Genomic DNA, 108,035 nt, shown 5'->3' on the forward strand with positions numbered 1-108,035 from the left:
ACCGTGCCGCAAAAAGACGTTGAGGGGACGACTTAGAAGGACGGACGGGAAGTCGACCGTGATGAGGAGGAGTTCGGAATCTTGGCTCGTGAGCCGTTTGGACCGGGTCCGTTTTCAGAAAACCTTTACCGAGCCTGCCGAAGAGCGTTTGAGCCCACGTTTTCCCCGCTCCTGGCGGAAGATGCCGTCATCCGACGCTTTCTGGACGTAGGGACCCGGATAGGAGCCCTAAGTTTTCCAGAGAGGGAGGCGTCTCCTAGGGGGAGTCCTGAGTGTGTGCGCTCTTTTTTTTTTTTTTTGAAAACAATTTTATTAGGTTTTTTAACAAACAAACAAAACAGACAAAACATAAAAGCGTCGACTCTCTTCCGTACTTATATACAAACGGTGTGCCGGTTGGTTCGTCGGTTTTGTGCGTTCGTTTCGTAGTCTCGATTACGGTTATGTTACATAATAACTCTTATGATCGATCCAAACATATATATTCTCATATCGTTATTAAAAAAAAACATTTGACCGTACTTTTATTCATTCGTACTTTATGAGATAACTATAATTTAGGTAATTTATTCTGTAACAAATCATATAATCGTACCGATTCTATCCTAAAAAAACACTTTATAGATGTGATGTCAAATAGCAAAAGAAAAAACAAAGGTATTCCTTATTATCTAACATTCTAAATAGTCTATTGTTGTATTTCATCGTCCGACCACGGATAGAAAAGGTCCCAAATTTTATAAAATGGTTTATCTTCTTGCTCTCTGATTTCAAATGTCGATCTGCTCGTCTCGGCACGTTTTCTTCGTAATTTCTTCCTGCGAAGGAATTTTCTCATTTTTCCAATTTTTAGCAAATACGATCCTAGCCGCAGTTAATACGTTTCCAATCGGATATTTCAAGTCTTTACTGAATGCATCTGGTACGATTCCCAATAAAAAGAACTCCGGTTTCAAATCTGTGTTTCTTTGTCGTTTTTTCCAACCACGTGCGGATTTTAGTCCAGTATTTTCTAGCGTCCTCGCAAGTCCTCCACATGTGGTAGTATGAGCCGGGTATCTGATGACATTTCCAGCATTTTTCGGATTTATTCTTGAACGTTCTTGCTATCCTTGTCGGGGGAAAGTGCCACCTGTAAAACATCTTATACGGGTTTTCTTTATAAGCTGTGGACATTGTCATTTTATAATTTTGCGACCGTGGTTTCTGACGTTTCTCTAAATCGATCCCGTATCCAAAATTCCTCCCCCAAGCGATCGTAGTTTCTTTATCTTGTTCTTCCTCTAGCTTAATTCCCAATAAATAACCGTATAGTTTTTTAATCGCCTTTTCATCGGTACCTGTCGAGATCTTATCTAAATCGGTCTGTTTATCGTAAAATCCCTTTTTTGGAATCTTCATCGTACCTTGAGTGTATTTGCGCGTATGAAAACCGATTCATCTTTATACCTTGTTCCTCTAGATTTTGTATCGATTTAAGTTCAACCTTTTCATCTAATAATTCCACGTATCTAACTGTTTGTTCCTTTTTATAAATTATAGGATAAGAAAAAGCTTCTATCGTCGATAACCAAACTGGAATTTTCAGATAACGTTTTTTTATTTTCTCCCAGTTTAACCTCAAAGACTCCCGTGTATGATGTCTTCAAAAGTAACCCTGTGTTTTGGTTCCCTTATACCATAAAAAAGCGTGCCACCCAACAGCAAATCGTGACCTTCTAGCGTCGACAATCTAGTCTTTCTTAATGTTATCCATTCCTTAGCCCACGTCAAATTTGCAACTTGGTAGTACAGCTCCCGATTAGGCGGGCCGAAACCTCCTGTAGTTCTAGCATCCTGCAAAAGCTTTAGCTTTATCCTCGCTTTCTTACCTTGCCGTATATACTTCGACGCAATTTTATTTAAGTCCTCGAAATAGTCTTTTCCGAGCCTAATCGGTATTGTTTGAAACAGAAATAAGACTCTCGGTAAAATATTCATCTTGATTGTTGAGATCCTCCCTATGAATGACAGTTGTAAATTTTCCCATTTCTTCAAATCTAAGGCTATCTGTTGTTTAAATTTAGTAGAATTACTCTCTTTTAATGTACTACATCTTGTTGTCAAATATATCCCCAGATACTTGACCTTGTTCGTGACTTGAATTTTCAGTAGGTCTGCCGGTTCTTCTCTTTGTCTTAGTAACGTATTTTTTGTCAAAACCTTTGTTTTATCTTTATTTATTTTCAGACCGGCCGCGCCGTATGCCTCTATCTTTTCCGATACCTTTGGAGCTGTTTCTAAAGGGTCTTCCAAAATAAAGGCTAAGTCGTCCGCGAAGGCTTGCGATTTAAATTCTTCCTTTTTCATTTTCGTTCCTTTTATTCTTTTGTCTTCTCTAATATTTCTACGCGACGCTTCCAGAGTCAATACGAATAGCGAAGGAGAAAGGGGACGTCCTTGTCTTGTGCCTTTTCTTATGTAAATAGAATCGGTAAATTCTCCCTCAATCGTTACCTTTGCTGTTTGCTCGTGGTAAATAGCTTCTATTGCTTGGATAAATCTTCTAGTTCCGATCTGTTCCGATAAGAGTAACGTAAATCTCCGGTTCACGTTGTCAAATGCCTTTTGGGTGTCTAAGAATATCAAAGCCGTTTGTTTTTCAGGATGCGCCTCGTAATATTCCAAAGGGTCCGGAATTACTCTTGTATTGTCTCTAATTTGTCTCTTTGGCAGAAATCCATTTTGACCTGGGTAAATAAAATTATTCGTTATTCCTGAGTGTGTGCACTCTGATGGGGCTGGTGGAGGGGGGAAGAGGGGTTTGGGGGAGCCCCACCCTAGAATCTCCCAGAGTCGGTCTGTGAGGTTAGAAGGTTGCGGCTGTGCCTTGCGAGACCCTGTCCCTTGGGGTAATCCGCTCCGGAATTGGACTCCTCTGGATTTCACCGTGTCGCCTTTGGGCCTGACTCTCAATTTTCTGTCCTGCAGGCTGATGAACGCAACGAATAAAGTAAAATAAATCGAGGCGCTAAATAAATTTATTTTAACGATGTGCGTAAATCTTCCCGTGTTGGACCGCCGGCGTATTTACAATATAGGAAAATTTTCCAACGTCTTTTGGGGGTCACGGACCTGCGGCAGGGAAACAAGCGCCTACCCTTCCCTTGAGAAGGCCTGATACCTGCCTTCGCTCGCCTCAGCTCACGCCCCAAAATCTGGGTTAATCAAATGGATGACCTCTGTTTGCCCAACAGGCTGTGCCCAGGCACGAAACTGTTCGAGGGAGGGCCGGATCCGCCCAGGTGGGCTGAGGTGATCTTTAATCTAGAGATCCACCAGGCAGATGAACTCTTCGTTGGGAAAATGCATTTGCTCCGAGTGCTCTCTTAACAAAACTCTGCTGGCCTTCGCCCTGCTTTCTTTTGTGCTCCGAGATCAAACTTGTCTGTTATTCCGGTTGCCTTTTGACTCCCTGATCCATTCCGATCCCCTATGAGGAGCAGGGCATCTCTCCCTCCCCTCCCGTTCGCTCTTCAGCCTTGGGGTTTGGGGCACGGACTTGCATTACCGTGACGTTGAATGGTTTGCCCTGGATTCGAACTGAGACCATCCGATCTTGTTATCGGCACGCACGGACGCTTTCCTTTCCTGCCAGCTACGATGCGCCTTTTACAACCTGCCTGAGGGATGAATGCGTAATCCGAGCTGATGCAAAAGAAAGCAGTAAAACTGCAACAGGCTCCATCGGCTGCCTTGCAGAGGATTTCACAATCCGTCGGTTGAGAGAGGCGGGAGGCGGGCGGGCAGAAATAACAATAAAAAAGGGGCCGAATACACCATCCCTTTGATTCCCAAAGGGCGCTCGGTGATCATTCCAGGTTTTTGCCAGAATGGACGCTTCTACCTCACGAGGTCAGCGAGATCAGGATGCAGGAAACGGGAGTTTCCGGAAGGGTCCTTGGCGGTCCTGGGACACGGGTACGGGATCTTGAAAGACAGCCGAAGATCCCCTCTAGGACAACTGACACCATCAAGGCAGGGTGGGTTGCGTTTTCTTCTGACTTTTCCTCTTCCTCGGGAGACCTTCTGTGAAACTGTTTAGTGGACCGAACCCCGCCTCCACCCCACCCCTTTCTCAGCCTCAAGGCCAGTGCCACAGGGCACTAGCTACACCCAATTGCAAAACTGATCACGCCTCGGACAATAAGGATGGGATTAACAGTATGAAACCATGTCATCTGGATTGCTCACCCTGGACTTTTGACATCCAGCCTGAAGATCCCCATGGCTGCCGTGTGCACGCCTATGAAGGTCTATCTCCCCACAGCCCCTCCTGCGGCACATCTCCCCCGCGGGGGGGGGGGGACTCGCATCTGGCCCGGCCCGCCTCCCATGCGTTACCCAGAAAGCCCTTTTACCTAGGAGGAAAGGAGTCCTAGGTAGGCAGAGCAGCCGACATGCTCAACAGATTACGCTCCCTGGCAAAATTAGGTCAGCCCGTTCTGAAGGAGGCTTAGATATTTCATTACCGAGATTAAGAATGTGATTGCGTGGAGAAGACAATAGGGCAGGATATGAATCCTGCAGGCTTCGGCTCGGCACCTGATCTTTCGGGCAGGAATAAACAACGAGGAAGACTGTGCCTACGCTGAACTGGGGAAACGTAGCAGGGCGGTGAATACGAGTTCACGCTGCTCAGTTCGGCTCAAACCGTGAAGAGGCATGCGGTAGTCCTCAACTTACAACCGTCGATCGAACGTTGATTCGACTCTTGCTTATGACCATCACGCTTCCCTCACAAATACAAGATCGCCAGCTGGCAGGGAATCCTGCGAGTAATGATCCCACGGCGGTGGAACGTGGCAACAGATATAAATGCCAGCCTGCCATCCGGTGCCCGGATTAGAGCACCTGGCCGGGGGCTGCTGGGATAGCTAGAATCTCAGCAATCGGTTCGTAAGTACCACCTGCTCGGCACCGTCATCACCTCAAAGGGCTACTGAACGGGTATGGTTAACTGAGCACGGCCTGTACGGTTTTTGGGGAGACGGTGGGTGTTATTCACGTAGATGTCCTTAAACCCCACGGTAGACCGCAACCTTCGAAGATTGAAACTATCGTTCGGCAAAGCCCAGAAGCACAAGGAGGAAATATTTTGAGTGTCGGCCTTTCCTCCCTGGAGGCAACTGTCAAGTTGCGTTTCACCCTCTTGGCCCCCACCGGCCGTGTAGTCCAGACTGGCGGCACGTGAGTTTCACCTTTTCTTCCCAAGACGGAAGGGCTTCCGTTTGACTTGGATCGAGACACGGAAAAGACTGTCCGGATGTGGCTGAAGAGACAAAGTATTGAGGACTTCCGTGATCTGGCTGGCACGCGGGATGGTGCTGAGAAAGAGAACGAAGGACGGGGAAGAAAATGGCTCATTTCCTCTTACCTTCATTTAAGATCTCTTAGATTAAAGCGACGGAGGCGGAGGCGTTACTTTTCCCTCAGCCCCCTCTCTCCCCTCCCCTCCTGGTGTTCATTCCCTTGAAGGTCTGTGTGCTGGGACGGGGCTCCTCCGTCCCTACGAACTGCCTGGGAAAATCTATCCCGAAAGGCAGGCAGCCAATGGCCCCGGCGATCCCCTACAGGAGGCCCCTCTGATGGATAGAGGAAGTATTGCAAGCTGCCGGAGGAAGCCGGGATTCTGCAGAATGGACCGCTAAGAAGCCTGAGGCGGGCACGGGAGCTGCCTGCTGGTTCGGGTGGCCTGCTTGTTGTGGCTCTGGGAGAGAAGAGGCTCGGCAGAGTCTAAGAGGCTCGGTTCTGCAGTGCAGGAGATCCTTGAAATCCTCCCCCGTCGCGGACCAACCTGGTGAGGGAAGGATGCACCTGTTCCACGGGACGTGGTACCTCCCCGTGGGGGGAAGTTTAGCTCCCCAGTCGGTGGCCACCCACTGCCTCCTTCCTGGTGGCCATCTTCCCAGGTGCCAACTGCCTTTCCTAATCGGATGGCCTGTCAAAGAGTGGACTCAGTGCTGCCTCCCATCGCACCTTCCTCTCTGCTTTGTTCTTACTGCAGGTGAAGCACATGATGGGCGGGGAGAAGAGGAGATCAGCCTGCCCTTATCAAACCTGGACCATCTATTTTTTCTGGGGATCAGCCGCTGGCCTCTCCACAGCTTCCACGGGCAGCTTGGCAGAGGAGGAGGAGAACCTGCCCCAGGTGAGGCGCGATGATATACCACGGGAAGCGCCTGGCCTGCCTTCTTGTTGCCGGCGCCATGTACCCGGCCGCCTTCCTGCTCTCGGCCCTTATCCAGTACCAAGGAACCGTGTTTCCTCCTGGGATCGATCAACCCCTGAAGGCCCGCATCTGCCAGACGACGTTCATCACGGGGTTAATTTTGGTAAGGTTTCTTTCGCTTTTCTTGGACCGGGACGGGAAAATTGTCTTGATTTATCCTTTTCTAAAAAGATTAGAATTGGCCTGAATTCATGAGCGCTCCCCCGCAATGGAACAGAAAGTTTCTTGAAGCTGTCTGTCCAGATTTGGAGGCCCGAAGAAGGAGCGCTTCCCTCGGTAAAAGGCGGCATTCCCGCACCTGAACTCCTCCGCCTGGTCGAGAGGTCGGGTCCCATCGCTCCTAGTTGACTCCCGTCAATAGGATAGGGCGCGTCTGGCTTATGGAGGTACTCCTCTTTGCAAAGTTTAATGCCCTGCTACGTCTTCTCTGCCAGAGCTGCGACCTACTGCAGCTTAAATTGCTGTAATTTGGGCACTTCGTGTATGTGTTGAAGGGAGAGCAACGGAACGCATCACAACCCTGAAATGCAGACTCTGCCTCGCATCCGCGTACAAAAGGAACTGAGCCTGGGTGGTCGCACGACGATGCCCGTTCTTTCATTCTGAAGGACTCTCTGTCTGCTGCGGGTACCGTGCGGGTATAGGGATTCCAACTCTCTGACGCCAAAGATTAAGGTGATCTCCCAAAATTAAATTCTCCTCGTCTGTGCTTTGGCCAACAGGGAATTGTTTTAGAGGAGCTGGGTTTGTGCACCTTCCCCAATTTCTTACGGCTTTGGACTAACGGAATACCTCCACGTAGGGATCTGTCCCTCGTCATTCGGAATGAGAAATTTGATGGGGTGCCGGTGAGGATCTACTCATCCAGAACGGTGCCAGCTATGAAAAGAAAAGCTGTGCTTTACTTCCATGGAGGAGCAGGCATTTTTGGAAGCATCGGTAAGGCCACGGGGACTATTCCGAGCCAAGCTCGGACAGCTAAACCGAGAAGGTTAGGCGATCTCAGGGCAGTAATAGCTGGAAGCCTAAAAACATCCCACGTAATTGCAAAACCCTTTCAAGGCGGTTGGGTACCAAAACACCCCACGGCGATGTTTGTGAAGTCACTTGGCATCCAATGTTTCTCCCTCCCTCTCGCCCTCTTTCTCTCTCTCTGACACACACGCATAAATGAACACAACTATCCACGCTAAACCGAGAGCTCTCTAGTGATCCTACTTCCCTAAGTGCAACGCGAAGGCTATCGATGATGCTTTGGCCGTCCACCCAGCCCTTCCTGTCGCATTCATCTCTCTTCCTTTGCCCTGTGTAGCCCTGGAGGCTTCCGCCAGCGTAGGAGAAACCAAGGGAGCCTTCTCTAGGCAAAGGGTCAACGAACCGCCTTAAACGAACAGATGAAAAGAGCAAACTCATCCAAAAATGGGATCCCCTGTTTGCTGAGCATATCTGAGCTGTTCTGAGGATGAAAGCCGAGAGGCCCGACTATATGAAAACCTCAGTTTGCTTGGCTCTCCGCTCTCCTTCGCCCCAATGCACCTGGGGGGATCCCCCCATAGCTGATCTCTGAGAAAGTATCCCAAAAGCAGGAGAGCTGAGCAATGACCGTGGCCACCCTGGGGCTGACCGCTTCCCTTCGGCAACCCTCCCTCGGAGGCTTCAGGCAGGGAAAGAAGGGGGTTTGCGGGAGGGAGTTTTCATCCAGCGCAACTCTCCGCTTCTTTTTTTAGATGCCTACGAAAGAATCCTGCGCCACATGGCCAAAGAGGGGGATGCGACGGTGGTGGCGGTTGGGTGAGTGTCGCCACCTCTTCACCTCTCTAATCTACAGCACTTGGGGGGGGGGAGGGGCGGGGGGGGGGAAGAAGAGGTCTAATATTATGGTCCGGGCTGACAGCCTTGCGTAGGAAGGCAAAGGAAAGACAATGGACCACCTGACTATCCGCAACACACAGCACCGGGTCACGGCTTACGGGACCAACCTTTCCCCAGCTGGAAAGGACCCTTAGTCCAGCTGCTTCCCGAGGTCTCGGGGGAGTGTTTCGTGGAAAGTGGGTGGGGAGAGTTCGGGAACAGCCAGGAAGTGGCTGCTTGGGGGAGAAGAGGGGGACTTCCCAAGTGTGGAATGGAGGAACTCAAACTGAAACACCCCCACCCCCACCCCAGATCTTGTTTGGTATAAGTTTGGGTGGAGAAAAACTCTAGCGGGCTTTCGGGACTCTGACCGCTCTACCTCCCGGCCCAGCTGGGTCTGCCTCTTGATCTGGCCTTCCCGAGAGGGCTTACAGATACTAACCTGGATAACTCTGCCCGTAAGGCTAGATTTAACACGCTCTTAAACCCACTCTGCTCCAGCTTGAAACAGAAGCCGCTGAGCCAGCCAGAAACGATTTCGGCTTCGGCGATGTCACCTCTTGTGGTGAGATTTCAATTCGGCAGCTGGAGTGGTGAGGGGTTGGGCAGAGAGAAGATTGCGCTGTGGTTGATTGGCTGGAGAAAGCCGGCTCCTTCCTGAGGCGATCTGTGCTGGGATTGGTTGCTGTGGACGTAGCGGGGGTGTTTCCTTTCCCCCCGCCTTTTCCTTCTGTGTGCTTGTGATTCCCCTCGTGGTGCTCCTGTTGGCCTCGCTACCTTGCTTTCTTTAAATTTAGATGTAAAATATTCATGGATATAAAACTAGAAGTTTGTGTAGGCAACTCTGACTTCATTTGGATACCAGCTGTGTGATTCTCAGACGTCTTGTTTACTACATCCTTGGAACAATTCTGTTGGATTTCACTCAGGATTATTTCACGTAGTCCTTATGATGTTTACTGATTAACTTTCATATTTGAACTTGGACAGTTTTTAGATTCCGCTGCTTAAAAACAAGAGTTGGTACTTGAAGAATTGCTTTTATAAAAACTCATAGGGTTGCAAAAGTGTTGTTCTGTGTTACGTATTTTAAAAACAGTTACAAAAACAGTTACATTCACCAATGCGCCAAGAATCCATAATAAGTCATTTTCTGATCCTTTTAGATACGGACTTGGGCCAGAGAATCCTTATCCAAACCAGTATATTGAATGTCTGAAGGCTGCTGTCTACCTCATGAAACATGGAGAAGATTATGGCGTAGACAGTTCTCGTATTATCATTTCCGGAGACAGCTGTGGGGCTAATTTTGCCACACGCATTTGCCAGTTACTGGTGGACCGCAGAGACCTTCCCAAGGTCCATGCTCAAGCACTGATCTATCCTGGACTGCAGGCCTTGAACTTGTCTTTGCCATCCTATCAGCAGAACTGCAGAAGTCCCTTCTTGTGGAGTAAACTGGTCACCTACTTTTGCTGCCGCTACCTTAACAAGTCGACTTCCTTTGCAAATGATCTTCTGAAGGGCAGCCATGTCCCCAAGGCTAGTCGAGTGAAGTACCGGAAGTGGGTGAATGCCGACAGCATCCCTGAACGGTTCAAAGTCAGGGGTTACACAGAACAAGACCACTCTTTGTCTAATTTTAACCCTCAGCTACATGAAGAAATGAAAGAGTTGCTCTCGGAAAACATTTCCCCTTTGCTAGCCGAAGATGCGGTCGTCTGCAAACTCCCTCAGACCTTCCTTTTGACTTGCGAGTATGATGTCCTTCGAGACGACGGGCTGCTGTACATGAAGCGGCTGATGGACAATGGTGTGCCGGTAACCTGGAGCCATGTTGAGAACGGCATGCATGCAATCATGGTCTTTTTTGGCTATGGCATCCTGTCCTTTCCTTCAGCAGAAAGGATTGTCCATGATGTTACCGATTTTATCAGACGTTTGTGAGGCCAAAATGAAACCGAGAGAGGGACATCGCTTTTTCATCTTATTCCTAAAACACAGAGAATTTGGTGGCTGAGACTTGTGCTCCCCTTAGGAAAAACTGCTTAAGTGGTGGTCAACCAACCCTGGACCGGCGGGGGTCCTCCCCACCAGAAGGCAGCTCTTAAGATCCAAGGGACTCTCCGGCTCAGAAGAGCTCTTGAAGAAGATGGCCCTACAGCCGCTTCTCAAGACAGATAGCCTCAAGAGTGACAGAAGTTGTGCCGATGATCCCCACCGCCCTGAAGTGTGTGTGCGTGTGTGTGTGTGTGTGTGCGTGTGTGCGTGTGTATGCCAGCCAAGGAGGGCCACAGATGGACTGAGCCTGGAAAAGGAGGACCTTCACACCTGGGCCGCTCTAACAAAAGCAGTACAGGAAGACCCACTACTCCCAGGGGCAATTTCAGAATGAGAACCGAAGAAAGTCCTCTTGGTGTGTGTGTGTGTATATCTGAATTCATCCCTTTCAGTGGCACCCCAATGTCCGATCCCCCGACAGCAAAACCCCATCAATTCACCCAGAAAATTTCCATCCTCAAGAGGCCGGGGGTGGGTGGATGTGCGGGAAGCTCCCCTCTAAAGAGACCCGCAGGGCGAATCTGCCTCTCGCTTCCGGTCTCCCCCCACCCTATGTTGTGTCTAGGGGTCCTGAGCAAGGGAACCCCGCTGGCTGACTGAGGCAGGGCTCCGGGAGGCCACATTGTGCAACTGCAGAAATGGGAGAGGCCACGGGCTGACTTCTCAGCCCGGGAGCCTTGTAATTATGCCGATCGGGGCACGGCCTCCGTTTCTCTGCCAGTGTCAGGTGCTTGTGGTCTGTCTCTGAGGTGACTCGGGTGGGAGAGAGCAGGCCAGGGGAAGAGATGGCCTCTCTGAGACCTCACAGACGTAAACAAATCCTCCGGCCTCCCCTGAGAAGGTACTCTGTCCACCCTGCTCACAAGGAAAGGGATGCTCACCCTCTCCTCCTTCTGCTCCCCTGCCCGCCAAAACGTACGTCGGGGCTCAGCATCTGAGGTGCCGCACGTCGATAGCAACAATGCCATCGTGGCCAATTCAGGAAAGGATGGAGGCGCGCTGCGTTGTTTACACAACCGGGAATAGCAGCTCAACTATTCAACGCTATATCGAAGGGCCGTATGGCTCGGGGAACCCGACCGCAACCACATCAAGAAAAGAGCCTCCCTCGACCTCCAGACTCCCAGAGGGTGTTCAGGTCTGAGGGCTGACCCAATGCCAGCAGGGCAGTCAAGGCTGTTATAGACCTTCCTGCTCTGCTTTGTGACGACCTTCCCCAAATAGAGATTCCTCCGGGGACCGACCAGCCTGTGTAGATCTCCCTCCTTCAAGGAAGATAATGACCCCTCCCTCTCTGGGAGGGGTTGGAAATATCTCTTTCCCCCATGTCTATGCCGGTGCTAGTTGCATGGACTTTCTTGGTAGAGATCCCTCTATTCGAGGAGATTATCCTTTGGACTTGCCTAAACTTGCTCTGAAAGTAGAAGAGATAAGACGTCCTTTAGCACCTGCATATGTACTCGGTGAGAACGATGAGTGCCAGTTTGGATGCCTTTTGCTTTCTGTGCTTGCTCTAGGTACCTCTAGCGGGAATGGAAGCCGAGACGCCAGAAGAAACTGCAGCTTGGGGCAAGCTTGTTCTGACCCAAATTCTTGGAATCTCTTTCTGGAAAGCCTTCTCTGGTTTAATAAAAGTCTTGCCTTCTTTTGTATTGGCATTGAGAATTCGTATTCTGCTCTCTTCTTGTTCTTCCGCTTGAAGGTGGCTGGAAAACCACCGGACGGAGCAAACACCAAGAAGCTTTATCAGTGTTTTATCAGTGTTTTTCTGCTCCGTTTGTTCCCTTGCAAAGGAACTAAAACAGGGAACCTGAGAACCTTCACTTGACCTGAAAGGACAAAAGTGCTCTGGGAGACTCCAAGGAGGGTTTTTCTTCCACCTTTCTGACTCTGGTGGATTCAGAGCGGGCCCAGCTGCTCATATTCCTGGCATTCCCTCATGTCAAAGGCGTGCCCGCGTATTTCATTCTAAATCCCAAGGGCTCCAAGGAAAATGATACCTTGGCTAAAAGCACTCCCTTTACTTCCATAGGAAGACCCCGATAAAAGGATGGGAAGACTTTTGGCAGCTCTGCCTCCTCCCTCTTTGCGTTGCAGAGATCCTGCAGAAGGAGCTCAGCACGTCCTTCTTAAGGAAAACCTTTCTAGAAAAGGGAGAGACTCACCTGGCACAGCGTCACCTGGCACCATCGTCCCTGTAATTTGCCAGGTGCCTATCAGAACCTGAGCAGAAACGTCTGTTCCGGTTTTCGGACAGATTCACCGCCAGTGGCCTCGTGATGAAACTGTGAAGGTCGAGGCTCTTGTCCTCTGGTAAGTCTGGACAGACCTTGGGCAGAAGGGCTGGACTGACTACTGCAAATTCCTTCCTGCTTCCACTTTATTTTCACGCAGGGGAGGAAGATGCCAGGGCAGGAGCTTTCACCCAGTAAGACCACCCCCGCCCAGCTCCTGCCCAAGGCCTGGCCAGCCCACAGTTCTGAGGTCCATGTTGGTTCAGAACCACAAAGCACAGGAGCAGCAACCAGGGCCGAGTGGTTGAGCAAACCGTGGTCTGGGCCGAGGTCCTTTCCTGCCAAGCACCAACTAGAGAAGGGTGGGCATGTCTGGGCTGGGTTCTCCTTTGGGGCACAGCTGAAGGTCTGACGAGCCCCCCCCACCATGGCCGGCAGCCATTCTTGGGGGTGCTGCCCCGCTCATGGAGGCCCACTCCTCCCCCAATGACTACAGCGGAAGCGCTACAATCCTACCAGGTAGGAACGGCTGCTCGTCCCTAAGAGCAACGAGCCCCGCCTGAATCCGGCAAGGGCCGAGCAAGATGGGAGGTGTGGTCCGAGGGCGCTCCGCCCTGCCCGCAAAGCTCGAGGCCCAGCGCTGCGGCGGCTCTTCCTCCCTCAGAGACCGGCGCCCCGATGGGCTTCACGCAGGCGCTGCTGGCGCTGCTGGGCGCGGCGGGGCTCGCCGCCCTGATCCTGCTGGTGCTGGGCAGCATCTACTTCGAGGCCACCAACTCCGAGCTGCCGGCCGGGCTGGAGCAGCCGGCCAGGCTACGCGTTATTCATGCCTGCCGCATTGGGGCCGCGGTCCTGGTGAGCAGGCGGCAATGGGCGGGCGCCCCCGAGGCAGGCGGGCGGGCGCCGGCCCGCCCGGGAGGAAAGGCTTCTGGGCCGGGGAGGCTCCACCGAAGAGCCGCGGCGCTACTGATGCGGGGATAGGGTGGGAAGGGGGCGTCGAGGGGATCCCGCCTGCACGCCTGATGAAGCCGGTGGGGCCTTTCCTCTGCGGCAGCTCCCGGGCGCACCAAAGCAAGCGGCCGCTCTCGGGACAGCCGCGCCTGGTGCGCGCCTGGAGAGCCCCTCGCTAAATAAGACCTGCGCTGCCTGGCACCGAGGGAGGACGCCGAGGCGGCCCCGCCCAGACCCCTGAAAGATGGGAAGGGGAGGCCGGGGGATTCCCACGGGGCGAAGCTGGGCTTTCCGCGGGTGACTGGGCGCTTCCCTGCTCCAGGGAGTTCCGAGCGCATTCCGAGCCCGACCGGGAGCAGGCTGCCCTTTGCATGCGGCCAAGCGCTCAAGCACCCGCTTTGCTCCCCTGAAAGGGACGGATCTTGGAGAACCTGCACTTCTGCCGCCAAATCCAGTTCGTCCGGTTGGTGCGCAACGCCTGGACGAGGAGGAGAGACCCCACCCTCCGCATCCAGGACGCCGCCTTCGAGGGCATCCCGGTCCGGCTATACCTGCCCAAAGCGCCCTCCGCCGCTGGCCCGAGGAAGGGCATCGTGTACTTCCACGCGGGGGGCTGGCTCTTCGGCAGCTTGGGTGAGCCCCGTCCCCGGAGTTTAGCTTCCTCCAAAGAAAGAGGAGCGTGGGACTTTTCTGTCCACGCGGAGAAACTCACGCGCGCGCGCGCACACACACACAGGGAGGGAGGGAGAGAATGTTTAATTCTTGCTGATCTAACTCAGGCGCCATTGGGATCCTTCCTGTGATTTTGGATTTCGGAACTGAATTGCCAAATTAAACTGATCCAAATCAGAAAATGGGTCAGATTCAGTGGCAAAAAAGGTTTTCTGTACACGACTACTGAAGCGCTGGGTCTATCTGGAAGCAACGGGTTGATTCCAGGGAAGGGATCCAAGGGAAAGGCTCTGCTGCCTTCATGCCGACAAGGCACTGATGGCCCATTTGCCATTCAGGACTTGTTTCCCAAAGGATCTTGACGAAATATTTTTGGGCGGTTTCTACAATGGCAGCATTTGGGAGGCGCGCGAGGAGCGTAGTAGGCATGTGGTGCCTTTCCGGTCAGTCGTGCAAATTATCTTTTTTTCAGGGAGCCAGGAGCACCTCTGCTGCTACTTGGCCAGAGAAAGCGACTCGGTGGTTGTGTCTGTGGCGTAAGTCATCCCAAGTGGGTTTTGCACTCTTATCCCAGATCCTGGGAGTGAAAGGCGGTAGCCCAAGAGAAAGAGCCACCAGCTTTGCGAGGCGAGGGTACCGCAACCACACCCTCAGAAATCTTGCCTGAATTTCCCAGACAAAACAGAAGGGGAGCAATCACCATCTTGGGGGGGCGGGGGCTTGAACCTGGCGGGACCAGCCAAAGCGAGAGGGGCTGAGCTGGCAGGCAAATATTCCTAATGCAGGCAGTCCTTCTGGAATAGATGCCCTTCCCGGCGCGAGATCTTCTCGGCTGGGGGCCAAACAGGGGTTTCTTCTCTTTTTGCCCAGGGTTTCTGCTTCTCAATTGAGCGCAATCTTCTCATCCAAGGATGCTTGCAGGGACCTTGCAACTGCCCCTAAACTGAACCACGAAGATCTCTCCCTCCCTTCCTCTCTCTCTCCCTCCCTCCCTCTCCATCTTGAGGGAGCAGGTCAAAGTCTTCCTCCGGTTTATGTGGACCTCCTTCCCTGCAGGTACCGCTTGGCTCCTGAGCACAGACACCCCGCCCAGCTCGACGACTGCCTTGCTGCCTCCACCCACTTTCTGAAGGTCGCGGAGGACTACGGGGTGGACAGCAGCCGGGTCATCCTTGCTGGAAATGAGGCGGGTGGGAATCTCGCTGCCGGGGTCTGTCAAATCTTAGCAAGTAGACCGGGCCCTGCCAAGGTGCACGCTCAGATCCTCCTCTGCCCCGTTCTCCAAGCGGTAGACTTCAACTTGCCTTCCTACCAGCAGAACCGGGCCGTGCCACTTCTGTTCCGAGAACGGGCTGCTTTTTACCTGCTACAGCGCTTGACGGGAGACGCTTCGTGCCTGGGGGATATCTTGGAAGGGTCACACGTCCCGATGAAACTACGAGCGCAGTACAGGAAGTGGCTGAGCGTGAACCACCTCCAGGAGGAGTTTAAAGCCAGGGGCTATAAGCCCACCTCCTGGCTTTCTTTCAAAGAGGATGTCTGCGAGGCCCTGGGGAGCTTGGCTTTGCCTGAATGCTCACCGCTTCTGGCGGAAGAGGCCGTCCTCTCGCTGCTTCCTGAGACCTTCATTCTGACCTGCGAATACGATGTCCTGAGAGACGACGGCCTGCTCTACAAGAAGCGCCTGGAAGACCAGCGGGTCCCGGTGACCTGGTGCCATCTGGCGAACGGATTCCATGGGGTTATAGAATTTTTTGAGAGCGGCTGGCTTGGTTTCCCATCTGGGAAAAAGGGGGTGGATGATATTGTCAGCTTCATTAAAGGCTTATGAAATAACAAGAGTAGCAGTAGTCTGCCAGAAAGTAGAAAACGTGCATTTGTCCCACATTCGGTCCAGTGAGGGCCAGCCTGAGCGCAAAAGGCTGAACTGCTCTGGAATTTGAGCAGTGGCCAAGCCAACGGGATGCAAGAGCCTTTGCTTCCCACGCTTCCCAGCCCAGAGAAGAGAATTGAACAACACTCTCTCGGCCAAAAGAGGGAGGTTTCCATGCTGGCTTCATGCCGGCCACGAGACACGGTCACGTTGTACCATCCTGTGGTACTGGATTTGGTGTCTGCTGTTTTAACGGGCTATTCTAAATAACTGGCTCGTTGTGGTACTTCACGCAGATGTCCGGGGCATTTATTTTGTTTTGTTTGCACAGACTTGAGACTGATTACTTGGAGACTGAAGAATAAATGTTAGAAACAACATTTTGGAAATGGCCATGTAGATTTGTGTGCTGCAATTCAGGAATAAAATACAGCTGACTTGTTCTGTTATATTAACATGGCAACGGTCTCTGGTACATAATCCTTTTGCCAGGGCTCCAGGCTCAATAATAAATAAGTAAATAGAGCCGGAAACCTTCACAAAGAGCCTGCAGGGAGGGTGCCGCCTTCAGCTTTTGCCCATGAAATGCTGCAGCCTTGAGCTGCACCCCACGTGCAGATAAAAGGGGTCCCCCGACGCCAGAGATGCTCTTCCGTTTATCCTCCTGATGGTCAGCCAGACCTTCCAAGGAACTAGAAGCATCCCTGATGCATCCGGCCCCACAGCTCTGAACCCCATAGAACAAGCCCATAGACTGCATGGCAACAGAATCTCCTGTTGCCGTGTCACAGGAGGGTAACCAAGGTGATGGGCAACAATGGAGAACCTGAGAGAAAGCAACGCTGCCACAAAGGAGCCCCCAGAAGCTCTCAGCCAGAGGAGGAGAAAGGAAGCTGGTGGGGCGGTGGTGGAACATGATTAATCTATGCAGAGATGTCCAGGAATGCACCATCCCCAGCTGGAAGGTGGAGCCAAAGTACTCAACCAAAGTGCTCATTGGAAACTGGGGAGAGGAGAGGAGAAGGGTAAGGAAGTCCCCACCCCCCCGGGGGGGGGCACCAAGGTAGTCAGCACAGGAAATGGGGATCCATGGTTTCCCAAAAGGGCGATCTCAGCTTGTTTCTGTGATGGCTGTTTATCTGGGTTATTTTAGTTTGTCTGCGATAACAAGGGGACCAGTCAAAGCACCTTCAAACAAGATTTTATTCCTTTCCACACCGGGACCCCAGACCGAACTGTGATGCGGAGGCTTATGAAGCGGCTGGAAGTGAGTCACGGGAGTCCTGATCCAAACTTGGGGCCTTTCAGGTCCATGTTCTGCTTGGACTGGGAAGGCTGTGCGATTCCAGCCAGGGTTGGGAAGGGTCGGGAGGGGGGAGGGCCTGCTGCTGCCCCCTCTTCCACACTGAGGTGGCTCTTAACCATGGCAGAGAACAGGGTCGTTTCCTGGATGTGCAGAGTACACTAAATCGGACGCTAACCCTGAGGGATGAGCTACAGACCAAGAAAACCCACCAAAAACCAATCTAGCTTCAAGCAAAGCGAACTCAGCAGGCGACTCAAAAGCTCCCCTTGTGTGTGGTCACAAGCGCCCCCCCACCCCCGACACCCTGCAGACCAACCTCCCCTCGCAGGCCCCCTGCCTCTGAGCATGTGCTTCGTCCCATCTTGGCTCCGTTCAAGCAGGACGTGACATTTTGGCCACATTTTGCCTTTCCCAAACTGTCACCACAGGTCTGACTCTGGATTCTGCCCTCCTCAGTCCAGTTCACCTGGTAGCCTAGCCAGCCTGCCACCCCACCCTGCCCGGGTATGAGGGGAGGGGCAACTGCAGCCCGTCCCTCTGTCAGGCCCATCACCTTCAAACGCCACTCGCTGCCTTTTAGGGCCTGCCACGGAAGTATATCTTGACCCACTGTGAAGAGGCCAGGCATCGGCACCTGGTCACGCAGTACGACGATCAATACAACAGGCACGGCCACAACCCACAGCTGCCTCCACTCCGCAAATGGGACAGGCACAAACTGGCATGGACGCCAGAGAAATCAGACTACCCCCTGGTTGGTAGGTCCCAGGAGGAGGGAGGGCTGGGGCGGTGGGCTCCCATCCTAGAAGGCTGGGTGGGGCTCTCAAGGAACACCTGTGGCAGAGTCTGGAGACCGGCAGGTGGGCATCCGCTTGCGCCAGCTGCTGTGGTGGGACAAGTGGGAATTCAAGCAGGTTTCCAGAGAAGAAATGCGGGGGAGGGGGAGGGAGCATCTGGAGTCTTGGTGGGCGGAGTCAGGGCGACCAGACCGCTGCCTACAAACGCTATTGACACTGCGGCCATCCGATGGATGCTGGACCAGGGGTGTGTGTGTCTGACAAGGTAGTCCTGGGAATGGGGACATCACACACAACCCCCCACCCCCTGGGGAACCAAAAGACCACCCCCTCATCCCGAGGGCTCCCTCCAGCACGCAGGGGGAAAGGCCCCTCGCCTACCTTGGCTCAGGCTCGGTGGCCTTAAGCTTTGCTGCCTCAGCTCCTCTTCCCGCTGCTCAGATCTCTGCAGATTTATTAGAGCGCAGTGTAGAACCTTCCCCCTCCCTTTCCTGAAATGACATCCTTTTCAGAGCCCCCCACCAGCTACGGACTTTTGGAGCACCTGATGGACACCTGGCACCGTAAAGAGCCGGAAGGGGCCAAGAGCGTCTACCACAGCTCCTACCCCAAGCCTCCCGCCTCGGCATATACCCCTCGCCAGCGGCCGGACACCAGGCGCATCCTGGAGCAGAGCCGCCAGCAGTGGCTGCCCAGAAGCCTGGATGCCCCTGCCTGAGAAGGGCAGAAGCCTCCTGGGCCTGGGGAGCGGGGAATCGGTTCGTCTGAGGGGAAGCTCCCGCTTCTGGCAGGAATAAGGAGAGCCAGAAGCTTTACACGGTGAGGGACCTGGAGCCATAAGCCACAAACCGAAGCCGTGTTGTCTTTGGTCCTTGAACCGCCTCGGCACAGCTTTTCCCCCAGCCGCCCACAGGCAGAGGAAGAGAGGAGGCGTTCAAACAACTGGCTGGCATGTCCTGCTCCGGCTCTGGATTTCACGCCTTCCGAGAGCTCAACTACAATTCCAGGGACATAGAAAAGGGAGGGGAGCTTGAGGCGGGGGGACACGCCCCCCCCCCCGAGAACAGGTTCAGGGAGTCTCGAGGCCACGTGGCACTGAGCTCTCGCTCTCCTTCCTTGGCACCTGGGCCCAATAAAGCTGCTGGAGGCACCTGGGAGACTGCAAGGTTCTCCTTCCGGGATGGGGGGGGGGGAGGACGGGCACCCAGCGGTTGGATTAGGACGGAAAGGAAGGGCTGCCCCACGTGGGAGAAGGCTGATGCGGGACGTATTTTCCATTGGTTGGGAGGGGGGCACAGGGCAGGGGAAAATAAACGGGCGGAACAAAGACCACCCCAACAACCCCTGGAATTTGACTTGAGTACCACCCTCCCCCCGCCATAGTTAACAATCTCGACACCATGCCAGTCGCAGTCACCTTGACACCCAAAGATCACAGGATGCAACTTTTTGTAGGTTGGACACGTACTGCATTGGTCACAATTGTAGTGCTACATTTGGGGGATGGAGAAAAATTTTAGCTTCAGAGGAAAATACTCTTTTAGAACCTGAACTGTCACCCCCACCCCGCTCCACGACTAGACCTGACTTTCCTCCGGGGAGGACCCTCTGCTGCAAGGAGGGGATTGAGGCCTCCCACTGCAGCCAGCCGAGTCAGTGGGGGAGATGGCCTTGAGCCAGGAGGTCTCCTTTGGAGCGCCCTCTGCCGGGACTGAGCCCCAGAAAACACCGGATGAAATATCTATGCCACCCACCCACCCACCCCTATCACTGGTCCTTGGAGACAGCCCAGGGCAAAGGAAGCCCGGCCCAGACCCGCGCTCTGGCGAGTGGTGGGGGGACCAGGGGGCGCTTCAGGCAGGGAGAGGAGGAGGAGGAGGAGGCAGATGTGCAGATGCTACGGGGGTGTGGGTGGGCTGGGGTGGAATCCACAAGGGAGGAAGGGGGCTGGGGGCTACTCTGGAAATTGAAAAAAAAATCCCACTTCCACATTGTTGCTAAGAAAATGGCATGGAAGCTATTTATAAGAAAATGCATGCAGGGCAGCTGGACAACTAAATGTCCTTTTCTAAGAGGCAGCTCACCTCAAAGAGGGTTAGGGTAGGAGAAAGCCAACAGCCCGGACCGCTCCGAGCAGTGGATCACTGAGATCCATTTTAGCATCTCCAGAAATGTCCACCCTGGATTCTTCCACATTGCAGGTTTCCAAATATGGACTTGGGCACAAACCATTTCCAAAACTCCACTTATCCCCAGTTTCAGCTTAGGAGGAGGCTAAAGACAGGCGGAACCCAGGTGTCCCGACCGACGTCTGTCTGGGGTGGGAAGGAGGAGGAGGAGGGTTTTCCATCGAGGCCTTGGTCCCTGAAGGCCTCCTGAAGGAATCCTGCTGCTCTCAGCGGCCCAGGCGGCCCAGGCGGGCCTCACTACGATCCCCCATCACCCAGCATTGACAAAAACACTGCCATCTGCCCAGATTGATCAGCCTCGCCTTTAAATCTGTGTGCCCGATTCGCACGCGGGCCAGGCTTAGGATGAAGTTCAGTTCCGTTTCAAAGTAGCAGAGCCTTCCCAATCAAGCGTTTAGGAGCAAACCATGGAGAAGGGGGAACGTGGGAAGTCGAGTGGTAGCAAGGCTTCTCCGGGGAAGGGCTGGACGTTCGGACCCCTTGGAGACACTCAGAGGGGAGAGGAGAGCAAGGGTCACCCAGCTGACCCAAAAGCTCTTCTCCTTTGGAAAAACAGAGAGCCAGGTGCCATTTCTCTCCCATGAAAATGAAGGAAACACCACAGGCGAAGAAGGAACCGGCAGCTGTCCAGGCGCTGGGCTCGAGGGCCGAGAGCCTGGAAGAGCCGGGCTGGCCTCCTGCTGAAGCAATCCTTCCAGACGTCCCAGGCAGGCGGGGCGGTGGGCAAGGGGCTTGGAGCCTCGAGTGGGGAGGGAGCCAGCCACATGGCAACGGCCACTGAGGGGAGCTGCAGAAGCAAATGCAGCCGCAGACAGGACAGCCCCATCAGGAGCTACACGGGGCCGCCACCTGGAATTGGACAGCAGGATTTCCTGCTGATTTGCAGCTGTCCAGAGGGAGAAGATTGAAGACGAAGCACCCGTCAGCCTCCTGCTTCTGAGAAGGCCCCTTCTTGCCTCCTGAGCGATGGTCACTGGAGAGGATCCCGGAGTATCTTGTCCTATCAATCCCCCTGGGAAACTCCCGGTCAGCTACGTGGCTGAGCTGCCCTTTCCAACCAGTGGAGGCAGTCCTTGGCTTCCTTTGAACAAGGCAGGCGGGCAGGGGCAGGGAAAGAGAAGGGAACTCAGCCTTCCTCCTCCTCCTCCTCCTCCTCTTTTCTGGGCGTGCATCGCTGCAAATAGTTCACCAGCAGCGCCAGAACAAAGCTAGAGATGATGGCTGCGACGGAGATGGCTGCCCCGGAGAAGATGATGATCAGGAGGTCCGCCAGGGACAGCCTGAACTTGCAGTCCCGGAAACTGGCTTCCGTGAGTTCGCTGAGCGGGACGGAGCTCTCCTCCATGGGGAGGGTGCACCGGATCTCACCCAGACCTACAGGAGGCAGAGAGGGAGGGGGAAGGAGGGGCACAGAGTAGGGTGGGTTTACTCTTAGGAGTCGTATTCACAGCTCACCTACCCAAAATACAACTCGGCAGAGCCCAAAACTGGATAAAAACACGCGTTCCTCCTCTTTGTCTTCCTCAAATTATTTAGCAGCGCTTCCAAGCACCGGCGGGTGAAGTTCTCTGAGCTTCTGGCAAAGGGTGAGATGCAGATGAGAGAAATCCCCATTTTGGTCTGATCTCCTGGGGCCAGCTGTGGGATGCTGAGTTTCCAGGCAAAGACTTTGTCTACAAAGACCTGGGAAAGTTTTACCTCTTTCTCTCTCAGCAGAATCAGCTAAGAGGCCCTAGAATGTTGTGAGGTTTTGATAATTTCAAGGCCGTTAGTGATTGTGGGTTCCTAGATACTCACAACCCTGTGCGACTGTGTATCTCCCCAGCTTCTCACTCTGGCAGGAGACCACCCATGGCTCCCTGGGTTCCAGTCAGTCAGCTGGCGCGTGTGTGTGTGTGAGTGTGTGTGTGTGTGTGTGTGTGAGAGAGAGAGAGAGAGAGAAAGAGAGAGAGAAGAGGAGACGGGAGGGGAGAAGGAAGTCCCCTGCGAAGTGGCTGCCTGAGCCAGATTGCTGGCACTTTCCATTCTGCCTGGCATCCGGCTGGCTAAGAACTGCCTGCCCAGAGGAACTGATCTGCAGCTGCCCCGCCTACACCAATCCTCCCTCGGAGGAGACTTTGAAATGAACCGGCAGCCTTTCATAGCAGGGAGACTGAGGCAAGGACAAGGCAGCCCACTGGCCAGTTCGACCGAGCCCAGCCGTTCTGCCCAGTGACCAGAGCAGGAGGACCCTGGGGGAGGGGAGGGGAGCACCTGGCCTCGGAAATGCTGAAAGGAGGCCTGAGGCCAAGATCTGGCTTAAGAAATGTATAGATTTAGAAAATATTGTCCATGGTATTGTTTTCACGTGGCCCAGCTGGTACCTAACAAGTTCATTTTGCATTTCAAACTTCCAGGAAAAATTCTACACACTGTACCCAAATCCTAGTCCAAGTTCACAGGGCTCCCCCCCCGCATTTCTCAGAGCCGCTAGAACTTCACCAAGACATGGAATCAAAGGGCTGAAAGGGACCTGGAAGTGGCGGGGGAGGCAGTGGGGCAGAGAAGGGAGAGGCCGAGGGTTTCCTAGGGAGCCCTGCAAAGCCCAGAGGAAGCGAACAGACGAGGCTCCAGTTAAGGCTCAGCTCTCCCCATGCAGAAAATCAGGGGGCACTTGAGGGTCCACCTGCACCCAGGGCACACTCACACACACACGGACTGGAGGGAGTCAGCTTCTGCCTCCCAAGGGAGACCCCATTCCTATCAGAGACCCTGACTCAACCACTCCCCCAAAGCCCTCCCAGCAAGCCGTCTGCTCGGAAGCAGCTGCCAAAGTCTCCCAACCCACCTGGAGGAGGGCCTGACCTGCTCCAACCCCAAGGGCTCCAGGAGACCCCCACTGAAGGCAGCTCAGCCCTCCCTCCCTACCGAGGGTCCCCGCAGCCTCCCTCCCCTTCTCCATCTTATACCACTTCGCATAAGGGAGCCCAGGCTGGACCCTCCTTTCCACAAGGGCTTGTCAAGGAGATGCTGTGAGGAGAGAGAGACAGAGAGAGGAGGAGGAGGAGGAGGAGGAGGAGGGAGGGCAGCAGCCTTGTCTCTGCTGCACTCTTTGCTCCTGGCGCAAGTCCCCACCTTAAGAACGGGTCTGGCTGCAGGAACGCTCCTCTTGCTCAATGTTCTACCAAGGACCAGGAAAGCATGGGAGTCTCCACTGCTGGATCAAATGGGCAGGCAGAGAGGGAGGGCTTAAAAAAAAACCTTAATGCATGCAATGACAAAACCAAACAGTGAATCAAAAAAATAAAAACAGCCATGCCTTCAACAAAGCTGGGTGTGAAATCTGTTCAGCCTACATTTTATTGGTTTCATTCAAAATGAATGCACAATCCAGAACCAAAGAATCTATGCTTTTCAAACTTTCCTAAGTTTGTAATGCCATCCTTCCCTTTTCTGTCTACCTTCCCCTTTCCTGACTCTGAGTACCTACCGTAAGAAACAGCTCCAAACTGCTTGCCAAAAAGGGATACAATCTGAAAGCTGTATATGCCAAAGTGTCCACGAGAGGGACGCACATTCTTTGGAAAATAAAGCAGTTTTCTCTCCTCCTCCTCCTCCTATTACAATTTGTCCATTTTGGTCAGTGAAAAACGAGAGTCCAGGTTGACCGCTGTGGCAGGGCTGCTGGGGGACAACTTCAAGCCCCATCTCTCAGTGCAGCTCTTCTGCCCATTTCTGCCCTCGAGCCAGACTGGGGTCCGCATGAGCCCTTCCCCTCAGGAAGGGGGGCTGGCTTTCTGTTTTGCTTGTCAATGAACCACCTGAAACTTCAGGAAGAGGTTGGAAAGCTGAAGAGTTTAGGGAAGGGGCTGCTTTAGGACTACCGATTTCTGGGTGCCAAAATGACAAAAGTCTGGGTACCTGGGCAAGGTTCCCCCGATTACAATCCCTGCCCCTTGTTTATCCCTTCCAACCAGTTAAAACCTGGGCTTATTCCCAGTTCACAAAGCAACTTCCCTTTTCCCTCCCCTCCCCCCACCCCAGGGTTTCCTTGAGTTTACAGAAAAGGACCTGCTGACCTCGGGGCTCATCTCCTTTTTTTTGGGGGGGGGGGGGGAGTGTCAGGATAAGCCAGGTATCTTTGTGTTTCCCCACAGACTCCCTGCCTCTCCATTCCGGAGCCCCTTCCCCCTTGCCAGAGAGAGAGACATCCAGGAAAGCTGCTCCAGGGGGAGGGAAGTTGCTCTGGGGCTGGTTTTTATCTCTGGAACCCCCCCCCCCCACCCGCAATCCATCCTGCCTGCCTGCCTGGAGGGGGGGAGGGGGGAGTGGTCTCCTTTCACCACCCAGGAGGATCTTCTGAATTTCCTGTAACATTAAACCTGAGGCATAGGGAGGGCGCAGGCAGGGCCCGACCCCTTGGGACCCCCCTGAACCCCAGCCCCCCCAGTTGCAGGGTGAGGAGTAAGATCCCTTCTCGGCTGCGTCCATCCCTCGGCCAAGGTTGCCGCGGCCGGCAGAGCAGAAGAGCCGCAGCTGCAGCCTCTCTGGCCAGACAAGGCAGCCTGTGGGGGAATTGGATGAAGTGAACTTCTTCACTTCTTTGGCAACAAGAATCCAAAAATGGCCATTAAAATACAGCTCCTAGTTTTCCTCGTAGCCAGAGTGGCCATCTGCACCTTGGCCAAGGAAGGTAAGGACAGCCCTTGAGGCACGGTTCTTGCGTGGGAAATTCTGTATTTTTGGCAAAATGTAGGTTTATTTTCATCCCTCCTTGAATGTTCAGGGCTGCTAAGCATTGTTGAATCAAATTGTAAATGCAAGTTTTAAAAGAAGCCAAAACAGTGTAAGTGTCATAGTGATATAGAGTTTAGTCAGTGGATAGGATAGGATAGGATAGAACAGAATTCTTTATTGGCCAAGTGTGATTGGACACACAAGGAATTTATTTGGTGTAAATACGTTGCATGGTATAAAAAAGTTGCGCATAGAAGTTTTGTTTTGTGACTATCTCCGGACAGCCCCTAAAGTTCTTCCCTTTCAAAAGACCCCAGAACAGCGGGAGGCCCACCCACCCACCAAGCGTTTTGTGGGAGAATAGGAAAATGAGCAGGCTAGCAGAGGTGGTGGTTTTGGAAGAGAAATGTTTCCATTTACTCCAGGAAAAACAATGTTGCTTTCAGTCCCCATAAAGCCAGACCAGTGGGGAGGAGTCGCTGGCCTCTGTTGCTGTGGCTACGCTCCCCTCCCCTCCCCAGCCAGGGAATGGAAGCCCCCTTTAGCCTCACTGTGAGAAGAGTGGCAAAGACCAAGATGGGGCAGGAAGCGGGCGGGTTCGATAACTTATTATTATCGAAGTTAGAAGCTAAGTGTGCAAAGTTCGCACCTGCAGGGTAATGATGCCAGCCACACATCGCCATTTTACCACCAAATCTTGGGGACGGTGCATATTCAGGCTTTGGGTTCAGAAAACTGCCCGGTGGTGATTGGCCACTTCTGGAGTTTTTGGACCACTGTGATTGCAGACCTTGGAGCCATGTCTTGTGCCAACCTCAGGCCATCAGCTTCTACCACAGGGAGTGGGCAAGTCCAGAGAACTGGGTCAATTAATTACACTGAACCACAGGGGCAACGGGGTGCTTTGCAGAAGACAGAAAAAGGTGCTTCCACTCCAGTTCAGTCTCAGGCACCAACCAGATCAGAGGGAGGTTTGGTCGCAGCCTGCGATCATGACCCTGAAAAGGCGTGAGCTTTGCCTTCCTCCCCAACCGACTCCAGTCCAAAGACGACATTTGACTCCGCTCTGTCTGTAACGCCCAAGGTCCGTCCTTGTTAAAGGTCAGGTTCTTAGTTGCAGGCCAGTTCCTGACCAGGCGGGTGCTCCTTGGCAGGAGGCTGTGCTTGGTCAGTTTCTGGCCCTGCGGAGGGCAGTGAGTCACCACCTCTGCATCTGTTTCCCACAGAAGAGGAATGACTCTTAAGACAGAAATGAAACTGCACCACATCAGCCAAGGCTCTGCGGGATCCAGCTGGCCTCCTCACAACCAAATGGGCACCAATTGCCCTGGTGGGAGTGCCAGTGCCTAATCAGTCTGAAAGTTGTCCAACTCACCCAGAGAGAAGCTTCCTCGCCTAGCCTGGGACTCCACCAAAGGTTAAAAAGAATCCGTTGGAACGCTGCCCTTTGAAAAGCCCCTTCCTGCCCTGCCAGGGCTGGGCCTGACAAGGGAGCACTGCCTGTCCCGAAGCCCCTCTGCTGGGTCACCTTTGCTTCCCAGAGAGAGGCTGGGAAACCGGCTCCTCGTCAGGCTGGGGCCAAGCGACGACAGCTGGGCAGGGACGCCTTCCTCTGAGAAAATCCGGGTTGACCTCGGTGGGAAAGCCACAGGAGCTCCCAGGCTCACCTGGTCTGGCCTCAGGGCACAAGGGGAGTCCCCCAAGAAAAGGCTCCATGCGTGCAACACCCCCCCGCCCCACCTGCCCCTTTACTGGAAACCGGCTGCAGAAAACACGCCGCATGAAACTGCCAATTAGCTACTGAGTGAAATGCCTTGCCCGTCAAACGAAGGAGCTGGTTCCTTCCAGGTCTTCTCTTGGAAATGCCCACTCCCACCCACCCCTTAGCCCTTCTGCAAAAACAGCCAGGAAGAAGAGGAATGCCAGATGGGGAGGGGGCATCTGTCAGAAACGATGGGAAGGGCGTGCCTGGCCGGGGGAGGGGGGGCTTTTCAGTGGGAAGAGGCAGGACTGCTTCAGGGAAGCCTCTCCCCAAAGCTTGGCTCCTGGGCTGCACGGGGCCCTCTGCTCGTGGGAGCTCTAAAGCCCCCCGCTTCCCTCCCCAGGCCCAGGGCTGCACCAGGGAGCAAAAACACACCCCGGGAGAGGCTCCTCCCTGGGCCAGGGACCCGCAGCCCCTCCAGAACATGAAAGGTCTGCATGCCTGCCCCCCCCCCACCCTCCTCTCCCTGGCGACTCCTCTTGTCTCTCCTTCAGCAGCGACAGCACCAGAGGAGGAGGAGGAGGAGGAACTGGGCAGAGCCCTTCTGGGAGCCAGCGAGGGTCCAGACTACTCCGAAGTGCCCACTCTGGTGAGTCCCCCTGCCTTTGGCACAGCCTGCGCCTGCTCACTCATCCAGTGGCAGCAGCGGCAGCAGCGGGCGAGGTGGGCAGGGGGCACAAACTCCCACGTGGCTCCCCCCCTCTCCTCTTGGCGGAGGTCCCACGCCAAGGCTTCCCCGGTGGCCAGCCAAGCACTCCGGTCGGTGGTCATGGCACCCCATCAGGCCACTCGCTTACAAGGGCACTGCGGTTTTCACACTGGCAGCATCCCCGCGGTCACGTGGTGGGAATTCAGGGGCTTGGCAACTGGCATGGACCAATCACAGTGGCGGCATCCCAGGGTCAGGTGGTCCCCCAACTGGCTGCCAATAAGCAGAGTCAAGAGGGGAAGCCAAATTCACTTAACAACTGCAGGTACATCCTGGATTTATTATCCATTTAATCTTCTGTTGCATCTGCCCGTCTGACTTCATGGACCTGGACAAGACCGCAGGTGGTGGGGTCTCTGCGATGGCCTCTGTGCCTGGGGAGCCCCTTCCCTCACGGCAAAGACCGTTTTAGACCCGCAGTGCCTATCCTGGGGAAAGGCTGATGTATGACGGTTGCTGTCGATCATTTTCATCTGCTGCCACCCTCTTCCTTTGGCCAGGCGGTAAAATGAATAAGCCGCTGAGGCCAGCCCCGCCTGCAGCGTGGCCCCATTAACAGACAGCTGTTTCTTCCAGGAACTGATGACCCCGGACGGCACCTCGTCTTCCAGCGACCTTGGGGAGAACACGACGGATGCAGAGCTGCCCACAACCTCTGAGGGTATGGGGGTGGGTGGGTCTGCATGTGGGGTCACGGTGGGGATTCGTAAGCATGAAAACGTTTTTTTTTTAAATAAGAAAAGCCACCTGCCACCAAAACAGCCTCTCTTGCTGATGCTCTGTGAGATCCTGTTGACAAGGCAGCCCGAGTTAAGGGTTGCATAACAGGCCAGGTCAGGTAATGCCCAGATTAGCCAGCCTTCCTCCGTCCCCCGCTTGGGGCAAGCTGGCCCTGTGCCAGCCCTGGCTCCAAGGTCAAAAGGGGTCTGCCTAGAGAAGCCAGGGCGCGGGCGTGGGCTGAATCTCAAGGAATGTGCTAAGAGAGGATCAAGTGGCTTTCTTGGATTACTACAATCCTTACGTGAACCTGCTGCCACCCTAACCAGTGCAGCTCCTCCTCTCCGGTAACAGGAAACCAGCAGTGTCTCCTTGGCTTTCCTGACGAAGCGGCCTCCTCCTCCTCCTCCTTCCTCTTCCCAATTCTTTACGGCCATGACCCAGCAAGGCAGCCGCTGATTAAAGAAGGGGCAGCCAACAGATTAAGGCAGTGACCCATGGCCCTCCAAAGGAAGTCGAAGCAACCCTCTTAATAAGCAAGCACCTTGAATTGTTTTAGGATGGATTGTCGGGGTCTGAATTTGAGAGGCAATTGAGAAAAGCTAGTTTTGGCTATTTATTTAAATGGATTAAAGTTGTATTTCTGCATTTTTTTAAAAAAAAAAACAGAACTTACACCAAGAAGAAAGGGTGTGGATCCTAGTAAAAAGTTGACTGGGTTTTCCCAGGCATCGCCGGTTTCCTTTTCAAGCCTTCAGCCAAAGGGCCGTGCCTGCTCTCCTCCTCTTCCTCCTCCTCCTCCTCCCTTGAAGAAGGGCCGCCTGGGGAGAACCCTCTTCAGACAACCTCAACCTCCCCAACCCTTATCCAAACTTTCAGATACCTTGTTGAGGGAGGGAGTAGGGAGTTTCCAAAAGTGCGCTACTTTCTTGCCTTTGAGGATGAGAGAATCGGACAATAGTATCATTTCGTGAACCTCAGCTGACTAATAACGCGGGGTCTGCAATACAATGCTTGACCGGCTTCCTTCTACAAAGCCTCCCCTAGTAGCTCGCTATGGCACGAGGTCAGCAGCGCAAGGCAACGTTTAGGCAAGAGGCGTTTAGGCAAGAGGCATAAGCCGCCGTCCAAAGCAGAAGAGAGGCTCAAAGCCAGGCTCCCCGGGGCAAAGAGGAGGATTGGCAGGAAAAGGCTGACCTCACGTTTAGTATGCAGCCCAGCAGGAGCCAGGAGGACAGGCAGGCCCTAAGCAGCAAGGCCAGCTTCTTCTTGCATTGATAGCACACTCCTGGGGGAACTCAAGCGAAAGCACACACACACACACACACACACACACACACACACACACACACACAGAGCTTACCTTGTAACCTGCCATGGGATGGGGATGACTGGATGACCTCTTTCCCTGGCCTGGCAGTGCTGCCCCTTGGGCTACCAACTCCAGCTCCTCCTCTTCCTCCTCCTCCAGGGTGTGCTTGGGAGCGTCCTGGCCCGAGACCAGCACAGGCTTGTGGCCCCGTCTAAACCTCTAGAAAGGTGCTGCCCATCCCAGCAAAAGCAGGAAGCGGGCTGAAACGGCGGCTCGCTTCTTTCAAAGGCCGGCCTGGGTCAGGCATAGGATGATGAGATCCGCCCTGGACAGAGGGCACTGGGAGAGAGCCGGTGTGCCTTCTCCTCTGTGTGGAGGTCATATTCCACCCACGAGTCCTTCTTCCTCGGCCTTCACAGTAGCCACTGCTTGTCTCTCTGCTTTGCCCCCCCAGACCACCTGGAAACGGTCACCTTGGTTGGCATCATCCTTGGCACCATTGCAGCTATTGGAGTGGCCACAGGGGTGGTGATCGCCCTCGCAAAGAAACTGTCGGGCAGGTACTCCTAAGTGCTCGGACGGGAGAGGAGTGGGGTGGCCGATGGGAGGTGAGGGAGCTGTACGAGAAGCCGCCCTGCTGATCTGTGTGAGATGGAAGACCCCTCTCCTCTCCCGCTTCTCCGTGGCCCCCGTGGCTTGGCTCTTCTTGCTTCTAAGCTCCCCCAGCCACCTGGGATGAAAACAAACAGCCATTACTTTTATAAGCAAGGATCTCCCCTTTGAAACCCTGGGCTCTCCCCGCCCCCCCCCGCATTGATTCCCCCCTTGCAAAGGGAGCCAGGGTGGCTTACGAGGTCCTTGCCTTCCATTTCTGAGCCCTCCTCCTACAAGCTGCAAGGGGGACCGGCAACGGTGTTTCCAGGAGCCTCTTCTGCCCGCCCCCCCAGCTCCCCAGAGGGGGGAGGACTTTTCTTGGGGGGGGGGAGGAGGAGGAGGAGGGAGAAAGAGCCCAGTTCCAGAACTGCAGGATTCAGTGAGGCGGCCTCAGGAGAATCCCACCACTGTCTGCACATCCATCAGCAGATGCAAATCCGTTCAGCTTCTTCAAGAAATTCTCAACTCCCCCCCCTCCCCCCGCCAAAAAGCGACTGCCTGCTGGAATAGTGGAAAACTGGTGGTTTGTATTGGAATCCAGCCCCACTGACACTAAATGGCACGTGCTAAACACTAACAGGCAAACAAACAAACAGCCTTTAAAAGGTTGGTTTTATTGTGGCTTCAAAATCAGAACAGACTTTGGGCCGGTCCTTTCCTCCCGGCCAGATCTACCTCACAGGGATGTCGCGGGAAAACTAGGAAGGCAAGGACTAAGTGACGTATAGGCAATCCTGAACTCTGAAAGCATAATTCTGAGTGGAGCCCATTTTTTTTTTTCTTCTCTCCCTCCTTTTTTTCCAGGCCTTAAACCTCACCGAGGAGGGGGAACCTTTGCTTCATAAAGCCACCTCTGGCATTAGCCCCAGACGCTGATCCGTGGAAAGAGAGACTACTGGGTGTGTGATTGGCTTATTAGTGATTCCAGTGTTTCCTCACAAGGAAGAACTCTGCCCAGTCAAGCACATTGCCAAGGAAGGAGGAGAAAAGACTTTTCAACAACAACAACAACAACAACAAAAGCCCAGCTGTTTTATCTCTTTGATCCTGTTCACAGATAATGCTCTAGTGACACTATGCATGACTCCCCCTGTGCCATGTTCTCCTCTTGGTTTCCGCTGTTTTGAATTGTTCCTGCAACCCATGTGCTGCTACTGTTTGGGCAAGAGATTGGAGTGCCTCTCGTACACAACCGGGACGCACTTCTGCCGCCTGGACATCCTGCCCTTCGAGAATTTCAAGCTCCAGAAGACACAACAAAAAGACTCCCAAGTGTGGCCTTTGACTCCGCCGCAGAGCCTTCTCACCTAAAGAGGCCACTTTCTTCTCGACTGGAAAGGATCAGGGCTGGCCAGTTATAGTGAGCTGTTACGTCTGCCATAAAGCGAGAAGTGCACATTTTGCTTACCCAACAATGGAGAAGGACAAAAATTTGAGGGGAGGTACTGATAGGGTCTCTTCACTGCCTCCTTTCTGCTGGGGAGTCCCGGTGCAATCCAAGCACCCCTTGCCACCTTCCCCATCACATGAATTTTCTTAAGGAATATTTTAAGCATTTTTTTTTGGTGACAGCAGACGCCAAGTGACATTGAACATGAAAACGAAAGTTACTGTGTGCAACCTTCCGCTTAGTCTGTGCATCTACTTTTGTCCCCGTAACTAATGAAAGACTGGGAAATACAACACAGTCCCAGCAGCCTCTATTTCAGCATATGCAGCTTGCAACCAATATTACGGGGGGGGGGGGAGGGGGAGGGGAAGGGTTGGCTTATCCGCCCCCCACATCTAAAGCCAAAACAGTAAATTGTATGGAACATGTGCTGAAGATCTGTAACAGCAGGGGTCACCTCTTATAATGACAGAGCCCCTCCCCCCCAAAAAAAAAGGCAAAAAGTTTTAGGCTACTTTGAAAGAAAACATTTTTGGAAATAAAACCTGTAGTAAAATTGGATAAAGGCAGCGTTGTCTTCTTTTTTAGGAATTACTGATGTGGGATTTTGTTTGCTAAAGCTTGGATGAAGAGGGCCGGGTCTGCCTCCTACCCGATCCCCCGAGCAGCTCCTGCCTCAGCAGGCTCTTTCCTACTCCCCTCCTGGTGGGGCTCACGAGTCCAGGAGTCTCTGCCAAGGCAGCCCTGACCAGCAACTTTGGGGCTCAGGGAGGCAGATAAAAAAGCACCTGAGACAAAGGAACAGCTGACATCATGTAAGTGGGAAACAGGCCAAGAGACGCTGTCCATTTGTGACATTGTCTTACAAGCATCTGAGGGGGTTAGAAGAATTCACAAAAAAGTTACCTTCGTTCCATGTTTTCACTGCTTTTCTGCTCAGCTCTGCCTTGATTCAGTTTCTCCTTAAGTCCAGGTTAATCATCAGGACTTCTTCTGGGACAGGTGTCCATACAGAACCTCCAGGGAACCCACCCCTTGTCCCGAACTTTTTGCTTCCCACAGGTGCACATCTGGCCTCCTCACACTGAGAAATCTCCCTGGCACTTTCCGGGCAAAGGCAAAAAAAATCTGTACTTCTTGCCAGAAACCGATTTTAGGAATCCAGTGGAACGGACTGTGATCCCTGGATAAGCTGGTTCATCTTTTAAGGCATCAGAGTGAGCCTTTAGTGGGCAGCTAGCTGTTCCTGTACAAATCGCACCACTCAGTTAGTGTCAACCTGAGTGAGCTCTGGGGTAATTTAACACAGCATGTGAACTCTCTCTTTCCAGTTACGCTAGGAAAAACGGATTAGGTTCTGCAGGCAGGTTAAGCGCTTTTGGCAGAGGCAGCCAGGTTGGTTCTGCCAGGAAGGGAGGGCACACAATAAAGACAGGGGAAGGGACGGGACGGGGCTCCCACGGAAAGATTGGATCTGGGCTAGTACTGCAGCACACGAGAATGGTGAATAGGAAAACAGTGTCATCATCTGGCAGCCCTGGAACTACTGCCTGGGCTCTGATTCAAATTACAAAGAGAAAAGTTTACCGCTGTACCACTCTGTTAGAAAACGCATTTTCGAAACGCTTTGGTGTGTTTTTCCCAAATCAGTCCTCCTCGCTCTTCATTTCATCATCTCGGAGGGAGACAAACCGCTCCCACCTAAAGATGCAGCTGAATGCTCCACTTCCTTCCATCCTGCTCCAGTTTGGGTTCGATCTACATTCCTCTCCTCTCGGTTACCAGTTCAATGTGAATTACTCCAAACTTTCATAAATTGCAGAACTCCACCCTAGGTGCTGCCTAGTTGGTGGGGATACAGGATGTACAAGGCTGAGTTAGAAACCCTAATTTGCAAAATGAAAGAACGAGCCTTGGGCAAAACTGGCCTCTGGCTGCACCTTTGGCAGCTGGCAGGCCTAGCCTGAGCTTTAATAAAGCCAGGGCAGGAGAGCAGACTCGCTTTCTCTCTGCTGCTGAAATTCTGTCGGGGGGAACTTACTTCAGCTGGCTGAGACCCAGATGGGCGACAGACCGATTGGTCCCCACTGGGGGCTCCTCCAGGGACCCCCGCCACCCGCCTTGAGACCCGGGGCGATGGGGATGCTGCGGGAGGGCCGGGGTTTGTCCCCACCAAGGAAGAGAAATGGACCAGGAGAAGCCCGGATCATCATCATCATCTCCTCCTCCTCCTCCTCCTTCTTCTTCTTCTTCTCGGCCTCCTCGGGTGGGAAGTCAAGGGGGCAAATGGGCGCCGGTCTCAAAACAGGAGGGTCTCGGGGGAAAGCCGGCTGGGGGACTCTGGGCCGGGCCCGCCTCACAGGGCTGTTGTGGGGCGTCCCTCGCAGGGGAAGGCCTCGGAGGGAGGAGAGTGGGGAGGGGCAAACGCTGCTGCCCCCGCCGCATCAGGGGACGACACGGGGGCGGAGGAGAGAGAGGGGGGGGCTTGCGGGAAGGGTCTCCCTCCCACTCCCAGCCCCAGGGGACCCACCGGCGCCATCAGTCCTTGCGGGGCCGTTGTGAGGCGGGAGAGGGGACAGGGCTTCTTCCCGCCCCAGCGCCGACGTCACTTCCGGGCCGCGGCGGCCAAAATGGCGACGGGGGGGGCTGGCCGGGGCCGGGTGAGTCGCGCAGGTGAGCGCCCCGCCCCCCCCGTTCCTCCCCCCCGCGGGCCAGGAGGGGCGTTCGGGGGGATCCCTGAGGAGGGGAGGGGGCACTGCCCGGGGGCCCGCGGGGGGCGGGCAGACGGGGCGGCCTCGGGGACTGCGCTGCGAGGGGCCGGGGGGGGTGAGACGGAGAGACCCCCTCCCTTGAAGTCCCAGCCACGAGGCGGGGGTGGGATGGAGGGGCCTGTGGACCCCATCGCCTTCACCGCCAGCCCCCCCGCCCCCCCTTTGGGAGAGACCCGGTGGCGGGGGGGCTGCGGAGGGGGGCCCTCCCCACCAGGAGCCCCTGGAGAAGCCGGGCCGGGTCGCCTCCAGCCGCGGGGTCGGTGGCGACGAGGCCCCCAGGGCCGCCCGAAGCTCAGCCTCCTCCACCCCCGAAACCATCCCGGGCGCCTCTTTGCTCTGGAAGGAAGGAAAGAGAGAGACTGTGTGCGCGCGCGTGTTGGTTAGTAGGGGGGAGGAATTGCTGAACAAATCACTCCCTTCAAAGCACTAAGCAAATCTTGGAAAAAAATTAATTACATCGATATGAATAACGGTAGAGGCTTTTACAATTACTTTAATTATGTATTTAAATGTGCAGGTATGACTGTTACCTGTTTTCCATTCTAGGTTTCATGTAATCACAGGAATTTCCTTCTGTTTAACTTCTCAGATTACGTCAGGATTTCAGAATGAATCAGGTAAGTTAAAATGTGAGACTTTCTCAAAATTATTTCTACATTGACTGATTTTCACTTGATTGTGTGTAGACATGCGCTCCTACTAATCTACATCCAGATTCATTTCAATGGGCCCTTTTTCAAGTACCCTTCTCCACGAAAGCTTGCTTTATGGTAGATAAATAACACTTCCTTCTTATGTTAGTGCAGGGAGGTAAAATGCATATATTTTAAAAGTAGATCTGTGTGAGCCTCAGCGCAGACACCATCCTGGAATAGTTCTTTAGCTACAGGTTCTTGAAGGAGATGGTGACAAGGATCCAGTCCCCTTCTCTCTTCTGGGGCACCTTCTTCAGCCACTCTGCACAGGAATTCAGCCTTGATTAAGTCTCCTGCTTGCCTGCCTCGTGAGGCTACCTTTGCCAGGACTCTGATGAGCGGTGAAGCTCCTTGTTGTGGAAATCCTGGTCTGTGGACACCTCCCCCCTCCCCAATACTCAAGCAAGTGTATGTTTGTGGGAGGGCTGTTACAGCCGATCAGTCCTTCTTTTCTGAAGGGTGTGTGTGTGTCTGCCTTCCCACATCGGTTCACTGGTGCATTGATTGAATCTGCTGTTTGGGAGTGGAGAGAATGGGGGCTCTTTGGGGGCAGTTGTTAGTCTCCTAGGTGATATTTGTACAGGTATTGGGGAACCTTTGGATTACTTAAACTGCTTGTGGGAGAAATCTTCTCCTGGAATAATTCGGGATGGCTGCATTACATAACAGCTGGATTAAATGCCATGGGCCAGCAGTGACACGCTCCGAAGGGTAGCCGATCTTGGTCCTTGGACTGATGTTTTTGCTTGGCCTGTGTGGTAGAAGTTGGAGGCTTGTCTCTGTGGGGATAACAGCTAATTTCAAATCAACTTGGGGCTCATTTCAAATCAACCAGGGCAGCAGTTTCTGACTAACAAAAATCTAGGATACATTTGTGCAGAAGAAGGGGAGGGAGAAGCAAGTACCATGTTTTAAAGAAACCCAGGGAAGGTCTTTTTATAACTCTTCTCTGCAAGTTAGGAATAAAGGGGTCCCACCAGGGTTTTGGGCCTGGAGTGTGTGTGTGTGAGTGAGTGAGTGTAGGCGGCGCAGCCATGGGATGCTGCAAGGAAGAAACCTCCTCTGGCAGCTACTGTGCTGGGTCATCTCTTTTCTTGACCATGTAAAACTTCAGACAGCCTTCAGCCTACTCTCAAAGACCACCTGCAAAAGAGCAGTGGAAGCTGCTTTCCAGACCTCTGTGCACCTCCTCACAACTGGCCGGCACGGGTGACCGCAACAGAGAGTTGTGCGCTTCTCAAGCTTTAAAGAAAAGCTCTCCCGTCCCTGCTTGGAAAATTAGTCACAGCAGGTGCAGCTGCTCAGATTTGTTCAGGTTTGGCCAGTCTTTAAACCAAACCACAAGGAGCTTCTAAACTCCACGTTGATTTACAAGCCAGCGAGATGTTCCTTTGCCCACTGCTGGGTAATTGCATGTACTTTCTGAGGAGGCCATGCTGTGACTTGGAGCTGGCTTGATCTCCGGAGGGTCCTCAAGGTTGGTGTGCCTCCAGGCCCTCCAGTTTCCAGGCTCCCCCAACCGTCAGAGCTCTTCTTGGTCCCTCTTCGCATTTCCTTCATGCCTCTCGCCTTCCTCCTTGCCGTTTCTTCCTTTGTGCCCTGGGCCTCCGCTGCATCTCTCTTGGTGTCGCCTCTCTGCTTTCGTCCCAGGGACCTATCTCTGCAGCTTGGGACTGCTCTGACCACAGAATCCCCTTGGCATGCGGCAGGCAGGACTGCCTTTGCATTCACACCTGGCTTTGATCTCAGCATGTCCATTTCACTGGAGTTAGAAAGTAAGTAAGTTGTTCAGCACCAACTACATCGTGTTCTTTTCTCCTTTTTACAGTGTCCTTTGTTGACAACTTGTAATGCCAGGTCTGTATACAGTAACCTCCTGCTTCTCCCAAAACATCCCCAAATGCCCCGTCTTCCATTCTTTCTTTGCTTCTAAGTGCTGACTTACAACTCAGCTTTGCTGTTATCCTGGTTTATTTGAAGGAGGCTTGTTAATGTCTTACTCCACAACTCTTGGAGGAGCCTTGCTTAATGAACAAGTAGGCTCCAAGATTTTTAGTTGTTGGGTGATTATGTTAAGCATGCTTCCCTGTAATTACCTGGGACATGAGTAGGCAAAGTAGCATCCCTAACCGTTCTGAATGGCCCCACAGACCCCCATATTGAATTACAATAAAAACTCTCACAAGATCATCCAGCCTCTGCAAGATGAAAATATTTCTGCAGGGGTTAGCGTTAGGGTCTCTGCCGTCCTTTTCAAAGTAGGCCTCTTTCTCTGAAAGTGAGAAACTCCACGCCTCTCAAAAAGACCTTCCTTCCCACAGCGTCTGACTAGGGCTCAGAACAGACCACTTGTTAACTGACAATGATTTGAGTCAGAATGTGGAATTGGGTTGCCTTTGTTCTTATAACCCAGGGATTGCGGCAAAGCAGAACGTGGGATCCAGCTCATGGATGCCAGCCCCCTGGTATAGATTGGTTGGTTTACATGAATTGTAAACTTTATCTTCTTTTTAAAATACACTCCTGAAATTTTGCTTTGGTGTGAATGGGTGATACAATTTATTTAAGGACACACACATACATGTCTACAGGAGAAGGTTTCCAGGAGCTGTGGCATTAAATCCGAAGGCCACACTTGCGGTATTTCAGGTGTTTTTAAAGAATGTGTGGTGCCTAAACGGCGGGTGGCTTTGTGAGCCAAGTTCGGGAAGGAAGGGCGGTGCATGCGGGGGGGCAGCTGTCAGGACCTGCTTAGCCTAATCCTGCTTTTCCTCCTGCTGACGTTCCTCGTGATGCTTGCAAGGAGTTTATGTTTGAAAGATAATGTTCAAGGATGTAGTTGAGCCCCCGAGGCCCAGAGCGGCTGACCTCTCCTCCCAAGCGCCTGAGGGCAGGACAAGAAGCCACTGGTGGAAGATCACCATAGAGAGAGCCAGCCTAGAACTCAGTCTGAGGGATTTTCTGACAGTGAGGACAGTTAATTAGTGAACCGGGTGAAGTTGTGGATGCTCCGTCACGGAAGGTCTTCAAGAAGAGGCTGGACCCCGAGGTGCCTATTGCTGCTCTTGCTCACCATTTACACAGCTGCCCCTGTCACACACGGGCTGTTGAGGGCCTCATCAGGGCAATCTCTGTGCAGCAGCCCCACATGGGGCGGGGGAGGGGGGCGGGCGGATCTGTCCCCTCCTGCAGGAGGAACACCTGAAAAGGTAGATGGCCTTTCTGTTTGGGAATCCAGAGCCAGGGTTGGGATGCCAGGGATTCGAGGGCTGATATGAACGGGAGAGGCCTGCCTGAGGCTCTGGGTGTGGCCACCAGTCGCTGTCTCCTGGGCTCAGCTGGGCCGACTGTTTTTCTTTTCTGTTCTGGTTCCCTTTGTAGAACTCAACCGGGCCTTCAGGATCAGTTGAGACTTTGGCCGATGTCCCCGAGCACATCCTCAAAGGGCTTCCGGAGGAAGTGAGGCTCCTCCCGTCCACTGTGGACAAGGCCCGGCTTGGTGGGTGAGCCCAGAACAAGCGCCTGGAGCAGGGGGAGGGGCGGGGGGGGGGCGAGGCAGGTCCTTGGCAGGGTTTCTTCCTGCAAGCATCGGGGGGGGGGAGGTGCCCGGGGTTCGGCTTGGCCCCTTGGATATACGGCAACTTGAAAAGCTGGCAGGGGTGTGATTCTTCCTGTGTCATGACTGTGCAAGGATGAAGACCTCACAAATTATTGTCAGCCTGTATTTAATTCGTTTAAATTTGATCAACATAGTTTTCACCCATGTGCTCCATCCACTTGATGAGTGGTGGGCCTTGGCGGGAGGATGTTGCCCTCAAAGCAACCAAGGATGCCCAAACTCTTATGAAGGCAGGTGCAACCCACAGGTGGAGGAGGGGGGGGTGGAACAGCCTGGGAAGACCATCTCTGGGGAGACCAGCAGCAGCCCCAAGAAAGCCTTGGAGTGGGGGGTTCTGTCCCAGCTGAAGCTTAGATTAGGCCCTTCGCGTGGTCTTGGACCCACACGGACCACTCATTCCTCTGGTCTGTTTTGTGGCCATAGCTTTGTGCCTTGCGGCCTTCCCCTTTTCCTCCCTCTTTCCAGGAGCCCAAAGAGCTCCCGATCCAGAGCGGAAGGCCACGGGCGGGCCCCCAGCAGAAGGACACTGTTTTGCTGTGGGCTTTGGCAGGGAGGAAAGACCTTGCAACGCTCAGGGTCTTGGCCCCTTCACCAGGGCAGCCAGCCGAGGCTGGGGAGGGCTCACCACTCTTTTCTCTTTCTTTGGTCTTCAGGTGTCTGGGCCACAAAGCCCATTTTCAGAGGCAGGAAGTTTGGCCCCTTCGTTGGTGACAAGAAGAAAAGGTCCCAAGTCAAAAGCAATGTGTACATGTGGGAGGTAAAGGAAAGCAGATGAGAAGTGGCCCCTCCCTTCCCAGTGGGAGGGTCTCGGGGGGGAGTAAGCAGGAAGCCCAGGGAAGGGGGGGGGAGAGAGAGAGAGAGTCTGTCCTCCGGGGAGGGCCCCCCGCCTGTTTTGCCCCTACCTTGATCCCAGGCCAAGGCTCTGACCATCCCTTTCTCTCTCTCCCCCTTTCCCCCCTCCCTTCCCCTGCTGCAACACTTGCAGGTCTATTACCCAAACTTAGGGTGGATGTGTGTGGACGCCACGGACCCGGCAAAGGGGAACTGGTTGCGTTATGTGAACTGGGCTCGTTCAGGAAAGGAGCAGAATCTTTTCCCGTTAGAAATCAATCGGAGCATTTACTACAAAACGTTAAAGGTAGTGGTGCTCTTCTCTGTCTCTCTCTCTCTCTCTCTGTCTCTCTCTCTCTCTGTCTCTCTCCCTCCCTCCCTCCCTCTGAGTAGGTGTGATAAATTCTCTGCTCTTAAATTCCTTGTGAGAAATGGAGGAAGTGAAAGACAGATGGTGGCTGCTTCCATTGGAGGAGGGTGGGAAGAGTCCAGTCGTTTTCAGCCAGTGGGCTGCATTTCCGTCTTCTTCCCTACCAAGAGGCCTCAGCCAGGAATGTTGTCACCAGAAAGCATGGAACATTTTTGAAAAGGCGCATTTAATGTCTTTGGCTCTTGGAAAGGATTTTAATGGATCAACACGGTTGCCTGGCAAAACTTTTAAGGCTTCGGTTTTGTCCCTTAGAATCTCCCCCAAACGGAAAGGATCAGTCTGATCATTGTCAGGCTTTTAAGGAGCATCCTGGGTACCTTCAGCTCCTGGAAGGTTTCAGGAATCCTGTCTGTCCTTAATCCCAAACAAGGAAACTTCTTCCCAGCCCCCTCGGAGAGGGAGGGCTGGGGTTTCCCTGTCGGGGAGTGGCACCTTGTAATTCCCCCCCCCAGCTTGGATGGAACCAGGTGAAGGCCCACTCAGCCACCCGTAGTTTGCTCTGCCCCTGACTGGAAAAACCGATCCTGCTTCAAGATGTAGTGTGTATTTTCAGAGGGATGTTAGGGATTTTTCCAGCAAGGATTCCAAGGAGGGCAGCCTTTTGAAAATGCCTCAGATGTCAGGGCGCAAGGAGAGGCTTTCAGACAAAAGCTGCTTCAAGTATAGCAACATGGCCAGATGGGAGAAGCCCCTTTTTTTCCTGCAGAGCCTCTTCTCTGACCTCTTGCCTAGCTTGGCAGTAGAAGAGGCAGCCCTGCGTACCAGCAGTTCCCTAGCAGCCTTTCTTCGCTCGCCTCCATTCTGGGCAGCCGGTTTGAAACCGGCAAGGGGAACCGTCGATTTCACACCTTTGGCTTTTGCTGGCCTCCTAACCGTTCCCCTTGGAAGGCTCGTTGGCCTGGGATAATTAACAGCAACGGGGGTTTTATTTGCATTTCCTGGGTGGGGGATTACAAGAGCCTAAGCAGGCACAGAGTGAGGAATACCCATCAAAAGCAATGTGTGAACGCTGGCTGCCGTGAGCTTGCTATGCAGACAGTCCGGTGTGTTCCCCATGAGGGAACACTGTTTACTCTCTTGTGATCCCTTCCTTTCCAATCACTCTGCTCTACTGGGGGGAGGGGGCGGGGGGGGAAGGGAAAGAGGAGAAAACCAACCGGTCAGGCGCAGGACAACCACCTCTACTGACGGCGATGGCAATCACTTGACTGAGGGATCCAGTCACATTGGTCCTAATGTGACTTTTTCAACAGTGTCATAACTTTGAATGGTCACTGAATGAGACAGTTGGTAAGCAAGGACTACCTGGGACTTTTTAAAAGGTGAGGCAGCCATTCATAGGCTCCTCACTGTTAACTTCCTTGATGTCGTTTTTGTGGCCCCCATCTTTAGTTCTGTGGCAAGTTCCTCATATAGTTTCTAAAGTCACCACCATTTCCCCCATGGGGGGCAGCGCTCTAGGTCCGAGGAGGATGGAGGGTGGTTTTCAGAAATGGTGAGGCCACAGGCTCTTGGTCTGCTTCCGTCTTTCCCTGCTACGTAGCCACCATTCGGCCTCTTGGTAATTTCTGTCCTGACAACGTTTTGTTTCTTCTTACAAGTGAGAGTTTGCAGGAGTGTTGATGCTGCCTTCCTCACGGAGTGACTCCAGGAGCCTCAATGTCATGTATTAAACCAATCTAAGTTTTTTTTTTCTTCATGCAAACATAGTCCCTAACAAGTAGCTGAGCATGTTTACAATCAGAATCATTTTGATATTTGTGCGAAATGCGACTTTGGTATTAATATTTCCTTTTGAATACTTATTGAAAGTGATGTGCATGTATTTGTGTGTTTTCAAGGATGTTTAGGCCTTACAAATAAAAACAAACTCTCTAGTTATAGTTACAAGCTCGGTGAAAGTTTCCAAATGTTTCACAGCTAGATTTAAGACAATTTTGAAAACTAAAGAAAGTGGCTTTGGAGTGTAAAGATTCTGGCATATCTTTTTTTCCCATTTGAGTGGTAGCCATTATTCTTTCGTCGCCTTCTCTTCTCTCCTGAGTGTTTTCAGACTGACAAACTGAAGGGTAATTTTGTTTCAATCTGATTTTTGGGAGCAAAATAGAAGGCTGGGCTTTGATATGTGGCGGAAGGAGATTTGTGGCTCAGATGTCGTCCTGCCAGTCATGTTGGGGAAAGGCTGGGGTGGGGGGGAGAGGCTGACCTTGCTTTAAGAGGGTCCTGCAAGCCTTTTTATGGCAGGGGCTGGGGGGTAGAAGAGACCCTGCTCTGACTGGCAGGAGGGGCCAGGGTGGGCGAGCGGCCTTGACAGCACAGGCAGCCTTCGACCCAGCAGTTCCCGCCCTGGGGAAGGTGGAGCGTTTGTCCTTGCGGGTGGCTAGAGAGTTGATCTCTGCCAGCTGGGCTTCAGCCATGATTGGTCTGTGGGGCTTAGATGACAGGCCCAGCATCCCTGGTTGCCTTTCCAGAGTAGGCGGGTGCCAGGGCAGGAGTTCAGCTCCTTCCTTGGGCTGGGCAGCTGAAGGGAAGAAGCAAGCAAGCAGGCTCCCTCCTCCTCCTCCTCCTGCTAGGATGACTCAGCCGGGAAACATTTGGGCTTTCTTCATCGTGCAAGTCGCAGCCTTGTGCTGCGGTCCTCCTTCCAGCAGAGGGGCTGGGTGCGGCTCTCCTCCCTGGCTCGGCCTCCCTCTCTCTCTCTCTCTCTCTCTCGCTCCTGCCCTTTCTGACGCTGTGATGCAGCACGGCCAGCCCGCTTGCTTGCAGCGAAGCCAAGTCCCCCAGGGTTAAAGAGTCCTTCCTGTTTGGCTGGCCAGGCCCTCCTCGGCAGGCGGCCCAGGGAGCGACAGGGGCAGCAGCTGTGCGTGATCCTCCTGGCCCTTTGGCCACCGGCCGCCTGCCTGATTCCTCCCCCTTCCTCTGCGTGGGTCGGCCGGTCGTGGGTGGGAGGCTGGCAAACAACCTCCGGTGTGATTGGTGTCCCGCTTTTGTCTCTTTCCTCCCGGTAGCCAATTGAGCCTGGGGATGAGCTCCTGGTCTGGTACAATGGGGAGGAGAACCCGGAGATAGCAGCTGCCCTGGAAGAAGAAAGGGCCAGCCACCGCAACAAGAGGAACTCCCCCAAGGCCAAGAAAGGTAAGGCCCTCCTCCTCCTCCACCTTACAACCCCCCCTCACCCGCCCCCCCGACCGGCTGCCCTCCTCGGCTGGGTGGGTGGGACGACTGACTAGCACTCTCCGCCTCCCTCCCTGCCAGCAGGAAAAGGCAGCCAAGCAGGAGAGGGGGTGAAATGACAAGTGTGTGTGTGTGTGTGTGTGTGTGTGTGTGTGTGCGTGCGAGCTGGCGCCTCTGCCTCCTGTCTGCTTCTGCTTGTGAGATCAAGAATGGCTCCACTCGGTGCAGCTTCCTTGTTCAGCCGGCTCTGGGTCTGCCTTCCCCGCTGGGCTCCGTCCCCTCCCACCGGCTTCCCAGCCCCGTTTGCCCCTCCTTGTTTGCCCCCTTCGGTCCTGGCAGCCCTAAAGCAAGAGGTGGGTCCCTGGGCCCAGAAGGAAAAGGCTCTTGTAACGCCACCCACAGGGAGGGAGGGGGGGTTCAGGTATTCGGTGGCCCTTTGGGGACGCTGGGCTGACATTTTCCCACAGGAGCAAAAGGGGGCCGCCCTCCCTCCTCCCCTCTGGCCCTGTTAAGGACCCCAGATTCAGGGTGCAAATAAGATTTCGGTGCCTGGCAAACTCCAAGGGCCGGATTTGCACAGGTTGTGTGGTGAGGATCCCATTTCAGGAGGGTGTTGAAATTTGGGCAGTGAATCATCCCACGATCCCAGCGGAGCTGCTCTCAGTGTTGCCCTCAAGAAAATCAGTTCTACGTTTCTTCTGAGCGAGAGTCTTTTTGTAGGTCTGAGGCTGCCGGGGATCCCAAAGCCAAAAATCACAAGCCTTTATGGGGGAAGTGCAAAAAGGAGGGGGGGGGAGGGAGGAGGGGAATGTTGTTGAGGACACGGTTTAGTTGATGGTTTTGTTTTTGTTTTTAAGTCAGGGAAGGCAAGAAGATTGAAACTGCAGCCTGTTATTTTTGTAAGGACTTTTCTAAAATTTTGGTGGCAGAGAAACGGAGAATCCAACATTCTTGGGATATCCTTTTTCTCATGCATTTTCAAACCTTGTTTTGTGCAGTGGCTGAAATCTCAGGGTTGCTGGGCGCTCACCGCCTGTTCTGACAAGGGGTCCTGCTGCACGTCGATATTGTAATGGCTAAGCCTGTGCCGCCCCCCCCCACCCCCGTGCAGCGCCTGGTGGCTTCTGCATTTCCCCCGTACCGGGTGGATCTGGAGACGCTGTCTTAGACCTTCAGATAAGCGGAGGGATTTTCTTAGCAATAGTCCAGCCTTTCTAAGGCAGTTTTCAAGGTCCTTTATGGGAGAAACAAAACAGGCCGGCTGAATGTAAGGTAATAGACGGTGTTCAGCCGGTAAAAGACAGCAGGATTTGGCTGCCCCGTCCTGTGAAGAGATACAGCTGAATCTCTCGGCGGTCTCAGCCGCCTCCCATCTAACCTCAGTGGGTGAGTTGAAACCCAGGCCAAGCTACTGCGTGATTTTTGAGATCACCATGTGGGATCAGGCTCACGCAGAGGCTGGCTGAGGAGGAAACGGCTTCCGTTGTCTCTTTGTCTGGACTCAACTATGCAACCAGCCTAACATAACCGTATCCAGATCAGCCAGTTGGTTGTGACTGGCCTCGAGTCCCTTGTTTTATCTGAGTTGGATGGGCTGAGTTCATCTCTGTTTCCTCACCAGGCAGTTGGACTTGTTCTCAGAAGAGCCTTTGTGCAGTTGCAACTTAAGACCTGAGTGCGAGCTCAGCGTTTTCATTGAGGAAGCACTGCAGAATTGGTGGCCTTAGAAAGTTTTTTAACCGAGTGCAGCCAGCATAAAAAGCCCCACCCCTCCCAACCAAAACAGGCAGGAGGGGAGCCGAACGACGGCAACACAGAGCATCGGTTGCCAGAGAAAACAGGGCAGGTATCTCCGGCTGGTGCTGTCACCCCTCCTGGGTGGCGCATGCCAATGCCAAGGGCTTGTTTTATCAGCAGTGTCTTTTTGGAAGGAAATTCAAACCTTCTCCAGTCATTATTTAGTGCAAATAATGTTGCGTAGGAGAAAAAAGAGGGACGCACTGCCTCTCGTTCACTTTTTCATGCAGGGTTTTGACTCTCTTGGGCTGTGTCACCCAGGAGGAAGACTGGGAGGCTGGTGACTCTGTTTAGCTCTTCTCATAAATTTGCTTTGGAATCCCTGAATGGTCCAAGCCAAAAATAAACAAACAACCCCCTATTCTGCTACTCTTCCATATCTTCAGTCTTTCGTCTGAAGTGAACGGTTCCAAATAAGGATGTGGGACTTTCACAGTAATTAGGGAGAAACAAGAAGTAATTTACTCATGGATAATTCTTCCACCTGTTTTTTTTTTCATTGCTCGTGGAGTTTTTCAAATCAGTGGCCTTATCTTCAATAATTTCATAGTTTTCCCCACTTCATTCACTCAATATTTTAAAAGTCCAGGCTAAGGAAAACGGTGAGGAAAGCTCCAAATCCGAAGGGCTCCGGACAGCTCTGGACCAAGACTTATCCTTGGCCCATGGTTGTGCGCCGTTGAACCCCACCTGAAGGGGAAGGAGGCAACCCTAACCACCCACCCTCTGCTGCCAGGAGGGGTTGGAGTGGAGAGTGGACAGCAGGAGATCCGAGCCGGTGGGGCTTCACCTGACGCAGCCACCAAGGTGGGGGAGGGTCGTGCCCCCTTGTGGCTCCTGCAAGGCTTATGCTGAGAGCACACAGGGATGGGCCACTGGGGCCACACGGGGAAGATGGCAGCCGTGTGGTGAGCGTATCCTGTCACAGAAGCCACTGGCCTTGGGGAAGGTGGAAGGGACTTTTGCCCTCCTCCAGCCCAGAGGTACAGGCTGGCCGGAGTGTATCTTTCTATCACAGCAGGCAGGAACCACAGTTGATCCAGCAATCCCATCTTCTTCTTCATCGTCATCATCATCATCATCCCAAGTAGTAGTGCCCCTGATGTTAGCCCGGCCGAGGAGATGCTTGTTGCATCTTTGTGATCACATCGACACAGTTTGTGCAGCCCGGCTAGCGAGAAAGAGAAACTTTCTGCTTGCTCCTTGGACTCTGATTGAGTGGATCTAAAATTACAGTTGCTCTCAAGTTGTCATTCTGGCTGTTTTTAGTAAGCAGAGCAGCTGCTGGCTGAATCCCGGCGGTCAGGGTTAAACCTACATTAAGGTCACCCGCACCGAATGCCAGGATGGCTGCTTGAAGGGCGGGTGGGGTGGCGTCCTCCCTTGCAGGAACTGTTGAGCCTTCACCTTGCCCTACGCTTTAGGAACCCTGGGGAAGATCGATCCGGCGCGTGACACTGAACCCTGGATGGATTAATGATGGTTCCTTGAACGATCATTGTGCACTGTGCTGGGCAGCCCTCAGCATAGCCTCTGGGTCTGGACCCCTGGCTGAGCTGAGCCCAAGTGGGAATGGTTCAGAGAGAGGTGCCCAGGGACCCCCAGCAAACCTTCCCGGTGCTTTGCTCACCGGTTAGATGGCTACTCCAGAGGGGGAGGGGGTCTCGAAAGAGCTTTGAAGGAGGGCAACAGGCCTCCAGGGTTTGGGAGATGCAGAGACTCCTGTCCATGGTCCACAGAGCTGAGTGTGCGGCCCTCCCACAGGTGAAGTGCTAAAGAAGCTCCGGCAGAGCCTTAAGAGGTGCCTCCTGCGCCACAGACCTTGGCAGCTGGCCCCTAGCCAGCATCAGCACCCTCCTGCTTAACCAAACGTGGCCACGTTTGGTTGCTTGGTGGGAGCCGGGGGAGACGGCATCAAGAAAGAAGCTCTCCATTTAAACATCAAGTTCTTCCTTTTCCTTTTCTTCTTAGCAAAGAAAAAAGCCCCCGAGGCTAAAAACAAAGGAAAGAAAGCCAAGGATAATAAGCGGAAGCTGTCTTTGGAGGGTCTGGATTTGACCCCTTTCGACATGAGGGAGACCAGAGAAGGTAAGGAAGGGGCTGCCTGTCTCCTGCCCTCCTTCTTAAGGGACTGGGGGGGAGCTGAAATGGGGAGGCTGTGTTGAAGAGTCGCTAAGCGCAAGGCAGGGTTGGCATCCCGAGGTTTGGAAAGCACCTGTTCTTTGAAATGCCGAAGAAAATGCACCCCAGGCACCCCCAGTCATAGCCACAGAATGAGCCCCGCAAGATTAAAAGGGGCCGCGGAGGAAACGGGACCTGGTCAGAAACGGGGAGGGGCGGGCAGGATGTGGGGAGGTCAGGGCCATTGGGTACTGCATTCGGTGGTGGTGAGAGCAGGCTCCCATGGGCATTGGACCTAGAGGTTTGTAATGTTTGCAATAAATAATTGTACTGGGTGAGTTTGGGTTCAAAGGGGAAATGCACTGCACCTAAAAGTATTTCTGGCTTGCAGAAGCAAAGCTCCCTCAGACTTGGGGGCAACCCACGGGGAGCGTGTTGCCTTCCAGTTTACCTATTTTATTAATTGGCAAAATTCATGGGCCGCCCACCTGACCTTTTCTTCCATTTCTCAGGCCAGAAGCTGGAGGACGAAGCCCCAACGGTTTCAGCGGTGTTGCCCATTGACCAGGCCGCCATCATCCAGGAGATGGTGAATCAAGACGTGCTACCCAGCCTACTCATCTCCAGCGCGACCTGCGAGGCGCCCACCACGCCTGAGGACCAGCCAGAAGTCGTCCGGTGTAGATCAAGAGGTTCGGAGGAGGGTCTTGAGCAGCAGGAGGAGCAGGACGAGGACGAAGAGCAGGAGCCCCTGGAGGAAGTGGGAGAGGAAGAAGATGAGGAAGAGCCTCAGGAGGAGGAGGAGGAGGAGGAGGAAGAGGAGGAGCGCTTCTCGAAAGAAAATCCAGAGGTGGAGTCGGGGTCAGCGTATGGGGACAGGCTGGTGGTGGAGTCTGCAGAGGAGCAGAGCAGCCTCTCGGAAGACTCCCCCGAAAGCTCCCCCAAGAAAAAGCCCTCGGGGAAATGTCCCAAGGTGAGGGGGGAGCCCAGCACCCAGGGGGCGCCCATGTTTCCCTGCCAACACTGCGAAAGGAAGTTCACCACCAAGCAGGGCCTGGAGCGCCACGTGCACATCCACATTTCTGCCATCAGCCACGCCTTCAAGTGCCGCTATTGTGGCAAGGCCTTCGGCACACAGATCAACCGCCGGCGCCATGAACGGCGCCATGAGGCCGGGCCCAAACGGAAGCTGCTCTCACCCTTGGCCTGTGCCCAGCTGCCCAGGACCAGCCCTGGGGCTGCCGAGGGGAGTGTCCAGAATGAAGCCAAGGCCGGACAGGAGGCCCCTGCCCCGGAGACCGAGAGAGTCGCCTCCAAAACACCACCCCCTCCACTGCCTTTGGAGGAGAGCAGGGAGCCCAGGGAATCGCACCCATGCCAGTACTGCAGGAAAGTATTTGGCACCCACACCAACATGCGTCGGCACCAGCGGAGGGTCCATGAGCGGCACCTCATCCCCAAAGGTGTCAGGAGAAAACCAGAAGAACCCCAGGCTCCCGTGGGCCCAGCCCAACACGCCCCCAGCACGTACCTGGCCAGCACAGACCTGGAGGAGGAAGAGGAGGAGGAGGAGGGCGAGGCAGATGACATCATGGATGTTTCCAGCAACATCTCGGAGAATCTCAACTACTACATTGATGGCAAGATCCCGTCCAACAGCAGCACTAGCAACTGTGAGGTGATTGAGGTGGAACCCGCCTCCGCCGAAGTCTACGGCATCAACTGCCTGTTGAGTCCCGTGACGGTGGAGATCTCCCCCAATGTCAAGGCGGTGCCGGTGCACCTGGTGGAGGAGTCGAAGGAGCCTACTATTGGCGGGACGCCCGAGGCCAAAAAGAGGAGGACAGCGAGTCCCCCGATGCTGGCCAAGGTGAAGACGGAAATGGACCCGGAGCCCATCACGTCGCTGTGTTCCTTGACGATTCCCCTCACCATATCGACCGTGGAGAACCTGCCCTTCCCCAGAGAGAAGGGTGTTTATTTGTCCTCCAAGCTGAAGCAGCTTCTTCAGACACAGGACAACAACAAGGTGGCCCCCTCCCCCCCTTTACCGTCAGGGGAGATCCCAAAGCTGGGGCTCCCCGCGGCCTCCCCTCTCCTCCCGGCCACCTCGAGCAGGTTCAAGCGGCGCACCAGTTCCCCGCAGCACAGTCCGGGCCTTCGAGACCCCGGCAAAGCCAGCGAGGGCAAGCCCGCTTGGACCGAAGCAACCCTGAGTGCGAAGCCTCCCAAGCTGGAGAGGCAGAGCAACTCCCCCTCGTGGACTCTGTCTGGGAGAGAAGAGAGGGAAGCGCTGAGTCCAGAAGAATTCAAGGCCACCAGGGAGTGGGCACCAAGCCCCCCCTTTGGAAATGTGTGCAACCAGCAGCCCTTGGACCTGTCCAGCAATGTGAAGCAACGGTCGACCGGGAAGACCTGGGCCCAGCCATCTTGGGAGTCCGTGCTGGACCTCAGTGTGCACAAGAAGCCGTGCAGCGATGGGGAAGGCAAGGAGGTGACTCCGCCAGCAGGGGGCGCAATCAAGAAGAAGCCCACCACCTCCATGTTGCAGAAGGTCCTGCTCAATGAATACAATGGGATGGGCTTGGGGCCCGAAAGCCCCTCCCCGGACACAAGCCCAAGGCCGAATGCTTGCAAGCTAGCCGAAGCCCCAGAACCGCAGCCTGGCCCGGCTCCCCCAGCCCCTGGGGCAGAGTTCGGCTGCTCTGGCCTCACCGCCGCCGAGGTGCCTTTGCTGCCAACCTCAAGCTGCCCGGCACCATCGGCCTCTCCCTCCCATCCTCCATGCCCTCCCATGCTCCAGGCCCCCACACCTCCCCCTCCTCTCCTTCCCACTGTTCCTTCACCCCTCCCGGAAGACCCCAGCAGCGGCAGCAGCAGCAGCACCCCAAGCTCCTGCCCGTCTCCCTGTCCAATGCCACAGCTCACTCCCCACTGCCCTTCCTTTCCCCAACTGTCTCGGCCTCCCCGCTTCATTCTGTAGAGCCTCTTGGCTGCGCTTCACCCGGGCCACCCACTCTCTCTTCGTCTTCCTCCTCCCCCTCCTCCTCTTTCTCTTCCTCTTCCTCTTCCGCCTCACCGTCCTCGTCTCCTTCCCCGCCTCCCCTGTCAGTGGCCTCTTCCATCCTCTCTCCGGGGGACCAGCTGGAGAATTCAGCCCTCCTGGTGACTTTCAAGCAAGAAGAGGGCGAGGCCAGCGGTCAGAGGCTGAGGGACAGCCCCCAGCCCTCCAGCGCGGCAGAGGCCACCCAGGAGAGCTTCAGCAAGAGCTTTGTCTGCAACGTCTGCCAGGCCCCCTTCCTCGCCATCAAGGACCTCACCCGGCACCTGTCTGCTCATGCCGGGGAGTGGCCCTTCAAGTGCGAGTTCTGCGTCCAGCTCTTCAGAGAGAAGGCGGCCTTGTCAGAGCACCGGTTCCTGCTCCACGGGGTGGGGAACATCTTTGCCTGCTCCGTCTGCAAGAAGGAATTTGCTTTCCTATGCAACCTGCAGCAGCACCAGCGAGACCTGCACCCCGACAAAGAATGCAGCCACCACCAGTTCGAGAGCGGGACTTTGCGCCTGCAGAATTTCACCGACCCCAGCAAAGCCAGTGCGGAGCAGATGCAGAGCCTGCCCAGCGCTGGCCTACAGCCCTCCAAGGAGGAGGAGGAGGAGGAGGAGATGGAGGAGCTGAACGACTCCTCCGAAGAGCTCTACACCACCATCAAAATCATGGCGGCCGGGGTCAAGCCAAAGGGTCCTGACGTCCGCATGGGCCTCAACCAACACTACCCCAGCTTCAAGCCTCCCCCGTTCCAGTACCACCACAGGAACCCCAACGGCATCGGGGCCACGGCCACGAACTTCACCACCCACAACATCCCCCAGACCTTCTCCACTGCCATCCGCTGCACCAAGTGCGGGAAGAGTGTGGACAACATGCCCGAGCTGCACAAACACATCTTGGCTTGCGCATCTGCCAGTGACAAAAAGCGGTACACGCCGAAGAAGAACCCCGTGCCCCTGAAGCAGGCCGTCCGCCCTAAAAATGGGGTGGTTTTGCCCAGCCCAGCTGGCAGCGCCTTCCGCCGCGTGGGCCAGCCCAAGAAACTCGACTTCGGCATGGAGGCCAGTCGGGTGGCCTCCAACAAGCTGAAACTCAGCGCCCTGAAGAAGAAGCAGCAGCTGGTCCAGAAGGCCATCCTGCAGAAGAAGAAGTCGCAGCAGCAGCAGCAGCAGCAGCAGCAGCGGGCAGAGCTCAAGACTGGCAGCACGGAGCCCAGTGCCCACATCTGCCCCCACTGCAGCAGGGAGTTCACCTATATCGGGAGTCTGAACAAGCACGCCTCCTACAGCTGCCCCCAGAAGCCCCCTTCCTCCTCCTCCTCCTCCTCGAAGAAGAAGAAGGCCAAGAAGAAAGCCGGGGGCTCATCTCTTGGAAGCGGCAAGAGTGGCACCAACCCCCGTCGGCGAACGGCCGATGCCGAGATCAAAATGCAGGGCTCTGCCACACAGCTGGGCAAGACTCGCGCCCGCAGCTCGGGGCCCACGGCCGTCCAGCTGCCCTCCCTCAAGCTGAAACAGGGTGTCAAGTTCCCCAAAAAGGGCCACCACCCTCCTCCGTCTGTGGCCAGAAGCGTGGGCCCAGCCAGAGTGGGCAAGGCAGTCCCAGTGGAGGGGAAGCGGAGCAAGGGGGCCGCCAAGAGTGCCCCCCCTCCCGGACTGCTGGGCAAAGCCTCGCGCAAGCTGCACATCCGCATCCAACGCAGCACAGCGGCCCTGGGCGGCCAGAGGAAACCCGCTGACCGGTTCAGTGGCAAGTTGCGGGAAAGGGTGGGGGGGCCCGTCACCCGGAGCCTGCAGCAGCAGCAGCAGCAGCAGGGAACCTCTGCGGAGGCCACAGAGGCCCGAAGGGAGGAGAGCACAGCCAGGCCGGAGCTGAAGGAAACCAGGTGAGCTCCAGAGGGGCCATGTGGGGCTCCGCCTTGACTGGGGGAATACCAAGAAGGGCCCCCAGGTCCTGCCCCAGCCCACAGAGCTCTTTCTTGGGAGGCAGTGGGAGGTGGGTGCCGGCAGCCCAGCAGCCAGGGAGCGGCCCTCTGGCCAGCCAGGCCTGGCCTCCCTGGACTTGCGCTCTCTCACACAGCCCCATCAGAGACCCCCTGGTTGGCGGGGGCTCCGTCCAGTTTGCTTTGCAGTGGCTTGGTTCACACAACATTAGGCCGGAGCCCAAGTCTCGCGATGGCTGGCCAAGGTGTGCAAAAGAGGCCATGCCGAGCGCCTTGCCACCACCCTGGTCCCTTCTCGGTCATCACCCGTGGCTGCTCGCTTCTCCCCGGCCTTCCCCTGCCCTGCTGTGCCAGAGGCCTGTCCATTGCGTGCCCTTAGCTGACGCAGCCATCACCAATGGCTGCCTTGAAAGGCTTGTTTCTCCCACTCCGTCTTCAGTGGGTTCCTGCTCAGGTAAGTAGTCGACTTGACACGAGCCGCCCGTGTCTCTCCCGGTCCGGGGAGGGCATCACCCAAGTGCCAAGCATTGGGGGAAGGGGAGAACGTTTGTTTTCCTCCTCCATCGTCTCCCCTTCGTTCCACATCCTCACACTTTGTTTTCTCCCCTGCAGGAGCTTCCCGTGAGGAGACCTTACAGCTGAACCCTCCAGACGTGTAAATGAGATTTTCCTGGTCCGGGGCTCGGCCCCCCCTGATGACCAGCAGCCGCAGGCGCAGCAGCAGCAGCAGGAGGAGGAGGAAAGCAGACGCTCCATCCTCCCAACAGGCAGAGCCGAGGATGCAGTGGGCAGTTGCCAACAGGCTCGCCCAGAGCCGGCTCTGGTTGCCCTCCCCACCCCACAGCCACGCCTGGCGATTCTTAGCTGCAGGGAGAAGACCCTCCCGCGGAATGGGGTTGCCCCTCTCCTCCTCTGGCAGCCCTGGGCTTCTTACAAAGGACTCGATCCGGTTCCCCGGGAGCAAATGCCACCTTGGGCTTCTTGCTTGGGCACCTGGCTTTCACCTGGCGCAATAAGGAGGGAAGCAGATTAAAAACTCAATGCGGGGAGGGGTCTTGCCAAACGAGAGGGCCCGGGCAAGTATCAGGGATGACAACGGGCTCACGTGGCACTCAAAGTAAGTCATGGTCACCCCGTCTGCCAAGGCCTTGGGGTCAGGCCAGGGACCCCTCCCCGCTTCTCCCCACCGCCTCTTCCCTGCTGGCTTTGGGGCCAGCCGCTGCTTTTCAGCCCTTGTGGGGGGAGCAGGAGGGGCGCCAGTGTGCTAAAAGATTCCCTCTCCCAAGTTCCCCTGAGCTGGACGTCTGAGGTTTGGTGGTGGATGACCAGCAGGAGACGGGGGGGGGGGGGGGGCTGGCTGGCAGTGGAGCGGGCAAGAGCCCCCCCTTTCCCTTGTAAATCTCTCCCCCCCCCCTCAATTTTCCCGGAGAGGCGGCTCCCTCTTTCCCCCCAACCTCGCCTTCCATTTGGGTGAACAGCAATCGCTTCATTTGATTCCCCCCCCCTCCCAATTTTTTAAAAGTTACTTGTCCTTGACTTTAAAAAGTGATCTACCTCTTAAAATTTGAAGTTTTGGTATTTTGGGGGTGACTTCATGCCACTTGAACCCCGCCCCTCTTGCTATCATTCCCTTTTGTCTTTTTGGTTGCGTTTCTTCTGATTCACGGGGGACATCTACACCCAACAGTTGTATAAAGCATTCATAGCAAGTTTGGAAAGGGGGGAATAAAATATTTAAAATTATTTAAATTGTTTTTGACACTTCAGTTGTATTATATGTGATTTACATTTTACATTGATTTGTTTCTGTGGGAGAGGAGGGGCTCTTGGATTAAAGTTTGCTGTTCTGTAGTTCATTTCCCCCCTTTCTTCTTGTCGGAGAGCGATGCAAAGACTATTCTATTAAAAACATTAAAATTTCCAATTTGCCATACAAAACCCAGTTTGTCATTGCTTCCAAATGCCATGTTGGCACGTTGTGGATTTGCAGCCAGCCTGGGGGGAGGTTGGCCGTTGCCACCTGCCCACTTCAGAAAGGAGTGGGGGGGTCTGTGCAGCCCCTCACATTCAGCAGGGGAACGGGCTCCCCATCCCCCTCTGCACCCTCGGTCCAGAGGGGCTGCTGTTGGGCTGCAGCCTGGGGGGCTCCTTCAGCAGCATCTGGGAGCCCCAGTACATCCCTGGTGGGGGGAGGGGGGAGGGGGAAGGGAAGGGCTAACGGGCCTTCCATGCCAGCCAGCCAGCCGAGGCTCTTCCTCTTGAGGGATCTGAGCACCCACCACCACCTCAGTGCAAGATGCTTCCCGGGCAGAAGGGGGGTGGGGGCGGAGCCTGCCTGCCTCCCTCCCTCCTGGGCTGGTTTGGCCTTGGAGGCAGCGAAGCTGAATTTGGAAGCCTCCCAGTGAACTTGGCCTTGCGCTGGTCCCAAGGGGAACGTGTGGGACAGGCGGACTTGATCTGCAGGAGGATCCGGAACTTGCAGAAAAACATCTGGATGCCTGCAAGTCCAGGCTTGTATCGGGAGAACTGTGGCTTCCCAGTCACTTGTAGTTCTCGATCCATTTCTCCTGGCTCTGCTGGGATCTCCCCTTCCCCCCAAAACGCACAGGCAACGCTCAGGAGAGGCCGGCTCTGGCAAGGAGAGGGAAGGACCTGGGGAGGGGAAGAATGAAGGGCACCCTGCAGGGGTGTCACGAAGACCCTTGTCTCAGGTGTTGGGATGGGGGATCTTGGGGGCACAGAGTCCAGGCGGGGGCTTCCGAGGATGACGTTCCCCAAGGGCAGAGACCGGACAGCCCTTCTCTGCTTGGATTTGGACCTCTGCCCCCCGCAAAAGCTGGGCCTGGTGGGCTGAACTCCTTTGGCCAACGATTCCGGGCTTGGCTTTGCAAAGGGATGTGCCCGCAACCTTTTGTCTCGTCCCAACCTTCCAGGTCAGCAGCTGAGGGTCCGCCTGGGCTCTCTACCAAGACTGCCTTTTCTTTGGAATCCGAGATGCCAAGCTCCTAGAACCCCCCTCCACACACACAAACCAGCTATTAGCCCTAAGTGCTCTCCTCCTCCTCCGGTTTAAGTGGGGGGGAGGCAGGAGGGCAGAGACAGGCTTCTGCATCGGGAGGAACCCGGCCACAGGGCAGGATGGGGGTCTCCTCCCCTCCTTTCAAGAGGGTATTTTGCATGACCGGCCTGGGAGGAGAGACTGCAGGAGGGTGACGTCAACAGTGATGCTCATTGGCTCCTCCCCCTCCCCACTTTCAGCCCAGGGAGGGAGGCCGGCCGACTGCCGGAGGAGGATGCCGGGCGAGGGGCTCAGCTGCAGGGCTTGGAAGGGGGACCGAGAGGACCAGAAAGATGCATCATGTAAGCAGCGGGGGGCGGGGGGAGGAGGTATCAGGCTCCATCCCAAAGTGCCATCCACCACCATCACCCTGAGCATCATTTGGTTCCAGCAAGGATTCCTAAAACCGTCCCTGGCAGCCAGACCGAGCAGGACGCTGTTGCTGTCTGGAGGTGGGGTGGGGGGGTTGGTTTGCTCTGGCTCTGGAAGATTTGCCAAAGTCGAGGAGGGGAGAAGTGTTGCACGAGAGTTGATCTGCTGGGGGAAATCGCCGAATTTTCTTAGGAAGGAAAAGGAGGAGCTTGACTGGGTCATCCAGGAGCTTCTGAAATTGACCCTGGGGTCAAGGAAGACACGTCTCTGGGAGCTGAGAGGCCTCCCGCTGAAGTTGAAGAAGGGGCAGGAGGGAGTTTGGCCACGACAGGTTGGAGGTGAGATTGCACCCCGCCCCCGTTGATTTCCTGCCTGTTTGCTTCACCAGAGGAAGCGGGAGGACGACTGAAGACCCTCCGGAGAGTCTGCACAACTAAGCTGGGAGACCTGCTAAAGCCATGGAGGCCTCGTCTGTGGACACCACCAGTCTGGTCACCTTCTCGCAGGTGTTTGGCCATAAGTGTCAACTTCTGGAGGCAGGTAAGAGAAGTGGGGATGGGGTGGGGGGAGGATGACAGGCTTCTCCTGCTGCAAACCCCTGGAAAATGCTTGAGTACCCAAGAGGAGCATTATATATGTCCCAGGTTTGACAGCCAGTGATGCAAGGAAGGAAATGCTGGTTCAGCGGCCGTTTAGGTGATAAGATGCAGAGGTGGGTGCCAATCGAAACATCCTCCATGAACACAGGGACGAGATGAACAGATACTCTAGTGCGTCCGCCTTGTCCTGCAGGATTTCAAATGGAGGCATGTTCAAAATCATTGCCATTGATTTTGCTATTGGACTTAAGAACTGCAGCTTTACCCATGCAACTGCTCAGAAATGGAAGTTGGCTTTGTTTAAGGAATATGGGCTGCATTATTCAGGACTGTGGATCTGAGCCAAAAGGAGTGGTGGCCCTGGCTGTTGTGGTAGCTGTTGTAGCAGTTGTTCCCACTCCTTCTCTGTCCTTGCTACGAACCGAGGGCCTTGAACCTGCCAGGAGATTTCTGGCTTCTGTCCTTCTAGGCGGGAAGGACGTTGCGGATCCTCGATCCTATACTGCTGGACATGTAGGCTGATGGGAACTGAAGTCCAGCAGATCAGAGGATCTGGGCCTTCACATTGTTGGTTCAAGTCCCGCCCTGGTCACCTACTAGCTGCTCCTGGAGTGATAACATAGTTTCCTGGGTGACCCAGCAGATGCTGGGGTGCTACTGGTCTAAGCTGGTGTGTGTGTGTGTGTGTGTGTGTAAGAGAACTGCCTTTGGAAGTTGTGGAGCTTCATCACTGGAGGCTTTCAAGAAGAGATTGGACTGCCATGTCAGAAATGGTGTAGGGTCTCCTGCTTGGGCAGGGGGTTGGACTAGATGACCTACAAGGTCCCTTCCAAATCTGTTGATCTGTATTAGATCCAATGGGCCTTTCAGGGGGAACCCAGGAAGAGAGTCCTCCCTCCAGTCTTCTTGAAGGACCGTTAAGAGGTGGTCTCCCTCCTTCCAATCAGCAATTAAAAATACTTGACAATGAAATTGTTTTTAACCAGCATAGATTCCTAGAGGAATGAGAGTTTCTTTTGCTAATACAAGATGTTAGGGAAGTCCTTTGCCTTCCTTCCTGTTCCTGTGACAGACGAAGGCGCCCAAGGAAGATGTCGGCAGAAGGCTTCACAAGGCCAAGGCAGGCTCTGGTTCACAGGCACTGAACAGGCCCAGGAGAGCTGGTGTCTGCTTAACTCACCAGACTATTTCACTCCCGCCTTTGCCTATAAAGATCGAGGCATCCTGCTTTGCAATCCTGTAGGGAGCTTTGGGTAGGATATATTTAGCATGTAGAAAAATAGGATTGGATGTGCTTGCAGTCAAAAGAACCAGCCAAGATCAGAGGGAAAGGCATTCGTGCACCCTTGAAGGAAAAGCAGAGGCTTGCCACTGGTCAAACAACTTCCCCAAGAGACTCTGGATGCCCCCTTCAAGAACTGACTGATGGGGCTGACCTCTGGAGTTGAACTGCCGCTTGAGTGACGCACCGCTCTTCCGCAACGATTATCTCCCGGATATGGATAAGGTCTGGAAGGTGGCTTTTTCCAGTGGGGCACTTGAGAGCCAGGGAGCACCAGGAGAGGGAGACAGAGGCTGTTTGGAAGAAGCCCCCCGTCACTTCTGACTTTAAAGAGGAAAAGTGCTTCTGCTTTGGAGGAACAACCTGTCCACCTGCCAGGTGGATTTTTTTTTTTTTTCTGAATTAGGTGGTGGCCAGAAACGCACTTCTTCTCTGCAGGATGCTCAGGCTACAACAAGACAACTGTTAAAGTTGGCCCTTTACTCCAGAGGGCCAAGTTTCAGGAAAGTTGTGCATCTTTTACAGGCAACATGGCAAGATTCTTCACAAAGTGCTATTATTCTTCCTCTTTTCAGGAGGAAAGTTCTCCACTGGTAGGACTTTCAAGGATATGAAGGATTAAAGCCAATATCTGAAAATGTCACCTACCTTCTGTGCTCTTTCCCTTGGATAGGACTATTAAGCCTTCTCTCTCTCTCTCTCTCTCTCTCTTCTTCCCCCCCACCCCCCAGTTCTAGCACTCTTGGCTGTTGCAGAGGAGGAGACCCTCCTTCCAACCCTCATGGGCAGTTAATCTCTCGTTTCCTGGGGCATCTATGGCATGGGGGACCCTCTGTGGGGCGGCAGCTTCTGATCCCTGGAACCAAATGAATACCTTGAACGTACTTGCAACCTCCTGCCCGCTTCCCTTGGGGGTCAGCCTTGGAGAGGGTGCCCGGGGCACTGCCCGGGCTGAGGAGAATTCTGCATTCTCCTACAGGCCCACTGGGAGATGCCACTGGAGGGGGGAGACGGGGGCTTTGTCTCCTGCTGGGGCGTCGGACCAGCCCCTGCAGGATCTCAATCTGGCCTCTGGGCCCACAAGGCTCCTTCCCTTCCAGCCCACCACCAGCCAGGGATGGGGAACGGGGCCCAGCCTTGGCTTTCGAAGCCAGCGCCCATTCTGGGGGGGTGTTCAAGAAGAGAAAGGCCAGCCTTCCTTCTTTGGCTAAAGGCCTTTATGGCGGACTCTCGTGTTTCCCTTGGGGCCCCAGCAGGCCCACCCCGGGGCTGGGAAGGCATCCCCTCCAGATGAGGCCAGAAAGCCTGAATCGGAAATCCTCGCTTAGGAGCAGCTTTGTGGCGCCACATCCCCGCCTCCCTCGAGGGCCCCGCCAGAGCCAGTCGGTGGACGCCCCGCCGGCCTTCCCGCCTTCTTTCCCTCAGGATCGCTTGGCCAACGCCGGGGGGCGGGGGGGGGAGGGCGTGTCGGAGTGTGTGTCCCCTTTTCTGTGGTAAAAATGAAGATGAAAATGGCCTCCACCGGGGCGAGATTGCCAAAGCTCACCAGGCGCCCCACGGAGACCCCCGAAAGCCACGAGCTTCGGCCGGCTTCGGCGGGACAATCCGGCGATTCTGTGCGACTTCGGCGAGGCTGTGCGGCGGCTGTGCGGCTAGACCCCCTTCCCGTTCCCGGGACAGATCCGGCGTGGTCAGCGGGCGGGAAAAAGCAGAGGAGCCGCCGGTTGGCTCGCAGGTCAGCGTCGCGCGCCTGAGGGCAGCCGCGGAAGATACCGACTCCCGTCCTTAGGGCCAAAGTCAAGCACAATCGGCGGGGCTTGCCCGGCCAGGCGGGAGCGGGAAGGGCGGCGCCCGGCCCTTCGGGCTCAGGCAGCCGGTGAGCCCCGACACCGCCCTCCCCTCAGGAGAGGCCGGGGCGCGGCCTTCTTGGCGAGGGCGTCTGAGGGGAGCTCGTCCGGGAGGGCCTTGGGCCAGCCCCTTCCCTGGCCGCCGCCCCCGGTCCTTCGGAAGGGCTTAGGAAGGCACCTTCGACGGGACGGGGCGGGGCGGGGCGGGGCGGGCTGGCCTCCCGGTTACCCTTTTCAAGCGAGATTCAGCGCGGAGAAAAAGCGGGCGAGGCGTCGCCGCCGCCGCCCAGGCGCAGCCACTTTGTTGCTCCCTCCTCCCTTCTGCCCCGTTCCCGCCGCCGCCGGGGCTTGGGTGGGGGCGGGGGGCTAAGGAGGGCTCTGCTGCCTTTCCTCCCCGAGTCTCCGGCTGCCGGGTGGAAAGTGCCCGCCGCCGCAGCCTGGAGGTGACCCCCCCTCCTCTTTCCCGCCCTGCTTCTCCTCAGCCGTGCAGTCGCTGCGCACGTTGAACGACCAGATCTCCGACTTCATTGTCCACAAGGCCAAAGCGCTGGAAGAAGAGGAGGACCAGCCCCAGGCCTTCCTGCCCGGCGGGAGCAGCACCCTGAGGAGGTCCATGTCCCTCATGACCCAGCTCCTGATGGACGCCCAGGTAAGCCCCCTCCCTGCCCAGGACGAGCCCGCGGCTCTCCTAAGACTCGGCTCCACTCACCTGCTAAGTCCAGCTCTCTCCGGATAAGCCACAATCGGCTCACTTCTCGCAACATGCTAAACCATGGTTTTGAAACCAGATTGGCCGAGTTCACACACAGCTAAGCTGATGGCCTACTCTGGAGCGTAGTTTGGGGAATCCTTACAGAGGGGACTCCAGATGTTCTCCTGCCTCTGCCCTCCGTGGGTGTCTTCTGTAAGTGGTCCAGGACAGGATCGGCTGGGCCTTGCTTGACCGGGTCTCCTGGGCCACCTTTAGCTTCTATTTTAAAAGCATATCTGGCTGTGCTCTGTTCCCTGGACCGGGTTGCTTAGGCTAGCAACTGGCGAGCTTCCACTCTCTCCTTCGTTGGTCAACAGTCCTTACGTTTCTTCCTCTGAGAGGTGCCCACAAAAGCCTTGGTGGCTGTTAGGGGCGTGAAGAGGGAGCACTGGGCAGATGTGGGTGCATTTGTACATTTTTTTATAGGACAATGCATCAGGAGATGAGATGTCTAAAAAAGATGCCGTACCTGGGGAAGCTGAAGGATGACCGCTGGTGGACTGGCATCAGTCAGAATTGCATTCCACATTTGGAGGCTGTGGGAGGAGCTGCAGGGGGGAGGGGCAGGATTTCTTGGTCTCTTATTTAAAAAACCTCCAGGGATAGAAATCTGACCCGATGGGAGCAGCTGGCCCTCTCCTGATGCCCACGCACCTCCAATTCAGGAGGGGCCACAGGTGATTGCACCCTCCCCCAAGACCCCACCCATCCCAGGACACCCTGGGTCCTCCCCAGCTTGCCTCCCCACTGATGTTTAGTTCCCTCCCCCCACATCCGAGCACCCACAGCCAAGTTTTGCTGTGGGAATGGGGTGCAAAGAGGGAGGCAGAAATGTTTGAGTCATGGCAGAGCTGAGCTTTGTAGAGTGGCTCAGGGTGCCAGTGTACACAGAGAGAGAGAGAGCCCTTCTCCAGGTGATTGTCTTGCTGCAAGTTAATGTTGGGAAAGGCATCAAGGCTGAGGCCCTGCTCCTGGCAAGAGGGGGTCTCCCCTTGGGAGGCCAGCCATGAGTCCTGCTTGCAAAAGACACACATGGGCGGAGCAGTGTGAATTCTGCCACAGACCCAGGCATTGAGACCCACCTCTGTTGTCTCTGCTTCCTTGGAGGGCCAGACCCCCTCCCCCACACCTACCCTTCTGAAAAAACTACTCAGGTTCTCCAATCTATGGTTTGCAGCCAGGAATTCTTATAAATGGCAAGGCCAGCCAGTGTCCTGCTTGCCTTATTTCTCTTTTTGAGCTGCAATTCTGCTTATCACCTTCAGCCTGAGAGGAGTTGGGTTCCTTTGGGGTGGGTGTTGATCACTAGCTCTGCAGAACCCCCCCCCCACACACACACACGATTCAGGTGTTTCCACAGAGCTCCAGGACCTTTTCAGCCCCCCAACCAGCTGCTCATCTGCAAAACACAGCTAGATGTTCTTCTCTTGGGTTTAGCGGATGCTCAGGTGGGACCAGGTGAATCTGCCCTGGCCTAGATGCTTGCTGGTGTCTGTTGCCTGCCCTAAGCTAGGGCACGTTGCGGGGAGGGGGGCAGAGGAGGCTCGTGGGATCCAAGCCGCCTTCTCTCTACTGCTTTTGACACAGCAAGTCCAGATGAAAGGCACTTCTGTGCACAGGAAGCCACGCGAGGTTGAACCCACGGAAACCCCTCTAAACGTTGCGATTACTTTTGACCCAGGTTGCAGTTTTGCTCAGCTCTGTTTAGCCTGTGTGTTTCTAGAAAAAAGGAGGAGGGGGGGATCTATTTTCTTGGCCTACACACATGGGGTCTTGTGAGTTCTAACCATTGGCTTCAGAAGGGAAGGGAAGGGAAGGGCCATGTTCTCACCTGTGACAAGTGCAGCTTCGTTTTGTGTTCATCTTCCTGGCCAGGTTGTACCTGGCAGCCTGAGGACAGGAGGGGAGCTGGGGCAGAGTTCTCCATTCTTCCTCAGCTGAAAGAAACAGAAAAACACATGCGCACACACACACACACACACACAGACACGTGTCCCTCTGTGCTAGCTGAGTTGTTTCCAAATTTGTCTTCTGGGATTTGGGGACCTTTTCGAGGTGGGGCCCATCTGCATAGGGGTCATCCTTTTGGCTTGGCTTGACTTGCCCTATGCCTGAATATTTTTAATATGGAATGCAGAAGACATAATCTGGAAATTTGTTATAATAGACAATTTTTTTCTGAAGATGCTTGAAAACGTTAAACGTTCTGAGTTTGAAGCCATGAGGTTAATAAACATCAGCGCCTTGCCACAACTTGTGAATTACAAGCCCTAATTTTCACAGCTGGCCATCAAGATCTAATTAAGGCCACTAGAATAAATCACAGTGTTTGGAAAGCGATTACCTTGATTAATTTGTCAGAGACATTTGCCACCTTATTTTTTTTTTAAAAGAGGGAATATAAACTGTAATTTTTCAGATAGAAAAGAGTCAATACGGATAGTGATGTGTTTAGTTTCAGTGAAACTTTATGACTGTTTTGTTTCTTTTTAATAAAGGAAGCAAAGAAAATTGCAGCACCAAAGGGGGTGATTTACCTGTGAATTTTGGGGGGAGCTGCTTGCAGTGAAGGCCGGTCAGGCTGCCTTTCCCCACAGCTTCTGTGAGGTGCATGGAACTGAATGGCATTTCTGTGCAATGGCTCTTTCTGCGACTGTCCTGGATGGGAATCTGGGACTTGAGAGCATGGCTGGTTCCTGGGTAGATTTATGTAAGATTTTTTGGTTAATATTGTGTCAAAACATATTTTTGTGTTTTTAATCATTCAGTTTAATGGAAAAGAAATTGTAACAAAAGCTGAAATGTCAATGAAATCCCCAGAGATTAAAAGACCCAGCTTCCGCTAGTCTAGCATTCTGAAAATTATATGTGCACAATGTGTGTACAGTGTGTGTATTTGTGTGTGTATATGTGCGTTAAAAATTTTTTTGCATAGCAGTGCAAGTATTTATAAAAGCCATGTACATGAATGCGTTATGCATTAGGAAGATATATTTGCATAACTGGGATTGGTTTGACAAAAAATTGCATCCCCCAATAGACACAGTTTGAACTCCAGTTCTCTCCTAGGGAAATCTCCTCCCCACTACCCCACAATTTCACTCACAGGACAGCCTCAGCACTAGGGTACCCCAAGGAGAGAGTACCCCCAGAGTTCCTACAGGTGGAGGGAGGTTTAACCCAGATCTTCATCCAACACCTGCACACCTTCCTGCCAAGCAGAGTGGCACCATGGTGGCTGTTTTTCCCGCCCTTTGGAAAATACTCGTAGCGCCTGGGCTGGGGAACATTTCCAGAGAGAGAAGAGGCAGGCATCCACAGCATGTAAGCAGGAGAGGCCTCAGTGCCCTCCAGTTCTGCTTCCTCGCCCAGTCAAGAGGCAGGGAGCACCTGAAAAAGCACCTTTGGGACAGCCAGGTATCTGTTAAGCAGGAGCTCTGATTTTCTGGGCCAGAGGTGGCACCTTTCTTTTTGACCCAAAGGTTAAGAGTAAGCTGATGGGCAGCCACACTACTACCAGGTGAGGGATCCAGCTGGTCTGCAGGCCTCCGCTGGGTCCAGCCTCATGGACGAAGCCTTTGGGCGGGTCTCGCTCCTTCTCCATTCCTTGCGAATATCTGCCTGAGCTTCTGGGGAACTCAAAGTGGGACCATCACTGGGGCTGCTGGGGCTGACGGAAGGAGGCTTTGCTCTTACTGAATCCACAAGAGATTCTGGCTTTACGTGGCTCTCAGAGCGAGAGCTCACCTGCCTGAGGAGCCACAGCCCCTCCTTACCTTTTAGAAGCAGCCGGTGGTTTCTGTGAGCTCCAGAGGGGGCAGGAGGCCTTTCCCACAGTCCCGCCGTGGTTGGGCTTCCCAGAAAGGGGCCTTTTCTTCTCTGCCCAGGGGAGGGGAGGGGAGGGGATGTCGGGCTTGTTATTCCTGGGCCAGCCGCATTTCCCATCTCACCTTACCTCCCCTGCCCACCCAAGTGTGTGTGTGTGTGTGTGTGTCATTTATTTTCCCTTTCTCTGCTTTCCATGGTCGTAGGCAAAGGAAAGGAGGCATTTTCTGGGCAAGGACGGATCTTAAAATTTTACTTGTACACCATAATGTGAATGATGATGATGATGATGATGATGATGATGAGTGGTTCAAAAGCCCAGAGATGGAAAACGGGGGGGGGGGGATCTATCCTGCATTGTCAAAACCACAAACAATGATTTGAAATGCAAATTCATCCTCTTCAGACTGTATTTCTCAGATGACAGAGCAGTAAAAAAAAATGGAGATAAATGTTGGGCCTCTGAAAACGGGCATGGAGGCTGAAGAGAGGCGAAGGAGACTGGTTGTTTATTCTGTGCGGGAATTATGGCCCCTTGGAGAAAGCAGATATCCAGCTGTTTCTTGGTACTGCAGCGAATGCTTTGAAACCTTCCTTATAAGGGTCAAGGGCAGAGGCCACCCAAAGCAGAGGCCTGTAGCGAGGACCTCCAAGCAGCGGATCTCGCGTTGTCTTCCCCCAAGGGGAGGTCTCCGATTCCTCTGTCAGATGCCAAGAACACCTCTGAGAGATCCCCTGGGCATTGGCCTGCTCTCCATGGTCCTGGACCCAGCGGGGGAATCTCGGAGGTTGGTGGTCCCTCATCTGCTCTGCCCCTCAGAGCCGCCTCTCCTTCACACACACACCCACACACCCGTCCAAGGCCTGAGCAGGTCTCTGCCGTAGGGCTTTGGAAGGAGCTTCCGCAAGAGGCGTCTTCTGCGCCAGGAGGGCCTGCCTTCTGTTTTCCTTCTTTGGCACTTTCGCATTTCTTTGGTGCCGCTTCTGAGCCTCATTGGCCCCGGTGGGCAGCCAACAAGGGCAGCAGCTGATGAAGAGCCGAGCGTTTTGCCCATCCTGGGATTAATGTCAACATTTCAATAGGACGGTGGCTGCTGTTATTTAACTCGCCACATTGCTCTAGATGGCCAGTTGACAGCATGGAAGGTGTTGCTGCAGTTTGGCTGACTTCAGAGCAAGCAGCCTTGGCAAGAACAGGCCCCGGGGGGGTGGGGGGGGCAGAAGGCGCACGTGTGAAAGGACTCAGTTGTGCAATGTTTTTACTAAGGTGCGTGCTCTCTCTCTCTCTTTCTCTCTCACACATACACAAATATGGAACCAGAGACACAACCACCCCTGTGTTGCCTTCAAGGTGATGGTTTAGTAAGAGGCTCCTACACATTGTAGGGCTGCCAACTAACCCTGTGGGAGCCATGAGCAGCTTGGGGCTCTCAGGTGGAGCCATAACAATTGGTTATAATTATGATGATGATGACTCACCCTGTGCAATAGGGTACCGTCACTGTAACTCTGCCACCCAGCCTGTTAAACAAAGGTGAAGCGCAGTGTGACCCAGCCGAAGGCCCACCTTGGAGTTGCAATGATGGGGCAGCTGAAATGGCTCCTTTAGAGCAACGCTTTGAGGGCCGTTTTCCCTCTGGGAGTTTTCTCTGGCTGGGCTCGCAGGCACGGTGGAAGATCATCTCTCTCTCTCTCTCTCTCTCTCTCTCTCTCTCTCTCTAAGGCGTGTGTGTGTGTGTGTGTGTGTGTGTGTGTTTGAATGTGCAATTTTTTGGGCTGGCCAGAGACCAAACAAATAACTATTGAAATAATTAAATCTTCCTGCTTATCTCTGCCTTGAGTTTGTCTTTTGAGTTTTTCTCCCTCCTCCTACCTTCGCTAGCCTCCAAACAGAGAGCTTTTATCTGGTGGGTTTATGGGTCTCTCCTGCCCCTTTTCTAACATTGATTACTCTTGAAGCTCTTCAATTATTTTCACAGGGCTCTTCTCGTTCCCCAACATCCCTCCCGGCCTGATTATTTATTGGATGTCATTCGAGATTGCTGGGAGACAAATATTTCTTTGTCTTCTGCAGTTTGTGAGGCAGCCTCTCCACATTGGCCAGCCAACTTCTCTGCACTGTTTCTGGAAAAACGAAGCCACATTCTTGGGAGTTGGTGTAAAAACTATTCTCTGATTTGAAAGTGGGAGTCTTAGCTTTCAGAATCCACCCTTCACCTCACTTCTGCCAAGGGTTTCTTGCTGCTGAATAAGCCATCAATTGGGGTTGTGTGCCAGCAGCCTGGCACTGCCAAAGAGTATAGGAAAAGCCATGAAATATTACCGGGACTAACAAATTGAAGTTTCTTTAAGTTTCTTTTGGAAAAAGAAATTGTGTGTTATCCCAATTGTAATTGGAGTCCTTGGAGCGATACCTAAAGGGCTGCCTCACTATTTGGAAATCCTGAATTAATCAGACTTGAATACCCTGATTTTACAAAAAGCCACCCTACTTGGAACAGCTTCTATCCTCCAATGCGACCTGAACAGTTCCTAGGTCCTTGGTTAGGACTCGAGCTGTTGAGTTACCAACCTGCCCCAAAGGTTGTGAATCTCATCAAAAATTTCATCATCATCATCATCATCCTGCAATGATATCTGCTACATATCCACATCTACCTATCCCAGGTCCTTGGATACCAGGCAGACAAAAATGCCAAATCCACTCTGAACATCTGGGTGACTGCAGCAAACCATGAGGATGAGGATGCTTCAGGATGAATGCTGAAGAAGTTTCCCCCAATTTTCCTACAAAAACCTAGAATAACCAGAGGTGGAAGGGACCTTGGAGGTCTTCCAATACTCTATCAACCCCTCTGTGGTCAAGCAGGAGAGCCTATATACCATCCTGGACCAATGATTGTCCAATCTCAAAACCTCCAGTGATGGGGCACCCACAACGTCTGAAGGCCAAATGTTCCATTGGTTAATTGCTGTCATGGCTAGGAAATTCCTCCTTAGTTCTAGGTTGCTTCTCTCCTTGGTTAGTTTCCAACCATTGTTTCTCGTCTTGCCTTTTGCTGCTTTGGAAAATACCTTGACCCTCTCATCTTTGTAGAAGACCCTCAAATATTGGAAGGCTGCTATCATGTGTGTCCCCCGGTTCTTCATTTCATTAGATTAGAAATACCCAGTTCCTGCAACTCCTCCTCCTCTTGGTTCCCGCTGTTTTGAATTGTTCCTGCAACCCATGTGCTGCTACTGTTTGGGCAAGAGATTGGAGTGCCTCTCGTACACAACCAGGACGCACTTCTGCCGCCTGGACATCCTGCCCTTCGAGAATTTCAAGCTCCAGAAGACACAACAAAAAGACTCCCAAGTGTGGCCCTTGACTCCGCCGCAGAGCCTTCTCGCCTAAAGAGGCCACTTTCTTCTTGACTGCAAAGGATCAGGGCTGGCCAGTTATAGTGAGCTAGCAAGCTCCAGCTGTTTCGTCTGCCATAAAGCGAGAAGTGCACATTTTGCTTACCCAACAATGGAGAAGGACAAAAACTTGAGGGGAGGTACTGATAGGGTCTCTTCACTGCCTCCTTTCTGCTGGGGAGTCCCGGTGCAATCCAAGCACCCCTTGCCACCTTCCCCATCACAGGAATTAGAAGTGGGCAAGGGTATTTGGAAGGTCTTGGGATAAATATTGAACTGGCACCGAATCTGTTCCTTCTCACAGAAGGCCCTCCTCTTTGCAGAGTCCTTCATTCTCCCTCCTCCCTCCTCTTCCTTTTTCCCCTAGTGTGCCCTGTCTTTGGTCCTCTCGCTGGCTGTCCAGACAATAGCAATGAAAATTATTTAAGCGAAGCGAAGCAAAAAACACCTCGGGGAAGTCATTGGATAAATGTGTGTGTAGCTCTTAAAATCTCCTTCCTGGCCCGGTCTTTTCTGTCCTTCGCCACAGACCTTCTGGGCTGGTTGAGGTTGCAAATGGGAAAGAGCTCAGTGCGCCCCCGAAAGGAGGCTGCAGGTGCAGGCCGGGGCTCTGTTTCAGCTCTGCCGCTCAGTGCAGCCGGGATTTGGGTCCTGCTTTCCTGGTTCCCAGCCTGGGACATCTCTGTGTGTGAGAGAGTGTCAAGGCCTGGTCCTTCCCGAATCAAGGGGTGCTCTGCCTTGAACCTGAGTGGATGAGCCTCCCTCCATTTGGTGCTCGGGGGCTCATGAACGGCCTTATTCTATTGCCTGAATCCAAACGGGGGTCTTCCGCGAAGCCCTCTCACCCCTCGGGTTCAGGCAAGCCAGGATTGCAGAGTCAAAACAGGGCATCTCGGGCAGAAGAGAAGGGCGGGGATGCGTGGGGGCTTTATTAAGCCAGTATATTAGTGATAATGTCTTGGTACAAACAGCATCAGAGATGTATAAATACTTGCAAACCACACGGTCTGAATTATCATGGGGTTTAAGGGCTTGTTTTAATCCTGATTAATTTAATCCCAATAAATAAGTCCCTATTTAATCCCATAAATAAATAAATTGATTAAAAGGGTTTTATTATAACCACGCAGGCTGCAAAACCTGCGATGTTGTGGTTTATTTGCATCGTGGTTTACATTCAGTTCTCTGTGATTTCTGAGTTTTTGCTTCTTTTCTGTTGCTGGGGACCAGAACGAAAGTGGTTTTGCTCTCTGTTTTTGAGACTTTTAATTATTAAAGGTGCCGGTACAAGCAGGGAGGGCAGAAGGGAGCCACCTGAGCTCCTTCCTACTCCTAGCAGGTTTTCTGCCTGTCAGTAGAATTGAAGGGACTTCAGGCGTTGGGGAGATGATCTGTTTGTCTACATGAGGGAAACCTCCTGCATTAGGCACGGTTCTGTTTCAGGCCTTTGGCTCCTTCCCGACTTCCAGTTTTCCCCAATTCATGTTTAAGGAGCACGCATGCTAAAGGCCACTGAGTCCACTGCGGCTGTTTTTGCAACATTTGTGGTTCTTCCGTTCTTGTGGAGCATTTTCCTCCTCTGACAATCTTAGTCCACCTTTGTGCTGTGAGAAAAACGAAAACTTGCCGTATCAGTTCACAGTTCTGCTTCCCCGCCCCCTGCATTGCATGGATCCATCTCCCGATTGGTGAAACTCTGTGCAGAGAACAACACAATGAAGGTTTGCACAGCCCGCCCCCCCGTCCCCCCCCAACCCTGCCTGGTTTGCAGGATGAAGCGGGGGATGGGACAGAGTTTCAGGCCACCGTTACGTGATCTGGGATGGCTTCTGAATTGCTCGGCCATCGACGCCAGGAGGTTATGTCCAAAGGGCTCCAACCTCGGGTGGTTCAGATTCGAGCAGAGTAGATGAAACCAGCCCCTGTAATGTGCGTGGCATGAATGGCGATTGATGCCATGAGTTACACTGGGGACCCCTTCTTGCTTCAGAGGCCTCCCACAATGCAGCATAGGGCCCCGCGGCAGCCCCTGGGGTGTTGAGGAGGGGGGCACTGCTGCCCTCCTCCCTGGAAAGCTGCTGCTGACCAACGCCCCCCACGGCATTCTGCAGGGTAGAGCAGCGGGCGGGTGTCCTCCCAGCCCCTCCACCCCCCCAGATCTCAGGCAGCCGGATCAGCTAAATGTCTGTGCTCCCCCCCTTCGACTCACTGACCCGGCCCCTGCTTGTTCCGCTGCGACTCCTCTGGAGGGTGATTGAGGCCCGGGGGATCCTCGGGGGGAGGGTGGCGCAGAGCCTCCCAAAATCTCCCCTTGCAGACCTGCCTCTCAGCTCTCACCGGCAGCCACTGAGGCCTTAGCTTCCCACCTTGAGGGCCAGCAGGCAGGATACAACTCGGCAGTCTCACTCTCAGAGTGAAACGTGTGTCCTAGATGAACATGTGGTATTATTATGGGCTGGCTGGCAATTGACAGCAATGAAAATTGTTACAGCCAAATTGCCCATTTTCTTCCCCAAAACAAGCCACATAATTTTACCCTGAGACACCGCAAAAATACCCTCCTGCTGCTCGCCCCCCCAAAGGGACCAGCGGGGCCGTCATCTGCGGAAGGCAAGACGGGGGCACAGCGCTTCCTGTGGCAGCCCTGCTTGGAGGGCTGCAATGTTTTCCTGGGAGAGCCATGGGCTGCCGCCCAAATTTCTTCAGGGAGAGGGGGAGGGAGGGAGAGCCCTCCAGATGATCTCTGGGCCCAACGTGAAAGGAGGGGAATGGGGTTCGCGAAGGAAGAGCCAGGCGGGGCCCAAGCGAGGGCCCTGGGCAGCTGTCAGGCAGTTCGAAAGCAGGCTTGAGGGCCTCTTTTTCCAGCTTCACTCTCTTGATAAATAATGGGAGAGAGGTCCTCCCTGGGGACAACCCAAACCCCTCCCCTCCCCAGGGTCCGAGCCCAGGAAATGGCCCCGGTGCCTCCTGCTGTCAAGCCGAATGCCCACACGCCCCTGTGGGTGCAGCCTAGCTCCTGCACCCTGGGCTGCCCCAGTGGTAACCGGCATCGGGCCCTTCCGGGGCCAGGCTGTGGGCCCCTCTGCAGGCTGCTGGGGGGCTGCTAGGGTGGTAGCCGACAGCTGTTTGGCAAAGGGGAGCCAGCTTGGGCAGAAGCAGATGGAAACAAACATTTATTTCTATGGAAACGCCAGAGAGCAGAGGACGGGTGGGTGGGTGGGTGGGGGGACTTTGCTCGCTCTGCTGCAGAATCCGGGGAGGCTGTTAGGCCTTTTGGTGTATGTCTGTGTGTGTGTGTGTGTGTGTGTGTGCGCGTGCAGAGCAGCTTCCAAGCTGGCCTGAGCGGGGGTGGGGTGCGAGGAGTTACAGCCCATGCAGAAGGTCAGCTGCAGGTGCCACTGGACCCCACACACGGCTTGTCGGCTGTGGCTCCGTGGCAGGAGACCAGACAAGCTAAGCCATAACCAGGGTTTACAAACACGCCGAGCTCCGTCCCCCCCTCCCTCCAGCAAACGTGGCGGTTTCCTCCCTCAGAGCTCCTTGCGAGCAGAAGCCGCCTCAGCCATTGGTGCCATGTGCGGCTGCCATCGGATCCCCAGCCAAGATCTAGAAGGCATAAAAGAATCCTCTGACCTGAGCTCTGTTCGCTTTGGCAGGGCAGCTGGAGGGGAGGGGCAGGGGAGGCTCCTTGGGTCCCAGAAGGGGGAGAATCCATTAACTCTGCTCAGAGGAGGAGAGGCGCTGGCCGGGCCCTTGGCTCAGAGCGGAGCTGCAGTGCCGACACAAAGGCAAAGGAGCCAGGGAGCCCCCCATCCCTGCTGGATAAGCAGCTCCCCCCCCCATCCGAGTCAAGGAAGGAGAATTTGCTTTGGGAGGCTTTCAGGAAAAAGACCTGGATGGGGGGGGGGGGAGGGCGCTCTGGCCTTGATGTAGTGAGGAGACGGCCAAGGGGTGGGGAGGAGTGGTCCCCTCTGGAAGTGCAGCCGGCTACACTGAGGCAGAGTGGGATGCGAAGCCCCCCTCCCGCCCAGGGCCCAACTCCCAGGACTCCTAAAAGAAACAGCTGTGTGCCTCTTGAAGGAGCGGCAGGAGCCCCTCCCCTCGCCCAGAAAGGCCCCCTCGGACGCCATCCCTGTCCTCCTCAGGGGGTGGCGCCTGCAGGGGGGAGAGAAAGTCCCCCATCGCCAGCACTCCTGGAGACATGGGAAGAGGGCCGTTGTCAGGGTAACTGCAGGTATCTCTTCAGCCCCCGCTCAGCAGGAAGAGGGGGAAGCTCTGAGTTGCCACGGAGGGAGGAGGCGAGCACCATGGGCAGGAGAGGACGGGCTACCGAACACCCTGGTGCACCCGGGGCTCCATCGGCCCCCAGAGGACAACCTGAATGAGGCCTGCAGGTTATCCAGGTAGAGCCTGGGGGGCTGGTCACTGGCTTCCGCCAGTCTTGGCCAAGAGATGGGATGCTGGCAGGAAAGCAGCAGAAGGCAAGGGCACCCCAAACCAAGCCTGGCATAGCCAAATGCTTCAGTCTGGCTCCACCTCGGCGGAGAGCAGCCCCAGCTGAGAGAGGCGGCTGGGCGGTGCTGAGTGTGGGCCTCCTCCTCTGGCTGGGGTGGGTGGAGCACTCCCACTCTACCCAAGAGCCCGTTCCCCACAACTTTCAAGCATAAGCAAGCCAAGCAGCACCGCAGAGCGAATTGGGTGCCAGACTGGCCCCGATCCGGATGGGAGGCTTTCCGGAGCACGGTGGGCCTGGCACAGACCCCGTCTTTGGGAGGGGGGCAGGGCTGGCCTCTCTGGGGCTTCAGCAGAAGCTGGTTAAGAGGCGCACGGGGTGGCTGCTCTGCCCGTATTTGCAAGGTGTGGGAAGAAGGGCAGCCCATTGCCAACTGCCTGCCAGGACGATCCACCTGATTTATCCTTGGCATTTGAAGCATTTGATTGATTGATAAACTACATCTAAATGCATCTTCTGCATGTTGCCCACGGAGAGGAAAACGTGCAGGTTGGGGGAAAAGCCAATCTGGCCTCGTGCCAGTCACACCCACCTAGTCTCACCTGTCCCTGGCATCCTTCGATGGGGAGAGCCTGGACGGAACCTGCACTTGATGTAGTTTCATTTAATCTCAATGTAAGCTTAATTAAAATGGAATTAGCCAGTTAGCGTGATTACTCCCCTGTGCATTCGATAATTTTCACTCTTGTATCCCATTAAGCACTGCTGTTTGAGGCACCCTTGTGGGGCTTGCATGCACACGGTGGGGGGGGTAGGGACCCCCAGCCAGTGAGCAAAGGGTGGTAGGACTCATGGCGCCCAACATGCTGGAAGTCGAGAGAAAATGGATCCAGGGAGTGTCCTTGTAGTGCAGGCTTCCCAACCCCTGGCCCGTGGCACTGGCACCATGCCACAGCGTGCCAGAAACTGGGCCACGCAAACAAGTGACACCCCACCCACTGAATGCAGGCAGCACATGGAACTAGGCCCCCTCTGGTCCGCAGAAAAGCCTCTCTATGGAACCGATCCCTGGTGCACAAAAGGTTGGGGGCCGCTGTTGTAGGGCCACTGTGCGATGTGGGCCATCTCCATCAGCTGCCACAGGGCACCGCACATTAGAGGGATGGACTTTCCTGATTTAACTTTTTGTGCTGGTGCAAGGCTGCATGTGTGCAAGGGCTCGTAACTTGCACAAAGCAAGCCCAGCCAGTAGTCTTTTGTGACCGGTTCAGCGTGTTGTGTGAATACTTTCTTGACTGAAGTTCAGTGTTGCCTAGTACTGTGAACCCAGACTCAGAGAAGTGCTTTGTCGGGCATAAGCGCTGCAAGCATTCTTAGTCCTACGTTGAACTGAGCTGGTTGTGGTTTATGCAAACTCTGGGTGGGCCTGGCTGGAGCCTCAGAAAAGGCAGGTGAGGACGCAGCGGGAGGGGGGCATTTCCAACCTCCCGAAGGATTCTTTGCGGCAGCTGCGCCTCGAGGCGGAGCTCCTTCCAGGTGGGTCTCTCCCTCTCTCTGCCGGCCTCTGAGCCCGGGGCAGGGAACCTGCTGCCAAATGTGGACTTGCCCTATGCCAGCTGGCTACTAGAGTTAGATGCCAAGCGTTTATGGTATGAATTGTTATGATTAATTCCGTTGGGATTAAGATGGTTGGAATTCAACGGCAGACCTTCATCACACAGCCTGGGCGTGGGTCAGTTGAGTGACAGAGGTGCCTCGTGCTGAGCCAGAGCGGGCACTTCAGGTGTGACCAGGCCGAAGGGGGAGGGGTTACAGGGTGGTAGCATTCCTTAACTTACCTTTTGCCCAATTTGTGCAACATTCAGAAACGTTAATTCAGTCAACTGCAACTGATTGCAATCTTTGAATGTTGTATGTTGCTGTTACTTGGTCTGAAACCAGCCTCAATAGATGAGTAATTGTGGTTTGTGGCTTGTTTCCATTGGTATGGCAGTGAAGTCCTTGTCCGAGTGTTGTTGCTGCATTTCTCGCTTGCCTAATCTGCCCTCCGTGCAACCTGGGGGCTTGGGGCAACCTATCCCGATCCCATTTTGAATGGATTCTGCTCCAAGGGGAGGGGGAAGAATTCAGGGGGAGGAGGGGTCTGGGTGATGGTCGCAGATTCCGGGTCAGGTGATCCCCTTCCCAGGCAGCTTCCAGCAAAGTCAGTGGGAGAAATGTGTGTGTGTGTGTGTGTGTGTCACTTCATGAGAGTGCAACTCACTTCACAACCGTGGAGGGAAAGGTCCCAAAATCGGGCATGGCTCACTTAAGCACCACCTTGCTTAGCAGTGGAAATTCTACTCCCACCTGCCGTCATATGTAGAGGACCCCTGTCCTGCCTCTGCAGCCAGAGACACAGCCTCCTGTGGGTGGGTGGGGGTTGTCTTCTAGGTCTTAATTTCAAGACCCAGCAACCCTTGTGCTGTGTGAACGCAACAGCCCTGGTTTCTAACTTCTGTTCAGGGGGTTTGGGAGACGGAGGAGGACTCGGTTTAGCGTGTTGTGTGAAGTGCCGGCCTCCCTCGCAAGCGAGGCTTTGGGGCTCAACGTGAGCGGCCGTCTCAGCCAACCGAAGCTCGTCGGCGCATCGGGTACCGGTGCGATGTGCTCAGGGAGTCCCCACCCGAACAGGCACCCCGGAAATTCGCGGGGCTGCCACCGGCGAAGAGACCTCCCAGCCGCGGGCCGGCAGTTTCTCCGCAGGGGCTTCGCTACGGTCAGAGGTGGTGGGGGAGCGCGGGGTCTCTGCTGCGCCATCGCCGAGCACGGCCGCGGCTGCTTCCCTTCGCCGTTTCGGAGAGGCGGAGGAGCTCCGAGGCGGCCAACCGCGCGGCTCCTCCGCCGCCCGCTCCGCGCCGGGCCGGTGCGGTCGGGGCGGGGGGAGTGGCGGCCGCTGTGCCTGGCCAGGCCGGAGGAGGGGCCGCGGCGGGCGGGGAGGAGCCGGGGGCGGAGCGGGCGGGCGGCTGGCGGCTCCTCCCCTCCCGCCGCGTTCCCTCTCCCGCCGCCGCCGCCGCCGCGCTCCCGCCCCGGCCGCGCTTCTGCCAGCCGCGCCGCCGGCCTCGGGTGCAGCCCCAGCCGCCGGGCGGGCGGACGTCGCGGCCCCAGGAGCGGCGGGCGGAGACGGCGGGGCCGGGCGCGCCATGCGGCGGCGGCTGCAGCGGCTGAGCCTGCCGCCTTGTCCCCCCGCAGGCCAAGATCGCCGGCATGATGGAGGGGAACCAGCAGCTGGCGCTGCGCATCGACGGAGCGCTCCAGGCGGCCGGGCAGGAGGTGAGCGCCCTGCGAGCCGAGCTGGGCGCCGCCAGCCGCAGACTGGCCGAGCTCAGCGCCGACGGGCCCCCAGGCGCCGCCGAGATGGCCGCGGGCGGCGGCGGCCCGGACCCCGCGCAGCCCAGCCTGCAAGGTAAGCGGCGGCCGGCCCTCCGGAGGGCTCGGGGACGCGGGGAGGAGGAGGGCGGGCACGGGGGCTGCGCCGCGCTCTCGAGAGGCGCTCTGGGGCTGTGCGGGACCAGCCGCTCCCGGGCAGACCTGCAATCCGGCCGGGGGCTCCGCTCGCGGGCTGCTCGGCCCGGCGCCCTTCCGGCCGGCCGCGGGATCGCTGCTCGGCCTGTCTCCCGGGCGGAGCCGGAGAAGCGCTGCCTCTTGCGGCTCTTCCTCGCTAACCTGGCCGTGGGCCGAGAGACTCGGTGGCGGGGGCGCGCTGGCTCCTCCGGGCTGGTGGGAGAGACACCGCCGGGGCCGCTCCTGGAACTCTCGGGTGTGCCGGCAGGGCGCCCGGGGGCTGCATCGGAGCGAGCGGCCTTCAAGGCGGGGGCTGGGGGCTCTTCGGAGGAGAGGCAGGAGACCCCGGGGGGGGGAATTGTGCAGAGAAGGGTTGGAGGGATGACGTCATGGGGCGCGAGGCTCTCGGTGGAAGCACCGACAGCATCTGGCTGCTTGCTCTCCACCCCGCTCCAAATGCCCGCGGGGTGTAAAGGAGCAACGTCCAGAGGAGCCGCTGGGGAAGCGGTTGGGAGGTGAAGGGCCCACCCTCTCCGCCCGGGAATCGGGAGGCCCTGCCCGCTGAATTGTGCGGCGATCTTGCTTGCAACCGAATCCAAGGATCTGCCCCTCCGCTGTTTACCTTTCTAGTAACAAGTCTGAATCTGCTTAGGAAATCGCCTCTTTCTGGGATTTGCGGGGCGGGGGGGCAGCGGGGGAGGACTTGGCAGATGGAGCCATGAAGGCGTCTGGCTGGGGCTTCTCGGGGAAGCGTTTGGTTAGCAGGCAGCAGCAGCAGCAGCAGCCTTCTAAGAAACGTGTGTGGGAGAGCGAGTGGCACCCACTGCAAGCAAGCCAAGGAAATGGTTGTGGAGCTAAGGGGAGGGGGAAGAAGAGGATGAGCCCCCTGGCACAAGATGGGGATTCCCCTCCCCCCAACCAGGAGCAGCCTCGGAGAAGAAGAACGGGCTCTCTGCTGGGGGAGACTCCCTCACCGCCAAAGGGGGTTTGGGAGGGCCCGGCCCCCTGGAGGCTGGCAATCCCCACCACCACCACCATCCTGAAGTCTGCTTCGTGTGTCAGGGCCCAGAAAACTGCAGTAGGGTGGTGGGGCAGGCCAGCCCTGGCCTTCAGGGGCTCCAGTCCCTCCACTGAGCCTGTGGGGCAGAGTTGGGGGGGTGGGGAGGAGAGGTTCAGCAGGCCGTGGAAGGCCGTGGTCTTTGCAGACCCAGCCCTCTGCAGGGGTCTCGGACCTGCCTTTGCCAGAAGCACTCTTCCTGTTCCAAGGGTGGCTAGAGGGGGCTTTTCCACCACAGCAACCCAGGTAGCCCCCTCCCCCTTGTTTGCAGAAAAGGCGGTAGCCTTTTAGTACCTATGTGCTCTTTGCTTCATTTTGTCTTTCCTTAGTTGCCTGCCCAAGGGGTGGAGGGCTTCACACTCCCCCACTGCTTTTTTCAAGGGAAAAGAGAGCCGGGAAAGGGGTTCAAGTCCGGGGTCCTCGGGAGTCACACGCAAAGGCCCCACAGGTTGTCAAGCCTTAGTTGCCAATTGGCGGCTCTTCAGGTCCTGCTCTGGAGTTTGGGGCCCAGGACCGATCAGGAGGAGGCCCGGAAGCCCACTCTTCCAGCCCTGCGAGGTAGGATGGGCTCCGTTATCCTGCTCTTCCAACGGCTTCTTGCATGTTTCCATTCAGTGTAAGGAAAACAGAAGTGGCTCTGCCAACCTCTATCCAGAGAGAAGGGCAGGGGTTTGGTGTTTGGCTTTCGGGAATGATCAGCTGGCCAAGAATATCCTGCCAGTCCTGGCACACCAGCACCTGCCCGGAATTCCTCCCTTCCCTTCCTCGGGATATCCGAATGGAAGCTGCCCTGTGACTGCTCAGGGGCTCTTCCTCCATTCCGGCCTCCGTTCCACAGAGGAAGCCGCCTGCCTGGGAAGAGAGGTTCCTGCTTTGCAGGGAAGGAGGGAGAAAGGGTTGGTGGCTGGCAGGGGGCAGGGGTATCCTGGCCCCCTCCCCCTTCCTGGGGCCCAGGGATACTCCTTCCGTAGCGGGGGCTGCCCTGAGCCCCTCCTTGCTCTTCGCTGGTTGCAGCTGGCACGTCAAGCACCCCAAGGCAGCCTGCCTTCAGGTCCTGTGCCAAGCGGGTGTTAGGTTTGTGAGGAGTGGGCCCAGCACCTGCGGCGGGACTTTGACTTGGGCCCCAGGGCCTCTGCCAGCCCCTGTAGGGAAGCACCCTCTGGGTGCAAAGAAAGATTTTTCCCCCATAGAATTTGGGTCTAGGGAATTTCTGTGTGTCCTAAAATCTGGGCCAAGCTGGGCATTGAACCGCAGCAGGCACCAATGGTTGGGGTCTCTGGGAGCTTCAGAGGCTCTTTCCAGGCCAATTGTGGGGGTCTCCAGTGGCCCAGCTGAGCCCTTGAGCGCTCCTGGCCTGGGAGTGCACCTGCGTCAGCCCCAAGTGGCTGCCCTCAGTCTACCCCGGCCCCCGCCCCGATGCAGCACCACTCGAGTGCTCTCTGACTTCCTTTCTTCCTGGGCAGCGAAGGCTGTGATGATCTGGAGGGGGCTCCGGAGTGGCAGGAGCCAGGCCTCAGGAAAGATGTGGCTGCTTTAAAGAGCAGAGCGCCTGCCCTTGTCACAGGCCCCAGGCGTATAACCCTGGTCTGCTAGGATGCGTTTCAGACTTTCGGGTGAAGAGTTCAAGTTGTACAGCTTGGCCATTTCAAAGGTTGTGCACCCTGCAGAGCCCTTAACTTTCCTTTCCGGGTTGCAGCGACTGCATTCACGTGGCCAAAGCTTGCACTAGGCCTGGACCGTTCACACAGGGTTCTTCTCCTCTGTAAGGTGGGGAACTAGGTTGCTCTTCCACAACCAGAGGCCCATCCTCACATTTAGTGGGGGAGGGGAGGAGGAGGGGAATTTTTATCTATTGGTGTTTTTCTTTCATCTGGCTTTGTTCCTGGCCAGGTTAGGGGGCTTTTAGCTACCCAGAGAAATCCCTCAGCCCCTCTTTCCCACTGCAGAAAAACCAAAGGGCGAATTAAAAGAATTAGGAAATTAATTCTAGTTGACCCGATGTTATTTTCACACTATTGGTGTTCGTTATTGTATCGCTGTCAGTGGAGCTAGGAGGTCTGTATTGCCGTTCCTATTTAATTGCCACTCTTCCTACGGTACCCAGATTGTGGCTGCCTTACGGTAGCTGGACCGGGAGAAATAATGTTGCCACGATTGGCTTTTGGGGGGGGGGGGGGGGGGGACATCTCGGCATTGACATCTTGTGTTTCTGAGAGAGTTTGGCACTCTGATGCAGCGACTTCGCTAACAAGATACTTTGAAGGGGTAAACACAGCCTGTTAATTAAATTTGCAGGCTATGATTAAATTGGAAGCCGTTGCAAATATGGGAAGGGGAAGTTCAGCACGGGAAGTCAGCCTTGTGTGGCGTCTGTCAGGGCCGGGAGCCTCGCAGTTGTTGATCCTGCAAATTCCTTCTTTGCCCCAATGGGAATCGGGTCAGAGAGCAGCTCGCTGGGGGACGATGGGATCTGTGGCCTATCTGCTTTTGAGACATTTTTGGGGGCAGGGACGGTACATTAATACAGGACTGAGCAGTTCTCCTACGAAAGGCCTTGATTCCAGCTTGTTTTTGCTGCCATTGGTTTAATTTAGAGGCCAGCCTGCATTTGTTTTTTAATGCTGATGTGGTTGTCTCAAAAATCCACCCTGCAGAGTCCTGTTTTCCAGGAAAGAGCACATCTGTGTGAAAAAAAACGTAGGAAAGCCAAGAGCATTTTCTGTTCTAATCTAAAACTCTTCCTATCTGAATGGCTTCTCTTTTTGGAAGCGCAATAGAAACCTGGCACGCCAGCCTGTAATTGGGGGGGGCTCTCTCTCAGCAGAGGAAGTGTTTGTGTCTCCGGAGGAGGCACCCCACTGAAAGGGAAGGGGCCACGGAAAAGATACCACCCAGAGATTTACTTCTTGTGAGGAGGCTGAACTAAAATCACCAACATGATTTTGAAAAAGAAATGGAGGGGAGGGTAGAAAAAGACATGTTTTGTATTGAGCTTTAATCAGTTACTAAATTTGACATGTTTCCTTTGGGGTGCCCTGAATCTCCTCTCCTCTTTTTCTCATAAGCATCCCCCACCTGGGAGGGGGCTTCTCATCCTGAAGAATAATTATGGGGGTGGGGTTCCTTTTCAGGTGGGGTGGGGGGCAAACCCATTTTCTTCAGGCTGTGAACAGCAGAATGGGAAGCGACTCCCCAAGGTGGGTTGGGGTAGGCTTTGCGGGGGGGGGGGGCACAGGCGGTGGGATTCCTGCCTGCCTCCCTTGGCTTGTTCGGTCCAAGGGTTGAGGGACTTGAGGTCCAAAACAGTCCGGAGGTTTGGCTGTGAGATCAGGGAAGCCCCTCCTTCCAGCCACCTCTTGCCCAGGAACCAAGTCTCCTGCTGGGGTGGCCACCGATGTCAGGAGCATGGAGGGTTAGCCAGGGCACCCTGAGGGGCCGCTCTCACTGGTTTTCCCAGCCAGGCTCAAGCTCCTGGGACCCTCCGAGGGGTCCCGCGGGTCATGGAAACTTGCAAGGAGGATGTGGATAGGACTGGTTCACTGGTGTCAGAAAGGGAGTTAACGCCTATATATCAAATTTCTCATTCTTTCCTCCTAGTCAAGGCCAAATGAAATCTTTATGAGGCGTGGGATTTCACAGCCCTTTTTCCATCGTGATTTCCTTGATTTTTGTGAAGCACTGATAGGAAGGGCAACCATCTTAAACTTTTAAAAGGAAATTGTACTTCTTATTATTCAGCATATTAGAAATCTATGTAGGGAAAGCCTCCCTCCCTCCTTCCTTCCTTCCTTCCTTCCTTCCTTCCTTCCTTCCTTCCTTCCTTCCTTCCTTCTTGGCAGAGCCCCCCCTTGGAAGGTGTCCCATGTGTTGAAGGTCCAGTTCTGGGGGGTTTCCTTGGTGTGGGCCTGCGCACACACTCCTGCATGCTAAATCCTGTTGCAGGGTAAAAGAAGCCCAAGGAAAGGAATCCTGAGGCCATCTGCGGTTAGTTTTAGCTTACTCCCAAAGTCTGAGTTCTCTGAACAGATTGCAAAGTTGTTTCAAGCTGCTTATTTATCACATTTGTGAGCCTGTCCGACTGCGTAACAACAACTCTGGATGATGGGTAGAAACAAACGGAGAGCAGCCAAAAGGAAAAGAGAAGCCAGCATCTGGCCAGGTTTCCCTCCCACCCTCTGAGAGGGCGGCTGCTTGAACCGGGGGCCCCCGAACCTGCTCCCCTTGAGGTGCCTGTGCTCAATGGAGGGGACCCAAACAGGACCCCCCCTCCCCCCCACCCGGGAAAGGGGTCTGGGCCACCCATTTTGCTCTCCTGCTGGAGATGCCCAGGGCCCTCCAGCCTCCTCCTCCTCCTCCATTTCCCCAGCCGGCCAGCCTTGTGCCAGCCCTCAGTGCCATCCCTGCCTCTCCCCCCTGGCACCGGATAATGTGCTGACTCGCAGACTCGCCAGGTAATTATGGAAGGGCCTGGTGGTTCAGCTGAGTGGCGGTGAATACCCGCTGCAATGTGCCCACATTTGCCACCCTGGAAGAAAATGTGCCCTTGTCTCCTGGATTGAAGGGGGACCTCCAGGCCCAGCCTCTTCCTGAGGGTCATCTGAGGCATTTGGGGGTGGGTGGGTGGGTGGGGGGTCTTTTGAGCTCTCTGCCAAATGCCTCTCCTGGCCCCCTCCTCTAGGTTCAGGCAGGCTGTTTTGAGGGTGAGGGGCTGCTCTCTATCCAGGCTTGGAAAATTACGGGGGGGCGTCTTCCCCCACCCTGGCCCTCCCTCGGCCACTCGGGATTTGGTGACAGGTGACCCATGAGCTGCGGTCAGCATATCCGCCTCCCTTGTGCCCAGGAGGGAGCACAGGACTCCCCACCCCCCGCCCCCATTGCCTGCCTGCTGCCCACTTGACCGGCAGCCCCAGGAGGGCAAAGCTGCGAGGAGACCCCGGCCCTGGAGGAGGAGCCAGGATCACCTTTCCTTCCCAGCGCCTGGCCTTGGAGGCTTTTGGGGTGGCGGGGAGAATCGGGCCGGGGCTCATCGAGCAGAACCTGGGGGGCAGCTGAGGAGGAGGGTCCCCGGGCAGCTGGGTCTGCCTGCGAGTGCTGGATGCTGCCTGGGAGGGAGACGCCCTCGGCCCCCGGCTGTGGCCGGCCGACCCCGGTCCGGAAGGAAGGTGCCCCTCCTGGCCAGTGCTGAGGGGCGCCCCCTGCAGGGTCGGTTCAGGGCAAGGAGGGGCTGGCAAGGTCCTTCCGGGCAGTTTCCAGCGGCTCTTCCTCCTCTTGAGAAGCAGCTTCAGAGCCTGGCACTCTCAGGCAGCTGCCCAGTCCAGGCTCAGCCCAGCAGGGCAGGAGGTGGGGGAGAGCCCAGCCCAGGGGGGCAGGAGGCGGGCCAGAAGGGAGAGAGGGTCGCCGTGTAAGTGGGCTCAGTCGCTTCACTGCCATTCGTTGCTGCTGCTCCCGGTGGCCTTTTTTGTTTTGATTTCCCCCCCGGCTTTTCCGTTTGGTTTAAGGAGCATCACCGGCTCCTGATGGCCCTTGGTACCCGCTGAGCCGGCCCGGCCTGGTGGCTGTCAGAACAAGGCGGGTTTGGAGAGAGTCCCTGCCAGGAACCCGGCTGACAGGAGGAGGGGAAGGACGGCCGGGCGCCTGGGAAACCTGCGACCGGCCAGCCTGTTTCCTGGACCCGCCTTAGAGCTTATGGCTGCTTTGGGCGCGTCCCGCCAGGATGGAGGGCAGTGTCTTCAGGGGCAGCCCAGGGTTAGGGGTTGGCTCCCTCTGAAATGGGCCCTGGGGAAAGCCTCCCCCACCTGCTCCCGGCTCCCACTGGCCGGCTCTTCTGAATACACTGCGGCCCCTGCAGGAGGAAAGTTGCCCGTGGTCACCCAGACACACACACACACACACACACACACACACACACAAACATGGCTGTTAGTTTTCCAGAAACCATGTCTTCCTTCCTCACCTCCCTCCTCTGGGGGCTTCCTAATAAGCTGTGTTTGTCCACTCCCCCCATGGCAGATAATGACCCCTTTGCAAGCCCCCCGCTCAATCCAGGCATCCTGGCTCTGGCTGAACCAAGGCTTTGTTCCCTCCCCCCCCCCCCGTCCCCTGCATCTCTCCTGCCTTCTCTTTTTACTTATTTAGTGGGGGGTGGGGGGTGGGCAGAAAGAGCAGCGCTGCTGTCGGATAAATTAATTTCTTGCCCGTTTCCCTGGCAGTCCTTGTCACGAGAATGGCCCCCAGGAGGATCCTGTCTTTAGCGCTGATAAACCACCCCGGCAGGGCTGCCATCCACACCTGAGAACGGCCAAGGATTGGAGGGGGGGGAACCCTGCGAAGTAATTAAAAGCTTTGACGTGCCCCATTTCTCTGTCTGCCTGGGGGTCCTGGAGGAAGCAAAATAAGGGGGGCTTTGGGGGATGGTGCCTGGTTCTTAGGCCAGCGGGACCAGTAAATCGACCCTCCTCACCCTTGTATTTATCTATGTACAGTATATGCCCCCCGCCCCCAACGACACTGTTTTGAACTGGCTGTGTGCGTGTGTGTGTGTGTGTGTTGTAGGCCACAATAACAGCTCCATGGGTTGCAGGGGTTCCCTTGTCCTCAATGAATCTGGCACTGAACAAAAGCCATACCCCCTCTTCCTCCTCCTCCTCCTCCTCTCCCTCCTCTCTTCACAACAGTCCTGTGAGGTGGGCTGGGCTGAGGGTGCGTGACTGCCTTTCATGGCGAAGGTGGGACTGGAACTGCCCTCTCTCCGCTTTCTAGCTTGGTTGCTTCCGATCTCTCTTTGTTCACGGCTGCAGCTCCTTGGCCCCCAACAGCCTTAGGCTGCTGGTCTGAAGGAGGATGCTGCCGGGGATGTCAGCAGTCTCCCCCTGGACCACCACGCAGGGGCCGGCGGAGGAGGAAGCAGCTCTCGCTCTTGGCAGTTGAGTCCTCTGAAGGTCTTCAAATCCGGGGCTCGATTGAGGAGGCTGGTAACGGCTTTTGCCTCCTTCGGTGTTCCCCATCTCAGTAGCAAAAGTTCACCCTCCCGGTCAGCCCACAAACACTCCTGCAGAGAGACCATTCCGGCCGGAATGTAAATTCAGCCGGGGGTCTTATAAAAAGGCCCCATCAGCCACTGAGTTGCAAATCTGCCGGAATGCTTTCTGAGCACGGCTGAACGCAGCGGCACAGAGGCCCCTTTCAGTTCGGAACAAAAGCAACTCGGGGAAATCACTTTTTCTCCCCCGAGTCCCAAACTGGGTGAGGGACAATCAACCCTCCTTGCGCAGCTCAAGAAAGCCTTGGAAGCCGAGGCAACGTTGCATTTTGCAGTGGAAATAGGTGGAAATAGGGGCTGGTTTCAGTAGCAGAATAACGGAGTTGGAAGGGACCTTGGAGATCTTCTAGTCCAACCCACCCACCCCCGGTCAAGCAGAAGACCCTCTGCCATTCCAGAACCTCCGGTGATGGAGCACCCACAACGTTCTGGAGGGAGACGCTTCTGCTGGCTGATTGTCCCGTCAAGAAATGTCTCCCAAGTTGGATGTCTCCGTGACTGTTTCCCCAGAGCCCAGTCTGGGAGAAGGCGACAGGCCCTTCTTTCCCTCGCCCCGTCGCCAGCTCCTCTCCAGGCGCTCCGTCTGGGGTCGAGTGTCTTTGGGGGTCCCTTTCTCTTCCCTCCTGCCTTTGTTAAGCTCCATCGCCAACCCGTGGCTCCTCCTGGGCCTCCAAAGAGCCTCTGAGCATCCCCCGAGAAGCCGGAAGGCCCAGGGAGCAGGCTTTCTCCCGGGCGTCTCTCCGGCAGCCCCGGGAGGATGAAGTTCCCCCGGTTGGACTGGCTGGGGGGTGGGGACTTCGGAGCCCATCCTCCTTGCCGGGGAATACCCAATATCCTAAAACTGCACCAATATCTTTAGGCTGGTGCTTAGGTCCCGGACCCCCATTTTTATTTGGGAGGGAGATTTCATGCAGTGATTGAAAACCAGAAAATGGAGTTAATCAATCCACCCATCACCCTTTTGACAAATGCTGTAGTTTTAATGAGGAAAACACGCGTGGGGATTAAATTAGCGGTTGAGTCGGGAAGAGGGTGCTGGATTGGTGGATTTGATTAAACTGCCCAGAGAATTAGCCCTCTTATTAATTTTTCTTGCTCCTGGATGTCAAAAGAGATTTCCTGATACAATTTTATTCCCGCCTCGTCCCTCACCCAAAGGTCAGCTGAAGATTCATCCGGGTTATTGCTCTGAGGCGGGGAGCTTCGGCCGCCCTCTGACAAATAATCCCCAGCTCTAAAACAGCAGAGGTGACGCCTGCAGGGGAGATCTTACAGGCCCCCTTCTTTTCTGCCTTTCGGAAGTCTTGGAACTTCTTTCATGGGTCGAGGACTTCTCCAGCCGGGCTCAACTCCAGCTGCAGCACAGAAGCAGCTTGCCCGCCCTCCCCCCATCCATTTCCAAGCCCCACATCCTTGGATTTCCTGGTGGTGCCACATAAGAGCCGAAGGAGGCAAGAGCCGAACTCGGCTCAAGGAGGCACCCCACCCACCCACCCACCCACCCACTCTGCTAATCAGGTCTGACCTGGCTTCCTTTTCAAGGTCAGTTGTGTGCTGCCACCTGCTGGGTACAGTTACAAAATCTCCTCCTCCTATTTCTCCTCCTTCTCTCTCTTTTCCTCCTCCTCCTCCTCCTCCTCCCCCCTCCACCTCTGTTAAGCAGCCTTCCTCCCGAAGTTCAGGCAGTTCCATCCCTGGAAGTTCCCAAGGATGGAAGGGAACTGCCTCCCTGGGCAGAGGGCTGGACCATAAGATCTCCAGGGTCTCTTCTCCCAGCCCTGGGATTTCACCAAGACTCCTCTGACTCCTTTTGGCAAATTTATCTTTGAAAACTAGGGGAAGCTGAGGTATTAGGCTGATCTATAAAATATGGAAAAATGTTAAACTCCCATGAATGGACAGTTCCTCAGAGGATGGTTCTCTTGTGGATAGCTAATAATTTCTAAAATCCCGGAGAGAAATTTCGGCCGATGGAAGCGAGGTGCAGAAATATTCCTGCGGGATGCCCCCCCCCATTCTTTGGCCGGACTTCTTAAGCCGTCTTGATTTCCTCCACCAGCTGTTTCTGAGGGAGACATCTGGAGCTCTCGCATTCGGTGACTCTTTGTTTCTCCCTTTTCACTGTTAGGTCATTTTGTCACTTTGTGATTTTAAAAAGTGAAAAAGGGACTTTGCATCTTCTTTGCGCACAGTTCCTGCTGATGTGCACCTGCTCGGTGGCAGTTCTGGCTCTGCTTCCTGCAGAGGATGCTGCGCTCTCCGTCTTCAGCCCTGTGGCCCCTACTCAGTCCAGACTCAGAGAAGCTCCAGGGCCTCAGTGGAACGGTTGGGGAAATTGGTTTTCTCTGCAACGCGTGCCCAGTAAATCCTTCCGAAATGCACAGCCATCAATCAGCCGAAAACCTTCCCGGGGCTGGGATTGACAAGTTGCGTGGTGGATGTTCCTTTACTGTGTTGCTTTCCGTCCCTTCGGAGGGAAGACAGAAACTCTTTATGAAAGGCTAAAATCCATCTCTGTGTGTGCGAGCTTGAAAGGAACTTGACCCGAAAAATCCCCACTTTTCAAAAAGGAGGCCAGTGTTTGAATTAAGGATGACAAAATGGGGGATTGTTCCTGCAGCTGCATCTGATATCAGAGAATGTCAAATGAATGGATAAAATGTCTTTGCTTTCATTCAGAGAGCCGAGACGATTCTGCAACGAGGTGAACAAAGAGGTGCAAAATTCAGATCTGGGTATCTTTCCTTCCAGAGCTTGCCATCAGTTGCTCTCTCTCTGGTGAGCAAGCCCAGGGCACTGCAAAATACCCACAGCCTTTTGATTTCCAAGACCTGACTCTTGGCTGGGGGTTTTGGGGAGAACCTTGCACGAAATTTCTCCTGCGCTTTTCCCCATCGGTTCTCCTTTCGTTTGGTTAAAGTGAGTTTGTTTTTGAAGGCAAAGAGAATTTCAGTGGCTTTCTTGGAGGCAGAATGTGCAGTTTACTGAAATGAGCAGGGAGTTGTCTGAATGCCACATTGTCTTTAATATGCCTTGAGCAGGTGTGCAGGCCACCAGGTGAGGCTGAACACACCTGCGGCATCCTTTACCACGAGTCTCTGGCTGGGGCTGCTGGGAGCTGTAGTGCAGCCACCTCTGGAATGCTGGGTCTCTGCTGACCTTTGGCCCCGGTGGGAGCCCAAGACGGGTGGGCAGCTCTCCATGGTGCTGAAGCAGCCCTTCCCTGACCTCTTTTGGACCCGTCCTGGAAAAGTGGAAATAATAATCAGAATGAGGATCTGCGCTCAAGACGCTGCCTGTTCCAGAGTAGGCGTATTATGAGTCTTCTTCAGAGATCCAGTAAATGGACGCCGGCTTGATGTCTATGGAGATTCTCAGTCTTCCAAGTCATGGCAGAGACAGAACTGAAGGTGGTTCTTAGATGCAAAGTGAAACGCCCTCAAGAGGAAAAAAAAAAAAAAGCACAGAAAGGCCTTTTGAAAAAGCACCTTTGGATTAATTAACAGCTTCTCCTCCACAGGATGTAAATGCGGTGAGCCCTGGAGTCCTTCCTTCTGTTTCTTCCTGTGAACTTGGCTGAGCCAAGAAGGCAGGACTGGCCCTGTGGCCCCCTGAAAGGCCTGTGGCTTCCCCTGGCTGATACTGGCTCCTTTCCTTCCCCCTCATCCTTTAATTAGCCATCACTCTACCTCAGGTTAACCTCGCGGGCTAGGAGACACCTCTGAAAAGTGGTATTTATGGTATATTTGTTGTTCTACCCTGTGATAGGTGTCTTCTCTTTAATTATATGAAACATACAGACAATTTCTGCTTCTCTGATGGTAAGCAAGGTGCTTCTTTTTACATTTATATATCGCCACATCTTGGGGTATTGGTGGTTCAGAACAAAAAAATAGGTTACAACAATTAAATATGCATGACTAATTCAAATGGAGCTTCTCCAAATTAAGGGGGATTCTGGGAGTGTTGAACAATGGAGGGACCATCATCCCTGGAGGACCTGGAGCCATTGGAGAAAGCCTTCTGGCCTTCTGCTCCAGGAGGAGGTGCAAGCACACACACACACACCCCAATTGTTGCTGGGCAAAAGATTGTGTGGCCTCCTCCTCCTCCCCCCCCCCATGGGAGTTGTGGCTGGGCCAGAGACATGCTGGAGCTGATGGGGAGCCCTCCTGGGGGCCTTGGAAACATGAATGGCCAAGGTGCCAGGCTGGGTTGGGCTGGCAGAGGGGCAGCTGGCTGTGGTGAGGACAGCTGTGGGCTTGACTGAGAAGTCCCAACCACACACAAAGCCCTGGGTCCTCCCTTCTGTGGTGCTCTGGGTACTTCTGTGATGCCCCCTGAGTAACTCCACTGGGAAACTTGACCAGTGTAGCTGCAGGAAGTTGTGTTGCTGCTGTTGTGGTGGTCCTATTATTAGTGCTGTTATCCAGGTGATTGTGTCGAAATGTCCTTGGGTTAAATTTAAGCCTGTGGCTCCTTCTTCAGCCGGGAAATCAGAATTTAATGCAGCACAGAGAATTGGTCTCGGAAGCCCAGCCCTGACCCCCCCCCAAAAAAAACTCTATTTTTATCTTCTCTGGCCTCTGGCATGGATTTATTTGTTTTCTTGCTGCTCCCCCACCTTTGCCAGGTGACCCCCAAGTCAGAAATGAAATATTCCCAGGGTAAATAAAACAGGAGGGATGAAATAGATGCTATGGGAGTCAGTGCGGGAATAATATTCGGCCCCGGGAGAAAACGTTTTCTCCGCAGGCCCACGGAGCGTCCTGATTCTGCCAGTTTCTTGGGGCGTTTCTGAAGGAGGGAAGTGCTTTGGATCCGTCCCTGAGACTTGTGGGGGGCGGTGTCGATTCTTAAGCCCCTAAGCTGAGCTGGGGGAGTCCCAGGGTTTCTTCTTCTGGATTGCAGAGTCCCCTCCCCTCGCCACCAGCTCCTGTTGGCACCGATGCCCCTAAACCCCTTCCCTTAAGGACAGCAGCAGAGCCCTTCCGTCCAAGATAGAAAAGGGCGCCTCTTTCCGGGACTGAGAAAACCGCTAAAAGCGAGAAAGTTAAAATTAAAGTTGTGTTTGATCTGATTTGATGGTTCAGATCAACTGGGAAAATAGACCTGATTCAGTGTTTCAACTGGAGTGGTCTGATAGTCTGGATCAATGTGGAAAAGTGCCTCTGAACTCCTCCTCTGAAATCAGATATTGTCCCTGAGCCTTAGACTCGTCCAGTGAGGAGGGTAGGAACGAGGCAAGGACCACACAGCAGCCTGAAAACTGCCTGCCAGCAAAGTGCCTGAATAATGCTGAACTAACGGTTCCCTGATACCTCAGGAGGCGAAGATATTATCCAGGTTTTAGTGGTTTAGCAACAAACATGTTTCCTCATTGCCACCCACCCGACTGCAGAAGGTGTGACACATGCAGAGAGAAACATCACCCGGAAAGCAGTGGAAGAACTCCAGACAGGCCAAATAGGGTGGGAAGGGACCTCGGAGGTCTTCTAGTCCAACCCCCGCTCAAGCAGGAGACGGGAGGAGGTGAGTGGGGATCACTCTGTAGGCCAGCAGGTAGATTGGAGGTTAGGAACAGATAAAGAGAATATAATTTGGATTTGTGTCAGAGGAAACACAGTCTGTCCCCCTCCCCATTTATGGTTTTTGCCACCACTCAAAAGCTGGTTAAAATAAGAAGTTTTTATTCAGGCGTGTTGGCTTGCTGAGCGAACGGGGGATGGCGGGGGCTGCTCCTCCTCAGGAGGGGTTTTTTTTTTGCAGCAAGGCTCGTTGGATGGGGGACTTTCCCACGCCCCCTCCCTGCCCTTATCCTCCCCTCACTGCAAGGGGGCGGGCGGGGCTCAAGCCTGAAATGCTTCTGGGCGGTCCCCCACGTGGCTCCATGCCAAGATGAAGGAAATGGGGGTGGGGGGGGCTCAGCGGGAGGTTTGAGGGCAGGGTCCAGAACCAAGGGGGGAGAGGAGGGGGCTCCTGGCCCTTCACATTGTCCTGCCGAGCTCAGCTGCTCTGTGATGTTTTGGAAGACAAAACAACATAGGGCATCCTCGGCTGATGACCACAAGCAGGTCTAAAATTTCTCTTGCTAAGCCTAGGTGGTGGTTAAGTGAGTCACACCTGATTTTGCAACCTTTTTTTGCCACGGTCGTAAAGTGGATTGTTGCAGTTGTTAAATGAATCACGCAGTTGTTGAGCAGATTCTGCTGAAGCTTCATTGTCTGGGATGCTGCCCTGGTGGTACATGCTCACCGCTAACAAAATGCGTGGCCGTGGGGGCTGCAGTGGTCGTAAGTATGAGGCAGATGATGTTTTTGTCCCTCTGAAGTGGGGCGCCGTCCGAGTGTTGCTTTCCTTTTCATCTGGGGTCACGGTTGGCAAAGAGGGGCATTGCCACATGTCTATGGGGCCCTTATGCTGACGGAGCAAGGCCCTAATCCTCATGGGGGTGGCGAAAGGCCTGAAATTGGAACAGGTTGTGTTTTAGTCCGACTGGGACGATCCTCCCCCTCAAACTCTGCAGAGCCCAGGGATTTGGGGCCAGGCCAAAGGGGGCTTCCTCCTCCCCTTGCTGCAGCCTGAGAAGGACACAACTCATCCATCCGCTGAACCCCAGCAAGTCTCTTGCCTTCTCCTCCTCCTTCCTTTGGCCCTTCTGGATTGCAGGCAGCCAAGGGCCAGGCGGGTGGGCACGCTCCCCCCCCCCCCAAAAAAACCAAAGCAAAAGGGAAGGAGCTGCCGATGGCCGCTGCATCCCTCCCTCCCTCCCTCCCTGGGGGAGAGGAGAGTAGGCGGGCGGGCAGGCAGAATCTGCTCCGTCCACTTCCCTCGGAGGCTGGCTGGGCAGGTAAACGGCCCGTGGCCCAGCGAGGTAGCCCCTCCCTGCCCCTGCCCGGCAGAGCTTCCGGCTGGCACGGGTAGAGCAGCAGCACCTGTTGATCCCAGGCGGGCTGGAGCTCCAGGTAGCGCAACCGGTGCTTCCTCCCTCCCTTCCTTCCGGCTGCTTCGGGGAGGAGTCAGGCGGAAGAGAGGGGAGAGCAGCGGCGGCAGCAGCCGCGGAGGTGGCAGGGAAGGACCGACTGGCCTTCAGAGCCGCCCCCCCCAGCCCCCCAGCATGAAATCGGAGAGTGAGGAGAGCAGGCCCGGTAGGTGGGGGCCAGGGGGCTGGACCGGTCTCTGGGCGGCCTCTCCGTCTCCTATTCCTCCCACGCTTGGTGGGCTCTTGCTTGGGCTCGGCTGCCAGTCGGAGGGGGCTGGGCTGGGGAGAGGGTGCCCGGGTGGGGAAGCCTTGGGAGGGGCAGGTGCCCGTGACAGGCAGCAGGTCCTGGGGGGAGGGGAGCTGGCCCTGGGCCCTCCCGCCTTGGAGGCTGCTGCCTCTCAGGCCTGGGGGGAGCAGGGAGGCCCCCGTGGAGCGCTTCAGGGCAGCTGGTGGGCAGGAGAAGGCGCCCTGGAGGGAGTTTCCAAATCGGTAGCCAAGGGGGAGTTGTGGTTTGCGGCAGGGCTGCTGCGGTGAGTGCCAAACCTGATGGGTTTGTGGGAGGGTGCCTGCCTTGGACGGCCAGGAGAGGCAGAGAGACTCGCAGATCAACCCTCCAAAGCTGCCTAATTAGCTTTCGCCTTGTCAGCTGGTTGCGTTGCTGAGAGCTGGAGGGGCGGCGGGGCCTGGGGCCCCTCTGAAGTGGGTCCTGCTGGCCTCTCTCTGGCTCAGGGTTGAGGAAGGCCAGGCGTGCCCTCCAAAACCGGGGCAGCTTTCCCAAGGCCCGGGCTGCCTCTTCTGCTGGTTGGCCGGCAGTGATGGACACCGGAGTCCCTTCCTGCTCCCTCCCCCGCATGGCTGCAGGTCCTTTCCGAAGGTGGTGGGAGTCTGGCACAGGCGGCATAGCCTTTGCCACATGAACATCTGCACGGAGGGCCCAGGGAGGTTTTGGCTTCAGACTGCTGAGTCGGCTGCCCTGTGCCAGGATCTGGCTTGGTCTTGGCACCCGGCGAGCCCAAAGACGGCTGTTGCTGCGCTGTTTGTGCCGCGGTTTCTCTCTCTGATGTGCCACAGAATTGGGCATCTCTTTTGGGAGGTCTATTCATGCTGCCTGGGAGTGGCCCGGGGAACCCTCTGCCACTGAAGGTTGCCCTGGCTGGTGCCTTTCCAGAGGAGCTGGAGAAATTGCTAGAAGCTTAGAGGCAGAAGGAAAGCTGTGGGTCTCCCTGCCCACCCAGGGGGCTGCAGTAATGCCTGGAGGGAGAGTAAGGAAGCTACTCCAGGAGTAAAGGCAAGCAAGAAACCCATGGAGGTTTTTGTAAACAAAAGTGAAAGGAGGCAGCAGTGCAATCTCTTTCGGGTGCATCGGGTCTCCTTGGATCCAGGCTGCCCGGTTCAGTTCAGTGTAGCCTAGCTGAAATCCAGCCCCCCTGCATGGCACACGGCTGCCCAGGGCCCCTCCCAATGGATCCATGAGGACTAGGGGCTTAGGAGGAGGCTAGAAGAGCTGCTGCAGCATCTGAGGACAGGGAAACAAAGAGGACTTGTTTGGTTTGTGTCAGAAAAGTGGTCTGGTTCTCATTTGAAACCAGCCTCCTGCTTGCAAACCATTATTTCATTCCTTTGTGAGAAGCGCGCGTGCACACACACACACACACACACAAAAAAAAACACACACAAACACACACAAAAACACACACAAACACACACACACACACACGAGTGGGCCTGTTCTACACTGAGGGAGAATTTCTCTTCTGCAAAGCCTGTGGGTGTTAAAAACAAAAGGCTGCCATAATATTTTCACCCCCACCCCGCCCACTCCCCTACTTGCACCCCCCTCCCCCTCCAGAAAAGTTATCCTTTAATTGGGAAAGGCTGGACTTTGTCCCAAGGACGACTGGGGGACCCTGCAGGAAGTCTTGGGCCTGGAGGAAAAAAGGCTTTCTGGGATCTGCTGGGCTGAATAGCAAAGTCGGGAGGCCCCTCCGGCGAGGAGGCCTCCTCCAGCCCCAGGCTGGGCCCTCTTTGGAGGAGGCGCTGTGTGTTTGGTGTAGCTGTCTTGGCAGCCCCGCTCCCCCTCCCAAGCAGCCTGCTCTTCCTGCCCCCCCCCCTTTCCAAAGGGCTCAGGAAGAGGGTTTCCTTGCTCCTGCCGCGCCCCCCCCCCATATTCTGGGATGGAGAACCCTTGGCGAGGAAGGGTCCCTATGCCAGGGTCCACGCCCCAGGCCCTTCCTGGGGAGGCCCAGGAGAAAACCGCTTTCCGTCTGCATTGCAAAGTAAAGATGAAACAAGAAAGGAAATCCGTGTCCCCCCCCGCCTCCCCAAAAGAGACCAAGGGGTCGGAGACGGCCCGAGGGGGCTTGCAGGTCAGTCACTGGGCCCGATCCCCGCCCTCCCTGGGTGGGCTCCTTTCTGAACTGGGATGACACCTGTTGCCAGGGCTGCTCAGGTGGAGCCAGCCTCCCTCTTGACCTGAGGCCTTATCTTGCTTGCTCCCCTCTCCAGGACGGATGACTGGGGGCGGAACCATCCGGAAGCTGCAGGCCCACTTGCGAACTGTCTTGCGGTGGCCGGCGGGCCGTTGCGAGAAGCGCTTGGTCCTCCTGATCTATATACTCCCAAGCACCTTCTGAAGTTGAGGGGACAAAGGGGGGCACCTCAGAGAGAGTTTCGAACTCGGGTCCTCGGCTGGTTGTATCAACAGTAGAGGGAGTCTCTGCTTGTCCAAGCCCAGTCCAGGAAGCCCTCGATTGGCCCCTCCCCAAAGGCCCACTGACCCCCAGAGTTAGGGGCCACCTCCCACCGGCCACCTTCCCCACCCACCCAGAGCCGGCTGAGTTGGGTCAGGAGCCAGGCGGGGGGGGGGGAGGGGGGGCTTTGGGGGCAAGGTGCCTGCCTGCTTCCCTTGTTTTTGCTGGGGGAGGTTCTGTTACTCGCCCCGCACTTTGCACCTGGCCGGCCTTTGTGGCTCTTTGTGCGCCACACCCAGATAACCGTCCTGGGCACACACGCCTCCCTTTTCCATGCAGGGCAGCAGTCCACTGGCTTGGCCCAGGACCCGGACGGTGTGCTTAAGCCGGCGGAGGACGTGTTCAGAAACCCCCAGGGCTCCCCTGGGACCCGGCCCGGGAGCCCTTCAGCAGCTGGGCGGGGAGGTTGGCCGGTCCTTCCTCATGGTCCACCTCCGCCATTTCTGCTTGCCTGGCCAAAGACGGTGTGGTGTGCCCACTGTGTTGCGTACTTAACCCAGGGTCAAAGGTGTCCTTAAAAACCTGAACTGCTGTCTTAGGGTGAGTGAAGAAAGCGGTGGTGGCACTCGAATGAAAAGGGGGAGCCCTTGTGCTTCTTCTGGGGGGCCCTTCTGACCGATGGAGAGGGACCCCGGCCCCCCAATGCTTGTCATTAGCCGTTTGTTTTAGATGAAAGCATCGTAGAAGCCCACCCCATGTAAAGCCCCCCCCCCATCTTAACAGGAGAAGGTCTTAATAAACGGAATTGAGGAGGTCCGTTCTTGGCTGCGGCTGGGCTCTAAATCCAGAGAAGCCGTTGCAGGCCCCCACTGTTTCCCCTTCCAGCCCCCGCCCCACATATTTTCCTGTCTGGGTGGGAAGTTCTTGGGGTGATTGTTTCCCTGGGGAGTGGGCCTGAGCCCCCTTTGTCCCCCAAGAATTGGATGGAAATTCCAAATGCCCCCAAAGACTTTTCTGCTTTAGCTGGGGGGTGGGCATTCCACAGCCATTTGGGGGACCCCCTCCTCGTGACCCAGCTCATAAGAGTTCGACTCCCCATTTTCATCCGTGAGGTTTTGGAGGCTCAGAGCTAAAAGTAGCCCATTAGCTGATGGGGGGGGCGGGGGGGGGGCTGTCCTTGCTGAAGCTGTCCCATTCCCCCTCCCTCCCGGGTGCAAGCCCCTCCCCCAGCCCCCCCGTTTCCTCCAGGCTCCCCCCTGGGGTGTTGGCATCAGATGGTGCTTTGCAGAGCGGAAAGACAGGCGAGTTGGCGGGGCGCCCTCTGATCCTTTGCCAGGGGCGAGGGGGGGCGGGGGGGCGGCTTGGGCAGGCTCAGGGACATGCATGCCAATGGGACTTTGCTCTGGGCCTCTTTTCTCCTGGGGAAAAAAAGAAAAGGAACCGAGATTGCCAGCCCCCCAAAGGTGAAAGAGCCCCCTCCCCCAGTGCACCCACCCCCCTCCTAAAACCTAAACGGAGTGAAGAAAGCGGTGGTGGTGATCCGGACAGGTTCTCCTCCCTTGGGGTGAGAGATGCTTCTTTGGGGGGGGGGTCCCCTTGGATCCTTCCTAAGCGATGATGCCCCCCTCCTTTGTGGCCTTCGGCTTGCAGCCCTGATTGAGAAGGGTGATGTCACTGCTGCTGTAGGGGGGCCCCCTTCCCTCCTCCTCCATCCGGGCGCAGAGGATCTCCCCCCAAGTGGAAGAAGGGGGCCTGGCACGGATGCGACCAAGTGTGCTGGCAAAGAAGGCCGGGCACCGTCCCAGTCAGGTGGCTGCAGCTACTTCCCTGAACAGTCTCCAGGCAGCCCCACAAGCCTCCACCGCCTTGTTTACAGGAAGTGCCTCCTCGGCTTCTTGGTTGGCTTGCCTGGCTGGCCAACTGCCCCCCCCCCGCCACCCTCCTCCCCCGGGCAGGGGAGTCTCCCTGGAGGGCCCCTGGCAGCAGTGAGATGTGGGTTGCTCTCTCCGTGCAGGAAGCAGGCTTGGCCCTCCGGAGTTTGGGCAGGACTTTGTCTTCAAAGAAATGGGGGTTTGGTGAAACTCCATCGAAAAGGGGCTCCTTCAAAGGCCATCCGAGTTAGGGGGCAGAAGCCGAAAGAAGGGCCTCCAGGACCAAAGGCCTCACCTTCTTCCCCGGGGCTTCGGGAGACCCAGCCTGGGGGTTGCTTCGGCCGGGCGAGGCCCGTCGGGCAGCCAAAGCCCAAGGAAGCAAGAGGCAGCAACTCGCCAGCCAACCTCTGTCTGCAGAACCTCGGCTTAGGGGTGGAATTCGGACAGAGGCGGTCCTGACACCACAAAGGGATTCCTGGAACGTCCCTTTCAGGTTGGGTGGACCGAGGGCCCCCTGGCCCTTTCCCGGGTGGCTCATCCTCACTCCGGCCTCCTGCTCCGAGCGTGGCCCTGCCTTGGCGGCGGCTCCTCCCATGGCCTCCACCCAGGCCTGGCCCACCGCCCCTTCTCCTCTCCTTGGGCACGCAGGGCCCTGCAGGATCTCCAGACCAGCGGGACACCTGAACCGGCCGAGGGTGCAGCTGGCCGGCCCTCTCTGCCCACCCTCGGAGGAGGCCCTGAGTGGTCCTGGCGGCTGAAGGGGGGCCGTCCGTGGGTCCATCCCCTCCATGCCGCCTGGCCCCCATGGAAGAGGCCTTCCAGCCGAGGCTCGGCTTCCGCTAGGAGAGGCAGAGGCGGGGCTCGAGGGATCCCACCAGGCTGATGGGGAGCCACCCAGCCTTGAACCCGGGATCTTTGGTGCACAAGGCGCCAAAGTGTTTGCAGGGATGCTGGTGCAGAGAAGGGACGTTGCCATGGGGCACCCCCTCGGAGGGCCCTCCACCGGATCCTGCCCTCCCTTTCCTGGGGGGCGGGGGAAGGGATGAAGAAGCCACCCCCTGCTTGGGAGTTCTCCCACGTCCCAGGCAGCGTGGGAAAATATGGGAGGCCTCCCCGCCCCATCTGGCGCTCGCCCAGGGATTGGCTTCCAGGGGAGAGCCTGGGCTTTGGATCTGAGGGGGGGGCCTGGGGGGGGCGTGTCTCAGCAGAGCATCACTGAAAAAGGCAGAGCCAGGACCAAGGGGGGGGGTCTCTGGGGAGCTGATCGCTTCCCTAGCACCTTGCTGAGCCCCCACTCCACCCCGTGCCCTAGAGCTGGCCTGCTCTCCTTGGCAAGCCCCCCCCTCCCTCCCCGCCCAGATCTCAGATGTTCTGGGGGGAGCAAAAGGGACCCAGGCGTTCTTCATCAGGGAAGCATCTCAAAAATGTGAGGGGGAGTTTATTGTTGTTTCTTGGCGCTGCTGTTGGTGGGGATGGAAAGCAGCCAGGAGAGACTCGCGCGCGCACACACATGCGCGTGCACACACACACACACACACACACACACACACACACACACACACACACACACACAAACTGCCCTTCCTGCCCTGCTTGGCCGAAGGAAATTCCGCTGGCGGATTTGAGCCCCTCGATTGGGAGCGGGGAGAATCCAAAGGGAAGGCAGGGAGATGAGATTCCTGGTTCCAAGGGCTTCTCTCGCTGCTTCCTGGGAAAGGTCCCCGGGGGAGGGTGCTGGGAGCTCCAGGCTCCGAGGGGGGGTGTTGAGAAGAGGGTCCCAGGAATGCCTCCCCCTCCCCTTAGCTGGGCCGAGGCAGCCTCTCCAGCTGGCTGATCTTCTGTGTCTTGGGGGGGAGGGGGCTATTCCCTGGGTTACTGAGCCCCCCACGCCAGACCGGGATTCTCGTCTTCCCAAAGCAAATCTTATTTTCTTCCCCTGAAGAGGAAGGGCCAGGAGCTGGCCCGGGTGGGAGCTTGGCACGAGGAGCAGCACCCAATGCTGCAGCGTTCGGCTGGTTTGCAGCCCGGGTGGCCTTGCCAGGAGCACGACGTGTCCTGACAGCCCCCATGCCCAGCTGCAGGCAGGCTGGGGACGATAAGAGTTGGAATCCCCCCCCCCCGTTTTGAGGGCCCCGGGTGGCGGAGGCAGCTGCCTGCCCAGCTGGAGAGCAGCCCCCTGGAGTTCAGTAGGGCTTGACCCCAAGGAAGTGGCTCCGTGTCAGACCTTCTCGCCTGTTGTTCGGTAGCAAGATGGTGGCATGTAATTAAAGCAGCCCCAGAGCCCCTAATTATAGAGTTCATGCCAGAAACGCTGGATTTTCTGCAAAGCCCCACCTTCCTGCCGAAGGAAATCCCGAGCCAGAGGGGAGCCCTTTCCTGGGGGGGAGGGGGAGAGATCTAACTTTAGGGTCCCCCCCCTTTAATTCCACACCCTTCAAAGTCCACAGACCCTTCTAGCTATGGGGCATCTCGCCGCCGCCCCCCCCCGCCCCCCCCCAGGACGGGATGGAAGAGCTGCTGCTGCCGCTGCCACCCAGGAGCCTTTTCCCCAGCCGGGCGTTGCTGTCGGTTGGCCCCGGCATCTCTTTGGGTGGGCAGGAAGCAGCCCCCCCTCCCTCAGAGACGCCATTAATGGGCAAGAAGTCCTGGCTTTGCAGGCGGTGTGCCTCTGTGTAGTTAATACAGGACAGGAAGGGAGAGAGAGAGAGAGACTCATAAACAATATGGACTAGTGTCATGTATAGAGTTATTCAAAACTAAGTCACCCTCAGTGAGCCCGTGGGGTTCCATGGCTGGGCTGGGGGTCTAATCAGTGGTTCAGTTAGGCTGGTGCCCACCTCTCTCGGCTCAGACAGCCAAACGCACTCCAAAGGGAGGCACACACCCCCTCCTCAATTTCTCCTGCAAAATCCAGCCAAACAGCCACCAAACTGGCTGGGGAATTCTGGGAGTTGAAGTCCACTCATTGCAAGGTGGCCAGTTTGAAAGCCCCGTCTGCGCCTGATGGGCGTTGAGGGTTGCCTGGGAGGCCGGCAGGCAGGCCGGGGGCCAAATTGAGAGCCCCCATATGCCAGGGGCCTTCCCAGTAAAGGAGGAGGTGCTTTTCCGGAGGCTCAGAGGGAGCAGGACTTGGTCCCGCGGGGTCTGCCTTGGGAGTCTCTGGAGGAGGAGGCTCCCACCACTGGCCCACATTGTCTCTCTCTGTCATCCCCCCCCCCCAGTCCTCCTGCGGGAAGAGGTCAGCCAGCTGCAGGAGGAGATCCACTTGCTCCGTCAAATGAAGGACATGCTGACCAAGGACCTGGAGGAGGCGCACGGGGGCAAGGCCTCCGAGATCCTGCCCGCCACGGAGCTCAAGGTGCAGCTGGCCCAGAAGGAGCAGGAGCTGGCCAGGGCCAAGGAGGCCCTCCAGGGTAAGAGCCCCTCGCCCAGCCCCCGCCTGCCCCACTTCAAGGGCCCCCTCGGGCCCGGCGGGCGCTGGCCGCAGCGATGCCGCCTCCGCAGAGCCTCCAGGGAAGCCAGTCGGCCGGGCTCAGGGAAGAGGCCCTCCGGGGCAGTTCTGGGCCCCCAGCCCCCCGGCCCTCCCAGTCTTGGCCACAGGTGCTGCCCTCGTAACTTCAAACGGTCGCTAAACAAGTGACCGTAAGCCAAGGACTACCTGCCTAAGGCAGAAAGAGGAGGAAGCCCTTGAGAAGCCAAAGTCAGATTTTGGGGGCCAGGCCACACACCGGAGGGGGGCTCATTTCTCCCAGCACTCGAATGAAAAGGGGGAGCCCTTGTGCTTCTTCTGGGGGCCCTTCTGACCGATGGAGAGGGACCCCGGCCCCCAATGCTTGTCATTAGCCGTTTGTTTTAGATGAAAGCATCGTAGAAGCCCACCCCATGTAAAGCCCCCTCGTGCACCCACCCCCTCCAAGATGAAATGCTGCCCACCCCCTGTGTGCCCCCCAGAGGCCAGCCAAGCTGGTTACCTCCCTGCCCCCACTGCCAACTTCCTTGCCGAGTTTGTGGTGCTTGGCTTCCTCAAAATGAAACGGGAGCATTTTCACAGAGCCCCCCGTTTCCATGGCAAAGAGGCCTGTGTCCTCTCTCCCTTCCAGGCGGTGGGTTGAAAGGATGCCCCTCGGGGGCTTTGCCAACAGGCCTGGGCCCTGGGGCCCTTCTCCCCAATGCCCCCCATGAGGGCACTGGCACTGAAAAGCCCCTCAAAACCAGAATGGAAGCCGGGGGGGGGGCGGACAGGTGCAGCCGAGCCGTTTTATGTATCTCTTGCGACTAAATCCGTCTTTTGTCTCCGGCAGCCATGAAGGCCGACCGGAAGCGCCTGAAGGGCGAGAAGAGCGACCTGGTCAGCCAGATGCAGCAGCTCTACAGCACCCTGGAAAGCCGCGAGGAGCAGCTGAGGGACTTTATCCGCAACTACGAGCAGCACCGGAAGGTGGGGGGGGGGCGAGGAAAGGGGGCTCACCCTTGGGGGGAGTAGGGGGCACTGGGGCAGGCGGGAGGACCCGCCCGTCTCCTGGTGAAATCCCGCCCCTGCGCCTCAGGGGGGCGTCCCCAGCCCTGGCGGAGGAGCTAAAAATGGGGCATCCTTGCGGGGGGCGGGGGGGCTGCCTGATGGGAAGCTGGCGGGGGAGGCTCCTTGCACCGAGGAGGCTGTTGGGGAGGGCTGTGCCTCAGAGGGGGCACCCCAAGGCCCACGGGGGAGGGCTCAGTGTTTGGGGTGAACCCCTCCAAGGGGTGCATTCAAAGCCCCCCGCCAGGAGAGTGAGGACGCGGTGAAGGCCCTGGCCAAGGAGAAGGACCTGCTGGAGCGGGAGAAGTGGGAGCTGAGGCGGCAGGCCAAGGAGGCCACGGACCACGCCAGCGCCCTCCACTCGCAGCTGGACCTGAAGGACAACCGCATGAAGGAGCTGGAGGCGGAGCTGGCCATGGTGAGGCCGGGGCGCTCGGGGGCTTCCCTGCCATCCCCACCCCTGGGTCCCTGGATGTGGCCCCGCCGAAGCCCCTCCCTCCCCCCCAGCAGGGATTTTTGGAAGGTCATCCAGTCCGGCCCTCTCGGAAGCAGTGTAGATGCTGCCCTGAGCCCAAGGCTCTGCTTTCAGTTCATCAGGGCTTCAAGGTCTCTGTGGCTCTGAGGGTGCCGGTCGTGGCTGATAGCTCTGGGGCGGAAGGAGGCACAGGATGATGGCCTTTGCGGTCCGTTGCATTTGCTTTGGCCGTGAACAGACGGAGAGAAAACCTTCTGGCAAAGAGAGAATGTTTCGCCTCCCGCCATCCTTCATCTGGGATTAAACCAACCGGGGCTAAATTGACACGGATTTGCCAGAGCTTCTCCCCTCCAGATGTTCCAGCTGTGGGTTGGAATCTGCCCGTCCACATCTGGAGGGCCCCTTGGAAGGAATGGGGCAGCCCGGGGCGGGGGGACAGGTGTGTTCGGGGGGTGTCTCCAACACTGCCCCCCCCCCGCTGTCCCGTGGGCTGACCGCTCCCCTGCTGCCCTCTCCTCCTGTGCAGGCCAAGCAGTCGTTGGCCACCCTGACCAAGGACGTCCCCAAGCGGCACTCGCTGGCTATGCCGGGCGAGACGTTGCTCAACGGGAACCAGGAGTGGGTGATGCAGGCGGACCTGCCCCTCACGGCCGCCATCCGGCAGAGCCAACAGACCCTCTACCACGCCCACCCACAGCACACGGTGGACCGGCAAGGTAAGAGGCGCCCCCACCCCCAAAGCGGGCCCAGGCCTCTCTCGTGAGGAGGGGGGGTGCGAGGGCTGTCTTGACAAAGACCGCCTGGGCCGGAGAGAGAGCCGAGAGGGTCCCCCCTTCATCTCCCTGCCCGAAGGAAGGGGGGGTGTTCCCAGGCATCCCCCACAGGTAGAGAGAGACCTTGCTTAGCCACAGGTAGGACCAGCGGCTCCGTCGCTAAGTGAGGCATCGCGTCATTGTGACTTGTGAGTGGGACAGCCTGGGACCCTGCATAGTCCTCAGCGGTTGCTAAAGAGGGCAGTTGCTAAGTGAGGCCAGCTGTAGGGCATACCCTGCGGGCGGGGGGACCGTTTGGGAGCAGGAAATGGGGGTCCCCGGTCTGCTGAAGCCGCAGGTGCGGCCCAGCCCTCGGGGAGGAGGAAGGGGGTCCTCTTCCTCAGGCAGGTCATGGGAAGCAAAGGGGCGTTTTCAGAAAAACAGTGAGGCCGATAAGTGGACAGAGAGGCCCCGAAGCTCCGTCATCCATGATGGGCCACGGAAAGCGCATTGATCTTAGAACTAATGAAGAAAGGGGATAAATCTCCGCCCACTTTGCTAATACACACACACACACACACACACACACACACACACACCGGGATTCAGAAGGTGTGAATTCCGGCCTCCCGGTCTTGGTCAGTTTCGCCAGCAAGGCCGAGTGCATCCTCTCACCCTTCCCCCCCCTCGCGCCCCCCTGCCCGCTCCTCCCTTGCATTTCAGGGGTCCGGGTCAGCCCATGCCACTCGCGGCAGCCGTCCATCATCTCCGATGCTTCGGCAGCCGAAGGGGACCGGTCGTCCACGCCGAGTGACATCAACTCGCCTCGGCACCGAACTCATTCCCTCTGCAATGTAAGACGCGTCTGCAGGTCATTGGCTGTTCCTAACTCTTGGTTTTCCAGCCTGGGAAGGGGGGGCTCAACCGCTGCCTTTGGTGGGAGGGGGCTGCTTTAAAGGGACACAGAGCTAAAAGGAGGAGGAGGACCCCAAATCTTGCACCCCTTCTCCCGAAGCAGAAGAAGGCGGGTGCCTGCCAACCTCTGAGCGGGGATGGGGGGTGGGGGCGGCTTTCGTCCCCTCAGGGCCAAGGCTCCGGTTGTGCGAATTCTCTCCCCTGCAGCCGGGTTCGCGCTGGGAGCAGAGGCTGTTCCCTGCCTTACGTCTGTTTTGGGGCACAGGCTAAGCCGTCCCGGGCAGTTGTGGGTGGCAGCATCTGCACCCTGTCACGGAGCAGGTTATGCCTCGGCAGTGCTCCTTCCTCCGGCCGTCCCTCCTTGCTGGTTTGCTTCATCGCTTCCGTTGAGCGAGGGAGGTGGGCTGAGCTCAAAGGGATGGGAGGCCGCCAACTGCGCAGGCAGGCAGTCCTCGGCTGAAGGCCGCAACGGAGCCAAGTCCGATCATCCCATGACCAAGCAGGTTTTACAGCCTCTTTTGTGGTGGCTGGTCATAAGGCGAGGACTCCTCTAGTCCCACAAAGAGCATCGGGGCGCTTTCCCCTCCTTGCCTGCCTCTTCCATGAAATCCAGTAGCGGGTCCATAGGGGCCACAGGGGCCCAAGAGGGCGCAAGCGGGAGCAGGCAACGTCACCCCCGTGGGTGGGTGTGATTGGTGCCATATTTTGTACCGAAAATGCAGGCTGACGTGTCTCTCCTTCCTGGCAGGGAGATAGTCCTGGACCGGTACAGAAAAATCTGCACAACCCAATTGTCCAGGTAGGTTCTGGGCTCCTCCCCGAAAGTTTGGGTTGGGGGTGGGGGGGGCATGAGCGAGGCTGCAGGGCTGCTCTGGGTGGCAGGTGTGGGAACCGAGCGTCCGCTGTTCTCCTCCCCCCCGGCCAGTCTCTAGAGGACCTGGAAGACCAGAAGCGGAAGAAGAAGAAGGAGAAGATGGGCTTCGGCTCCATCTCGCGGGTCTTCGCCCGAGGGAAGCAGCGCAAGTCCCTGGACCCCGGCGTCTTCGACGGGGCGGCCCCCGACTACTACATAGAGGAAGATGCAGACTGGTGACCGGCCGCCCCCTCCCGCTCCCGGTGCGCGTGTGAGTGTGTGTCGGGGGTGAGCCTCCAGTTGCGCCAAGGCCCCGGACCTGGCTGCTCCCGCGCGCCCTCCTGTGGCTCCTGTACATAGCCCCCCCCACTCCTGTGTACGAACCCCTTAACTGTCGTCTGTTGAGCGATGCTGCCCGTGTTGTGTAGGCCTCCCTGGTCCTCCTGGGAGTGTTTGGTTGATTTCCTTCCTCCTCCTCCTCCTCCTCCTCCTCCTCCTCCTCCTCCTCCTCTTCTCCCACCAGTTTTTGTTTTCTATTCTCTGCCCTTCCCCCCCCCCTTTTCTTTCTACAAAACTTGAAAAACTTGAAGGACTGCTGCGCATTTGTAAATAGCCGCCACCACCATGGTGCATTTTGTGCTTTGTAAATGTCTCCTGCTCCCCCAACCCCCGTCCCCCAGAAGCCTCTCTTCACTTCGGGGGGGGGGAGGCAGCTGGTGTTTCCTGGGCTTTCTGGGAGGGGCAGCTGTGGACACATTGCCCTCAATTGGGGGGACAGGACAGGGCGCCTTTGGTAGCCTTCCAAATTCTACTACACAGGCTCTGTTTGAGAAAAGAACCGCCTGCTCCGAGGTCTCTGGTGTCTTCAGCGTCTGGAGAACAGCAGCCCCCCCACCCCACCCCCGCTGGCTCTGGGGCCAACGACAGGGTCCCTCCGTCCGGCTCTCTCACCTCCGGTGCCCCCTTGGCAGTGCCCGAGGGGGAAGAGCTGCCAGCCGTGGTTTGCACCCTCCGTCTAAGGAGAGCTGTGTCCTTCCCACCTCTCCCTTTCCCCTGCTGAGGTGGCCGTGGGGCCTCCGTGGGGCTGCCTGGCCGTGCCGGGGCTGCCAGCCTCCTCGGGGTTCGGCTTTTCATTCTCTCCCCAAGGTCCCTCTGAACTCGTGCCCACTTTCCAGGCCCTTCTCCTGCCCGTCATTCCGATGCCCTTTCCCTTCTTTCAGGCTCTTGGGAACAAACCCGCCGGAGTTCCTTGGGCCTTCCTTCGTGGCCGGAGGACAGAGCCGGACGGGCTCTTGGCCGGCCCCTTTTGGGCTCTCTGTGCCAGGCAAACTGCCCCCTTGTGCCAAGCCAGGTGCAGCTGTTACACACACCTGGGGAGGAAGCAACCTAGAACTACGGAGAGATTTCCTGACAGTTAGAACAGTTAATCAGTGGAACGGCTTCTCTGCAGAAGTGGCAGGTTTTAAAGAAGAGATGGGACAATCATTTGTCTGAAGTGGCTTAGGGCCTCCTGCTTGACCAGGAGGTTTGGACTAGATGACCTCCCAGGTCCCTTCCAACTCTGTTAGTTATTCTGTTAGTAGAGGAAGTGAAGCTTCTGGGGTCAACCCAGAGCCTTAACAGGGGTGTTTGTGTGTGTGTGTGTGTGTGACACAAAATAGGATGTTCCCATTTGGGCCAGGGTGCTTTGGAGGGCCTCCTAAATGTCTCAGTGCCAAATTCTTGGTGTGTGTGTGTGTATGATCGTGTGTGATTGTGTGTGATCGAGAGGGTCCACCTTCCTTCGATGGTCTAAATGCATTTTCTCATCCTTCGCCTTATGGGAAACCCGGGGCTTTTTCTCAGGAGGGCGGGGGGGGGAGAAGCATCTGTGGGGGCAGTGGGGGGGGGGGCGTCCTCTGCACGTCCTTCAGAACAGGCATGGCAGCTTCCCAGCCAGAAAATCCCAGGGAAGCCTCCGGGGCTTTGGGGGGCAGGGAAGGGGCAAAAATCCCACGTGTGGATGGGAGACTGAAGGCCAGCAGACACACAAGTTCACAAACTCCCCCCACCACACACACACACACACACACACACACACACACACACACACACACACACTAGCATCTCCCATTCCTTCCGCCACATCCGGCTGTGCCCCTTGAGGGCCTGCAATGTTTAGCAGGGCGTAAGGAGGAAGAAGCTGAAGAAATTAAAGGCTTCGTGGAAAAGGAGACAGATTAAGCTGGTTTAAAGCCCCCCCCCCCAGGAGGGAGCAGAAAAAAACAGGCTTGACTTCCCCAGCTCAGTGCGGGAAGAATGTGAAACGGGAGGAGCCTTTTCAGGCAGGTGTTTGGAAAAAGAAGAAGTGGTCAAAGGTGTGCAAGGACACAACTCTCCCAGGGCTGTGCAAACACACACGCGCACGCGCACATGCCCAGGGTGCCCCCCAAAGTTTGCCCCTGGGACGTGGCTCAACCTCTTCAGGCCAAACTGGGGTGGCTGCTGTTGCTCCCTCCCCCCCCCTCTCCCCCCCTCTCTCTTTCTCTTTCTCTTTCTCTCTCGTTCGTTTTTAATGCATACTCATTTTAATTCCTTTATCCTTTTTTTCTCATTTTCCTCTTTTCCCCATTGTTTAATTTTAATTTATTTGCACAATGCAGAAGATGTATTCTAACTAAATTATTACGTAAATATTGGAATTTATATTTTTCCACATTGGGTGGGGATTTTATGAATGGGTGGGGGGTTTTCTTTCTTTCTGTTTGCTTTTGGCTTTGTTGTGCACATGATGGCTCCACAGAGCGAATCGTAGCGTGAGGGTTCTGTGCCGAGAGAACAAATCTGATTCAATCGTTCTTCCTCTCCCGCCCCCCCCCCCCGCCCTCCCTGACCCTGGGGAAACCCCCTCCCACCTCCCCATCCCCCACACAGAGGGAGATGTCAACGCTGCCACAGGGACCCCGGCCTGGCAGGGAGGCGGGCGCTGGCCTGGGCAGTGGCCTTGGCCCTCCTCTGTCTCTCCCCTCTAACCTGGCCAGAGAGCACCCCGCCCACCCCCCGCCCCCCCTTCGTCCCCTTAGCTTGCCCATTGTCCCGGCTAAGGAGAGCCCACCTGCCACAGGACTGGATGCCTGTCAGAGGATCCGGTCCTGCCCACGTTTCAAAGTCCCAGCACAGAAGGTAGGTTGCAGCTCTGCAGACACACACACACACACACACACACACTTGGCTGTGCCTTGTGTGCTGGGCTTTGGAGCCGGGCTGTGCCCACAGCAGAGACGGGGGGGGGGGCAGATTTGGTGGTGTCCCGTTTGCTGTTTTTTTTAAATGATGGGCATCTTCTTGACGAGCCTTAAGGGAGATTTGGGGGCTTGCCTCTGCATGGCCCCCCTCCCAAAAGGGACCGAGAGGCTCTTGGTCAGCATTAGCACTTAGGAGAGGAAGGGGCTTCCCTTTTCCCTGGCAGGCGGGTGCTGCCAAAACCCCGCTGTAGCTGTGAGGAGGAAGGTCAAAGGTCCAGCCTGGCCAGGGGAGATTTGGGGGGGGGGGGTGCTCATTCTGGAGAGAAGCATCGGGGATCTGGGTGAGGGGACAGCCGCCTTCCGGTGCCCAGGAGGGCCACCTTGGTGCTCTTCCAAGGCCAGAGGCCTCCCTCCCGCAGCTCCTGCTAGCCCTGGCAACCTCCTTGGCCCCCCCCTCCCATAACTCGAGTGGCCCAGGAAAATCGGCTCTTCCCACACGGCTTGTTGCTGGCCTGCACTGAGCCTGCCTCAGCAGGTGGAAACTTCTCCCCCGGGTTCTCTCCTCCGGGTGGGGAAGAAGTGCAGCTCCCCCTCCTCACCTCAAGCCTTTGAGCCTTGGGCGGGGTGGGGGTGGGGACACACCCAGGGCCAGACCTGGAAGCAAAGGCACTTGGTCCCCGGCTGGCAGTCAGGATCCCAGGGCACTGAATTTCCCCTCAGGGATGCCTGGTGGCCCAGAGGTGCCCACAAGTTGGCTTTGGGCAGAAACAGGCCTGGGTGGGCTGGAGGGGCTCGGGCCCCTCCCTTCAGGAGGCTGGGCAGGTTCTGGGCCAGCAGAGGTGCTGCTTTGGGGGCAAGTCCCTTCCCCGGCACAAGCATTCAGCCTCGCACGCTCACAGCCCAGCCCGGTGCGCAGAGCTCTTTTCAGGTAAACGCCTAGATGGTTCCGTGAGGAGACCGAATGTTGCCCCCAAAGGGGATGCCAGGAATGACGTTCTCCTTGGGGATAAGGACTTGCGAGGCAGGCAAGGGGGGGTCATTGGAGAGAGCTCACTCAGGGGCCCCAAGGCAAGACCCCCGGACCGTCATGGAGGAAAACCCCTCTCTGTGGGTGCCCGGAGCCCAAAGCTGCTGAGTCTCCAGGCGACAAATCCTGACTTTTGTGAGGCTCCACTTACAACGCAACGTTTCCGGACTGGGAAAGGGCCCTGAACACGTCGACCCACATCTGGATTTTGCTAAATACTTGTTGGATCCGGTCTCCTTGTTTGAGCTGAAAAGGAGTTCAAACCGGAGGAAATGGGTGCAAAGACCCCGGACCCCATGACGTGACACCACCTTCTTCATCCCAAGAATTGTGGGGTGAGCATAATTCCTGCCTTGGTGGCACCTTTGCTCCAACTCCTTCGAGCCGAGCAGGTGGGCTACAACTCTCACCTGCCTGGATTTTTCTGTCTGGAGCTGTTTAGAGGAAAAGGGCTGGCGTTGTTTTTTTTATTCCTTGAAGTTTGATCAGGAAGCGCACGCACGCACGCACACAGAGACGCCCTTCCATGGAAAGGAATTTCCACTCCTTCCATCGTGACTTGGCTTCCCAGGCTCAGTGGTAGTTCAGCAATTCTGGCTGGCTGTTAAATAAGCAAACCAGCAGGGGCCAATTTTAACCCTCTGCCCCCCCCAGCCCCCCCCCTGCTCCTTTTCTGCACAGCTGCTGCGTCGTTTCAGAAGATGGAGCCCGGCTGTGCTTTCCTGCCCCTTCACGGCTTCCTTTGAGGATCTGGTAGCCCTCCGGACAGGCTGCTTGGGAAAGGAGGGGGTCCCGTGTGGGCCGTGTAAATCTGATGATTGGTACCCCGAGTTGCTCTGGAGGAAGTGAGAGTAAGGCTGGCCCAGGTAGGTTGCACCCCTGATAGGGCGAGGTTAAGGTTAAGCGTTCCCCAGAGAGACCTGAACCATTTAAGGGGGTGGGGTGGGCAGGATTTCACCCTCCCTGCACTGCCCGGGGCTCACACCAAAAGGCTGGGCCACTTCCTCCCCTCCCTCCCCTCCCCTCCCTTTTAATTGGAAATAAAATTGGAGGCACCAAAGCTCCAGAAATGCATTTCTAAGTCATTCTCCTTTCAGTTTTCCATCTTTCCTTCCTTTCTTCCTTCCTTTCTTTCTTTCTTTCTTTCTTTCTTGGTAAACTAGAAAATAATTATTTTAAAATAAAGGAAACAAAACTAAGAAGGTGATTTATTTAAAACAGCTACCATTTTAAAACAAAAAATCTTACAAATTTTGGGTAACATTAGATTTAACCTTGTCTCCTTCCTCTCCTCCCCCCTTACTTGTGTGTCAGGGGAGAAACAATTCCTTCAAGGCATGGATGCAAATATAAAAATATAAAAAAAAGAATACACAACTAAATAAAGCTTATTTTAAAGTATGCTTTGCTATACGTTTTGATGACATTGCTGTTTGCTCAAAGGTTGGAGCCAAGAAAAACCCACCAGCTAAAGGCCGGAAGGAGGTTGCTTTTGGTGTTTTGTGGTGGATCCTGGGGGCGTGTCTGGCCCAGGGATGCCCCTTTGGCCTCCCGTGGGAGCAGAGGGGGTTGGGAGAGCCCCCCTGCAGAGTGCTAGTGCTGATGGGG

The 108,035-nt window shown here is 55.8% G+C and overlaps 6 protein-coding genes and 2 long non-coding RNA genes across 15 annotated transcripts; 6 read left to right on the plus strand and 2 right to left on the minus strand.

Moving 5' to 3' along the window:
- Positions 1–6,046: 6,046 nt before the first annotated feature.
- LOC113449758 (arylacetamide deacetylase-like 4) lies at positions 6,047–11,843 on the plus strand. The gene is made up of 4 exons (XM_026720896.2): positions 6,047–6,374; positions 6,994–7,210; positions 7,999–8,062; positions 9,289–11,843. The coding sequence occupies exons 1-4, from the start codon at positions 6,201–6,203 to the stop codon at positions 10,067–10,069; spliced, it is 1,236 nt and encodes a 411-aa protein (XP_026576681.1). The 5' UTR covers positions 6,047–6,200; the 3' UTR covers positions 10,070–11,843.
- Positions 11,844–12,987: 1,144 nt separating this feature from the next.
- On the plus strand, positions 12,988–16,293 carry LOC113449748 (arylacetamide deacetylase-like 4). Of its 2 annotated transcripts, none has more exons than XM_087915098.1 (4): positions 12,988–13,272; positions 13,782–14,001; positions 14,513–14,576; positions 14,911–16,293. In XM_087915098.1, exons 1-4 carry the CDS (start codon positions 13,096–13,098, stop codon positions 15,869–15,871), a joined length of 1,422 nt encoding a protein of 473 aa, XP_087771224.1. In that variant the 5' UTR covers positions 12,988–13,095; the 3' UTR covers positions 15,872–16,293. The 2 variants fall into 2 exon arrangements, with proteins under 2 accessions (XP_087771224.1, XP_026576663.1); XM_026720878.2 differs by having other exon boundaries at positions 13,003–13,272; positions 15,097–16,293.
- A 534-nt stretch (positions 16,294–16,827) lies between these two features.
- On the plus strand, positions 16,828–18,814 carry CFAP107 (cilia and flagella associated protein 107). The gene is made up of 4 exons (XM_026720880.2): positions 16,828–16,938; positions 17,067–17,180; positions 17,800–17,977; positions 18,529–18,814. Exons 1-4 carry the CDS (start codon positions 16,828–16,830, stop codon positions 18,732–18,734), a joined length of 609 nt encoding a protein of 202 aa, XP_026576665.2. The 3' UTR covers positions 18,735–18,814.
- A 5,822-nt stretch (positions 18,815–24,636) lies between these two features.
- Positions 24,637–32,025, plus strand: PDPN (podoplanin). Of its 3 annotated transcripts, XM_087915027.1 has the most exons (5): positions 24,637–24,877; positions 27,178–27,272; positions 27,969–28,053; positions 29,876–29,981; positions 30,880–32,025. In XM_087915027.1, the coding sequence occupies exons 1-5, from the start codon at positions 24,808–24,810 to the stop codon at positions 30,884–30,886; spliced, it is 363 nt and encodes a 120-aa protein (XP_087771153.1). In that variant the 5' UTR covers positions 24,637–24,807; the 3' UTR covers positions 30,887–32,025. The 3 variants fall into 3 exon arrangements, with proteins under 3 accessions (XP_087771153.1, XP_087771154.1, XP_087771152.1); XM_087915028.1 differs by lacking the exon at positions 29,876–29,981 and having other exon boundaries at positions 24,659–24,877; positions 30,880–32,010; XM_087915026.1 differs by lacking the exon at positions 30,880–32,025 and having other exon boundaries at positions 24,659–24,877; positions 29,876–29,991.
- LOC148124435 (uncharacterized) lies at positions 25,925–26,976 on the minus strand. The gene is made up of 2 exons (XR_015739860.1): positions 26,589–26,976; positions 25,925–26,079 (listed from the first exon to the last, which is right to left on the minus strand). It is a non-coding gene; the product is annotated as an uncharacterized LOC148124435 (long non-coding RNA).
- On the minus strand, positions 28,070–34,069 carry LOC148124436 (uncharacterized). 2 transcript variants are annotated; one of them, XR_015739859.1, is made up of 4 exons: positions 33,996–34,069; positions 29,473–30,151; positions 28,786–29,042; positions 28,070–28,564 (listed from the first exon to the last, which is right to left on the minus strand). It is a non-coding gene; the product is annotated as an uncharacterized LOC148124436 (long non-coding RNA). The 2 variants fall into 2 exon arrangements; XR_015739858.1 differs by lacking the exon at positions 28,070–28,564 and having other exon boundaries at positions 28,770–29,042.
- Positions 34,069–51,841, plus strand: PRDM2 (PR/SET domain 2). Its single transcript, XM_087915025.1, is given in 9 exon segments — positions 34,069–34,138; positions 34,783–34,853; positions 38,313–38,430; positions 39,204–39,307; positions 39,536–39,688; positions 42,820–42,946; positions 46,754–46,870; positions 47,416–49,809; positions 49,812–51,841. Coding segments are annotated over 8 exon segments (5,052 nt in total). The 5' UTR covers positions 34,069–34,138; positions 34,783–34,844.
- A 3,861-nt stretch (positions 51,842–55,702) lies between these two features.
- Positions 55,703–107,828, plus strand: KAZN (kazrin, periplakin interacting protein). 4 transcript variants are annotated; one of them, XM_087914927.1, is made up of 10 exons: positions 55,703–55,864; positions 59,535–59,701; positions 74,715–74,928; positions 97,887–98,078; positions 98,967–99,103; positions 99,429–99,599; positions 100,183–100,372; positions 101,132–101,279; positions 102,072–102,122; positions 102,249–102,384. In XM_087914927.1, the coding sequence occupies exons 1-10, from the start codon at positions 55,783–55,785 to the stop codon at positions 102,253–102,255; spliced, it is 1,359 nt and encodes a 452-aa protein (XP_087771053.1). In that variant the 5' UTR covers positions 55,703–55,782; the 3' UTR covers positions 102,256–102,384. The 4 variants fall into 4 exon arrangements, with proteins under 4 accessions (XP_087771053.1, XP_087771052.1, XP_087771054.1 ...); XM_087914926.1 differs by having other exon boundaries at positions 55,705–55,864; positions 101,132–101,262; positions 102,249–107,828; XM_087914928.1 differs by lacking the exons at positions 59,535–59,701; positions 74,715–74,928 and having other exon boundaries at positions 55,708–55,864; positions 101,132–101,262; positions 102,249–107,828.
- Positions 107,829–108,035: the final 207 nt, after the last annotated feature.

The sequence above is a fragment of the Pseudonaja textilis genome, chromosome 18 (genome assembly GCF_049901715.1).
Source record: "Pseudonaja textilis isolate UNSWEBS1 chromosome 18, rPseTex1.2, whole genome shotgun sequence".
NCBI classification, from domain to species: domain Eukaryota; kingdom Metazoa; phylum Chordata; class Lepidosauria; order Squamata; family Elapidae; genus Pseudonaja; species Pseudonaja textilis.

What these genes read in the sequence shown, in the direction of transcription:
- LOC113449758 (XM_026720896.2), top strand. Translation starts at nt 6,201, where the DNA reads ATGATATACCACGGGAAGCGCCTGGCCTGCCTTCTTGTTGCCGGCGCC. An exon ending in TCATCACGGGGTTAATTTTG is followed by an intron (nt 6,375 to 6,993) that starts GTAAGGTTTCTT and finishes TTTGGCCAACAG; the next exon opens with GGAATTGTTTTAGAGGAGCT. An exon ending in AGGCATTTTTGGAAGCATCG is followed by an intron (nt 7,211 to 7,998) that starts GTAAGGCCACGG and finishes TTCTTTTTTTAG; the next exon opens with ATGCCTACGAAAGAATCCTG.
- CFAP107 (XM_026720880.2), top strand. Translation starts at nt 16,828, where the DNA reads ATGATTAATCTATGCAGAGATGTCCAGGAATGCACCATCCCCAGCTGG. An exon ending in GGGGAGAGGAGAGGAGAAGG is followed by an intron (nt 16,939 to 17,066) that starts GTAAGGAAGTCC and finishes GGGTTATTTTAG; the next exon opens with TTTGTCTGCGATAACAAGGG. An exon ending in ATCAGACTACCCCCTGGTTG is followed by an intron (nt 17,978 to 18,528) that starts GTAGGTCCCAGG and finishes CATCCTTTTCAG; the next exon opens with AGCCCCCCACCAGCTACGGA.
- KAZN (XM_087914926.1), top strand. Translation starts at nt 55,783, where the DNA reads ATGGAGGCCTCGTCTGTGGACACCACCAGTCTGGTCACCTTCTCGCAG. An exon ending in GGCCAAGGAGGCCCTCCAGG is followed by an intron (nt 98,079 to 98,966) that starts GTAAGAGCCCCT and finishes TGTCTCCGGCAG; the next exon opens with CCATGAAGGCCGACCGGAAG. An exon ending in ACTACGAGCAGCACCGGAAG is followed by an intron (nt 99,104 to 99,428) that starts GTGGGGGGGGGG and finishes GCCCCCCGCCAG; the next exon opens with GAGAGTGAGGACGCGGTGAA.
- PDPN (XM_087915026.1), top strand. Translation starts at nt 24,808, where the DNA reads ATGGCCATTAAAATACAGCTCCTAGTTTTCCTCGTAGCCAGAGTGGCC. An exon ending in CTGCACCTTGGCCAAGGAAG is followed by an intron (nt 24,878 to 27,177) that starts GTAAGGACAGCC and finishes TCTCTCCTTCAG; the next exon opens with CAGCGACAGCACCAGAGGAG. An exon ending in GCTGCCCACAACCTCTGAGG is followed by an intron (nt 28,054 to 29,875) that starts GTATGGGGGTGG and finishes TTGCCCCCCCAG; the next exon opens with ACCACCTGGAAACGGTCACC.
- LOC113449748 (XM_087915098.1), top strand. Translation starts at nt 13,096, where the DNA reads ATGGGCTTCACGCAGGCGCTGCTGGCGCTGCTGGGCGCGGCGGGGCTC. An exon ending in CTGGCTCTTCGGCAGCTTGG is followed by an intron (nt 14,002 to 14,512) that starts GTGAGCCCCGTC and finishes TCTTTTTTTCAG; the next exon opens with GGAGCCAGGAGCACCTCTGC. An exon ending in TCGGTGGTTGTGTCTGTGGC is followed by an intron (nt 14,577 to 14,910) that starts GTAAGTCATCCC and finishes CTTTTTGCCCAG; the next exon opens with GGTTTCTGCTTCTCAATTGA.